General features: G+C 61.5%; 7 protein-coding genes across 9 annotated transcripts; 2 read left to right on the plus strand and 5 right to left on the minus strand.

Moving 5' to 3' along the window:
* Positions 1-2,918: 2,918 nt before the first annotated feature.
* On the minus strand, positions 2,919-6,725 carry VAMP8 (vesicle associated membrane protein 8). Its single transcript, XM_074981763.1, has 3 exons — positions 6,571-6,725; positions 4,341-4,505; positions 2,919-3,792 (listed from the first exon to the last, which is right to left on the minus strand). The coding sequence occupies exons 1-3, from the start codon at positions 6,571-6,573 to the stop codon at positions 3,649-3,651; spliced, it is 312 nt and encodes a 103-aa protein (XP_074837864.1). The 5' UTR covers positions 6,574-6,725; the 3' UTR covers positions 2,919-3,648.
* Positions 6,726-9,114: 2,389 nt separating this feature from the next.
* Positions 9,115-19,869, plus strand: GGCX (gamma-glutamyl carboxylase). The gene is made up of 15 exons (XM_074981943.1): positions 9,115-9,258; positions 9,805-10,038; positions 11,806-11,964; positions 12,264-12,429; positions 12,991-13,069; positions 13,670-13,776; positions 14,400-14,563; positions 14,666-14,943; positions 15,317-15,448; positions 15,955-16,106; positions 16,463-16,632; positions 16,951-17,081; positions 17,311-17,458; positions 17,570-17,765; positions 19,399-19,869. Exons 1-15 carry the CDS (start codon positions 9,231-9,233, stop codon positions 19,532-19,534), a joined length of 2,280 nt encoding a protein of 759 aa, XP_074838044.1. The 5' UTR covers positions 9,115-9,230; the 3' UTR covers positions 19,535-19,869.
* Positions 19,870-23,515: 3,646 nt separating this feature from the next.
* MAT2A (methionine adenosyltransferase 2A) lies at positions 23,516-29,614 on the minus strand. The gene is made up of 9 exons (XM_074981944.1): positions 29,457-29,614; positions 28,482-28,559; positions 28,235-28,357; positions 27,960-28,072; positions 27,703-27,846; positions 27,294-27,512; positions 26,708-26,890; positions 26,019-26,152; positions 23,516-25,127 (listed from the first exon to the last, which is right to left on the minus strand). Exons 1-9 carry the CDS (start codon positions 29,545-29,547, stop codon positions 25,025-25,027), a joined length of 1,188 nt encoding a protein of 395 aa, XP_074838045.1. The 5' UTR covers positions 29,548-29,614; the 3' UTR covers positions 23,516-25,024.
* Positions 29,615-39,683: 10,069 nt separating this feature from the next.
* SH2D6 (SH2 domain containing 6) lies at positions 39,684-53,035 on the minus strand. 2 transcript variants are annotated; one of them, XM_074981938.1, is made up of 16 exons: positions 52,820-53,035; positions 51,933-51,958; positions 51,508-51,542; positions 51,019-51,161; positions 50,176-50,287; positions 48,968-49,020; positions 48,663-48,744; positions 48,093-48,121; positions 47,662-47,713; positions 47,499-47,574; positions 47,135-47,165; positions 47,026-47,050; positions 46,138-46,187; positions 45,866-45,949; positions 45,380-45,538; positions 39,684-44,409 (listed from the first exon to the last, which is right to left on the minus strand). In XM_074981938.1, the coding sequence occupies exons 1-16, from the start codon at positions 52,820-52,822 to the stop codon at positions 44,290-44,292; spliced, it is 1,080 nt and encodes a 359-aa protein (XP_074838039.1). In that variant the 5' UTR covers positions 52,823-53,035; the 3' UTR covers positions 39,684-44,289. The 2 variants fall into 2 exon arrangements, with proteins under 2 accessions (XP_074838039.1, XP_074838038.1); XM_074981937.1 differs by having other exon boundaries at positions 51,508-51,545.
* A 112-nt stretch (positions 53,036-53,147) lies between these two features.
* LOC142004342 (N-acetylglucosamine-6-sulfatase-like) lies at positions 53,148-63,058 on the minus strand. The gene is made up of 13 exons (XM_074981936.1): positions 62,802-63,058; positions 60,540-60,599; positions 60,151-60,354; positions 59,149-59,214; positions 58,858-58,956; positions 57,807-57,971; positions 57,599-57,681; positions 57,223-57,341; positions 56,386-56,489; positions 56,157-56,258; positions 54,810-54,920; positions 54,306-54,413; positions 53,148-53,635 (listed from the first exon to the last, which is right to left on the minus strand). The coding sequence occupies exons 1-13, from the start codon at positions 62,949-62,951 to the stop codon at positions 53,492-53,494; spliced, it is 1,515 nt and encodes a 504-aa protein (XP_074838037.1). The 5' UTR covers positions 62,952-63,058; the 3' UTR covers positions 53,148-53,491.
* On the plus strand, positions 62,176-80,000 carry POLM (DNA polymerase mu). 2 transcript variants are annotated; one of them, XM_074981934.1, is made up of 15 exons: positions 62,176-62,303; positions 63,692-63,906; positions 65,653-65,833; positions 65,969-66,061; positions 66,234-66,404; positions 66,577-66,648; positions 67,454-67,568; positions 69,495-69,627; positions 69,862-69,964; positions 70,161-70,385; positions 70,738-70,821; positions 71,303-71,481; positions 75,025-75,085; positions 78,463-78,554; positions 79,885-80,000. In XM_074981934.1, the coding sequence occupies exons 2-12, from the start codon at positions 63,704-63,706 to the stop codon at positions 71,387-71,389; spliced, it is 1,467 nt and encodes a 488-aa protein (XP_074838035.1). In that variant the 5' UTR covers positions 62,176-62,303; positions 63,692-63,703; the 3' UTR covers positions 71,390-71,481; positions 75,025-75,085; positions 78,463-78,554; positions 79,885-80,000. The 2 variants fall into 2 exon arrangements, with proteins under 2 accessions (XP_074838035.1, XP_074838036.1); XM_074981935.1 differs by lacking the exon at positions 66,577-66,648.
* Positions 75,323-94,113, minus strand: LOC142004344 (histone H2A.V). The gene is made up of 5 exons (XM_074981939.1): positions 93,935-94,113; positions 81,322-81,399; positions 80,001-80,114; positions 76,914-77,043; positions 75,323-75,652 (listed from the first exon to the last, which is right to left on the minus strand). Exons 1-5 carry the CDS (start codon positions 93,935-93,937, stop codon positions 75,591-75,593), a joined length of 387 nt encoding a protein of 128 aa, XP_074838040.1. The 5' UTR covers positions 93,938-94,113; the 3' UTR covers positions 75,323-75,590.
* Between the last annotated feature and the right edge of the window lie 20,042 nt (positions 94,114-114,155).

Below are 114,155 nucleotides of genomic sequence, written 5' to 3' on the forward strand. Positions count from 1 at the left end.
TCTGCCCCTGCCCTGCTAGGTGACCTTGGTGAAATCCCTGCCCCCGGCTGTGCCTCAGTTTCCCTTTCTGCAATGACCCCTCCTTTTGCGAGCGGCTCTGAGCTCTGGGGCAGGCGCTCCAGGCACGTTTAACGCGAGGAGAGGACAAGGCTGAGGTTTAGTGCCCAGATCTGACTTGACCACCCGCTCCCCAGTGTCTTTTGCAGGGACTCCAGGGCTCTGACCCAACAGGCATCCTCCCCTGGGGCTGGCTGCAGCCCACGCTGCCCGTGTGAAGGCTGCAGGGCCCGCTGGTGGAAGGGAGCAAGTGGGGGGTTCTGGCAGCTCCTCGGGGATCCCAGGGGAGAAGCAGATCGGCTGTTGCTGTGTAGCTAACTGGCACCCTGGGAACAGCTCCTGCCTTCCAGCCGGTGCTTAGTTACCTCCCAGGCTCCAGCTGAACCCCGCAGGCCCAGGTCAGCCCCCAGGGAGCAGGCAGGGGAGTAAAGCCCCCACCGGAGAGCAGGGCGTGCAGCAGATGGATGTTACACGCAGACCACAGCTGCTCCATGGCTGCAGGACAGTGAGCAGCCAGGCCCAGGCATCAGAGGGGAGCCCAAACCTGCCCTTGGACCAGGGCTGCTCCCCAGAGCAGGGCCTTACTTTGCCTTTTAACTTGCTTCAGTATGAGCCATTTTCCACCCCCCGCCCCCCCGTGCCCTAATCAGCAAAGGGAGCTTTGGCCCCCTGCTGCCACGTTCCCAGTGCACCAAGCACAAGGGTGGCTGGAGGGAAGCATTGGGGGTAACACTGATCTAAGGGGGTTCGGGGTCCCCGAACTCTGGCCCCCCCCGCAGCCAGCAGTGCCTCACTCGGCGGGGGGAGGAGCAAGTTATGGGGCACAGCACCCAGAAGTGCCCACCTGACCCATACCAGGGAAGAGAGCCCCCCCAAGGGGACCCCAGGCCTGGAGCTCCTGCCCAGGCCCAACCTGAGTTCCTCTCCAGCCCCCAGACAACGCCCCCTAACCACGGGCTTCTCATGCAAATCAGCCAGGCTCCGCCCCTCCGTTTGTCTGAGCAGGGGGGGACCCACTTAAAGCCCCCACAGCCTCGGGGAGCTACTCGGCCCATCCCACACACACACCACCCGCTACATCACCGAAGCGTAGATTTAAGGGGCGAGAATTGCCGGGGTGACACACAGGCCTAGTGGGAGGATTTCGATTGTAACTCCAGGAGAATTCCAGGGCAGAGAGGAAGTCCTGTGGCCTTTGCACCTGCTGGGCAAAATGCCCAGGTCGTAGTGTGGGAGACTTTGCACGCCAGCCCCGGCCACCCCTGAATCACAGGAGCTGTAGGGAGAATTATTTGAGTGCCAGGGGGGTGGGTAGTTAGAGGGGGAGCTCCCGACCTTGGGGAGCACCCAGGGAGCTGAAGCTCACCATGGTGCCTAGGCCTTCCTGCCAGAGAACCCAACCCTCACGAGCACCGGGGCGAATAACTGTTACCCCTGCGGAGGGGACGGCGGCCGACCAGGGCGGCCCAGCTCGCCGGCTGGCTCGGAACAGGCGCTGGGAGTGCAGCGCCAGAAAGGAGAGAAAGTCAAAATCCCCAGTGCCTCCCTCCCACCCCCTGTGCTGCCCCCAGCGCGGGCCGCCCATGGGTTGACAAGGGGCAGTTGGGGCTGCGAGGGGTTAATCCTGGGGGCAGGGGGCGGTTGGGGTTGTGAGGGTTTAATCCTGGGGGCAGTTGGGGCTGTGGGGGTTTAATCCCGGGGGGCAGGGGGCAGGTGGGGCGGTGAGGGGTTACTCCTGGGGGTAGGGGGGCGGTTCGGGGCTATTTGCATTCACCCCCCCATGCCAAGCAGGCCTCCTGCTACAGCCCGTAGCACAGACACACCCGGGCACTGCCAGCTTGCCGCACGCTCCGTCCTGGCCCCCGGCAGCAGCGCCAGTGTGGCTGGGTGCAGACAATGGTGACAGAGCTGGCCCACTACTCGGGGGGGCAGCGGCAGCAGTGGTGGTGGTGGGGGGCGGGGGGTGCATGGTGTCCCTGCCCCCCATGGGCTGCCCTGGCCCCCCACGGTGCACTGTGGTTTGAAATCCTGGAGGCCCTGCGTAACCTGGGCTCGGCCCTGCCATGCTGGGCACTTCTGGGGAGTGGGGAAGGGGGCACGGGGTGGGGCTGGGGGTCAAATACCCCGCAGCCGCCAGGAACGGTGCCCTGGGGTTCCGGCCCAGTTACCCTGAGATGCAGGGGGGAGATTTCCCAAGCCCCCAGCTCTGGGGCCACCCCGGCCCAGCACGCCAGGTGTTGACCATGGACTTCCCAAGGGGCTGGTGGTGCTGAGAGTTGGCACTTGCGGCCTAGGGCACGGCGGTGCAGTTCTCACGCCAGCCCGGGAACTAGCAGCAAGCATGGGTGGGAGGAAGAGTGGTTGGGGGCGGGGGGGGGACGACTGAGCCCTGATTGGCTGAAGTCAGTGTCAGCCCAGGAGTGAGCCCAGCCCAGCTGTTTACTTACCCGGGAACTAAACAGCAAAAAGCTGGCAGGCGGGCGCCAACTTGTGCCCAGCAACCGCAGCCCCACCGCTCCCAGCAGGCGCCACTGGGGGGGGGCAGGGCACTGGGGGAGCAGAGATTCCACCCCGCCTTGCCCAGCAGATGGCATTTGGAGGGCAGGGCACTGCAGGGGCAGATATTCCAGCCCCGTCTCTCCCAGTCGGTGGTACTCGGGGGGGCAGGGCACTGGGGGGAGGGGGGGCGTAGAGGTTCCACCCCCACCTCGCCCCACAGGTGGCACTCCAGGGGCAGGGCACGGGGGGGGGGGGGGGCAGAGATTCCAGCCCAGCGGGGAGAGGTTGCAGATGGGTACAGAGGGAGGCAGAGGCCAGTTCCTTGTAATCACTCTATTGTCCAGTGCACTATAAATACATGTCTCGGGGGGGGGGGGGGGGGGGGCAACCTGCCTCTGCGGCGGGGAGTCGGGAAGATTCAGCCTCTCTCCAGGGCTGGGGGATGCAGGGGGCTCCGACCCCCCTCCCAAAGCCGGGAGCCTCTGCCGCTGCCCTGCCCCACCCCACAAGCCCCAGCTCCGTCAGGGGGCTGCTCATACGACCTACACACTGCTACCCTCAGGCGCATGGCCAGGCGAGGCCTTCGCTCTCCCCGCCACCAGGGCACTGCCAGCTGCTCCCTCAGTGCAGGCAAGAGAGGGCATGCCTGCACCTCTGAGAGCTCCCAGCCCCAGCAGCCAGCCAGCCGGGGGTGTCGGGGGGAGCCCGGCCTGGCCAGACACACACAGACACCCCCTCCCCCTGCTATACCTTAAGGGGCAGGCGAAATTCCCCTGCTGGGGCCCAAGGCACAGCAGCCATGGACCACGCCCCACTCTGCCCCACTGCCCGGGGGCTGAGGCAAATTCAGCTCCTGGGGAGCAGGGAGCTGTGCCTGCCAGCTGGGGGCAGGAGCCTCGTGATGCCGGGGAAGAGGGGCCTGCAGTGTTGGGGCTGGGAGCTGGGCCAAGGGGAGTCACCCTGGGGGCGGGGGGGAGCCCCACAGGCGGAGCGGAGTAAGGGACAGAGCACTTCCCGGGGGGCCTGGGGTCAGGGCCCTCCTGGGATAGGGAGGGGCAGCTCCCCCCGGACCCCAGGCCAGGCCGAGGGGGCCTATGTGGGGATGACGTTGGTGGCGAAGAGGATGATGAGGATGAGGATGATGGCCACAATGACGCAGATGATGGCGATCATCTTGACGTTCTTCCACCAGTACTTGCGGGCAACCTTCTGCGAGGTCGTCTTGAAGTGCTCGGACTGCGGGAGAGGTGGGGCGTTAGCTGGTCCTGCCGGGGGTGGCAGCCTGGCTCAGCCCCCAGGCAACTGGGCACAGCCTGCCCCCCCCCAGGTGGAAGGAATGGGCTGCCCCCGAGTTGGCACATGGGACGCTGGTGCTGCTTGTGGGCCCAGCAGGGGGGTTGCTCCGGAGCCGGCCCCCCCCCCCCCCCCCCCCCCCCCCCCCCCCCAGAGGCTCTCGCCCTCCACGGTGCCGGCACCGGCCCGTGCCAAGTGCCCCAGATAAGCGGCGGTCCAAAGGGCAGCGCACGCCGCAGCTGTCAGGGCTGAGCAGCAGCTGAGCAAATGGCCCCACCCCGGGGGTGTCCCCTGGCACACACAGGCAGGGGCCAGGCCCGGCAGGATGCAACCCCAAGCGCAGGGCGCCCCCCCGAGGGCAGTGTGGGGCCTCAGCTGGGTGGCGCCAGAGCTGGTGCCAGGCCTTGGCCCCTGTGCCCCAAAACCAGGTCTCCAGACCCCACTGGGTAACGCTCTGCAAACCACCTCCCCTCCTGCTCCCCAGGGCTCACCGTCGCCTCCAGGTCTTCGGTCTTGTTCCGCAGGTGGTCCAGATTCTCGCCCCGCGCCAGGATCCGCTCCACGTTCTGGGTCATGATGTTCTTCACCCCCTCCACTTCGCTCTGCAGGTTCCTCACCCGGTCGCTCGCCATCCCGCCGCCGGGGCCGGTTCCCTCCTGGGTGAGATCACCACTAGGGTGAGTGGGGGGCTGGCTGCAGCCGGGGCCCAGGGAAGGGAGGGGGACCCTGCAGAAGCCAAAAGCCCCAATCCTGGGGCCCCGCTGCAGCCCTGTCCACCTGGGGAGTCCAGACTATTTCACAGACGCCATTTGAGCCTCCAGGCCACAGCACCACACCACTCATGTGGGGAAACTGAGGCAGCCGACAGCCCCACCCAAAGGCAGGGCCGAAACCAAGAATAGGGCCCAGGAGTCCTGCCTCCCGGAGTCTCACTCCCCTCGCAGGGTCAGGAACAGAAGCAGGCATCCCGGCGCACGCCCCCCCTGCTCTAACCGCTGGGCCGCAGCGCCACAGGGGAGGCAGAGGAGGCAGGCGGCAAGGAGAGGCTGCCAGGCACCAGGTCCCACGAGGCAGACCTGGCCACCCGCATCGCTGCGTAATGGCTACAGGGAGCCTCCAGCGCCAGGCGTCAGCCAGGGGATCCCAGCAACCTCCCCGCCCGATGCCCGCTGCTTGCTCGGCCCCACCAGCCCAGGCAGACCCCTCTGAGAGCACCCCCAGCCTGTGATCGGGGCAGGGACAGGCGCCCTCCCCCCAGCCTGCTCCGCGGCCGGACTGGTCAGACCTGGCCGGGCGGAATCTCAGAAACGCTGACCTGGGCCAGCGCCCCGAGGCCGGCAGGCGGGCGGGCGCGGAGCCAGCGCCGGGGTGTCCTTCAGAGAGAAGCCCCCCCGGGACCAGCCCTGCCTGGCAGCTGTTCTGTCACCCCCCTGCCGGTTCATGGCAGCCTCCCCAGCACCAACCACACTGAGCCCACGCTGGCCCCCAAACCTGCCACCGGGGTTGGTTCAGAGGTGGCCAAGTCACCCCACCAGCAGGGCCAGAGCCCCCATTCCTGCCCCAGGCCCCTTGAAAGGCACCTCCGAATCCCCTGACACACCCCCTCATGGCCAGGGCAGCTACAGCCTAACAGGGTCACCCCTCTGCACACCCCTCACAGCCAGGGCAGCTACAGCCTGACACGGCCTCCCCTCCACAACACCCCTCCCGGCCAGGGCAGCAGGGAAACCTCCCCCAACCAGCCAGGACCCAGGCCGACCCCTTCTCACCACCCCCAGGTGAGTTAGTGACCCCCGAAGCCGGTGCCAGGGACACCCTGCTCTTCTGCCCAGCGGCTTTGCAGCTGCTCCGGGGACAGGCAGGTCACCCCACCCTGCAGTGGGGGGTCACAGCTAATGGGGCCTCAGGGCACCACCAGTCCTTTAGCAGGGGTCCCCAAAGACCCCCCCAGGCCCCAGCCCGCACACCCCTCGGCATAGCCAACAGACCCCCTGCAGGTGGAACCCAGACCCATGGCCTCCTGTCACCCCAACTCCCCTGCACCCCCAAAGAGCCCTACAATTGGGGACCCTCACCTCCAGCTGCAGAGCGGGGCTCGGGCTGGGCTCAGCGTGCCAAAGACCGTTGGGGCTGCCCACTTCCCCTTCCTCCCAGCAGGCAGAGCAGGAGCCCCAGCCCTGGGGGCGGGAGCTGGGCAGTGCAGGGGCCTGTCACTCGGGGGCGGGGGGGGACCCCTGCTCCTGAGCCCCTGCTGGGTAGCCCGCACCAGAGCCCCCCCACTGCTTCCTGGATGGCCCCTAGCAAGGCCTCCCCCTACCTGGAGCCGACCCCTCCCCCAAGCCCTACCTGGGACAGACTCCCCTGTGGGGACCCCCCCCCCAGCACAGACTCCCTGCCCTGCCTTGGACAGACCCCCCCAGGGGGACCCCCCCACCCCTGCCTGGGACAGACCCCCTGCCCTGCCTAGGACAAACCCCTAGCCCCCGCCTGGCACAGACCCCCCCAGGGGGACCCCCCACCCCTGCCTGGGACAGACCCACCCCGGGACCCCCGGCTCCCCCCGCCCAGCGCTCGCACTCCCCAGCCCCCCCCCCCCACCGCCTGCAGCTCCGAGCACCGGCCCGACTCCCCAGCTGCGGGCGGCCCGGGGGGTGGGGCGGGCAGCGCGGCCCCCAGCAGCGGAGCCGGGCGGGGTGGCGCGGCCCCGATCCGGGCGCTCACCATGCTCCGCTCCGGGGCTCGGTTCCGCTGCAGCTGCGCCGAGTTTCGGTCAAACTTCCTGCTTCCTACAGCCGGCCCGGCCCCGGCGTTAAAGGGACACGGCCGGGCGCGGCCCGCACCACGGGGCAGCCCCCGCCCCGCCCCTTCAGGGGTCCGCCGGGGCTCCCCGCAGGGCTGGAGGGAGGGGCACTGGCAGAGCGGGGTATCAGGGGCAGGGGGCGGGGGTCAGGAGGGGCGACAGGGCTGCAGCGGGGCGGTCGGGGTGGAGCTGGGGGTCAAGAGGGGCAGGAGTGCCAGGGGTGGAGCTGGGGGTCAGGAGTGGCAGGGGGTGGAGGTCAGGAGGGGCGACAGGGCTGCAGCGGGGGGGGGGGGTCGGGGTGGAGCTGGGGATCCGGAGGGGCAGAGGGTGGGGGGCAGGAGTGGCAGGGGGTGGAGCTGGGGGGCAGGAGGGGCAGAGGGTGGGGGCAGGAGGGGGACAAGAGGGGGCAGAAGTGGCAGGGGTGGAGTTGGGGGGTCAGGGGTGAAGCTGGGGGTCAGGAGGGGCAGAGGGTGGGGGGCAGGGGTTGGGGCAGGAGTGGCGGGGGTGGAGTTGGGGGTTGGGGTGGAGTTGGGGGTCAGGGGGGGCAGGGGTGGAGCTGAGGGTCAGGGGGGCAGGGGGTGGGGGCAGGAGGGGGGGCAGGAGTGGCGGGGGTGGAGTTGGGGGTCGGGGTGAAGGTGGGGGTCGGGAGGGGCAGGGGGTGGGGGCAGGAGTGGCGGGGGTGGAGTTGGGGGTCAGGAGGGGCAGAGGGTGGGGGGCAGGGGTTGGGGCAGGAGTGGCGGGGGTGGAGTTGGGGGTTGGGGTGAAGGTGGGGGTCAGGAGGGGCAGGGGGTGGGGGTCAGGAGGGAGGAGCCAGAGGCTGTCCTGGGTGGGGGAGTTCCACCCACTCTGCCCCCCAGCCCCCGGGGCGGAGAGCAGCCAGTGCAAACGCCTGGGGTGGGTCCGGCGGGAGGAGGACAGGCCCCACTGCTCCCAGCCCCTCTTCCCGGAGGCTGAGCTGCTGCTGGGGGCTACACCCTGCTCTCGCCAGCCCCGGCTGGGGGGCTCAGGCTCTGCTCCGCAAGCGACGCTCAGCCTTGCTGGCACCCCGGGCTCCCCTGGAGGCCGGACGCTTTAGCGGGTCCCAGGGCCCAGCATGGCCCCTCCACCCCCAGCTGGCTGGTTCCCATCTCCCGGCCCCCTGGCGGGTGGGGTACCGCGCTGCAGGATGGGGCCCCCCAGGGTTTGGGGCCTTCGCCGGGGGCACGTGGCTGGAGGCCCTGGTGCCCAGGCCGAGGGCACTGCCCGGCCTAGCGACTGCCTGAGCCTGAGCCAGGCCCCCAGCTCTCGGCAGTGCTGGAGGCCTGGTCGTCCGCAGCCCCGAGCCGCACAGGCCACGACAGGGCCACAGGACCCCCTGCGCCCCACATGCAAAGGTGGCACGGCCTGCAGCCCCCCCGCCCTGCTGCCTCCTGCAGGCTCTCCCGGCTGGGAGGGCTCCCCTCCTGCTGCCAGACCATCTGACCCACGGTGCTCCAGCCCCACGGCGCCCCTCCCCCAGAGGCTCTGCCTGGCACCAGCTCCCCACTGCGGGGTGGGTGGTAGGGGACACTGGGCAGGAAAAAGGCTCCAGATTTCGGTCAATGGTGCTACCTCTGGAGTCAGGGGGGTGCCCACCCACTACCCTCATGGCCACCCCTGCACCCCCATCCCCCTCATGGCCACCCCACCCGCCCCCTGCGGCCGTTCAGGGCTGCCATGTTTAGCGCCAGCCCCAGGGCGTTGCAGTGGGGCCATGGGGGGCTCATCCAACAGGCCACACGGGGGTATGGGGCAGTTGGCCGACTCTGGCAGGCTCTGCTGGGAGGCTGCACCCGGGGTCTGCGTGTCCCCCCCCCCCCTGCTAGGGGAGCAGTGCAGAGGGGACCGGCCAGGAGGGGGCCTGCACCCCGGGCTCTGCGTGCCCCCCCCCCCTGCTAGGGGAGCAGTGCAGAGGGGACCGGCCAGGAGGGGCCTGCACCCCGGACCATGCGTGCCCCCCCTCACTAGGGGAGCAGTGCAGAGGGGACCGGCCAGGAGGGGGCCTGCACCCCGGACCATGCGTGCCCCCCCCCGCTAGGGGAGCAGTGCGGAGGGGACCGGCCAGGAGGGCTGCACCCCGGACCATGCGTGCCCCCCCCACTAGGGGAGCAGTGCAGAGGGGACCGGCCAGGAGGGCTGCACCCCGGACCATGCGTGGCCCCCCCCACTAGGGGAGCAGTGCAGAGGGGACCGGCCAGGAGGGCTGCACCCCGGACCATGCGTGGCCCCCCTCCGGGAGAAAGGCTCGTGCGGGGTCGGGCGGTGCTGGTACCGGGGCCCTTCCCGAGGGGAAACTGAGGCACGGGGCGGGAGGAAGTGCGGATCCGCCCAGACACGGGTGGGGGCGAATCCCGGCGGGGGACCCAGGCGTCCGGGCGGTGCCAGGGGTTGGGGGGGGGCGGTGCCGCTCTGATGACGTCAGGAAGGGGCGGGGCTGGAGGGGGCCCTGGGCTCAGCGCCGCCGCAAAACGCCCTGCCCTCCTCGCCCCACTTTGCGGCCACCCCGCCGGTGACGTGTCCGCCCGGCCTGTCTCCTGGCGACGGGGGCTGTGAGAGCCGCGAGATGGAGGCGCCGCGGGGCCGGGCGGCAGGTGGGGGTGGGCACGAGCCGGACTCCTGGGTCCCGCGGGGGTCGGGGCCCGGTCTGGGGGTCGGGGCCGGTCTGGGGGTCGGGGTGGGGGGCTGGGCCGGGCCGGGGGTCGGGGTGGGGGGCCGGTCTGGGGCTCGGGGTGGGGGCGGGGCCGGTCTGGGGGTCGGGGTCGGGGCGGGGCCGGGGAGGGCGGGGGCCGGTCTGGGGGTGGGGCTGGGGGGCTGGGCCGGGCCGGGGCTCGGGGTGGGGGGCCGGTCTGGGGGTGGGGCTGGGGGGCTGGGCCGGGCCGGGGGTCGGGGTGGGGGGCCGGGCCGGGGAGGGCGGGGGCCGGTCTGGGGGTGGGGCTGGGGGGCTGGGCCGGGCCGGGGCTCGGGGTGGGGGGGCCGGTCTGGGGCGGGCGGGGGCCGGTCTGGGGCTCGGGGTGGGGGGCCGGGCCGGGCGTGGCTGGGGCCGGGGCTGGGGGGCTGGGAAGCTCGAGCCGGGCCCCTGCCCGCATCCCCGGCGGGGGCCGAAGTGACGGCGCGGCCCCTGCCCGGTTGCTTTGCAGCCGCCCTGCTGTCGGAGCCCCCGCCTGGCCCGAGGCGCCGCGCCCGGGCTGGTGGCAGCGGTGGGGACGGGGCCCAGGTGGGGCCCGGGCCCGAGCCCGGCCCGCGGAGCCGCACGTGGGCCAGGACCGTGCTGGGCTTCGAGTGGGCCGACCTGTCCAGCTGGCCCCGCTTCGTCTGCCTGCTCAACAGGCCCACCGACCCGGCCGGCCTGGGCGTCTTCCGCGTCCTCTTCGGTGAGCGCCCGGCCAGGGCCCTGCCCCTGGGGTCCCTCGTGCTCGGCCCCCACCCTGACCTCCGCCTGGCCGGGTGGGGGGGGGGGCGGTGTCCCTCCCTGTGCGCAGAGCTGGGGAGCGGACCCAGGAGTCCTGGCGCTTTGCACTGCCCGGCAGGGGGACTCCCTCCTCCCCGGGCTGCCCCTGTTAGCGCAGCGCCGGGGAGCCCACCCCTGGCTCTCCCAGCCCCACGGGGCGCTGGAGGGGACCCATGCGGTGCTGCCGGGGGCCCTGTCCAGAGCCTCCAACCCCCTCAGCCAGCGTGGGCTCGCCACGTGGCCGCCCTGGCCCTGGCCCTGGCCCTGGGGAGAGCTCAGTTTGCAGCGGGGGCAGGTCCGGGGGGCCCCGCTTGCGGGGGCGGAGGAGGACTTTGCCCTCAGAGCACTGGGGAGGGAGGCCCCGGAGGTCGGGAGGGAGCAGATTCAGGCCCTGCCGCTCTCCCAGCCCCGGCCAATGGCCCTCTAGTCTTTCCCACCCGTGTGCAGAATAAACTTGTGCTGAGGGCTGTGCGGACATGCACCACCCTGGGCCCCTGAATCTCTCCTGAGCAGAACCCTGGCCCTCCCCAGCCATCCCCCGGGGGGGGCATCTCCACCACCCTGGAGCTCAGCCTGGGACCTGGCCCCGCAGCCGCCTGCTGGGGCAGAGCCGTAGCCTCGCGGGGGCAGGGCAGGTCTTGGTGTTAGCTCACATGTGGGCAATGGGGGGCTCCCCCGGTCCATCCCCTTCCTTCCCATCTAGGGACCCAGCACTGCTCTGAGACAGGCTTGGTGAGGAAAGGGTTAACCGCACTGGCTGGTCTGCCCTGGGGCTCCCCACAAGGGGGCTCCCGGAATGATGGGGGGTCCTGCCCCCGCACCGCGGGGGGGCGGTGTCAGTGGTTAGATGGAGCCTTTTGGGGAAGGAGGGGCCATAGGGGCACTGCCCTCTTGGACTCGGACTGACTCCACAGCCCCAGCACAGTGCCAGGGAGGGACCTGGGGCCCAGGACTCTGTCCCAGCCCCAGAGGGGCATGGGGGTGTCGGGAGCCAGGACTCCTGGCTTCTCTCCCCAGCCGTGCTGTCTCAGCCTGGGCAAGCTTCTTTCCCCTTGCTCTGGCACCATTCGCAGCTGCCGTGCTCACAGGACGCAGCTCCTGCTCCTTAGCTGCCCGCCTGAGCCCCGGGTTACAAGCAGGCTCCATCCCCAGGCCCGGGGGCCTGGTGTCCAAGCTTCTCCTGGGTGGGGGTGAGGGTGGGGGAGTCGCTCTGTCCCTACAGCCAGCCTGGGGTGGCCAGTGGGGTCCCTGCTGGGCTGCTGCTGCCTGTGGGGAGGCCGGGTCCCTGGCGCCGAGTGCTGGGACGACGGCCATGGGGAGACTCGGGTGCCAGCCGGTGGGCGAGCAGAGCCCCCCAGCCGGCAGCCTGGCTGTGTGTGGGTGGTGTACGTCCCGGCAGGGCGCAGACCAAAACGTTCTGCCCAGGAGCCGGTGTCCCGTCGCTTCCCGCCGCCCGGCTGTGCCGTTTCCCTGCCTGCGAGAGGGGGCGGGCGGAGGGTCCCCCGGGGTGTTTGCCATCGGTGGCTCCTGGCCCAGCTGCCTCGTGGCTGTGCCTGGCCGTGCTGGGGGGACAGTTCCCAACCGCGCAGGCTGCAAGGCCCAGTCTGAGCCCCATCCCCGGCATGGGCGAGCCTGGGGCGCAGGCAGGTTCAGCCTGCGCCTGATGGACGCCGCCTCTGCCCCATCTCAGGGCTGCTGATGGCCCTGGACATCCCCCAGGAGCGTGGCCTGAGCTACTTGGACCACAAGTACCTGGACGGGCTGGAGGTCTGTCGTTTCCCCCTCTTCAACTTCCTGGAGCCCCTGCCGCTGGACTGGATGTACCTGCTCTACACGGTCATGCTGCTGGGTGAGGGCAGGGGCCCGGGGGTGGGGGGGCGCTGTGGCATGGGGGGTGAAGGCTGGGCCTATGGGAGGGGATTGAGCTTGGTGGGCAGGGCCAGGCCGGTGAGCAAGGACCTGGGGGAGGCTGGGCTGGGGGGGTCTCAACCTCTGGCCCCATGGGGCGTGTGCCAGCCCATTCTAGACACAGCCAGGCCAGGGCTGTTCTGCCACTGGATGGCCTGTGCTAGCTGTGTGGGCCCAGGCTGTGGAGCCAGGTGGGAGGGTCCCTGGCCCCCACTAAGCCCCCCCCCCCGCCTGTCCCAGGTGCCCTGGGCATCATGCTGGGCTGCTGCTACCGCCTGAGCTGCCTGCTCTTTGTGCTGCCCTACTGGTATGTCTTCTTCCTGGACAAGACGGCCTGGAACAACCACTCCTACCTCTACGGCCTCCTCGGCTTCCAGCTCACCTTCATGGACGCCAACCGCTACTGGTAGGGCCGGCCAGACGCAAGCCGGGGGTCGGGGCTCTTGGAACTGGCTGTGGCTCAGCACGAGGCGGCTGGGCAGAGCCAGCGCCCCGGGGCCAGTCACTGCTGAGTCGGTGCCCTAGACCTGCAACAGGCATCGGGCCCCAAACCATCATAGCCACCCCGCTTTCTGCCCGCAGAGCACCCAGCCATCCGCACGCCTGGCCTGGGCCGAAGCAGCGACGCCCCCCGGCTGGCTGCCCCCGCTGCGGGTAGCGGAGCCCACTTCCTGAAGGGTGCCGGGCCGGCGTTACCCGGGGTGCGGGGCTGGGCTGGCAAGACACATGGAGCGTGGGGTCCTCAACCCCAGGCAGCTCTGGGGAGGGCCGTGAAGTGAGCTTGGCCAGGCCGATGGAGAGGGTGGGCCAGGCCGAGCGTGCTCAGCGAACCAGAGGCCAAACTGCCCGGGGGGGATTCCCTGCCGCCGCGGAGGACTCGCCTGAGCTGGGCTGGGCAGGGCAGGAGAGCTCCAGCAGGCGCAGCCCCCTCGCTCGGCGAACCGGCCTGGCCTGGCTCCTTCCCCAGGTCTATCGACGGCCTCCGGGAGCCCCGGAAGAGGAACGCCCACGTGCCCCTGTGGAACTACACGGTGCTGCGCTTGCAGGTAGGGACGGCACCGCCCTGGGCCCCCGCCAAGCCAACGTCCTGGCCTGGCCGCTGGGAGGAGAGTCCTGCGCCCCGGCACTGGTCTGGTCAGGACCCCTGCTGCTGAGGGGCCTGAGCAGACTGGTGCAGTCCCCGGGGCTGGGCACTAGGGGGCAGCAGCGCACTGGGCATGGCGCCTGGAAGGGGGAGGCAGCAGCCCCCCGAGTTCTCTGAGCACTGGCAGTGGGGCTGCCCCAGAGCGAGGCATGGGGGGTCGGGTCCCACCTCTGCTGCTGACTCTGGGACCTTGGGCTGCCCCAGCCCCCTCTGCCACAGTCTCTCTCTGGGAAGTGGGGCCCCTTCTCTGAGCTGCCAGGTGCTGGAGGGGCTCCACGCTGGGGGTCGGGCTACAGGGCGTGGGGCAGGGGCTCGCGCTGAAGCAAGCCGCCTGGTGCCCGTCTGCTGGGAACGGCTGGCGGGATCCTGGGGGTGGGCGTGAGGAGCTGCCCCCGGGGCCGGCACGGCAGGTGGGGGCTGGGGGACGGGTACCTCCCCCCACCAGCATTAACAGGAGCCTGGGGGCGTAGCGGAAACTTGCTCATGGGGCTTGGTCAGACAGATCTTCGTCGTCTACTTCATCGCGGGCCTCAAGAAGCTGGATGCGGACTGGGTGGAGGGCTACTCCATGGGCTCGCTGTCCCGCCACTGGCTCTTTGACCCCTTCAAGTGAGTGCCGGGGCCTGGCTGTCCTCCCCAGCTGCCGGGAGCTCGGGCATGAAACGAGGCCCCGTACTGACATCCCCCAGCCGGCACCAGGGCCGGCCGCCAGCTCCTCTGCTGTTCTCTCTGCCCCTCGCTCCCGACGGGCGCGTGCCGGGGGGCGTGGGAGGTTCCTGTTGCCAAGCTTGGCCCCCCGCCGTGCTGCGCAGCCCATGGGGCGAGAGCTCTGGGGAGCCAGACACCCACTTGGCTTTGTGCCCAGGGCACTTCTTCCCCGGCCCCACTTGGGGTCCCACAGACTCGGGGCTGGGATGCCGGAGAGGGTGTGGGCCCAGGGCTGGGGCATGGCTTCTTGGTCAGCCCCATGCAGGGGCTCAGGGTTGCAGTGAGGAGGAAGCTGGGGGAAGGTGCCTCTCTTCGCTGCCTCCAGCAGAGAGGGGCCCTTCTCCCGCAGCCAGTGCAGGTCCGTGCTGGGGCTGGCAGGGAAGCATCCCGCACAACAGGCCTGGCCCCAAACCCCTCACCCCCAGCCGCACCAGGCAGTGCGGGAGGGGGCAGGCGGCCTGGGCTGGGGGAGGCGCTGCCACCAGGGCAGGGAAGGGGCTCTCACCCGCCCTCGCGTGCACCAGGCTGGTGCTGTCGGAGGAGATGACCAGCCTGCTGGTGGTGCACGGCGGAGGGCTGGTGCTGGACCTGACGGCCGGCTACCTGCTGTTCTTCGACGCCACCCGCCCGGTGGCGCTCCTCTTCGTCTCCTACTTCCACTGCATGAACTCGCAGCTCTTCAGCATCGGTAAGGGGCCCTGCGCTCCCGGCACTAGGGATAGAAATCCCCCTCCGGCTCGCCCGGGGCGGGGCAGAGAGCCTCCGTGCTGATACACCCGTCCCCCCACAGGCATGTTCTCCTACACCATGCTCGCTACCAGCCCCTTGTTCTGCTACCCCGACTGGCCGCGTCGCCTGGGCGCCAGGTTCCCGGCCTGCCTCCAAAGGCTCCTGCCCGCCCTGGAGCCGCCGCAGGCCAGCGCCACGTGTGTGTACGGGGGGCCTGAGCGCAAGGGCCGGGGCAAGGGGGAAAGGGGCCTTGGGCTGCGCCAGAAACTGGGGGCCGCCTTCACCGTGCTGTATGTGCTGGAGCAGTTTTTCCTGCCCTACTCCCACTTCCTCACCCAGGTAGGGCCCCGCGGGGGCGCGCGGCACTGGGCTGGAGGGGACGCCCCGTGGAGGGCAACCCTGGGAGCCCACAGGGATGGGGGCAGCGGGTGCGGTGCTGAGCTGGGATCCCGGCCTGGCCTGGCCTGGCCGCTGCCCGGGAGTTGGCCCTGTGGCTGGCAGCGTGGTGTGGTGGGGTGGGGCCGTGGGGCTGGGATCCTTTCCCCTGGCTGCCTGTCCAAGCTGCTCTGCGCAGGGGTGGCGGTGGCCCCAGGCCTGGAGCCTGGGCTGCAAGGTGGGCAGCACGAACGCCTGCCAGGGCCCTGGGATAGAGGCTGGAACCGGCTGGGTGCTGGGCTGGGGCCCCGGCCCCCTGACCTGCCCTCTCCCCCAGGGTTACAACAACTGGACCCAGGGGCTGTATGGCTACTCCTGGGACATGATGGTCCATTCCCGCTCCCACCAACACGTGAAGATCACCTACCGGGATGGCGTGACAGGGGAGCTGGGCTACCTCAGCCCTGGGGTAAGTGGCCCGGCCCTGCCCCACTCGGCTGCACTCTGGGGCTGAGCCAGGACTTCTGGGCTCCATTCTGGCTGAACCTCAGGCAAGTCCCTGCCTCGGTTTCCCCTGCTGCACCATGACCTGGGCTGGACGGTCAGCCTGGCGCCTTCCCGTGGCCCTGGCTGTGCTTGGTGCCCCCAAGCGGGGCGTGTGACGCAGGGGGGGCTCCTCTGAGGGTCAGGGTACTTCACAAACACGGTCCCAGGCTGTCCCTCTTGTGCAGGGGAAACTGAGGCACGGGAGGGTGAGTTTTGACTGAAGGTCACAGATGAAATCTGTTCTGGAGCTGGGGTAGAACCCAGGCCCCCTGGCTCCCAGCTCTAATCACTCGACCCTGCTCCCCTCCCTGTGGACTCGGGGCTCCCACCTCCACCCCTGCTGAGCGGTTCCCAGCCTGCGTCCCGGCTGGGGCCCCAGGCACTGTGGGGGGCCGGTTTGTGGAGCTTCCCCAGGGCTGTCCCCGGCAGGTGTTCACGCAGAGCCGGCGCTGGAAGGACCACGCCGACATGCTGAAGCAGTACGCCACCTGCCTGAGCCACCTGCTGCACAACTACAACGTCTCGCAGCCCGAGATCTACTTCGACATCTGGGTCTCCATCAACGACCGCTTCCAGCAGAGGTGAGCGCGGGGCAGGGCCGCGGGTCAGCTCGTGCTGGGCTCCTGCCTGCAGAGCTCGCGGGGCAGGGGCTCGGCCTCCAGCGTACAGCCCCGTTGGGGAGAAGATGGCAGGAGTTGCTGGGCTGCGGCAGGGCCGTGCCCCCTGCACGGTGCACCAGTTCCCAGCGCAGACTCAGACTGGAGCCCCTCACGGACTCGGTGCCCCCCGACCAGCAGCGACCCTTGGCCAGCAGCGGTTTGCTGCTGGGCACCCAGCGCTGGCCTGGGCTTAGCTGGGACAAACCAGGGAGGGAGCAGGGGACTGGAGGGTCCTGCGGACCTGTGGCCTCAGCGCGTCCCACCCGCCCGCCCGCCAGGCTCTTCGACCCGCGTGTGGACATTGTGAGGGCCGAGTGGTCTCCCTTCCGCCACACTCCCTGGCTGCAGCCGCTGCTGGTCGACCTGTCCCCCTGGAGAGCAAAGCTGCAGGAGATCGAGAGCTCGCTGGACAACCAGACCGAGGTGGTTTTCATCGCCGATTTCCCAGGTAGGCCATAGCCCGGTGCTCGGCTCGTGCGGACTGCGGCTGTCTTCCCAGGTGGCTGGTCCCTCTCCTGCCGCGGGGGTACAGAGCCCCAGGCCCTGCCTGTGTGGGCGGCACAGGGCTGACAGCTCTGACTGAAGCTATTGGATTATTGCCCTGGCATGATGCTCTGGCATTTCCCCAGCGAGACCTCCAGGGCTGCTCTTGGGAGTTGCCAGGAGATCCGTGCGGATTCCAGGAGGCTCTGGGCTGTGCCTGCAGGGTTGGGGACAGAGGTGGGACTGTGGGGCCAGGCTCACCCCCGGCCCTGCCCGCCCCCAGGCCTGCACCTGGAGAACTTTGTGAGCGAGGACCTGGGCAACACCAGCCTGCAGCTGCTGAAGGGGGAGGTGGCAGTGGAGCTTGTCAAGGAGCAGAGGAACTACACGCTGCGGGAAGGGGACAGGATGCAGGTGAGGGCAGGGCGCTAGCATCCCTGGGAGCTCAGCGCTGGAGAGCGTCGGGCAACGCCCCTACCGGCGTTTACTGTGCAAGTGGGTGGCAAAACCAGGAGGGCGCAGCGAGGCCTGGTACGCGCCGGCTCTTCAAAGCCCAGCGCTGCTGGGAGCTGTGCTCTGGCCCAGGGGGCTGGTTCCTGGCCTGTGCAACTTGCTAACCCCCCTCCCCCTCCTGGCGGCCCAGCTGCCCCCAGGCGAGTACCATAAGGTGCACACGGTGTCCTCAGAACCCTCCTGCTACATGTACATCTACGTGAACACCACAGACGTGGCCCTGGAGCGCAACCTGAGCCAGCTGCAGGAGCTGCGGGACAAGGTGCAGAACGGCAGCGGTGAGTCCATGGCCGTGGGGAGCGGCGCTGGGGGAGCAGGCGCTGCTGGGGTCCTGGCCCTAGGACATTGTCCTGCCCCCGGCTGAAGCTCTGGCCTGGCCCCCTCTGCAGAGACGGAGCCCCTGCCCCCGGAGCTGCAGCCTATCCTAGACGGCGTCCTGGGGGACACGGTGCAGCCCGACCCCGTCGTCCAGGCCTTCCTGCGGCGCCAGCAGCAACTGGAGGAGCTGCAGAGGCGGCGAAATGCCACCCTGGGGCAGCGGCTGCAGCGCTTTGCTGCCAAGAAGTACCTCCTCTTCCGCCGAAGGTGAGCGCCCGGGCCCAGCCCCACAGCCCCCTGCCCTCCAGCTACCGGCCGGCCCCTTCGCTTCTTCCTCCTCCCAGCCCCACAGCCCCCTGCCCTCCAGCTACTGCCCAGCCCCTTCGCTTCCTCCTCCTCCCAGCCCCACAGCCCCCTGCCCTCCAGCTACCGACCGGCCCCTTCGCTTCTTCCACCTCCCCCTCCTCCTCCGAGCCCCACAGCCCCCTGCCCTCCAGCTACTGCCCGGCCCCTTCGCTTCCTCCTCCTCCCAGCCCCACAGCCCCCTGCCCTCCAGCTACCGACCGGCCCCTTCGCTTCTTCCACCTCCCCCTCCTCCTCCGAGCCCCACAGCCCCCTGCCCTCCAGCTACTGCCCGGCCCCTTCGCTTCCTCCTCCTCCCAGCCCCACAGCCCCCTGCCCTCCAGCTACCGGCTGGCCCCTTCGCTTCTTCCACCTCCCAGCCCCACAGCCCCCTGCCCTCCAGCTACCGGCCGGCCCCTTCGCTTCTTCCACCTCCCAGCCCCACAGCCCCCTGCCCTCCAGCTACCGGCCGGCCCCTTCGCTTCTTCCACCTCCCAGCCCCACAGCCCCCTGCCCTCCAGCTACTGCCCGGCCCCTTCGCTTCCTCCTCCTCCCAGCCCCACAGCCCCCTGCCCTCCAGCTACTGCCCGGCCCCTTGGCTTCCTCCTCCTCCTCCCAGCCCCACAGCCCCCTGCCCTCCAGCTACCGTCCGGCCCCTTGGCTTCCTCCTCCTCCTCCTCCCAGCCCCACAGCCCCCTGCCCTCCAGCTACCGTCCAGCCCCTTCGCTTCCTCCTCCCAGCCCCACAGCCCCCTGCCCTCCAGCTACCGCCCGGCCCCTTCGCTTCCTCCTCCTCCCCCTCCTCCTCCGAGCCCCACAGCCCCCTGCCCTCCAGCTACCGCCCGGCCCCTTCGCCGCCGCCGCCGCCTCCTCCTCCTCCCAGCCCCACAGCCCCCTGCCCTCCAGCTGCCGCCCGGCCCCTTCGCTGCCGCCGCCGCCGCCGCCTCCTCCTCCCAGCCCCACAGCCCCCTGCCCTCCAGCTACCGCCCGGCCCCTGCGCTTCCTCCTCATCTCCCAGCCCCACAGCCCCCTGCCCTCCAGCTACTGCCCCGCCCTTTCCCTGCCTCCTCATCTCCCAGCCCCACAGCCCCCTGCCCTCCAGCTACCGCCCCGCCCTTTCCCTGCCTCCTCATCTCCCAGCCCCACAGCCCCCTGCCCTCCAGCTACTGCCCCGCCCTTTCCCTGCTGCCTCCTCCTCCTCCTCCCCCCAGCTGCCCAGCCCCTGTGCTTCCTCCTCCTCCCCCCATCTCCTGCCATGTGCTCTGCAGCTACTGCCTTGCCCCTTAGCTTCCTCCCCACCCCCCATCTCCCAGCCACACCCAGTCCCCTATGTGTACTACCCCCACCCCACCCCACCCCTACTTCCTTGCAGCCCTGCTGATGTGTCCTTTCTGCTAAGAGCAGCCACCCCCCAATCCCATATTCTCCACAGGGTGCACTGGCCCCGTAGCAGCCCCACCCATGCACCCCGCTCCACCCAGGCAGCAATCTGCTTCTACGTGTCCCCCGCGGGGATCCCCTCTGGCCCCACACCCAGCCCCTGCTCTTTGCCCTCACAGCTTCCTGATGACCTGTATTTCACTGCGCAACCTGCTGCTGGGCCGCCCCTCCCTGGAGCAGCTGGCACAGGAGGTGGCCTATGCCAACATGCAGCAGGAGGAGGACAGCCCAGGGCCCAAGGGGGTGGAGCTCTGAGCCCCAGGACACCACCCCACCAGGCTTCAGTCTGCTTCTGGGGAGCAACTGTCTCCTGCCTCTGGGATCGGCGCGTGCCATGGGACTTGCCTGTCTGCTGGGTTGGTAACAGGACCAAACAGGCTCAGCCCCTCTCCCCCAGGAGTGTCAGTTATGGGGGGGATGTGCAGGCGGGCTGGGCTCTGCTGCTGGGCATCAGGGGAGGAAGGGTGTGGTTTGGGGGGCACAGCTCCTGGGGGTGTTTCTCCCTGGCTCTGGGAGGGGCTTCTGGCTCCCTGCTTTTAACCTTCCTCCCAATAAAGTGCCTTGTTTTTAAGCCTGGAGCTTTCCCTGCTGGGGTGCAGCACCATCAGCTTCCATTCTCTCCCCCCCCATGTCAGGGAGGGGATGAAGTTTGGCCCTTCAGGGCCTGGCACAGGTCTGGGGTTTAAGACAAATCTGAGGGGGCCATAGGCCCTGCTCTGAGGGCAGGGGGCGATGCCCAGTACAGGTCCCTGCTGCATCTCTGAGCTAGGCAGGGCTCCATTTCCCTCTCCTCAAGTGGGCTGTGGGCTTGGCTGCCTCAGTTTCTCCCTCTTCCCCAGCACGAGTGGCTGAGCAGGAATCCTGCCTTGCCTGGGGGCAGCAGCCCTGTCTCCCCCCCACCTCCCCCTGCCTTGAACCCTTGGAAAGGCAGCTCCTGCCCTTCCTCACACCAGCAGTCCTGCAGCTGAGGCCAGAGCTGGCAGCAGCCTTGCCTGGCTGCTGCCCTGATCCCAGCACCAGCTGTCTCCTGTGTGGGTGCCCCCATGTGCTGCCAGCTCCCTGCAGAGGTGCCTGGGCAGAGGGTAGCAGTATTGAGGCTCTGGAAAAGGCACCGTACCCTGAGACACTGCTGTACTAGCCCTGGGCCTGAGCTATTGAGCAGCCTGGCCCTGGTAGCAGCCTGGGTTAGGACAAGAGCCATGCAGCCCCAGCCAGCCCTTCTCTAATGCTGCCAGCAAAACCTCCCCCTCCAGGCAGGGCAGGAGTCCTTTGGGCCAGGCACTCACCACTTCTGCCAGCTTCCAGCCTCGTGCCTGGGGAATGGACAGTACCAGCCCTGCTGAGACACAAAGCTGCCCTCCTGCTAACAAAACCCCACAGGTTCTCGACTGCGGCAGCTCCCAGGCTCAGTGACAAGTGCTAGCCAGGAGCCTGGCTGCCCCCTTTCCCCAGGGATGGGGAGCAGGACTGAGCCAGGCCCCAGCCAGGAACCTCCCTCAAGCCGTGTTTGCAGGAAGCTGGCACTGAGCAAGCAGCTTAAAGGCTTTAGCTTGCAGCAGGGGGAGCAGCATGGTGTTACTGCTGTGCCTGCCCAGCAGCTGTGGGAGCCACCTCCAGCTGCCTCTTCTGGGAGCCCCAGCCAGCCTGGGCCCCAGCAGCATTCAGATAGCAGAGCCTGGCCCTTGGCCATCTAGTTCTGGATCTGCGGCAGTGGCTGGCTCAGTTAGAGCAGGCAGGAGGGTGCTGGCAGGCTGCCAGCAGGGCAGCAACTCAGCCCTGCCTATTTAAACACCCTCCCCATACTGCTTACACCTCCTCCAGCACCTGACCCAGATCTCTCTGCTGCCTAGGGCTGTGCTGGTGCCCTTGACGCAGGAGCTGTTCAACAGCTGGCTTAGCCCATTCCCCAGTTCTCTCATGCCAGGCTGCCCCTCAGCTGTCCTGGGAAGGGGCAGGAGGGCTGGTACAGAACCCAACCTCTTCCCCTAGGGCGGGAACTCATCCCCCGCCCACCACCACCAGCCTCCTTCCCCAGCCTTTGCTCAGCAGCAGGCTTGGCGATAAGCAATCACATGCTCTGCGGGGCTGGCTGAAGGACCTCCCAGGCCTCCTGGGCAACTGCAGCTGCTGGTTAGACGGCCTCACCCAAGTGCTGCCTGCATCCTGTGAGGCTGCTGCTTGCTGTAAAGCCGCCATGTCTCCTCCAGCGGCCATGCAGCATCCCACCCTGACACTGGCATCACCCAGGGTTCTCCACCTCCCCCCCCCCAGAATTAGCCCCCCATCTTCACCTGTAAAAAGGGTTCCAAAGCCTACAGCTGGTGCCAGGCAGGAGTGGGGACCAGCTGCAGCCAGCCCTGGGGACAGAACCCCCTCGGCGCTGCCGGCTGACACCGAGCTCCGGCCTCCCTTGCTGAACTCTCCCCCCATGCAAGGATGCTCCTGCCTATGTGAGGCATAGGCAGCCCCAGGCTCTCCTACCTTCACTCTCAAAGACCCCCACCCCCACACAGGGAGGGCTCATCTCCTAGCTGGGAAGCAGATACAGGCACCTGCCCAGGCACCACGGACCAGCTCATTTCTGGGCACTCGGCTCCCACTCCTGCAGCACCAGCCCTGCCTGACACGTGTTAAGAGCTGCTGCTTTGCTTAGCCTCATCACCCTCCAGTTGTTTTCACCCCCTCCCTGCCAGCAGCTGGCTCCAACCCAGCAAACCCCCAGCCAGGCCCAGCAGCTCCTGCCAGCCTGGGGCAGCCAACTGTGTGTACGGGCATGAGGCTGGGTCAGCTGAGTTCGCACAGCTCTGCCTACAAACAGATCCCGTTTGCTGCAGGTTCTCAGGCTAACGCTCTGCTCCCAGCACGGCAGGGTCACACCACAAGCTGCACTGCAGCGGTGACCAGCTCTCGGCCAACGTGGGGTGACTTGTTCACCCCAGCCCTTACTAAGACTGCCACACACGAGCCAGGCAGGCAGTGGCTGCTTGGGGGCGGGGGGGGGGGGCACGTGGGGTCCCAGGGTAGCACATCCACAAGCCAAGGAGATACGAACCACAAGGGACGCCAACTTGAAACAACCACATTACAGCTGGATTCTGCTGCTCCCCCGCCTCATCCCCACTGCTCCCAGCAACAAATCGACAATAGGGGAGCCCCCCCCCGACTCCCCAGGAACACCCATTCCAAGCATCAGGGTCTCCCAGCAGCTGGATGCACTTTGTGCTCCTAGGACAGCAGCAGGCTCACACTTAGCCAGAGCCCTGGGCCATGCACAGAGCCAAGGGCTGTGAGCTTTGCCCGTTCAGCACCAGCGTTCCCAGTAAGCTGCCCAGTGCCCCGCCGCCAGGGCTGTTTGTTTTTACCTTTACCAGTGGGGCACGTACGTTTCATCCTGTGCACAGACAGCAGGAAAAGATTAGCAGGAACACAGCTCAGGACCGCACTTTCCGCATCATTCTAACCCACAGAAAACTTCCGAAAGCTTCCCCTTTATAAAACGTAGGAAATGCTGCTCTTCTGGATGTAACAAGCCCGGTGACTCACCCATGGCCCCAGCCTCACCACTGCATCACAGTACGGCAATACAGACATTGCCAAGGCCAGCCCATTGAAGGTAACAACCCTGTTAGCACAAGCAGACCAGGAAGAAGCCAGCCAGAGCTGCCATGACTCAGCTTTTCCAAGGAAGCTCGTGTCAGCTGATGGGTTAACAAACAAGCATCCTCTGCAAGCCTCAGGCTGCCGGAAGTTTGGCTAAATCATAGCAGCTGCTTTTGCCCCCCAGTAACTGCTGTTGCTGCGGCACCAGTGCAAGGCAGTACTACAAATAGGGAGCAGCAGCTGGGCCTTCCGTTTCCGGCCACCGTGCAAATTGCTGGTTGCACCTGAGACCTCAAACCAGGGCTACAAGGGAACCCTGGCCAGAGTGGTACAGGTACCTATTGGGCCACACCATGAGATCCGTAGAGGGGGAAGGGGCAGTTCACAACAGAGGCCGCCCTGTCGCAGGCACAGGGAATTACGGCTGAGGTGGGTAGGAGAGAAACGCCAAGCCCCAAAACAAAGCCCTCCTCTCCCCCATGCAAGGGCGAACAATTAGCCTCAAGGAAGCCCTCCTCGCCCACCCCAGCCCGCGTGCAATCGCCCTTTCCTCAGTCACCACCTCCACGTGACTCAACCCAATCCAAGCACAGCTGAACCCAAGGCTCCCTCTGGAATAGTTCTGCACAGAGACGGTTAGAGTAGAACCTAGCACTTTATTCAGATCTTCAGTTAATTGGTGGGATTTGAAGAACCAGACATACGTAATAAACCTCCAGAAAAATAGATCACGCAAGGCACTCTCCACTCAAGGCAGAGGCCACGGGCTAAGCGTGTAAACAAGCTGGCTTCTCTGTACAACACCAGCCAAATCAGCCTCTCCCATGGCCAGTTGCCCTAGCTTTGCCCTCTCCCTTATGTTTACACCAGCCAGACCCCCTGTAGGTGTGACCCAAGGTTTTTCTGTAGGACACCTTGGCCTATCAGGGAATGCTGGAAACATGGCAAGGAATCATGGTGTCCAAAAAAAGTATTAAAAAGCTGCTGCCTGAGCCCAGGGCTTCTCTGTACTCACACCCTGACCCAGAGCACAATAAATAAGCGATTAGAAAAAATGTTCAAGTATGAAGGGTTACTTTGCCACCTCTCCTCCCCTCCAAATGCACCTGTGGCTCTGAAGGAAGCTGGCTTCTCTGTAGCTACGCCAGCTGTTCAGAGCGCAAATTGGACCTGGCTTTGAAAATAAAACAAAGTTTAAAAACCCAGGAGGAGTTTTGTGCAGTGTGGAATTCTCCAGCTTTCTTATAAAGAAAAAAATTACTCTGGTACCAAAGTGTGCAGCCTACAGACCTTGGGTACAGCCTGGGGGCTTCTCTGTAGCACACCCCCAGGCGGCCAAGTGCCCGTGTGTTAGATGGTGAGGCTTGGCTAGTGCTGAAACCATGCATAGGATTGATTTTTTTTTTTTTAAAACCTTATTACGTACGTCCTCCAAGAAAGACAGCTGGAAGCAGAGAGGTTAAAATCTGGTGCAACTCCAGAGGGAACTAAGAGCATAAAACACCACAAATGGGCAGAGCAAGGATTGCTTTTGACTAAAAAATGCACGGGGCTGGCACGCCCAGCGGGACTTGTGTTGCATGCAAGGCTGGGCTGCTACGGGGGAGCACACCCAGACAGAAGCTACAGTCAACTGCCCAGGTTACAGGGACGAGGGGGCTTTACATTCTTTAAGACACCACAAAATTCATGCTGCCCACGAGGGGTAGGGCTGGACAGCTGCTGTAACGAACCACAGATCCCACGTGCATGTTGCAAGGACCATTTCTCAGTCAGCATCTGAAGGGGAAACTCACCCCAATTCCCAGACTTTCAGGTAGGGTTCTCGGGCATAGGATGGGTCCAATCTTAAAGCATCATTTACTAGATGACACACTGACATCTGCTCATCTCTAGGCGGTTACACAGATGGCCTGTGCTCACCAATTCCACTATTACAGCGAGCACAACGCCAGAAGTAGCGGGGGAGCAAGTCTGACTTGTGGCCCCTAGAGAACGACTAGTCACGGCAATGAACAAAGTTTGCTGAGTAAGAGCTGCACAGGAGGACAGGATAATGTTAGGGAAAAGGGGCTCTTCCCCCCAGAGCCTGAAAGCTTCTCTGTAGCCTACGCCAACAGGTCTGGGGAGAAAAGCCTAACACTTTCAGTATTTTAGCTTTTTGGGTACTTCCCAGGGGAAGCTGTCCCTACCAAAGTGGCCATAGGCTGCGGTCCTCTGATAAATGGGCTTCTTCAGATCCAGATCCCTAGAATATACAAGTCCTCAACTTAATACTGAGCATTCAATCGCAAGCAAAGCAAAACAAGACACTTTTCAGATGCTCCAGGTGGGTCCCCCCCACAGCTCGGCGGGAAGGAGTCACGGACACACATACACCCCTTGGTGGAGCCAGCTTGGAACTACACAATGCTGCACAGGAGGGTAGGACACTTCCCAGCTGGCTACAAAACCAGACTAACTGCGACAGGATTCATTCAGTGACAACCGTTCGTCCCTGGCTCTCACGTGTTTTCAAAACCAGTTGTTGTTTCTCAGGCTGTGTTCTTGAGCCGGGGTCCTAGGACGCTCAGCTAGCTGCGCATCAGTCCAAACTCGTCCTGAGAAACCACAAGTGTCCAGTCTCGCAGGATATCGTGATACTTACCCCTTACAGGGCACCTGGTGATCCGTTTGGTGGAACCACTTATTCTCTTCTGTTTAAGCAGCTCTTGTCTCAGCCCAATGGCTGATTCTGACTTTAAAGCTGATGCTCCCAGCACAGGTTGCAAAACAGGCATGAATGCAAACAGCAGCACAACACACCAACTCGAGTGCACCCAAAGGCGCTGCTAAGATGGCTAGGCGCTAAAGCCCTAGATTTTGAACCCAGGAGCATTTAAGCCCCCAGGCTGGAGGCCACCTTTGCCTTCAAGCATCATTAATGCCGAGACTTAATCCAAAGGCCACCTGTTTGGTTACAGAAAAGGGTCAGCTACTCCAGGCAGACCAGCATGGAAAAGGGTACTTGTACTCCAGTGTGATACAGCCAAGAATCCGTTCTAGCAGCATCTATACTTTATGTCTACCCCAGTCCTTCAAGCAAGCAGGGAGCTTCTCCCCCGCCCCCCGCCCCATCTGCATGCATTACCCTCTTTACCTGACAATGACCCCAGGGCGCAGGTCAAAATTCTTCTTCACAATATCTAGCAGCTCCCGCTCACTCTTTGGAGAAGTGCCATAGTGGAAAATGGAGATGGAGAGCGGGTGGGCCACTCCAATTGCGTATGAAACCTGAGGGCAAAGGAGATAACGCCTCAGCCCACTACCTGGGGCCCCCAGCCTAACACCCTCTCACCCCAGCCTCATCTAGCCACAAACTGCACCCCCCACTACTTCCCTCATTTCACACCCCACTTACAGTAACTACTGAGAGCCAGCAGCTGTTAACCATTCATATTACTCTGCCTTGCCCAAGCTCCCCTTCTCACGTTACCAACTATTCCTGGGCCTCCCTTTCATGTTACCTCTAGCCTATTCTGGCAGGGATGCCCACACAGCACCAGCTGTACAGATTACAGCACTCCCAAGTTATTACTCACTGGTATGGCTGCTCCCCAGGAATAGCATTTGCCACTCCTTCTGCAAACTCCAGTTATTCAACCACCGTCAGTCACTCAGCTTTTTTCAGCTTGTGCCGAGACGGATTAGTTCCACTATTGCCACACACACACCCTTTTCCCTTGCCACGACAGTGCCAACATCGCTGACTGACAGTTTTAAGGGTGAAACCTTTCCAGCCACTGCTACATCGAAGCTCATTTAACCAAGCCAGCAGGTTGGCCATACCTGGACAAGCACTCTCCTGCACAGACCAGCCTTAACAAGGGACTTGGCTACCCAACGGGCAGCATAAGCAGCAGAACGGTCCACCTTGGTGTAATCTTTCCCCGAGAAAGCACCTCCTCCGTGAGCACCCCAGCCGCCATAGGTGTCAACAATGATCTTCCGGCCGGTCAAGCCAGCATCTCCCTGGAATTAACAATTCCCTTTGGTCAGTTGACAACAGCCACCCACAAAAGTCAAATCACAAGACCCCTCCAAAAATCCGTGAGCACAGGGCTTTCAAATGAACGCCCCTCACCGTGCTTCTCCATTCAAGAGCGGCTGGTTTCACTTCAAGTGTATCTGTACCCATGGCAACTTCTAGTTACCATATGCTCGTTTGCTGACAAATACTGACCCCGCTCATCTCTGCGGAGCCGTTAGTTCTGGAAGAGAACTGGCTCGCGACTCTGCACCAGGGGTCCGCATTAGCCTGGCTAGGACACACGCTGGTGGGGCAGGGAGGGTAACTGGAAGACTGCCACCTTGGGTGCTTTCATGTAGATAAGCCACCTGCAAATCCATTCCTTGAGGATCATCTCAGCCTTACCTGGGGACCCCCAATGACAAAGCGGCCACTTGGCTGCAGGTGGTAGATTGTATCCTCATCCAGGTATTTTGCAGGCACAACAGCTTTGATCACTTTCTCCCTGAGGGCATCTCTCATCTCGTCCAAGCAGACATCTTCATCGTGCTGCACGGATATGACCACCGTGTGGACTCTGATAGGGATGACAGCACCACGGTCCTGCATGTACTGCACAGTCACCTGCAATTACACCCCAGACCAGAAGCAAGCCACATCAGGGACAGCCACATCTGCAGCAGAACCCCCCAGTGCTGAGCAGGAGCAAGAACATCCCCAAGTTTAGCTCCTCTCCCCCAAAGACTGACGAGCAGGCAGCCAGGCTGTCTTGCACCTGCCCGTTACTGGAGCTGTACGACAAGGCTTAACATACCTGAGTTTTCGAGTCAGGTCGCAGCCAGGACAGAGTGCCATTGCGACGCAGCTCCGCCAGCTTGGCATTCAGCTTGTGCGCTAGGACAATGGTCAGAGGCATGCACTCCTCGGTTTCGTCTGTAGCATAACCGAACATCAAGCCCTACAGAAAAGAAAAAGAGTCAAACGACAACCGAACCAGCAACTGAAAAGCGTTAACTACTGTCTCATAAACTAGACAAGCCATCTCCACAAGCTAACAACTAGCACACGAACCTGGTCCCCAGCACCGATATCTTCTTCGTTCCTGTCCAGATGGACTCCCTGGGCAATATCAGGGGATTGCTGCTCCAAGGCTACCAGCACATTGCAGGTCTTGTAGTCAAATCCTAACATGGAACAGAATTTCAGGTTCACAGAACACCTGCACTATGCAATTGAAGCTTCAAAAAGTATCGCATGTGTTACAGATACAAGAACCAAGTCTCTCGCTCAAGGCTAGAAACAAAAGCCTTCTGAACCCAGAGAAACAAGCGGCCAGAGACACTAACCTTTGGAAGAATCATCATAACCAACATGTTTGATTGTGTCACGCACAACTTTCTGGTAGTCAACAGCAGCTCTAGATGTGATCTCGCCAGCCAGAAGAATCATCCCAGTCTTTGCAACTGTTTCTAGAAGAGGGTAAAAGGAGACAGATCAGATTCAGTATCACCCATGGAGAAATAGATCTCCTACAGGAACACAGGGCATCCAACAGGGGCAATTTCTCCCTTTTCCAAGGCTAGGTATCCTCACCACAAGCGACTTTGGCATCCGGATCTTGTTTAAGGTGGGCGTCCAGGACAGCATCACTGATTTGGTCACAGATTTTATCTGAAAAGAGAAACCACCAAAGACTTTCACTGCACAGCGCATTTCGCAGCCCTCTTTCCATTCAGCATGTTGAACTTCGGCCACTTCCGGGAGACTCCCCACAATTTAGTAAGCAGAAAGCAACAGCTGTGGCCTCCCACCCCACGCCCCGGGCAGAAGCCTTATCTCACACCAGCTTCCTGCCCCGGGGATGCTGCGCCGGCCCTGTGCTAGGCAGGTTATTGTTATCAGGGTGGAACCGCATAAATCGTGGCGCTTTCGGGATCAGGTTACACGGATGTCAGGACTTAAATTTAGCCGCTGAATGCAGCTCTCTGACGTAGCTACGGGACGGGGTTTTGGCGGGGCACAACCGAGCCTCGCCCGCCCCCGGCTCGTCCCTCCCACCGGATGCTCCGCGCAAGCCGCGCCGCCCGCATGCGGGGGGGGGGAGCAGCTTTGCACAGGTGCCCGGCTGGGGACCCCCGCCCGCACACGGGCCCCGGCAACACCCCCCTCCCCCCCGCCTGGGCGCGCAGAGCCCGCCGGCGGCAGACAATGGCGCAGCGCCCTTGGCAATGACCTTCCGCATCCCGGCGGGAGCCCGAGCACCGCGCGCGGCCCCGCCCCAGCCTGCGGGTGGGAGGGGGCGGGCAGGGCCCGCGGTCCGGTCCGGTCCGGTCCAGCCCCGCCTCGCGCTGCGGGGATGGGAGCACGCGCTCCGGGCCCGGCCTTACGCGGGAGCCGGACCCACGTGACGCGGGCCCGCGCGCAGCCCACGTGCCGCCCGCCGGAGCCCGCAATGCGGCGCGCGCGCGCCCGGGAGCTTTCGTCATCATCCTCTTCCTTCCCCCCCCCCCACCCGCAACCCGGGCCCCGCGGCGCGCGCCCGGCGCTGCCCCCCCCGTCCGCGCTCACCCGGGTGCCCCTCCCCGACGGACTCGGAGGTGAAGAGGAAGCTGCCCTCCTCGATGAAGGCCTCGTGGAAGCCGTTGATCTGCCCGTTCATGGCGGCGGCGCGCGCGGGACTGAGCGAAGGGACGCTGCAGCGAGACCGGCCTCGGCGGAATGAGAGCAGCGCTGTGGAGGCACCGCTATTTATAGGCTCCTCGGCCCCGCCCCCTCCCCCCGCGAACGCGCCAGTCGCAGGGCGGGCCGCGCGGACTCGGACCCGACCACTTCCCGGAGGAGGGGGGGAGACGTTATATAATAACCCCCCCCCGGCACCCGCCGCCCGGCTCAGGAGCCAGGGCATTCCTCGGCGCTCCTCATAGGGGCGGCGATAAATCCCCTTCCTAACTCGGCCCCGGGTGGCAGCACAGGCCGAGCTCCCCCCGCGGCTCTTGTGTTTGGACTGAGCCCAGACAAAAGGTACCAGCTCGCGGCGGCGGCCCCCTCAGGAAGCGCTGACGCGCAGGCGCGACGTGAGCCGCTCCCCGTCCCGGGGTGGCGGGGGAGCGGTGGCAGCCGCGAGCCGGGCGGGGGCCGCGCCTGGCGCAGGCGCAGTGCGATGCGCGCGGGGGAGGGAGGCGGGCGCGCGGAGCGCCTCATGGCCGGACTCGTTCGGGCGGCCATTTTGGTTTCGCCCCCCCATCCACCGCCAGTGCCCCCGCTCCGGCCCCGCCCGCCGCGTTACCGCCCCCGCCCTCACCCCAGCCCCTCCCTGCGTGCCCCCCCGCGCCCCATCGCACCCCCCGCTGCTGCCGTCCCCGCCCGCTTGTCTGCTGCCCCCCATTGTCTGCTGCCCCCATTGTCTCCTGCCCCCCATTGTCTGCTGCCCTCCATGCTGCCCCCATTGTCTCCTGCCCCCCATTGTCTGCTGCCCTCCATGCTGCCCCCATTGTCTGCTGCCCCCCATTGTCTGCTGCCCTCCATGCTGCCCCCATTGTCTCCTGCCCCCCCCATCGTTGCCCAGCATCCTGCCCCGCTCCAAGTCACCGCGCTGCCGCCTGCTGTGGGGCGGGCGCCTCAGGCTCTGGCGGCCAGCCCCACGGCCAGCAGGGCCGTCCCTAGCAGGGTGTGGGGTCCAGGACAGCCCCCCCATCCCCGCTCCAGCCCTTCGCAGCTCCCCTCCCTCACCGCCCCCTCTCCTCTCACCCCCAGCCCTTCTCTCCCCATCCCATCCCACCCCTTCGCCCACGCTCCCGAGTGGGGCAGCCTGCGGGGTTAGCCCAGCGCAAGAGGCCGGCAGCAGGGGTCTGGGCCACCCCCCCTCCGCTCCCTGGCGACCCCTCAGCAGCCCACTCTGCTCCCTACCTCCCAGCCGTGCCCTCCTGCGGCCTGCGAGTGCTGGGGGCAGTTCCACCCCTTCCCCTGCCTTCCTCCCTGATTCCTGCTACTCCCTGCCCTGGGCCTGCCCCCACACAGCTCCTGCCCTGTAGCCCGTGAGTGCAGCCCCCATGCAGAGGGGATGCCCCCCACCACTGCGCGTCCAGGCTGCATAGAGTACTAGCACTGCTGTGGGTGCCTGGGTTGGAGTAAGGCCCCAATCCAGGGGAGCCAGGCCCATAGGGAGCACTGCCTGGCCACGGCAGTGAGGCCGTAAGGGCAGCATTTGGCCAAAAGCTGCCTGCTGTGGTGAACTGAGGCCAATGACCTTCCTCCTCTTAGGGTGGGATCACCTTAACACCCCGGACGAGGAGCCAGGAGGGAGATTCTCCATGCCTGGAGCAGCTGTGTCCTATGTCTCAAATTCCCACCAGGCGCTTGGGGTTGTACTGGCAGGACTCCCCGGCTTGCCTGGCCAGCAAACCACGTTTTGATTTCGCCATCTGACGGATGGAGGAGGCCAGCCGAAAGGTTCCCCATGAAATGCGCTTCGGAAGGCTGCTGTCTGCATCGCCCTAGCGCTTCGCCCTGGCTGACTTCGCTCCTGTGCTGACACGCACACAACCCATTGCCTGGCCCGTGTTTACAGATCCCTGGACTGGCTGAATAAATGAGGAGTCTGGACAAAGAAAAGGCTCGGTCGTGAGGGGGACGCTCGCAACAAGCAGAAAGAGTTGGATAGAGATGTCGCTATTTACATCCCAGGCCCTATTTTTAAGGCAGACGTGATGTCCCCATGGCACAAATTCTCAAAATCCAGCCCGAAACGGGGCTAGGGCCAGGAGAACAAAACGGCTTCTCTTCCCTTTCTACCTTTTTCCGTATTTTACCTGCTGCCCTCAGCGTGCTCAGCGAGGCAGCGAAAGGTTTTAATGCCGTTTCTTGAGACTATCGGTTTGCTTCTAAAGGCAGGGTGCACGCAAGCCCGGGAGGAGCCAGATGCGGAATGAGGGCAACTCCAGAGGCCTGGTACGGATGGGTGCTTTCAGCTTGTTTGTTTGATCTGTAGCCCAGGGGTTCCGCCACTGGCCTGGTGTCTGATTACTTGTCGGGTGTTAACATGAGCTGTGCCACTGGAGCCCAGAGCGCTCTGAGCTCCTTCTCCGCCTCGTGGAGCGGTGGCCATATTGCCGTGTTCACAGATCTGGGGGATTCTCCATCGTAGTCGTGAAAGGGGGCGGACTGCATCCTGTTCTCTCTCTTTCTGCCCATCGTGCCAGCCCCACCAGCAGCTGTACTGCTAATATTATGCAGCCAGGACGTGGAGGAACCACAGATGGTTCCAAAGAGCTACCAGCTGTTTCCACCTGATGACCTGAAGGCAAAAATCTCCAACGGCTCAGGGCTGATCTCCAGAACTTTGTAGTAGCCGCGCAGTCGTTCTGCTGACACCAGAGGCGCCGGAAGTAGGGGTGCAGAGGGTGCTGCAGCACCCCCCAGTTTGCACCCAGCTTCTCTACACCTGGGGGCCACCCCTGCTGTTACATCCATTAGCCCGAGGTCTCAGCCTCTGGGTAGCCCTCGGGTTCCTCCAGGTCCTTCTGTGAGCTCTGCCGGCCACCCAGGTGCACTCTACCATGAGCGCTGCTGGTCCCTCCAGTCCCACCAACCCTGCCGCGAGCTCTGTGCCCCCCGTCCCACCACCCCGGCCATGAGCTCCGCCCCCCTGTCCCACCACCCCGGCCGTGAGCTCCACCCCCCCATCCCACCACCCCGGCCATGAACTCCACCCCACCCCATCCCACCACCCTGGCCGTGAGCTCCACCCCCCCGTCCGACCAGCCCAGCCGTGAGCTCCGCTGCCCTCCCCCTCCTGGGTCCTGCATGCCTTGCCATGGGCTCCCCTGAGGTCCTCTCACCGCCTGCCCTGTCGCTGGCCCTGGGGCTCCTGCAACTGGTACACAGCTCTTTGGCTGCCCCCTGCTCTGGCCCAGCCTGGGCGGCGAGGGTTGCCGGTACCTCGGACTGGAGGCCATTTGCTGCAAGGGAGTCCAGTCTGGGAGACTGCGACCCAGTCTCAATGGGTCTAAAAGCGGGGAGAGGGTGCAATTCAGCACACGCCGCCCCAAAGAGTTCCAGCCTGGCCCCTTTCTCCTCCCGGGGGACCTGGCATCCCTCACGGCAGAGTGGGGGTTCCATCCGGCCGGTCTTGCCGCGCCCTGGGCCTGGGGGAGAGTCCCCCCGCCGTGTTCATAACCTGTCTCCGCTATCTGAGGGCTGGGGAGGGAAGCTCGGTTTCCCCAGCCGCCCTGGGAGTGACTCAGCACTTCACGGACAGCTCGGTGACGAGAGCCAGGTGCAGGATGCAGAGATGAAAAGCGTCCAGCAGCGCTCCTGAACGCTAATGGGGTCGTTTCAAATGGCCTTCGCCGATAGGAAAGCAAACCACGGCTAATTGTTCAGAGGCCGAGCGACCGCCGGTGACTCAAAGTCACATGAGGGCGTGATCTCAGCATTGTAATGGCCGGCGGGTCCCCTTCTGCATAGACTCAGCCTGCCTGGCTGTGCGTCACCCCCGCCTCCTGCTGGCAGACTCTGGCCCGGCTGCAGGGGCAGGGCGAGCTGGGAGTGGGCCAGGAGGCACGCAGCAGGCACAGGGGCAGACGTGCCTTTGGTGGCTGGCATTGGCTGGCTGGTGCCTGCTGCAGCTGGGTGTGAAGGGAATGGCCCAGGTAGGAGCTGGGGGTGAACACGGCAGAAACGGCACCAGGGATTTTTTACTGGCCACAGCTCACACCCTGTAACGCATTCACCCCTCGCAAACCCTGCTGGGCAGCAGGGCTGTTACCCCCGTGTACGGAGGGGGACCATGGAGCCCAGCCTCCCACACAACCTGTAGCTGCCAGCTGCTCGGCTGGCCCTGTGACCACTAGGCCGTCCTTTTCCTCCCCCTCGGCGCTCAATGTTCCTGCTGACCTTTTCCATCCACAGACAGAGCACATTTTCTTCTGCACCCGCCATAGACAGCCGTGCTGCCAGCTCCGCATGGCAGTGGGCCCACTTCTGGGTGGCCAGGCAAGCCCTCAGTTTACAGGGAATGCGGCTGGGGCCATCAAGATTTCCCAGGCTCTGGGCTTCCAGTTCTGCAGGCCGAGTTGCCCGTGTAGGTCAGACAGGGTCTTGGATGTTTCATCCCCTGACATCAGCTTTCGTTAAAGATTAATCTTCCATTCCTGGAAGCTGCAGGACAGTGCTGGGCAGTTTATCAGCCGTGCCCGTGCAAGTCACCCCCCGGGGCTGGCGGGGACAAAAGGGGGGAGGGTTACGGAGATGGACAAGTTCCGGACTCCTCTTCGGAGCGCTCCTGGGCCAGGCTCATCTGCCGACGGCCAGAACAGGAGCCGGCCCCGCGCTTTGCAACCTTTCGTGGGCGCTTCGGCCCTGTTATTCTGGCCTGCCTGATGCAATGAAGCTGAACTCTTACCAGAGCTGGAGGCGGCCCAGCCCGGCCCAGCCCAGCAGGGCACAGCGTCCCTGACCCACGCCCAGGAGCACACAGGGGCCTTCCAGGCCCTGCCCCTGCTCTCAGGGCCTCGGGGAGCGGTAAGACCTGCTCTCGCTGGAGGTCACCAAGGCCGGGTGTTGGCCTCCTACCCGCTCCTCTGCCCGGCTGATGTAAGAGTCGGTGGCTCTTTCCAGGGGCCCGGGAACTTGTTTGCAATCCCGTGGGGCAGCCCCTTCGCTGGTCTGTGTGGCGCTTCCCCAGACCCCCTGGGCAGCGCTCCAGCCCTACTCCCAACAGGCTGGGTGTGGGATGCCTCTCAGCACGGGGGGACAGCCCAGCCCCCTCTCCCTGTGCGCCTGCTGCTTACGTCTGTCTCCCTGGGTCTGCTCACGCAGCTGACGTGGGAGCACGCAATGTTCCAGGCCATCTGGCAGCTGGGCCCAGCCAGTGCCCTCCCTGGAAGGAGGGCACCTGTGCGTGCTAATCCAAGAGGGCAATTCCTGGGTGCTTATGCGCCGAACCGAAAGGGGGTTAGGCTTGGACGGGGCTGGTCTTGGGCCCAGGAGCCAGCGTGCAGCCAGCAGCCCAGCTTCCCGTTGCTGTCGCATGCAGACGGCGGCTCTTTCTCCGAGTGCTGCTTGGGGGTGGGTAGACGCAGTGGCCTGGGCGCGGGCCCTGAGCTGGCTTGTGCAGGCGGTCGCTGTGGCCTTGCCGTTGGGTGGCGGGAAGCAGTGAGATCTGCTCCCCCAGTTCTGATGCTGTCTCTTGCCGGAGTCGTGGCCTGGCCTAATCCAGCCTCTCTTCCCCCTTTCTAAAGCCCGTCGAGCGGCTGTCCCGCAGACTTCACCGTGGCACCCCATGGCATTGTCTGGGTCTCTGCATCCCCAGGAGTGTGCAGGACTCGGCTGCGGGGGTTACACAAAAGCAGGTGTCCAGGAGTCTTGGCCTGAGAAGCGTTAACGCTCTGAGCTGGTATTTCTGCACAGCTGCTATTTGCTTCCAGCCCTTCGCTGCACTGAGCGACCCACCCGCCAGCTCCTTGCAGGTTCGGCGCGTTCCGAGCCGGGTGCCTTTGCTAGGGGCGTGCTACCGTCCCACCAGGGAGCCGTCCACGTCTCTGAGGCGTCTCCCCCGAGAAGCGCCGCTGTGGTGTTCCCAGTCCTGTGCCGCCTCAGGCCTGGAAGCCCTCGCCAGACCTGCTTTACAGCACAGAAATGCACTTTCCTCCAGCCGCTGCGCATCCTCCGGGGCACCCTTGTGGCCCACACTGCTGAGACGAGAAAGAGAGCAGGCGTCCTTCTCCGCCTCTTCCTCACCACCCATCACCACAGCGGGAGCTGAAGCACTTGACCCAGACGCTGGAACCAAGTCGCACAGCCAGGGTCTAGTAACCCTCGGGCACAGCAGGAGGGTGCGCCTTTGGGCTGGAGTTGCCACTGCATCCAGGCGAGGGCAGGGGGCTCGGGGTCTAGGGACGTGTCCAGTGTTCTCTGTTAGCTGAGCACGTGGGTGGCCACCCGGAGAGATTCAGGTGATTCACAGCGCGCCCTCAGCCGGCAGTGTGTGCTCCTGTTGGTGGTGCGCATCAGCAAACACCTCAGTGCGCATAACATTTATTCCACCCATGGATGGAAAAACTTAGCGAGAACCCTGGGCGTGTCCTGGGGAGACCTCAGAGGAGGAAGAGGTTAATGGGGTGGGGAACAGGGATGAGGTGTCTGTACAGCCATGGAAGGAAGATGGGCGGCAGGTGAGGGGTTGCTTATTCAGGGCTCTGAAGTCTTCCTGGTGCCGGCCCCTTAGGTTTTAATCACCCTACAGCAAAAGCAGCGTCTGGATTTGGCTGGCGTTGCAGCCTGGTTCATGGCCCCCGGCGGCTGATGGGGGTCTGGAGGCATGGGCCTGGGGCTTGTTACTGCCAGGACAGGTGTCAGTGGGTCACGCCTTTGCACAGTCTTCCCAGTTCTTCGTACCGTGCGAGCAAGTGGTGAGTTGTAGGCAGCCACGCTGGGCCGTGGGCTTGTGCAGGGTCCTGACCAGAGGGAGCCGAGCGAATAGCAGGTGTGGTCATGCTCTGCCTTGGGCACCATGGGGTCAGTTCTGGAGGCAGGGTCGCTCGCTGGGAATCCCCTGGTCTGAGATACCTGGAGGAAGCAGTTGCCTGTGTAATAGGACAGGGATTCTGGGTGCAGCCGGGGAAATTTGCTTAAATCCGGACCACTTACAGCTTCAGGCTGGGATTTCCTTCTCACTCAGGGAAGGCCAATCGGCTGCAACGGCACCTCTGCCAGCCCCACTGGCTGGCCAGAAGCCACACAAGCAAACCCCCACGCTTCCCAGCTGCGGTACCAGCCCGGACCAACCACCCCCAACTCGGGTTATTAAACCTGTTTCACCACAGATTCTTCCGGGCCCCAAAGGGTCCAGCCGCGGTCCCTGGTCAATCCATACTTGGATCTTACCCGAGAAAAACACGCTTACCCGAATCCTTTCGCTCGAAACATCTAAGGGTTTATTCACAAAAAGGAACAGACGAAGAGGAAAATGGCGAAAGTGACGCGTTACATACATCAGTTATAGCTGGGGCTGCAGCCTGTGATGGTACCTGCAGATACTTGAAAGGCTCTGGAAGTCCAGGTTATGTGGTCTTCACTATTGGAGGATTCTAGATTTGGCCAGCTGGAGGCAGCGTGCTGGGGCAGGGATCCTTCGAGCAGGAACCAGAACAAAGAAGCAAGATCCAGTCCATGATGGCCTCTGCTATGTCAGCTTCATGGTTCTCCCTTTGTCCCAGGACAAAGCCTTCTCCTCTTCCCATTAGGCCCTCGAGGGTCTAACCCAGGTGAGCTGCTGTGGCACGCTGCCATTGGTCGCTGGTTTGGCCAGCTGCACCCCCATCATTGCCACGGCCGGTCGGATGAGGCCTTGGCATCCTATTCCAGTTCCTTTGCTCAGCCCAGCTCACCAGACCAGTGGGCTGCAGCCCATCGACAAGTCCCGAGCCTCTGGGATGTGGATTCAGTGTCTGAGCACCTGGTTCCACCCCATTGTTCAGCCCAGCGCCCTGGCTGGGGCTGAGCTCACAGCGCTAAAATCTCGAACTTTACCTTCCAACGTGATACAGACACATCAGTACCACGCACAGGTTCAGGGCATCCTCAGCTTGCATTCAACACCTCCCATAGCCCCTGGCACAATATTTGTGGCCAGTAGATACACAGCTCTGTCCCCAGGAAGCCGACCCGTACAGCCTCGCAGGGCAGAGGAGCCAGTCCCATGCTGCTGGTGAAAAAAGAGGGAACCCCTCTGACCGAGACATCAAATCCAGGATTGGCAAAGTCACAGCACCATTTCAAACTCTGTGGCCCATCTGGAGATCGCGCAACGTCTCTGTCGAAACAAAGCTGAGAATCTTCAATTCAAACGTAAAGTCCGTCCTGCTGGGTGCCTGTGAATCACAGCACACCACAAAAGCCTCAACACACACACTGCAGACGTTTTTGAATAGATGCCTGAGGTACATATTACAAATAAGCTGGCAAGACAAAGTCACGAACGAACATCTGTGGACACGAACAGGCCAAGAGCCAGCGGGGAGCCAAATAAAAAGGAGAAAATAGGGATGGCTGGGACGTACTTTGAGGACACCCCCATCCAGCATTGTTCAGCGTGCCCTGAAATGGAATCCTCGGGGGCAACGCGGCTGAGGAAGACCCCGAATAACATGGAGATCTACAGTCACGGGAGCACAAGAACTGGGATATTCATGGGGCCAGGTTGAGGCCATTGCCCAAGACAGAACCAGGTGGAGGAGCCCTGTGGATGACCTATGCCTCACGTGGGGTTCACGGGTTTAACTTAACTAACGTTTAACTAACCTCTGGGTGGGGATGCCTGAGAGCAGAGTCCCATGTCGGCCAGGGCTGTGGAGAGGGAGGCGCAGAGCTGGCGAAGGGAGATGGAGTGCCAGGCAGCTGAGGTGAGGCCAGCCTGATTGGGGGCCACCGCGCAGCCTGCTCGGGTCCCACGCGAGGGGTGCGGTCGGGCACCCGAGGGAACCCCTCTGAGGTACGTGGCCTGGCTTTGGCCTCTCCCAGCCATTGGCCCCGGCTCTCTGCAGACCTAGGGCGACATCGCAGCTAGAGTCCTGCAGTGTTCACGAGACGCTCAGGCTGGGCTGTTAGTATATGGCACTGCCACGTACCAACTCACTGCGAGCCCCCCCAGGTAGGGGGCCAGGACCCACACGCTGCAACTGACTCCCTGGGTGACCATGGCCAAGCCACTTAATTGCTCTGCACCTCAGTTTCCCGCACCGAAACATGATTGGGGACCTGATGCTCTAGCCTGGCCCAACCGCTGACTCTTTCTTGCAAGACCACGAGCAGGTCATGTGCCCCCTGCATGCCTCAGTTTCCCCTCTAGCATGTGAGCTCTTCAGGACAGGGCCCAGTGCTCCCCCTGCGTCTGTGCAGCCACCATATCTGTTCACAGTAACTACTCTTTGAGGACAGTTGTCCAACCAGTTACGTGCTCACTTCATAGTAGCCCCATCTTCATTGTGTTTCACTAGTTTATTTAATAAGGTAACATGAGAGTGTATCACTATTTAATAGTAGGTAGTCTGTTGTGGCCGACGATGACGTCTTGAGCTTGCACAGGCTCCTCGGTTGTGGATTTGCGTGTGGCTGAGGAGTCCAAGCTTTGCACAGCATGGGCGTTCACAGTGAGGGGGGGAAGGGAATTGTCCTGGCTCTGTTGGTGCGGCTGCTGCTGTTGCTTTCTTCTTCTCATGAGCATCAATGAGGCGTACGCGTTGCTGCTCTTCAGAGTTGTCATCCGTGTGTCGTACGAGAGCACACCAGCCTGGTCGGTCTTTTGCATGCTGCTCCAGCGGATCTGGTTTTAAACCAGCATGAGCAATGTTGGCCTTCATGCAATCTTGCGAGGCCTGCCTTGATTCCTTTTGCCCTGGGAGAGTTCGCTGTAGAGGAGCTGCGTAGGGATTCTCGACTCCTCCATTCGTATGACGTGCCCTGTCCAGCGAAGCTGGGCTTTCAGAATCATGGCTTCCATGCTCGTGGTTCCTGCTCTGGCCAGGACTACCTGGAAGACCATATCAAATGCTTCACTAAAGTCTAGGTATACTGCATCTACCACTTCCCCCTTATCCACAAGGCTTACTATCCTGCCACAGCATCAATGAAGGGTCCTGTGGCACCTTATAGACTAACAGAAAAGTTTTGAGCATGAGCTTTCGTGAGCACAGACTCACTTCAGCAGATGCTGAGTGAGTCTTTGCTCACGAAAGCTCATGCTCAAAACTTTTCTGTTAATCTATAAGGTGCCACAGGACCCTTCATTGCTGTTACAGATCCAGACTAACACGGCTACCCCTCCGATACTTGACTATCCTGCCAAAGAAAGCTGTCAGGTTGGTTTGACGTGGTTTGTTTGTGACAAATCTAAGCTGGCTGTTACTTATCACCTTGTTACCTTCCAGATGTTAATTATTTGCACCATTATCTTTCCTGGCCCAGAAGTGAAGATGACTTTTCCTCTTGTTGTCCGTATTCCACATTTTATAGATGGATACCATATTAACTTGTGATGAAGTGGGGGGGGAGTGCATGTGTGAGTCAGGCTGGATGTGAGAGACAAGCAAAGCAGCTCCCAGTGGCTAAGGATGACCCTGGGGCTACACCTGGCAGGTAACACCTCTGCCCTAAACAAAGAGGAGGGAGGAGCCAAGCTGGGTTTTAAATCGGGGGCGGCAGTTAGGAACCTGGGGGAAGAGAGAGCTGGAAGGCAGCCAGCCTGAGGAGGGGGAAAGCTACACCCCAGAGGGGCACCCCTCGGGGCCTTCTCCCCAGGACGGGTTGGAAGAACTGTCTCTGGCTGCTATACTGTCGCTTCTGTAAGAAACTGGGCATCTGTTGCCTAATAAACCTTCTATTGTACCTGCTGAGTGAGAGTCACTCCTGCCAGCAGACGGGGTGCAGTGCAGGGGGACCCCTGGACCCCATCACACAGCTATTTTCCATTCTTCTGGAATCTCTCCCATCTTCCAGGACTTTTCAAAGATGATAGCTAATGGCAGTGATACCTCCTCAATCAGCTCCTTGAGTATTCAAGGATGCATTTCATCAGGCCCTGGTGACTTGAAGACATTGACCTTTCTGAAGTAATTTTTTAGTTGTTCTTTTCCTGTTTTAACATCTGAACTTACCTCCTTTCTACCAGCATTCAGGGCCGACTGGGCATCTCATTCCCACCAAACTTCTTGGTGAAAACCAGATCAGAAAAGTTGTTAAATATCTCTACCATTTCCGCATTTCCTGTTGCTGTTTTCCCCTCTTCATTGAGCAATGGGTTGACTGCTGCTTGGTCTTTCTCTGGCTACTAATGTATCGTGGAAAGTTTTCTCATCAACCTTTGCAGCTCAACCTCATTTTGCGCCTTCGCTTGTCTAATTCTGCCCTGACCCCCTTGTATTATTTGTTTCTGTTCCTCCTTTGGCCTTTGAGCTAGTTCCCACTTTTCATAGGACGCCTTTTACTGTTTAGCTCACCCAGGGGCTCCTGGGCAAGCCAGGGTGGGCTCTGGCCAGACCTTCTCGCTTTTCTCTGCTGGGATAGGGGACATTTGTTTTGGCACCTGCCAACCTCTGCTGCACTAATGGCTGTTTTGGGGGTGGGAGTGGGATGCTGACTGCTGATTGGCCGGAGGGAGGAAGTCGCATGTTAAGTGGGGGGGCAGGGCTGTGTGCGATAGGGCAGCAGGTGGGAGAGCCCACCACCTCCCTTCCCAGGCAGGGCGGGGCGGGGCGTACCAGCAGGAGGCCTTGCATTTCAAGGCTGCAGAGCCGGGGCTATTTTAGGCTGGCAGCCGTGCCCTGCCCTAGATCCTGGCAGCTGTGGGAGAAGGGGCTCAGAATAGCCTGTGTGGGGGAGCCGGAGGGTGCAGGAGCCCAGCGGGGTGCCCGAGAACCAGGGCCGTAGCGCCGGGGTCAGATGCAGCTGGTGCCACTCAACCCCTTAGAAGCAAACCTGCCGGAGCGCTCAGCACTTCGCCCATCCCCTGCCCGGCCAGCCCAGCAAACCCAGTGCCTGGGGCTAGACCCCCACCTGGCTTCTGCTTCTTGCTTCCTATGGCCCTGGGGGACAGAGAGCAGCTGCCGTGCAGGACACGCCAGCCACAGCCCCGGCCCACCCCCTAAGGGCCCCAGGGGCAGAGAACAGCCCCCGGGCCGGGCATCAGCCCTGGCACTGCCCCACAGCGTGCTGCTCTCTGGGCCAGGTGAGGAGCCAGGCCGGCTGGGAGCTGATGCAACCTGCCTCAGCCATTGCCTGCTTGTTCGGTCCCTGCCTGGCCTGGCTCCCAGCCCCGCTCTGTTTGCACAGCCTGGAAAACTGCCCTGCGCTCAGCCTGCCAGGTGCTGGGATTCTGCTGCTGAGGCCCTGTGCCTCGGTTTCCCTCTCTACAGCTGGGGCCTGTGACAGGTTAAAGTCACAGCAGGCCCCTTCCTGCCCTCCGCGGTTCTCCCCCAGCCTGGCCTGCTGGGCCAGAGCCTCTTAGCACCCCCCAGCACAGACACGGAACCGGTTCAGCCCCAGGCACCCGGGAAGCCCACCCCCAAATGGGGGCCAAGCCCCCAGACATCTGTAGGCCCCGTGTGAAACCTTACACGGGGCGGGCAGCCTGCAAGGGAGACGGGCAGCAATCCACAGTGGCCGGGCCTGCCCCCAGGTAGCAGTTACAGGCACCAGCTTGGCGTGAACCCCGTGTTTTCTTGGGTACAAAAAGGAGGCCTGAAGCGGTCCCAAGTGCAGCCAGAGCAAAGGCTGTTCCTAAAGCCGAACGAACAGGAAATGCTGCGCTCAGGCCAAACCACGAAGCAGCTGGTAGGCCGAGCAGGGCAGAGTTCCCCCTCCGGCATGGGCACACTTCCCGTATCCCCGGCGGCTGGGCTGAGGCCAGTGGCTCGAGCACGTCCCCTTGCTGCCCTGGCGGGACACGTTGCCGGGCTTTCTAGGCCCAGCCGCAGTTTGGGCTTACAGGCCAATCCGCAGGTTGTTGGCTCGCCCGGCGCTAGAAACAGCCCCACGCCAAGTGCTGCCGGCTCGCAGCCAGAGCCGTACCGCGGCCCTGAACTGGTTTGCCTAGAGCGTCTTTGAGGGACGCCAGCCAATTTTCCCACCGCCTTCGGGGGGGCTGTCACAGGAGCCAGGATGCCCCCTCCTCCTCCTCCAGCCTGGCTAGATGCCCAAAGGTGCCCCCGGGGCTGCCGCAGGACCCAGGCCTGTTTACTGTGGCGGCTTTGTAGTCCTGCAGCTTACGGGCTGGGTCGTCCTGCAGCGCCCGGCTGCTGGGCTTGCAAGGGGCCAGGCACCCTTTGATCCCAGGCTTCTCCATTGCTGGCGAGGGGGCCGGGGTGGCCAGCCCTGGGCGCAGAGCCGGAGCAGGATGGAAGCTAGGTCCCCCCTCACGCTGCCCTGCAGCCAGCCCTGCCCAGCTGCAGCTGCCAACAGGGGCAGTTACTGCCCGCCGGGCAGAGCTGAGACCTGCCGAACTCCCCCACCCTCAGCAGCCGTGGCCGGCGTCCTCCTGCCAGCCCCCTGCATGGGACAGTGCGGCCTGGACTGGGCTGGGCACGCAGAATGCCAGGTGGTGGGCAGAATCCGGCCTGGCCTCAAGCCCGACGATGACAGGGCCCAGCAGGGCTGGTGCCAGAGACCTCGAAATAGCAGCTGCTGAGCAGCAAGGGAACTGGCCAAGCACCTGCCGGGGTAACCCGCCGGGGTGGGGCCAGCAGGGCAGAGGAAACACTGCTGGAGCCCTGCCAGCCAGAGGGTGAGCCTGGCCTCAGACACCATTCAGGCCCCGTCAGCCTGCGGTGCCCCTCGTGCCAGGGCCGGCCCCACGGTGGGGGCGGGGGTGTTATTCTCCAGGCGCTGGGCACTCACAGACCTGTGGGTCCCATGGGCCCTGGATCCCAGCCTGAGCTGAGTGGTGTCATCACAGGGGGCTCCTCACCCCTCTGGCCGCTGGCCCATACAGAGCGTTTGGCCCCTGCTGGGAGCTGGCCCTTCCCCTGGTGACCGGGACAGCCTGGGGTTACCATCCCCGTCGGAGGGGCTAACCTCACGCTGGGGGTCCCCAGCCCAGCCAGGGCCGAGCCAGCTCAGGCCATGGCCAAAGGGGCAGCCCCTCTTCAAACCAAACTGTCTGCTGGGCATCAGGGGGCCACCCTGCAGCTGCCACCCACCGCTGTCCCGTGACTCAGTTTCCCCTCTGCAAGCCGCCTCCTCCTGACCGAGGCCCCTGTGCAACCTCTGGGGAGCAGAGATCCCGGGAGGCACCTGCCTGCCCGCCCCCGCCAGGCCTTGCTGCAGAACAAAGGCTCGGCGGCTGAAGAACTGGATTCTCCAGCAGTGACCCACCCAGAGAGAAAGATCGAGTCACACAGAAACCTGGGGCCCTGGCAAAGGGTCAAACCCATCTGCCACTGACTGGTGACTCCCAGTGCCTGGGGCAGCGGGACGGAACCAGCACTATGGACTAAGAGCTATAGAAGACGTGCGCCCCACGACAGGGCTGGGTTCCTTTCCTTGTCAACATCGGAGCATCGATCTGGATCAACAGACCCTGGCTCCACCCTCACCTCTAGTCCAGCTGGCCAATGCATTAGAGCGAGCAACCTTTGGTAAATATAAGCAACCACAAGACACGCGTGTGTAAACGATATATATAACATGCATGTGACAGAAACTTGCTGCATTCTCCATAAACGCCGCGTTCTCGCCTTGGCCCTCTGCAAAGCCCGTGTGCTGCTCCTAAGCATAACAAGCACTTTGGGGGGTGGCTGGTGCTCGGAGCTGGGGGGAGCCCCCAGCCCCCCGCCCTGTCGCCTGCAGGGACACGGGAGCTGCCCGGTGCAGGGCGAGCCGGCGGGGAGGCTGCATGCCAGCACCCTGCTCAGGGCCTGACGGGGAAGAGCAGGCAGGCGTGCACCCTGGAGGCAGAGCTGCCATTGATTAGCACCAGCGGGTGCTCCCGGTAGTGCTGGATGAGGCCGGCCACGCTGTCGAACCGTTGCTGAGAGAAGGGAAACGTGGCATCAGAGAGCTGCTGGGCCCTCCCCGGCCCTGGAGACATCCCACCAAGTTGTGCCGTGGCCAAAGGGCGTGCTCAGGGAGTGGGCCCGTGGGTGCCAACGCCAGGGCTGGGGCCAGAGGGTGGGTGGGATGTTACTGGACTTTCAGGTGAACGTGGTTGCAACCACAGTGGTGGGGTCGCAGCCCCCTTGCACACAGCGGGCCGGGAAGGTGCCCATGAGCGGGGGAGGGGGGTAATGCCCCCATTCTACCCTTACTGCTGATGGGCTCGTCTCATGGCTGTACAGGGAGTGAGCCGAGTCGGCGCTGGGCTCGTACAGGGAACGTTACCCCGGGGAACCTCAGCTGCAGTGAACGGCTCCCACCGGGGGAGGCCAGAGGGCCCAGGTCCGGTTCCACTCCATCCGCAGGCCCTGTCTGTGACCGACACCCAGCAGAGGCCAGGGCTGGCGGCCCAACGCGGCCATGGACAGCAAGGGGCCTGAGGCTCCCCCCGACTCAGCACGTCAGGGGCAGCTCTGCTCTGAGCGGAGCCGGGAGAGTGGCCATGACGGGGGGCTCGTAACTGCAGGGGTGCGGTGCCGAGGGCCTGGCCCAGCGCGCTGGGAGGGGGGTCAGAGCTAGGTACAGAGCGGGGCCAGGGGCGTGGCTGGTCCTGTGGGCCAGGGGAGAACCCCAGTAGCTTTGGGCAGTTGGTTTCATAACCGCTCAGCTGTGCGAGGAGGGGGCTGGGGGCGCGTGCGAGGGAGTCGCCCGCTGGCGGGAGCGCGAGGTGGCCGATGTGCTTGGGGGGGGGGGGGCGCCTCGGTGCCTGACGGTGGAGGATCCCCATCCTGGGCTGGCCAGGCCGGCTGTGAGCGATTCGCCCTGGATTAGCTGAGCCTGGCAAAACCTCCCCTGGGACAGTGGGCCCTTGGGTGCCCAACCGGGGGAGGAGGGAACGCACCCACCTGCTCCTGGCCCTGGCGGTCCTTGCCCAGCAGGTACTGGTGGCTGCTGGCCACATAGCGGATGGGAATGTTGTAGACGTGACCCTGGTACAGCACGGCCAAGGCGAACGGCTGGTTCCAGCCCTGCCCCGAGCTCTGGCGCACCAGGAACGCGCTGTCCTGGGGGGCAGGCGGGCTCAGCACGGGGCGGGCAGCCCGGCACCGGGCCACACTGCCAGCCGCCCCCCCCAGCCCCATCTGCCACAGGCCTCGGGGCAGCTTCCGGGGGCAGGAGGAACCCGGGCTGGGTCGTGAGCTTTGGGCACAGCCCTGCCTGTCCCAGCCCCACGGTGCCAGGGGGGCTGACCCTGATAGGGGGGAGCAACAGGAGTCCTGGCTCCTACCTGCACCCACCCACCTGCTCTAACCACTAGACCCCATGCCCCTCGGAGCTGGGTTGGGACCCAGGCGTCCGGGCTGCTTCACTCTCACAGGTGCTGCCAGTACCTGGTTGACCCGGCGCAGGACACGCTCCGCCATGTGCCGGTCGCAGCTCCCTGCGTACCACTCCTGGTCCCGCACGCTGGCGTCCTGGGGGCACAGGGCCGGGATCAGGGCCCCCAGCCACGGAGCCAACCGGTATCCGCTTCCCCCAGCCGCCAATGCCAAGGGGAATCTTCTCAGAACGCACCTGGTTGACTGGGGGCGGTCGGGGACCGTGCTGGTCCTCAGCCCCCACCCCCACTGTCCTCCTCCCCCCACCGCTCCCCACTACTCACCTCCACCGGGGACGTGCTCCCGCCCACCCAGTCTGAGGCTTTGCTCCTGGCTGACGGAGGCAGGACACAGACAGGTTAGCGGGGGGCATGGCAGATTGCTGGGGCGCGGTGTCCGGCCGGGCCAGGGGCCAAGGGGAGCAGGAGGGGGTCCAGTGTCCCCATGAGCCCCCCCCCCAGCAGGGCACTGGAGTCACCCACATGCCTGACTGGGGGGGATTCAGGCTCCCCCTGGACCCCAACCAGCCTCACCCCCCCCAAACCAGCACCCTGGCCAGCCCCCACTAGCCTGAACCCCCCATAGCAGGGCTGGGGGTCCCAGGGCCAGGCTGGCAGGGGCTGTGGGTGGGAGTGAGGGGCACCGGCAGGGCTGGGGGTCCCAGGGCCAGGCTGGCAGGGGCTGGGGGGGTGGCAGTGAGGGGCACCGGCAGGGCTGGGGGTCCCAGGGCCAGGCTGGCAGGGGCTGGGGGGGTGGGAGTGAGGGGCACCAGCAGGGCTGGAGGGTCCCAGGGCCGGGCTGGCAGGGGCTGTAGGTGGCAGTGAGGGGCACCGGCAGGGCTGGGGGTCCCAGGGTTGGGCTGGGCTGGCAGGGGCTGTGGGTGGCAGTGAGGGGCACCGGCCGGGCTGGGGGTCCCAGGGTTGGGCTGGGCTGGCAGGGGCTGGGGGTGGCAGTGAGGGGCACCGGCCGGGCTGGGGGGTCCCAGGGCCGGGCTGGCAGGGGCTGGGGGTGGCAGTGAGGGGCACCGGCCGGGCTGGGGGTCCCAGGGCCGGGCTGGCAGGGGCTGGGGGTGGCAGTGAGGGGCACCGGCAGGGCTGGGGGGTCCCAGGGCCGGGCTGGCAGGGGCTGTAGGTGGCAGAGAGGGGCACCAGCGGAGTTCAGGGGACACTCACCCTCGGGGGAGGCACCAGCTGGGCTCTGCCAAGAGAGGGTAGAAGCCCCACTCAGAGTTGGTGCGAGGAACCCCCCCGGCCCCACCCCTCCCCCTGCCCCTGCACTTACCTGGCCAGGCCTGGGCAGGGGGAGCTTTGGCCTGTTGGAGAGAGCAGCGTGAGGTCTCTGGGGTGGCGTGGCCTGGCCTGGCCTGGCCTGGCCTGGGCCACAGCTGACAGCTCTGGGGCCCGAGTAGGCACCTGCTTTACCAGCCCGGGCAGAAAGTGCCCAGGAAACCAGGGTCTCACCTGCAGCAGCCAGAGGCAGCTGCGCCAACCAGAACCAGGCAGGCTGCCTGAGTCCCTTGGGTCGGGGCAGGACCAGGGCAGGGCTGGATGCCTGATCCCCGCCACCCTGGAAAGGACCCTCCGCTAACACTTGGGGGCTCAGGGCTGTGGCTTGCAGCCAGGCTGGCCCCACACAAGGTACTCACTTGGGGAGCCTGGGGGGCTGAGGCCGGGGTGCCTGGCTAGGCGGGGGCCTCAGGGCAAGGGCCGTCCTGCAGGAAGCTGGAAGGAAGCCAACAGGTGTCAGGTGGGGGGGCCCCTTGCCCCCTGAGGGCTGATGCGGCAGCGGGGAGGCCGGCAGGAACTCACTTGGGCTCACTGGCTCACACGCCAGGTAAACCTCCTCCTCTAGGGGCTCCTCCTGTGAAGGGAAGAGACCCCTGAGTCAAGGGGGGAACCCAGAGCCCCCAGCCGTCCCCCTGCTCCCATGCCCGGGGAATCCCCCTCAGCTGAGAGCAGTGCGGGGGCCATGACATGCGGCGCACTCCAGCTTTTCCAGGCTGAGGGGCGCTTGAGGGGCAGGCTGGCTGAAGTTGGGAGCGGCTGGGGGAGCCCGGGCTTGGGGGGGTGCAGGAGAAGCTGGCGTGTGTGAGGCCAGACGTACTCATGCGATGGGTGGGGGCTGGGCTGTCCATAGCCCTGGCTGTAAGGAACTTGCCCTGACCCACCCCGCAGCAGCCCGGAAACCCCCTGGGCTGGGCTGGGCAGGGCAGGGGCAGGGGCAGGGGCTGGTGCGGTACCTTGTTGTCCCAGGTGGGCAGGCTGGGCTCTGTGGGGCAGAAGGAAGGAACATGAGCCCCCCGCAGAAGGTCAGTCCCCCCCAGCCCCGTGGGGTCACCGCCGCAGCCTTGGGAGTTTGGGGAGCTAAACCCGGACACCGGAGCCTGACCCGCCCCCGCAGCCAGCTAAACGCCCCCCAGTGGGGCATGTCCATGGGGCAGGTGAGGGCAGAGGAAGGGGGAAGTGGAGGGGGCCTGGGGAGGGGAAGAGGTTTCAGGAGCCCCAGCAGAGGTGAGAGAACAGGGGACCCCCTCTGGGAAACCCCCAGGAAAGGGCCTGGGGGGGGCGTGAGCAGCCCCACCCCACCTGGGGCCCAGCCTGCCCCCGATAGAGCCCAGCTGCCCTTCCCCAGGGCCCAGTTCCCCCCAGCTCTGGACGCTGCACCTCACACACCCCAGGGAGCAGCCAGGCCCCTGCCCAGAGCTGCGAGGGAAGCAGGGCTCAGGGCTGGGACCCACACGGCTGGGCAGGGCTGGGAGGACCCTGGGGAGGCAGGAGCCAGGCACCCCCAGCCGCCCCCGCTCACTCACCTTTGCCCCGGGCCAGACCCCACGGGCCCTGCTCCCCACATCCGGCCTCGGTGCCCAGCCCCTGGCTCAGCTTCCAAAGGCGCTGTGGGGCACAAGGGAAGTCAGCAGCCAGCCAGCACCCCCTGGCCACCTGGCAGCCAGGTGGGGGCCAGTGGGGGCAGGGTACAGGGGTCTGCGGGGGAGGGAGAGGGGAGCAGGGCCCTGGAGAGGGGAGGGGTGCAGTGTTTGGCAGGGGGGAGGGGGGCCGGGCCCAGTGAGGGGAGGGGTACAGGGTTCGGCCGGGGGAGGGGTGCCGGTGCTCTCACCGTGGCAGGCCGTGGGGCGCAGGGCTCCGAGAGGCGTCGGGCAGTGGCCTGATCTGGAGGAGGGAGGGGTTGAGGTGAGTCCCAGGGGCCTCGCTGCCCCCAACCTTCCAACCCCCAACGTCACCCCTGCCCCCCCAGCCCCGAGGGGAACCCGGCCCCTGCAGGACTTTAGCCCTGCACCCCCCGGTCACGCTGGCAGCCCCCGGCTGGGGCACCCGGCTCTCGCCTAGAGGAGCCCCAGCCCCCAAGCCCCCAGCCTGGGTACAGGGCACCGTCCCCGCTGCACCCTTTGGGGTGACAGTGCGGGGGGCGGATTCCACCAAGTGCCCCCTGCACTGCCCCGGATCACTGGCTCTGATAGGCAGCTGGCTCAAGTCACGGGGGGTGGGGTGGGGGTTGGGGTTTGTGGTGCAGGGGGATAGAGCGGGGGGGTGCAGGGGATGGGAGGATGAGGTGTGGGGTGTTCAGGGATGCAGGGTTGGGGTGGGGGGTGCAGGGGGTGGGGGGGATGAGTTGTGGGGTGTTCAGGAATGCAGGGTTGTGGTGGGGGGGTGCAGGGGGTGGGGGGATGAGTTGTGGGGTGTTCAGGGATGCAGGGTTGGGGTGGGAGCTGGGGTGGCAGTTTCGAGGTGCAGGGGATGGGGTGGGGACCAGGACGGAGGAGTTGAAGTTCAGGCGTGCACTGGGATGGGGTGGGGGGGGTTGGGTATGCAGGGTTGGAGTGGGGTGTACAGGGGGATTGGGCGGGGCTTGGTGTGTAGGGAGATGGGGCAGGGAGTTCAGGGGGTGGGGGAAGGGGCAGGGGTTGGGGTGGGGGAGTTCAAGGGGTGTGGGGTCGGGGCAGGAGGGTTCAAGGGGCAGGGTGCGGGGGGATGGGGTGGAAGTTGAGGGTCTGGGGGGCAGGGGTTGGGTGGGGGGTTGGGGGGACAGGAGGATGGGGTGGGGTCACTGTTCCCTGCAGGATTTTCGGGGCAGGAGAGCAGCGAGTCTCAACCCGGAGGAGTGTGACACCCCCCCACCCCCCCCCATCTCTGAACGGAGCAAGTTTACAGCCGGGCTGCGGCCATACACCCCTTGGGGCAAGGGGGTAGCCCAGCCCCCCCCCAGCTCCCACTCACACCCAGCCCCCCCACAGCCCCCCCAGGCCAACCCCCGCCACTCAGACCCAGCTGCCCCAGCGGGGCCCAAGTGGGGAGCTGCCCCTTTACCCAGGTAGGTGCCCTCGGGGTCCTCCAGCCTCTTAGCCGGGGCCACCCTGCAGACCAGGCTCTCGCAGGGGGGTGGCTCGTAGGTGTCCTCCTCCGCCATCGCGCCGGCGCCCTGGGGGGCGGGAGGGGGCGGGTGGGCGCTGTCCTGGGCCGGGGGCTGCAGCGGGTCGCGGTGCTGGAGCTGTGGCTGGGTGAGGATGGGTTGGGGGGGGCAAGCGGGGTGGGGGCCGGTGGGGGGGCCGGCAGGGGGCCGCGGCCGGGAGGGTGGGGTGGGGGCAGCGGAGGTGGCAGTGAGGGTGGGAGCAGGGTGGTGGTGGGCAGAGAAGGGGCAGGCGGGGGGTCGCGGCCAGGAGGGATTGGGGCAGTGGCGGGCAGCCCGGGCTGGGGGTGGGGCGGTGGGAGGCAGGCGGGGTTGGAGCGGGGCGGTGGGGGGCAGCCCGGGCTGGGGGCGGGGCGGTGGGGGGCAGGCGGGGTTGGGAGCGGGGCGGTGGGGGCAGCCCGGGCTGGGGGCGGGGCGGTGGGGGGCAGCCCGGGCTGGGGGCGGGGCGGTGGGGGGCAGGCGGGGTTGGGAGCGGGGCGGTGGGGGGCAGCCCGGGCTGGGGGCGGGGCGGTGGGGGGCAGGCGGGGTTGGGAGCGGGGCGGTGGGGGGCAGCCCGGGCTGGGGGCGGGGCGGTGGGAGGCAGGCGGGGTTGGGAGCGGGGCGGTGGGGGGCAGCCCGGGCTGGGGGCGGGGCGGTGGGGGGCAGGCGGGGTTGGGAGCGGGGCGGTGGGGGGCAGCCCGGGCTGGGGGCGGGGCGGGGCGGGGCGGCGGGCAGGGTGGGGGCCGCGGCCGGGACACACTTACCGCGCCCCCCCCGCTCTCTGGCGCGCAGACCGGGCTGTGAACGGCGCTGTACGAGGCCCCCAGCTGCTGGGCCCGGCTCCACGCCGGGGGTCCGGGCTGCTCCTGTGCTCGGCGCTGGACGGCGCCGCTCCCGGGCGGGTTGGCTGCAGTTTGGGGAGTCCGGACTCGAGTTTGTGGGTGGGGCGGGGCCACCTCCTGCTGGCAGCTGGTGAAGGCCCCTGGATGGGGGCGAGCCAGGGGGGCAGAGCGTGGGAAGCGAGGGGCTGCTGCAGCCCCGATTTCCCATTGGCGCTCCCTGTGCCCAGGGCCCGGCCCTACCCCCCCACCCCCTTGGGGTGACCCCAGCCAGGGCCCAGCTCAGCCCCCTCTAAAGTCCCAGCCAAGGGAGTCCGGTCTCGGCGGTCCCGGGAGCCCTGTCACCCCCACAACACTGGGAAGGGAGCGGCAGCCCCTCCCCGGGGGAGCCGTGGGGCTGAGCCCCTCACTTACCCGGTCGCTTGGGGGGTGGGGGAGGAGCCTGAGGCCTGCTGGGAGGAGACAGCAGCAGCCCCATGAGCCTCCCGCTGAACCCCGACCCTGCCTGTGGGGCCCCCTAAAGTCCCCCCTGCCCCCCATCCACTGCCCCCGTCCTCCATCCACTGCCCCGCCCCCACAGCCCCCTACCTTCTGCCCTGTCCCCCCTTCACTGCCCTGCCCCCACAGACCCCACCCACTGCCCTGCCCCCCACAGGCTCTCCATGGCCCATTGCCCTCTTCCCACCCTCGCCCCTCCATAGCCCTCAACCCCCTCTGGCTCCCACTGCCCCGTCCCAGCCCCCCAACATCCTCACCCACCTCACACCCACCAGCCCCACCCTGCCCAGGGGAGCAGCCGGAAAGCAAGACCCTAACCCCGCCTGGGGGTCCGTACTCACGGGCTGCCGCTCTGCCCGAGGGGGTTCTGCAAGGAAGCGGGGGGGGGGTCAGCCTGTCACCCCCTACTACAGCCCCCCGCCTGGTCCCGAACTGGCAGCCCACGCCCCACACAGCATCCCCTGTTTGAACAACCCCCCACCTGTGGGACCTGCCACGGCTGTGGGTGGGAGTGAGGGGCACCGGCAGGGCTGGGGGGTGGCAGAGCCGGGCTGGCAGGGGCTGGGGGTGGCAGTGAGGGGCACCGGCAGGGCTGGGGGGCCCAGGGCCGGGCTGGCAGGGGCTGTGGGTGGGAGTGAGGGGCACTGGCAGGGCTGGGGGGTCTCAGGGCCGGGCTGGCAGGGGCTGTGGGTGGGAGTGAGGGGCCCTGGCAGGGCTGGGGGGCCCAGGGCCGGGCTGGCAGGGCTGTGGGTGGCAGTGAGGGGCCCTGGCAGGGCTGGGGGGTCTCAGGGCCGGGCTGGCAGGGGCTGTGGGTGGCAGTGAGGGGCCCTGGCAGGGCTGGGGGGTCTCAGGGCCGGGCTGGCAGGGGCTGTGGGTGGCAGTGAGGGGCACCGGCAGGGCTGGGGGGTCCCAGGGCCGGGCTGGCAGGGGCTGTGGGTGGCAGTGAGGGGCACCGGCAGGGCTGGGGGGTCCCCAGGGCCAGGCTGTCAGGGGCTGTGGGTGGCAGTGAGGGGCCCTGGCAGGGCTGGGGGGGTCCCAGGGCCAGGCTGTCTGGGGCTGGGGGTGGCAGTGAGGGGCACCAGCAAGGCTGGGGGGTCCCAGGGCCGGGCTGGCAGGGGCTGTGGGTGGCAGTGAGGGGCACTGGCAGGGCTGGGGGGCCCAGGGCAGGTGCTCACACCCCTAACCCATCCCTGCCTGGAGCTGTCCCCCCCGCCAGCCCTGGACTCACCATGCCGGGAAACACAGTTCGTGCTACTGCCCCAGCAGCGGTGCCAATGCAAATGGGCCCTGGGGCTCAAACCCTCATCTGCCCAGAATTTGCATGAGCAAAGAGAAGTGGGGGGAGGGGCCTGGAAAGGGCAGAATCCCCCCCACTCTGTGCCCCATCCCCACCTCCCAGGCCCCGGAGCAGTAGCAATGGAGTGAAGCTGCCAGCAGGGGCACTGGGCCCTGCACCCTGGGGAGCTCTGGGTGTCCCCTGGGGGTTCCCATGTGTCGTAGCAGCCTGGGGGGCAGAGCCGAGCCCCGGGGGGCCCCCAAACAGACAGCTGAGCCCCTTCCACTTGCCAGTGTTTATTCCACCTTTGCTAAAGGCCTGGGGGCAGAGCAGCACCCCCAGCAGGTTCCAGAGTGGGGAACCCCAGCAGGTTCCAGAGCCGGGCTGCAGCGGGGCAGGGGCTGAGCCGGGGCCCTCCTAGGGCTTTAGGGTAACAGACCAGTGGGGCAGTAGCAAGCCCAGATCCGGAGGAAGTGGGGGGAGCTTAGCCCCTTTATTCAGCCTCAGGCCCCCGGGCTCCATGCTGCTGGGGGCCAGAGGGGCCCATCCCGCCCCCCATGTGGGGGGTGCAGACTCATGGGGGCCCGTGGGGAGGTTCCTGGATGCAGCCAGGGGCGGGTGCCCCTATCCCCAGCAGCTGGGCCCTGCGCAGGCCTGCAGCTTGGTCAGCCGCTGGTTCAAGGCCTCCAGCAGGCTGGGCTCCACGCTCCGGGCCAGGTTGCTGAGCTGGTGGGGGTCGCTGGTCAGGTTGTACAGCTCCACAAAGGCCTGCAAGGGCGAGCCGTCCCTGGGCAGTGGGCCAGGAAGTCCTCGGAGCCCCACATCCACCCCACCAGCCCTGCCCAGCTCCCTGCTGGCACCCCCCCGCCTCCAGCCCCACCCGGCGCCCCACCCAGCTCTGCCCAGCGCCCCTCCCCCATCCAACGCCAGCTCCCCTCCCGCCTCCAGCCCCACCCGGCGCCCCTCCCCTGTCCAGCCCCAGCTCCCCACTCAGCTCCCCCGGCCTAGCCCCACCCGGCGCCCCTCCCCCATCCAGCCCCAGCTCCCCACCCAGCCCTGCCCAGCACCCCTCCCCTGTCCAACCCCAGCTCCCCTCCCGCCTCCAGCCCCACCCGGCGCCCCTCCCCTGTCCAGCCCCAGCTCCCCACTCAGCTCCCCCGGCCTAGCCCCACCCGGCGCCCCTCCCCCATCCAGCCCCAGCTCCCCACCCAGCCCTGCCCAGCACCCCTCCCCCGTCCAACCCCAGCTCCCCTCCCGCCTCCAGCCCCACCCGGCGCCCCTCCCCTGTCCAGACCCAGCTCCCACTTGCCCCTCCCCCAGCCAGAACCAGCTGCCCCAGCCCCAGCCCGGCCCCCCCTGGTGCCCCTCCCCCACCCAGAACCAGCTCCTCCCCAGCCTGGCGCCGCCCCCTCCCCGTGACCCACACCCAGGCCCTCACCTGGCTGTCAGCAAACTCGCAGTACTGCAGGGTGTGGGGGTGCAGGGCGCGGACGCAGGCGTAGGTGTTGTTGAAGGCGTCTTCGCACACGCAGTCGGGGAAGCATTGCTGGGGGCCGGGGGCACCGTCAGCGTGCCACAGCCCCGAGCCCCCCTCCCCCGCCCGCCCATCCCCCACCTCGGCTCCAGCTCCCCCCTCCCCCAGCCAGGCTGAGCCTGGCTCCCTGCCACATCCAGGGCCAGCTGCCCCCCACCCCCCGCGTCCCACAGCAGCTCAGGGCCCAAGGGCTTCGGGAGCCCTAGGGAAGGGGGCAGGGGCGGGAGGGACAGCCTGCCGGGCAGAGCTGGGCAGCCAGTGGGGGCCAGGGTCTGGGGAGGTTGCATGGGATGGAAACCAGCTGCTTTGCATGGCACGGCGGGCAGGGAGAAAGGGAGGGGCAGCCCAGCCCTCACGGCTCTGCTGGGCCCTGGCACAGCGCCACCAGCTGCCCCTGCACGGACTCACCGCCACCCCGGGGCCCAGCGCCGGGCAGGATGGGTCCTTGTCCGCGTACCCCTCCCCTGTGTACTCCACCAGGAAATCCGCCCGCCACGGGCTGGGCTGGGCCGGGCTTACCTGGGGCCAAGCACACAGTGGTTAAACCAGCCCTGGCATGGAACCCCCCAGCCAGCCACCCGCCCCCACACAGCGCCCCCCACTGGGCTGGAGTCAACAGTACCCCCCCAGCGTCCTGCCCCCTCCCCACAGCGCCCCCTGCTGGGCCGGGCTGGCGTCACCGGTACCTCCCCCTACCCAGAGTCCTGTCCCCTGCCCACAGCGCCCCCTGCTGGGCCGGGCTGGCATCACCGGTACCTCCCCCTACCCAGAGTCCTGTCCCCTCCCCACAGCGCCCCCTGCTGGGCCGGGCTGGAGTCACCGGTACCTCCCCCTACCCAGAGTCCTGTCCCCTCCCCACAGCGCCCCCTGCTGGGCCGGGCTGGAGTCACCGGTACCTCCCCCTACCCAGAGTCCTGCCCCCTCCCCACAGCGCCCCCTGCTGGGCCGGGCTGGTGTCACCGGTACCTCCCCCCACCCGGTGTCCTGCCCCCTCCCCACAGCGCCCCCTGCTGGGCCGGGCTGGAGTCACCGGTACCTCCCCCTACCCAGAGTCCTGTCCCCTCCCCACAGCGCCCCCTGCTGGGCCGGGCTGGCGTCACCGGTACCTTCCCCTACCCAGCATCCTGACCCCTCCCCACAGCGCCCCCTGCTGGGCCAGGCTGGAGTCACCGGTACCTCCCCCTACCCAGCGTCCTGCCCCCTCCCCACAGCGCCCCCTGCTGGGCCGGGCTGGAGTCACCGGTACCTCCCCCTACCCAGCGTCCTGCCCCCTCCCCACAGCGCCCCCTGCTGGGCCGGGCTGGAGTCACCGGTACCTCCCCCTACCCAGCGTCCTGCCCCCTCCCCACAGCGCCCCCTGCTGGGCCGGGCTGGAGTCACCGGTACCTCCCCCTACCCAGCGTCCTGCCCCCTCCCCACAGCGCCCCCTGCTGGGCCGGGCTGGAGTCACTGGTACCTGCCGCTACCCAGCGTCTGCCCCCTCCCCACAGCGCCCCCTGCTGGGCCAGGCTGGAGTCACCCGTACCTCCCCCCACCCGGTGTCCTGCCCCCTCCCCACAGCGCCCCCTGCTGGGCTGGAGTCAACGGTACCTCCCCCCCTGCGCCCCCCCCCCGCCCCGAGCCCCCTGCTGGGTTGGGCTGGAGTCACCAGTACCTCCACCCCCCCGCACAGTGCCCTGCCCCCCCCGCGCCCCCTGCTGGGCTGGGCGACACCAGGACCTCCCCCAGCCCTTGCCCGCCCCCCGGCGGCGTCACCAGCAGCGGCAGGAAGGAGCGCCCGTCCATGGCGCTCTGCGAGGCGTTCAGCCCGGCGATGTCCAGGAACGTGGGGCCCAGGTCGATATTGAGGATGGGCTCCTGGGCGGGGGAGGGGCAGAGATAAGCGGGGGCAGGGAGGGGCTCTGCACAGGCCCCGCCCACCTGGGCAGAGACCAGACCCGGGAGGGGCTTCCCACTGCCCCCCCCCTCCCCCGGGGCCACCTACCGCTCGGGTCTGGTTCGCCCGGACGCCCGGCCCCCGCACCAGCAGTGGCACCCGGATGTCGAACTCATAGAGCTGCCGCTTGTCCAGGGGCAGCGAGAACTGGCCTGTGGGCAGGGCAGGGGTCAGCGCTGGCGCCCGCCCGGGGCTCCCCTGCCCCGCCGCCCGCGGGTATCAGCATCCCAAGGGGCAGACTGCTCCCCAGCCCAGCCGCTCCGACGTGCACTGGGCCCAGATCCCACCAGTAACCCCCCCGACACTGGAGCCCCCCTGTCCTGAGCGCGCAGGCTGGGCACCGCCGAGCTGGGGGGGCCCTGCGGGGGGGAGGGGGGGCGGCCAAGCTAGGGGGGAGCCCTGCGGGGGCGGCTGAGCTGGGCGGACCTGCAGGGGGGAGGGGCGGCCGAGCTGGGGGGTAGCCCTGCGGGGGTGGTCGAGCTGGGAGGCCCTTTGGGTGGGAGGGGCGGCCTAGCTGGGGGCGGGGGCGGCTGCAGGGTAGAGGGGTGGCTGAGTTGGGGGGTCTCTTTGGGGGGGAGGGGTGGCCGAGCTGGGGGGGAGCCCTGCGGGGGTGGCCGAGCTGGGAGGCCCTTTGGGGAGGAGGGGTGGCCTAGCTGGGGGGGGCCCTGCGGGGGAGAGGGGTGGCCGAGTTGGGGGGTGCCCTTGGGGGGGGAGGGGCGGCCGAGCTGGGGGGGAGCCCTGCGGGGGTAGTCGATGGGAGGCCCTTTGGGTGGGAGGGGCGGCCTAGCTGGGGGGGAGCCCTGCGGGGGAGAGGGGTGGCCGAGTTGGGGGGGGCTCTTGGGGGGGAGGGGCGGCCGAGTGGGGGGGGCACTGCGGGGGGCTCACCCGTGTGGTAACCGTTGTCGGAGGTGTAGAAGACGTAGGTGCTGGCCAGCAGGTCCTGGGCCTCCAGCCGCGCCAGCACCTTCTCCACCAGGTCGTCCACCGAGAGCAGCGTCTGCCACCTGCGGGCGCCCGGTGGCTCACAGCCCAGCACCCTGGGCCAGGCCCTCGCCTCGTCGGCCCCCCAGCCAACCCCGCCCCCCAGGGCAGCACCACTGGGGGCCCTGCCCTCCAGCCCCCACCCCCGGTCAGACCAGCCCCCTAGGACCTCCCTGGCTGGTGTTCCCCCAGCCCCCATCTGACATCACCCACTGCCTCTCCCAGCTCAAACTGCTGGGGTGTGTCCCAGCCCCCCAGGGCCCCCCGGCCGGCCCCTCACCTCTCCCTGTAGACCCTGTCCAGGAGGTTGATGGAGGTGGCAGCCATGGGGCTCCGGGCCTGCCTCACCAGCCAGTGCTTGTCCTGCAACGGGCAGGGGGCGGCAGAGGGAACCAGGCTCAGGTCCCAGGGGGGCAGCTGGGCCACCTCCTGCCCCCTCCCCAAGGGGCAGCCTGGCCCGCTGCCCACGGCGGGGGGCTGCCCCTCACCTTGCCGGGGACGTTGAAGCTGCCCCCGCGGGGTGCCTTGGTGGTGCTGAAGGCCGCGGCGTAGGGTGGCGCGACGGTCCAGGGGGAGTGGGCGGCGGGCGGTGCCAGCACCATCAGGAAGGGCGGGCGGGCCGAGGTCTCCAGGAAGGCCAGGCTCCGGTTGGCCTGCGGGCAGGAGGGCACAGACCTCGTGGGGTGGGGGGGGGGGCTGGGGGTGGAGAGGCACAGACCCGCCGGGGAAGGGCAGTGCCATGAGGGTGCCCTGTGTCACCCCGGCACCTGCTCCCCCAGGGATTGATGGGCGTCTGTGGAGGCCCCCCGGACCCTCCTGGGCAGCCATGAGGAATGTGGGGGTAGGGCAGGGCTGGAAGGGGCAGGGGAGAGGGTGAGGGAGGGGGGTTCAGGGCTGGAAGGGGGGTGGGGAAGGGAGTGGAGGAGGGATGGGGCAAGGGAGGGGGTTCAGGGCAGGACGGGGTGGGGGATGGGACTGCGAAGGGGGTTGGGGAGGGGGTTCAGGGCTGGAAGAGGTGGGGGAGGGGATGGAGGAAGGATGGGGTGAGGGAGGGGGTTCAGGGCTGGAAGGGGTGGGAGTGGGGGCCGGGAAGGGGTGGGGGTGGGGAAGGGGGTGGAGAAGGGATGGGGTGGGGGATGGGATTTAGGGCTGGAAGGGGCAGGGGAGGGGGAGGAGTGCAGGGGGCCATCCCTCGGAAATACGGGCTTTGCTTCCCGGCCTCCCCCCAGGAGTACCGCCCCCGGGCGATGCGACCGCACTGCCTCCTGGCACTGGTGGTTCAGGCTTCCACGCGCCCCACGCCTGGCGGCCCACGTCCGACTACATCTCCCAGGATGCACCGCGGCCTCCTCTCCTGGCAGCGCCCACTGCACTCTCCCAGTGCATCCTGGAGAGCGCGGGCAGCTCCGTGCTCCGGTCACCCCCTCCATGCACCGACCCAGCGCCTTCCATGGGCCCTCCAGCCCCGCCTGGCCCTGTGCCACCATCCCCCCTCGCCTCGGTCAGCCTGGCCCCCCGGCGGGCCGCCCCGGCACTCACAATGAGGTCGGTGAGATAGTCATCCGGGAAGCTGTCCCCGTGCCGCTCCTCCTGCCCGTTGGCCGACAGCGTGTAGTTGTAGTAGCGAGAGTTCCCCACCTGTGGGGCAGCCGGAGGGGGGCTCAGCAGCACCGCGCCCCCTGCCAGGCCCCTGCAGTGCGGCCACCTCTGGGGCGCAGCGCGGCCGTGGCGGTGCAGGCAGCCGAACCCCCACTCCTCGGGCCGGGCGGGGATGGGAGGGAAGATGCAGCTGGGGGCTGGAGGGAGTAGGAGGGGGGAGCTGCCACTCACCAGGCCATTCCAGTAGCTCCAGCCCAGGGGTACGTGCTGGACGCCGCCGGCCGCAGGGTGCCCGTACTGCGCGGGGGACAGGCCCAGTTAGGCAGAGGATGCGGAGAGCAGGGGCCGCCCCCACACCGAGCCTGGGAAGGGCCCCCACATCCCTCTCCGGCTCAGGCAGTGCCGCAGGGAGTGCCTGGCTGCTCCCTCGGCCCTACACCCAGGGGAAAGGCCACCCGCCCAGCGGCTCCAGGCCCAGGGCGCTCCAAGGGGGAGGAGGACCCTGCCCTCTCCTGCAGTTGGGCTGGGGGTCCCTGCAGCAGCCTGAGCTGCAGGGGGGAGGCGTTCAGCCAGGGCACCCCCAGCTAGCCCTCCCCACAAGGGAGGTGGCAGGCGGCAAACCCCAACCCCAGGAACTAGGGTCAGGCCAGCCCTCACAATCTCCCTTTTAACCAATCCTCTCCCACAGCTGGGGAGAGAACCCAGGCGTCCGGGTCCCAGCCCCCAGCTCTAACCACCCACCCCCACTGCCCTCCCACAGCTGGGGAGAGAACACAGGCGTCCGGGTTCCAGCCCCCTGCTCTAACCACCCGCCCCCACTGCCCTCCCACAGCTGGGGAGAGAACACAGGCATCCCAGCTCCCAGCCCCCTGCTCTAACCACCCACCCCCACTGCCCTCCCACAGCTGGGGAAAGAACCCAGGCGTCCCAGCTCCCTGCTCTAACCACCCACCCCCACTGCCCTCCCACAGCCAGGGAGAGAACCCAGGCGTCCCAGCTCCCAGCTCTAACCACCCACCCCCACTGCCCTCCCACAGCCAGGGAGAGAACCCAGGCGTCCGGGTCCCAGCCCCCTGCTCTAACCATCCACCCCCACTGCCCTCCCAGCACCCAGGGAGAACCCAGGCGTCCCAGCTCCCAGCCCCCTGCTCTAACCACCAGCCCCCACTGCCTTCCCAGAGCCAGGGGAGACCCCAGGCATCCCGGGTCCCAGCCCCCAGCCCCGGCCCTCACCTGGTTGAGGTACTTGCCAGCGTAGAAGGTCTGGTAGCCTCGCTTCTGCAGCTGGACGGGGAAGGCCAGGGGCTCCTGGCTCTTCTGCCAGGCCAGGCTGCTGCAGTTGCCCTCCAGGGAGTTGTTCCTCACCAGGTGGTTGTGAGGGTAGCGCCCGCTCAGCAAGCTGCTGCGGCTGGGGCAGCACAGGGGCGTGACGGTGAACTGGGCCGAGAGACAGACACTTAACCCCGGCCCCCTGCGGGCAGGGCTGGGGCTGCCCCTTCCCCCGGCAGCTGTCCCTGGCCAGCTCCACTGCCCTGCCAGCGCTGGGAGCGGGCCTGGCTGTGGCCCACAAGTGTGGCGAGCGGGCCCGGTCTCAGCCGGCATCCCAGGGTGGCAGCACTCACCGCATTGCTGAAGGAGACCCCCGCCTGGCCGATCAGGGCCTGCGTCTTCTTCATGGGAGTCTGGGAGGAGACAAGGAGCCAGTCAGCAGGGGTGCCCCAGGCCGGCCAGCCGGCCAACACGTGGAACGGCCCTGCCCGGGGCTCACACGTTCACGCCCCTCAGAACAGCCGCTCGGGTGCCGAATGTGCCTGGGCCTCGCTGGCACTGCATAACAGCACCAGGACAGCTCCCGTGGGGCTGGCAGAGCCGCTACCAGGGCCAGCTGCCTGATGCCCACCTCCAGGGCTCTCCGCCACGGGGGCAATTCCCCGACTGCCCCACGTCCTTCTCCCGCCCCTCCCCTGGTGTGGAGCTGGAGGGAGAATGACTCCACGCACAATACGACATTTAAGGACCGCAGGGGCGGGGGGGGGAGGCCAGGACCGGGGGGCGGCTGGGGGGGAGGCCAGGGCTTGTTGGGGGGAGGCCAGGGACCGGGGGCCAGGCCAGGCCCACAGCGCTGGTCTCTAGACCCCTCTGCTCAGGCTGCACAGCGGGGCAGGGCAGGTTGCGCAGTGGGGCAGGGCGCACAGCCCCGGCCTAGCAAGACCCAGCTCGGAGGATGGGGTTCTGGGGAGCCACCGGTGCAGGCTCAGAGCCCGGCCTGGGCCGAGTCCGGAGGCACTTCAGAGTGACACCAGCGTCCAGAGCTGCCCGAGAGGCGACGCCTCGGGTGCCCGGTCCTGGGGCGTGACCCCCACCCCACTGGCTCAGCCCCACCCCCCGCTCCAGCTCAGGGCAGTGCCCCAGAGCCAGGGCCTGGCACAGGCTCAAAGCCTGGTGCCCAGGGCGCTCACGGGGGGCGGGGGGGGAGACTGCTGAACCCCGAGCTGCATCCTCCTGTCTCCATGACCCCTGCGCCTGGATCAGCCCCTCCCCGCAACGCCCGGCCCAGGCGCCTGCCCAGGAGCAGAAGCAGAAGTGGAAGGGGGGCACTGCTGTGCCACGTGGGTCACTCATGACGCACCGGCGCCAGCCCAGGCCGTGTCACCCTTCCCCCGCCACTCTGTGCCTCACTTTCCCCATCCACCCCTTACATGGGACTCAAGACACAGCCCCCCCCCACCTTTAGAGACCGGGGAAACAACACAAAGCATTGGGGAGGGGTCCCCCCGGCACAGGGGCATCCAGCCATGCTGAACCCAGAGGAGCAATCCCCTGCCCCCCCCAGCACTGCGGCGTAGGAATCCCAGCTGTGGCGGGGGCAGTAACCTCCACCCGCTGCCTGCCCCGCGCACACAGCAAGAGAAGGATGTGCCCAGACCCCCTCAACCAGACAGCAAGTCTCCAGGGGCCTGCTGGGTTAGCCACAAGCCCCCCCACAACCACCACCACAGGCAGCCCTACCCCCGTGCCTGGCCGTCCCGCCCGCCCGGCTCCTGGGAACCTGCCCTGCCACCTGGCTGTGCCCCCCAGGGCAGGCAGACCCCCCCCATGGTCCAGAGTGTGGTTTGACCCTCCTCCTTTGCTCCCACAGGGGGGGAGCCCCCTACTCGGCGCCCCCCCACAGGCAGCAGCAACCAGTGGGAACCAGCAGCTGCGCCGGGGTTAACCACGCGTGAAATAAACCCTCTGCACTTGCGCATCACCGAACGCGCCAACCCTCCAGGGCCCCCAAACAACCGCCAGGCCAGGCCCGACCCAGGCCCTGGCTGGGCCCAGCACGGACACAGCCCCACCCCGGAGAGCTCGCTGGCTGAACAGGCAAGGGGAAACCGAGGCAGGTCTGTGAGGTAACTTGCCCGAAGGCACCCAGCAGGCAGGATTAGAACCTAGCTCTCCTGGCTCCAGGACAGCACCGCATCTGGGGACACCTGGCCCTGCCTGGGCCAGGCCTGTGCGGGGAGTGGGGCTGCGCAATGGGTCTTTCCTGTATCAGCTGCAGCTCCAGCCCCAAATGCCCACCAGCAGGAGAAGCCGTGGGGTGGCTGGGCCTGTGCCAGGCCTGATCTGTGCCACAGCTGCGGGGTGGGCTGGGAGCGGCTCGGCTACCGTGGGGAGTGGTACCGACTTGGCACATATGGGCCCCCAGGCCTGCTGGCACCGGCCCCATGGCAGGGCCAACGGGCACAGGACAGACACCGACAGGCCCATGGCAAGTATGTGAGGCGCTGCAGGACGGTGGCGTGGGTAGCGCCCAGGGGCACCGCAGCCCAGGGAACAGCGCCCACGCCCTGGGCTGGCGAGGGGCTGGCGAGGGGCTGGCAGCCCCCGGGACTCACCAGGCCCCCGATCTCCGTGTCCTGGTCATCGGTCAGGATCAGCACAATGTTGGGGGGGGCCCGTTGCCCCCTTCCTGCTGCGCCCCCCAGCGCCAGCTGCCAGGCGGTGCCCAGCACCAGTAGGGCAGCCCAGCTCGTGGGGCGCACCATGGCCGGGCTGCGAGCCCGACCCAGTCCTGAACCCCCCGGCTCGGCACTGCGCCCCCCGCCCGGACCCTGCGCCCCAGGCCCTGCCCTGCGCTCCCCTGGCTCTGAACTGCGCCTCCCCGGCTCTGCCCTGCGCCCCCCGCCCGGACCCTGCGCCCCCGGCTCTGCGCTGCGCTGCGCTGCGCTGCGCCGCGCCCCCGGCCCTGCCCTGCGCCCCCCGCTGCGCTGCGCCGGACTTTCAGGAAGCCGATCACGCGCCAGTTGCACTTGAGCCGAACCCCACTGCTGAAGCCCCGCCCCCGCTCATGGCCCCGCCCCCGGCCCCGCCCCCTCCTCAGCTCCGCTTCAGCCCCGGCCCAGGCTCTGCTACGACCCCGCCCCTCACGGGAGGTGGGGGCCCGGTCTTACACCCTGTGCTCTGCCGGGGGCGGGGCTATATTTGCATAAGGGGCGAGGCTGTGCCTGGGTTTCCGCTTTGGGCCCACGTGGCTCCTCGGAGCTGGGGAAGTTTGGCCAAGTGGGGCCCTTCTTAATACCCCCCCCTCCCCCTGGCCTTGCCCCCAATGCCCCCTAGCAGCTCCCCCAGACCCCATAGCCGCCCCCCCCCCGTTCCCAGAGCCTGGCCCAGGCCCCCCCCAGATCCCAGAGCCCCCCCGTTCCCAGAGCCTGGCCCCGCTGAGTGAAGGTGTGCAGCCTGCTGGGGGGCCCAAGCAGTGTCACTGACCCCCCCCCGTGTCCCCCAGCTCCCCCCGGCCATGGCCTTGGTGCCCCTCAAGAGGAGGAGCCGGCGGGGGGGAGCCCAGGCGGGAGCCCTGTCCCCACCAGCCGGGCCCCCAGACTCTGGGCCCTTCCCCGCCCTGGTGCTGTACCTGGTGGAGAAGCGGATGGGTGCCAGCCGCCGGGCCTTCCTCACCCAGCTGGCCCGGGCCAAGGGCTTCCGCGTGGACGGGGCCTACAGGTGAGAGGGACCTGCCGGCACTGGGGGAGAGATGGGCACAGCCCAGGGGCCAGTGGGGGCAGCTGGCCTGTCTGGGCAGGACAAGGGGCTGGAGGTGCAGGATCCCAGGGCCGGGCTGGCAGGGGCTGTGGGTGGGAGTGAGGGGCACCGGCAGGGCTGGGGGGGGGTCCTAGGGCCGGGCTGGCAGGGGCTGTGGGTGGGAGTGAGGGGCACCGGCAGGGCTGGGGGGGTCCCAGGGCCGGGCTGGCAGGGGCTGGGGGTGGCAGTGAGGGGCACCGGCAGGGCTGGGAGGGCCCAGGGCCGGGCTGGCAGGGGCTGGGGGTGGGAGCGAGGGGCACCGGCAGGGCTGGGGGGGCCCAGGGCCGGGCTGGCAGGGGCTGGGGGTGGGAGCGAGGGGCACCGGCAGGGCTGGGGGGGTCCCAGGGCCGGGCTGGCAGGGGCTGGGGGTGGCAGTGAGGGGCACCGGCAGGGCTGGGGGGTCCCAGGGCCGGGCTGGCAGGGGCTGGGGGTGGGAGCGAGGGGCACCGGCAGGGCTGGGGGGGTCCCAGGGCCGGGCTGGCAGGGGCTGGGGGTGGGAGCGAGGGGCACCGGCAGGGCTGGGGGGTCCCAGGGCTGGGCTGGCAGGGGCTGTGGGTGGCAGTGAGGGGCACCGGCAGGGCTGGGGGTCCCAGGGCCGGGCTGGCAGGGGCTGTGGGTGGGAGTGAGGGGCACCGGCAGGGCTGGGGGGGTCCCAGGGCCGGGCTGGCAGGGGCTGGGGGTGGCAGTAAGGGGCACCGGCAGGGCTGGGGGGGTCCCAGGGCCGGGCTGGCAGGGGCTGTGCGTGGCAGTGAGGGGCACCGGCAGGGCTGGGGGGGGGTCCCAGGGCCGGGCTGGCAGGGGCTGTGGGTGGGAGTGAGGGGCACCGGCAGGGCTGGGGGGGTCCCAGGGCCGGGCTGGCAGGGGCTGTGGGTGGGAGCGAGGGGCACCGGTAGGACTGGGGGTCCCAGGGCAGGGCTGGCAGGGGCTGTGGGTGGGAGTGAGGGGCACTGGCAGGGCTGGGGGTCCCAGGGCAGGGCTGGCAGGGGCTGTGGGTGGCAGTGAGGGGCACCGGCAGGGCCGGGCTGGCAGGGGCTGTGGGTGGCAGTGAGGGGCACCGACAGGGCTGGGGGTCCCAGGGCCGGGCTGGCAGGGCTGTGGGTGGGAGTGAGGGGCACTGGCAGGGCTGGGGGTCCCAGTGCTGGGCTGGCAGGGGCTGTGGGTGGCAGGGAGGGGCACCGGCAGGGCTGGGGGTCCCAGGGCTGGGCTGGCAGGGCTGTGGGTGGGAGTGAGGGGCACCGGCAGGGCTGGGGGGGTCCCAGGGCCGGGCTGGCAGGGGCTGTGGGTGGCAGTGAGGGGCACTGGCAGGGCTGGGGGTCCCAGGGCCGGGCTGGCAGGGCTGTGGGTGGGAGTGAGGGGCACCGGCAGGGCTGGGGGGGTCCCAGTGCTGGGCTGGCAGGGGCTGTGGGTGGCAGGGAGGGGCACCGGCAGGGCTGGGGGTCCCAGGGCTGGGCTGGCAGGGCTGTGGGTGGGAGTGAGGGGCACCGGCAGGGCTGGGGGGGTCCCAGGGCCGGGCTGGCAGGGGCTGTGGGTGGCAGTGAGGGGCACTGGCAGGGCTGGGGGAGCTCAGGGCTACGATCAGTGATGGGCTGAACCATGCTCACACTCCCTTGATTGCCCCGATTCCTTGTGGGGTCCCAGCCTGCCGCCCCCTCGCGCCTTTCTCCCCAGCGCTGCAGTGACCCACGTGGTGGCAGAGCAGAACTCGGGGGCCGAGGTGGCCCAGTGGCTGAAGCAGCATCAGGTGGACCCCGGCGCTGGGGGGGACCCCGCCCTGCTGGACATCAGCTGGTTCACCGAGAGCATGAGGGCCGGGCAGCCGGTGGAGATCCAACCCCGGCACCGCCTCGTGGTGAGCTGGGCTGGGGACCTAGTGGGGGTGGGGGGTACAGGCCAGTGTGGCCAGCGGTGGGGGTGGGGGGCTGGCCATTGGGAGGGGTTCTTGGGCTCCTAGGACTGAATCCGCCCCCCGTGCTTTGCTCCCCAGGTGACGGCCCCGGCGGCTCAGCGTGGGAGGCAGATGGCGCCCTATGCCTGTGAGCGCTGCACTCCGCTTCTCCACCCCAACCGGGCGCTGACGGTAACGGGGCCCGAGGATCTGGGAGCCAGGCACCCCCAGCTCTGCCCGGGAGCGGTGTCTGGGCCGGCCGGGTTCTGCCCGGGCGCGGGAGGGTCTGGCGTGGGGCAGAGCAGCCGGAGGCGGGGCCAGTGGGTGAGACCAGCTCCCCCCAGTGACTCTGCCCCCATCCCAGGAGGCCCTGGAGACGCTGGCGGAGGAGGCGTGGCTCAGCGGGAGCGAGGGGCGTAGCCTGGCCTTCACCAGGGCGGCCGCGGCGCTGAAGGCTCTGCCCGGCCAGCTGGAGACGATGGGCGAGCTGGAGTCTCTGCCTGGCTTCGGGGACCACTGCCGAGGGGTCATCCAGGTAGCCCCGCCCCCTGGGCTGTCTCTGGGGTACTGAATAGGAGGTGCAGAGAGGCCCTGCATCCCTGCCCTGCCCCCAACTCCGCCAGGGAGCGGGGCTGGGCTGGCCCCAGGGCGGTGGGGGGGCTGGGCTGGGGGCTCCGCGCCTGGGCTCAGCCCCGTCTCCTGGGCAGGCCGTGCTGGAGGATGGCGTCTCGGTGGAGGTGGAGCGAGTGAGGCTCTCGGAGCGCTACCGGACTCTGAAGGTACCGGAGCTGGGCGTGGGGCCGGGTGCTGTTGGGGGACAGGGGTTTGCTCGTGGTGCGAGGGGCCTGGCTGCTTCCTTCGCAGCAGAGAGCGAGAGCTGCCTGTGTGGTGTCTGAGACCCCGCGCTGCTCCCAGCTGGCAGGGGTTCCCCCCGCGCCTGGTGGTCAGGCCTGTCCCAGAGGGGTGTGGGGCTTGGACCTAGAGAGGGGCCAAAGTTGTCCCCTGGCCCAGTCACTGCTCGTCCATCGTGCTGCCCTGTGGCCGGAGCCAGCACCACCCCAGCCTAGCGCCCTGGAGGAGCCAGCGGGGGCTGGGCAGCCTCAGGGGTGGGGGTGTCCCAGTTGGGTCTGGCTGGGGCTCTGCCCCCCGCCCCCATTCCAACTCTCCAGCCTGGTGGGGATTGGCTGGGGATTCGCGGCTGCTCCTGGCGGCCCTTGGGTAGTGCTTCAGGCCAGCTGCAGGTTCCTGCCTGCTGCTGTGTTGAGAAGGCTGTTAGGTGGGGCCAGGCCCACAAACAGCCCCTGTGGCATGTCTGTTTCAGCCTCTGGGGAAGGACCCCTTCCCAGGGACAGGCCGGAGTCAAAAGGTGTTTGATTGACAGGCTAATTGTATGGTAGAGATGCCAGCTGAGCTGAAGGGGGATCCCCATTAGCTGTATAGGGCCCAGGACACACAGCTGACACTGACACCCGGCTCTCCCAGCCTGACTGGGACTCGTGTGGCTGCTTTCTCCAGGGGGTGGGTGGTCCAGAGGGCGATATGGCTCCTGCGCCCCCTGGAACCGTCTGGCCCCTCTCTCGGCAGCTTTTCACCAAGGTCTTTGGGGTGGGGGTGAAGACGGCCGACCGGTGGTACCAGGAGGGGCTCCGGACTCTGGCTGACCTGCACAATACCAGGCTGACCAGGCAGCAGCAGGCAGGTGAGGAATGGCAGAGGTGCCACAGAACAGGGCTTTGCCCGCCAGCAGCGGGACACAGAGCCACCCTGGCTTCCCTCGGGCTCTCGCTTGCGGCCCCCCCCCCCCGCCCGGCAGTGTCATGAGCCCTGGCCTGGCCTCCACTGCCCTGACCACCCTGGGGCTGGGGCGCTGCTGGTTTGGTATTTGGGCCTCGGGGGTTTTTCCTCGATGGCCGTTAGCTCCTGAGACCAGGCACGGAGCCTGGCAGCCTCAGGGGACAGGGTGGAGCAGTCCAGGCTGCAGGGCTCCTTGTGATGCAGTGGGGTGTGTGAGAGACAGGCTGGATATGTAACAGAGCTAGTCTATGTACTATCAAAACCAAAAAGCAGTCCAGTAGCACTTCAAAGACTAACAAAATAATTTATTCGGTGAGCTTTGGTGGGACAGACCCACTTCTCCAGCCCAGAGCCAGACCAGAACAGACTCAAGATTTAAGGCACAGAGAACCAAAAATAGTAATCAAGGTGGACAAATCAGAAAAAGGTGAGCAAATCAGAGAGTACAGGGGCAAAAGGGGGGGAAGTCAAGAATTAGGGGGTGTGTGGGTGAGAGACGGGCAGAGCAGCTCCCAGCGGCTAAGGATTACCCTGGGGCTGTAACCTAAGCTGGCAGGTAACACCTCTGCCCTGAACACAGAGCAGGGAGGCAGTTAGAAGCTGGGGAGAGGGAGTTGGAAGGAGCCAGCCTGGCTGGGGGGAAGATACACCCCAGAGGGGCCCCCCTCAGGCTCCTCTCCCCAGGACGGGTTGCAATGACTGTCTCTGCCGGCTGTGCTGACATCTCTGTGCTGAGCTGTGTCTCTGTCGCCTCATAAACTCCCTGTTCTACCTGCTGAGTGAGAGTCACTCCTGCCTGCGGCCGGGGGGCAGAGCCTGGGGACCCCTGAACCCCAAGACACCCATGCAGACCTACGGCCAGGGTCTAGGGCCTGTTTTGTTCAACATCTTTATCAGTGCCCTGGGCAAGGGGATGAGTTGCACTTCTGCAAGTTCGTGGCCGACACTAGATACGTCGGAGGGTAGGGATGGGGTCCAGAGTGACCTAGATAAATTGGACATCTGGGCCGAAAGAAATCTGATGAGGTTCAGCAAGAAGGGCAGAGTCCTGCCCTTGGGACGGAAGAATCCCAAGTATTGTTACAGGCTGGGGAGCAACTGGCTGGGGATTACAGCGGATGAAAGGCTGGATATGAGTAAACCGTGTGTCCTTGTAGCTAAGAAGGCTAACGGCATATTGGGGAGCATTAGGAGGAGCATTTCGAGCAGCTCTAGAGAGGTGGTTGTTCCCCTCCACTCGGCACTGGTGAGGCCACATCTGGATTATTGCGTCCAGTTCTGGGCTCCCCTTTATAGAAAGGACGTGGATTTGCTGGAGCAGGTTCAGCGGAGGGCAACAAAAATGATTAGGGGCTGGAGCACAAGACCTGTGAGGAGAGGCTGAGGGATTTGGGCTTGTTTAGTTTACAGAAGAGAAGACTGAGGGGTGATTTAATAGCAGCCTTCAACTTCCTGAAGGGGAGCTCTAAAGAGGATGGAGAGAGGCTGCTCTCAGTGGTGACGGGCGGCAGAACAAGGAGCAATGGGCTGAAGTTACAGAGGGGAGGTGTAGGTTGGATATTAGGACAAACTCTTTCCCCAGGCGGGTGGTGAAGCACTGGGACGTGCTACCTAGAGAGGTGGTGGAATCTCCATCCCTGGAGGGTTTTTAAGTCTCGGCTGGACGAGGTCCTGGCTGGGATGGCTTAGTTGGGGTTGATCCTGCTTGAAGCAGGGGGCTGGACTCTGACCTCCTGAGGTCCCTTCCCGCCCTGGGATTCTGTGACTCAAAGGGCCCCCCAACCAGTGCCCTGGGTCCTGAGCCTGGGCCGGCCCTTCCCTTCCCTTGCAGGGCTGCAGCACTACGAGGACCTCACCACCCCGGTGGGGCGCGGCGAGGCCGAGGCCATCAGCCGGGAGGTGCAGGCAGTGGTGCAACAGTTTCTGCCCGGAGCCTCAGTGACGCTGGCTGGCGGGTTCCGCCGGTAACAACCGGGGTGGGGGGGAGGCTCGGGCTGGCGCCGGGAGGGCCAGGGCACCTCGGCAGGGCTCCTGGGGTGGGGGCTGCCTGGCTGGTCTCTCCCCTCTGGGATCCCAGGCCCTGGCTCCTCGCCCTGCCTGGCGTGGGAAATCCCCGGTGCCTGCGATACGCAGCGCCCCCCGCTGGAGCTGCCCGGGTGGCGGTGGGCTCTGAGGGAGTTTCTGCTTCTCTCCGGCAGGGGCAAGCCCCACGGCCACGACGTGGACCTTCTGCTCACGCACCCCGAGGACGGCCAAGAGGCAGGGCTGCTGAGCCGGGTCGTGAGCTGGCTGGACAGCCAGGTGGGGAGGGGCGGGGCAGTTCCAGGCCCGAGTGGGGGGCTGGGGGTCAGAGCAGGGAGCCGGGGGGCAGGGTGTCTCTCCCTGCCTCATGGGGGTGAGGGGGCTGCAGCTGGACTCTGGGGTCTCCCTGGGCGCTGGGAGGCACGTGGGGCTGGGGGATTGGCCATTCCCAGCTGAGGACCGTCTGTCCCCACAGGGTTTGATACTCTATCAGCACAGCCAGGAGAACAGCTACGGGCCCCGCGAGGGGGCCAAGCCGCCCAGTGCCAGCGGACACCTGGACCGATACGAGAGGTGTTTCTCCATCTTCCGCCTGGCGGCCCCCGGCACTCACCGTGGCTGGAAGGCTGTCAGGGTGGACCTGGTGGTGGCTCCAGCCAGCCAGTTCCCGTTCGCTCTGCTGGGTTGGACTGGGTCCCGGGTAGGTGTCTGGCCAGGGGGCAGCTCAGGGGTGGGGGCCGGGCACGACAGGGGTTCCAGAGCCGAGCCCTTTTCCCACCCGTGGGGCTGGGCCCAGAGCCAGGGTTCTAGGGGGGGCGGTTCTAGAACCTTGCCTGGGCGCTGCTGGGTTCTAGAGGGGGGCCTGCCCACTAGGGCAGGGCTGGGCTCGGCTCATCCCCCCCCTGCCGAGCTCTGAATCTGGGTGCCAGCAGACCCCCTCCCCCCTACCCACGGGGCCCAGCTCCCCATGGGCAGGGAACCAGGGCAGCGTTTCCTGGCCCCTCCGCCGCAGCGCCCAGGTGGTAATGCCGGCTCGGCCCCCTTCTCCGCAGCACTTCGAGCGCGAGCTCCGCCGTTTCGCCCGCCACGAGAGGAAGATGACCCTGAACAGCCACGAGCTGTACGACACCAGGCAGGTACGGCAGTGCCGGGTGGGGGCACCCACCCTTTGCTGCCCCTCTGGGCCAGCTCCTATGGCTGGGGGCCTGGAGAAGGGGCAGGAGCGCCAGGGGTGGGTTGCTCTTGTGGGCAAGGCTGGCATTTGGTGGGGCCGGGGGCGAGGGCGTGCCTGGGTAGGTAGCCAGTAGCTGGGGTGTACTGGTGCAGAGCATCCAGCTGCCCTCCCTGTTCCCATTTGTTAGCCCTCTGCAGCTGCCCCTGCAGGGCCGTGGGGCGCAGACTGATCCTGGGGGCACGGGGAAGGGAGGGGGCTGAGCTGCCCTGAGCACTGCCTGCCTCCTGTAGCCATCCTGATTGGCTGCTTTTCCCAGCGCCCCACCTCCTGGACAGAGCAGCCAGTCAGAGGCGTCTTCCCTGGGCTGTGCTGGCGCAGGGGTGGGGCAGGGCCAGGGGGGCAGCTCTGTGGAGTCGGCTCAGCCCAGCGCATCTCCCTTCCAGAACCTCTCCCTGCCCGCTGCCTCGGAGGAAGAGATCTTTCAGCATCTGGGCCTGGAGTATGTGCCCCCTGAGCAGAGGAACGCCTGAGCCCCTGGCCTGGGGGAGCCCCCTCCAGGCTCCCCGGGCTGGCTGCCTCCAGTGTGTTCAGCGGGTGACTCAGCCAGGATGGCCCCTGTGGGGTGAGCCAGCCCAGCGGCAGCAGACACAGCTGGGGATCAATAAAGCCAGGGACCCCAATGCACTCCTGGCTGGCTGCTCGGGGGTGTGTGGCGGGGGGGGGTGGCAGCTCTCCATCCAGGGCAGGGGTTCTGACCTATCTCCCCCAGTCCTGGGGGGTGGAGGAGGGCTGGGTAGGGTGGCTGTGAGGGGTCGAGGGCGGATGGCTCCAGCAGGGGATGGGCCTACCATGGAGATGCCCAGGGGGCCTCCAGGTGAGGGATGCAGCAGGGCCTTGAATCTTTCGTGGGAGCTCCCACCCTGACCCTGCCACCAGCTGGCACCTCCTGCTGGGAATGAAGCCCTGGGGGCTGGCTGCCCCCCCTACCCACCCCCAGTTCTCAGGCAGGTGTCGGGGCTGGGCTGGGCCAGCAGGGACCCAGGTCAGGTGTGTGCCCTGAGGGGCAGGTCCCAGGGCTGAGGGGTGGGCAGCAGGTCTCTGGGCCCCTCCAGCTGCTGGGGGAAGGGGACCTGCTGAGTGACCCCAGCTGTGTCCTCTGGGGGTGAGCAGAGGTGGGGTGCAGAACTCCCAGGGCCCCCCCCCCCCCCCCCCCCCGTGCAGTGAGCCTTCTGCCAGCCCCATGGACCACTGGGGGACCAGGGGTAGGGACTTCCCCATGGCTGGCAGCAAAGCCAGGACTAGCTGTGAGCCCCCTGCCAGGGGTCTGCGCTGGAGTCCATGTGCTTGCCTGGGTCTCCAGTTTCCCTGTCTGGCCCTGCTGCAACCCATGGGGAAATCCCTGACCCTGGTCCTCCAGTGCTCCATGGGGCTGGGGGAGGACCAGCCAGTCCCTCTACCTTCCCACGGGCGGCTGGGGTGGGCTGGGCAGGTGCTGTTCTCACCTGGCGAGCGGCACTAGGGGGTCTGGGCCAGGCCAGTTGCCCCATCCAGCCCCAGGTGGTGCCCAGGCCTCGGACTGGCTTCCCTGGTCCAGGAGCCATGCGGCTGGGTTCCTTGCCTGCTCTCCAGCCCATGGGCTCTCCTAGGCCAACAGGCTGGGCCCAGAGACCCCTCGGGCAGGAGCCCCCAGCTCTGCAGCTCAGCCGTTCCCCAGGGAAGGTGCGCTCGTCGCAGGGCAGGAGCTGTCCATGGGGTGGAGGGGGCCTGGGCAGCCTCTGCCCCCTTCACACCCCCCAGGCTGAGTGAACTCCCACCCAGCCTTGCTGGTTATGGGGCTATTGGGGTCCCAAGCCCTTAGCCAGGCAATGTGGGGGGTGCTCCCAGCTGGCCTCAGGCAGGAATGCTGGTGCCCAGGTGACCCTGGCCTGGCCTGGGGCAATGCCATGAGCAGTAGAGAACAGGGCAGCTGTGGGGGCCTGGCCTGCGCTGGGGTTAGAGGAGCTGAGCTGGCTCAGCCACTGCTTCCCTGGGGGACCGCAACTGAGGCACTTTGTTGTCCTGTGCCTCAGGTTCCCCCATTGGTGAGGCAGGGCTGGGCTGCATGTGAGCAGGGGCCTCCCCCCGCCACTGGGAGCTGGGCTGGGGGGCAGGGCCTAGGGAAGCCCCCGGGCAGTGGCAAATGCAAACAGGGAGGATATGTGGGGGGGGGGGTGAGTGATGCCCCCCTGAATTCTTTCCCACCCACTGCCTGGGGGGGCAGGGGTGAACCCCAGTTACTGAACCTGGCTGTGTCACCTGCCAGCAGGGAGGCGGGGGCAGCATCCCGCTTGGCACAGAGGCAGGGTTGGCCAGCCACAAAGGCCATGGATGAGGTACCAGCCAGAGCCTGGCTCTGTGGGCAATGTGCAAGGCTCAGGCATGTCCTGGGGGGGCCTGGCCCTGTGGGCAACGTGCAAGGCTCAGGCGTGTCCCAGGGTGGGGGGCCTGGCCTGGGGGGGGTGTTCTCACCCCACTGTGCCCCACCTGCATGCTGGGCACTGGAACCCCTGGCCTGCACTTTGCACCTGCCTTGAAGTCTTGCTTTTTTTTTTTTTACAGCTCAGAACTGGGAGGTTAGGGTTCTCTGTCCAGCCTGTGGGAGTGGAGGGGCAGGCAGGCAATGCTAGGACATCTGGGTTCTATCCCCTGGTCTGCAGGGAGGAGGGTCTCCCTAGGAGGTGGCTGGGAGCCAGGACACCTGGGTTCTTGGCTCAGTCTGACTTCCTCTACACTTTGGGATACGTGCCTCAGTTTCCCTCCCCGTAGCGGGTAGTGGGTAAGTAAGAATCAATTCCTGCTGGCAGGAGAGCAGGGGGTCAAGCAGGGAGCCAGCCTCTCTCAGCACGCAGACCTCCAGCCCTCGGCCGCAGAGGCTGGGAACAGTGAGCCTCATCTGGGGGTGGGTGTCCCTCCCCAGTCCTGGGGGAGACAGAGGCCTGTGGCGGGGATGTGGAGCTCTATGGCATGGCTGGGCTGCGCACCGCCAGAGGGGACCCCCGCCTGCCTTTGTGAACTGACACCTTAGTGAATGCCAAGAGCTGTAATATTTTTGCTCAGTTACAAAAAAGAATGGGCCCGGTTTTCAGTCCACTGTGATGATATCCCAGCTTAAACTTGTGCTATAAAAGACATTACAATATATGAAAGAACCTGATGCTTTCAAGCAGCCGTACAGTGGTACAAATCACAAGCTAGTTAAATGAGTTTAACCTGTCAAGCAAATATGCTCATTTAACCTCTGAAGAAGGCAACAGATTTCACACCCATTCAGCCCTTGTTCAGACACTTAAGGTGCTGTTCAAACAGCAAGGACCAGCTCTCCTTAAAAACCAGTTTCCCTAATCTGCAACTTTAACCGCAAGTGTCTCTGAACTATAGCTGTACTAAGAGCACTAAAGATCCCAAGTGAGTTGCCTTACATTATGCTTAGCAGACCTAGGCTGAATCTAGTATTTAGCCTAAAATCAAGTGGAGCACTGCAGAGTGAGCAGTTGAACTAAGTCACTTATCTCAAGCATCTCACCACCTTTGCCTAGCACAAGAACTGCAAGTGATGAGGGGGAGGAAGAGAAGGGAAGACACAGAAGGAAATCAAGCCGTATCCTCTCCTGCCCCATACCCCCTTCAGGAGCTCTAGCTGACACCGGTGGAAATTAAGGTGTTGTCCTGCAAAACCTAAATCAACATTTGGTGAACTTAGGGCATGCAAAATGAAGACTGGACTCTGGAACAACTTGGGCTTCGAAGGAAGTGATGGAGACAATCATTTCATTTATATCCACAACAAACTGGAAATTAGCTTGTGATGAAGCCTCTGTACCTTTCCATTCTGACAGCTGAAGTCACTGGAGAGGGACGGCAGAAGCGCCACTACCACACTGAGCAGCTGCTTGTGGTTAAGAAAAGAAGTTTAAAAAAAGCCACAAACAGGCCTCACTACAGAGCTCTAGGGTATTGTATTAATCTAGACGCACACGGCAGGTTTGCAGTGAATGAAAAATGTATCTGTGCGCCTCACTACTGCCATGTGCAAAATGGAGAGTACATTTTACCCATTGAGGTCAGTCCTCCATTTACCTGTCAATAGCAGTGATAGAACACACAGCTGAACAGTCTCTTGCTTTAGGTACTCCTGGTGTGATCCCAACCTGCAAGGCAATGGGACGCCTGACTTCAGATCTTGGCAGGTAAGTGAGACCATGGATTTCTCAGGAACTTTAAGAACTTCACCCATTTATTACCAGGACTGCCCACGTTATGCTACAAACCATCAAAGAGACGCAGTCCTGGATGTGGTTGATCTAAAGAGGGAAAGAGCTTTTGCCTGTACGCCTAGCCCAGTGGAGGGAGGTCAGACAGCTTTACAGCTAGAGGAAGTCTCCACTGCAGGATTTTTGCACCTGAACACCACATGAGAGCACATTTTGTAAAAATTGGTTTATCAGTTCCATTTTTGTATAAAACACACGGGAGAAACCTAGCCAATCAACACACAAATTGCTGCCACATGACAAGATACTTTTTGTCAAACTTTGAATCTAAAGAACATACAAATGTTTTCTCATGTCTACAGTCAATTGTCTATGCTCTTCCATTTAACTATTTCTTAAAAAATTCCACATATCCCCATATTTCTTCTGTCCCAGTTACAGTACAATGACAGGGAGGAAGAGGGTTGGTTAAAACTCCTCTCTATGCAGTTTTCTGCTGTCCCTTCTTTCCAATCAGAGACTTATGGATGTGAGGGATTACACCTGCAAAGAGAACATGGATTAGAATAGCTGTGCACAAAGCAGTTTGACAGATTAAGATCTACCATTTCAGAGGGTTGGTTTTTTATCCAATAGCTAGAAAGTTTTGTACTTTGTTCTCTAGAAATTACCCCTTTTCTTGTTCCTTGCCCATTCCCCAGTTGTAATTTCATCCCACTCCGATGGAGTCTATCTTGTTATTTCAATCATATGTTTACGGACCTAACAGCCCATGGCTAAGCTGCAAAACTTCCATTTTAAGGAAACATAAAACAGACAGTGAGATCGATCTATATGTACTACTTAGGTTGATCACAGCTACGCCTGCAGTTAGAGCAATGTGTCGAGCACACACGGCATGCTCAGCTAACTTAGCGAGAATAGCAGTACAGATGAAGAGGTGCTGTTTCGGCAAGTACGTGCCAGAACCCTAGAGTATGGGCCTGTCAACTCCGTGCCCAAACAGTGCCTCCTACATCTACATGGTGATTTTTCTTCTGCAGTGTATGATCTTGCTGCCAGAACCTTTCCTCACTGCAGTGAAATGTTCAGACAGCAAGGAAAGGCTCTGACAGCCTCTGCCCTGACTCCCCAAGCTGGGCCTTTTATTGCTGCATATTGCCTGCTTCTGGCTGCTGCACGCTACCACAAGAGTGAACAAGGCCTATGTCACTATTGTGGAGTTTAGCAGGCATAGCCCAGTCTTCCACTTACCTCAACAGCAGATCTGCACGAAGGCACAAGAGTTTAAAGTGAGCCATTCACTTAAGTCACACAAATTACTGCAGGTTTTGTCCAGTACAGTTACACTGTACAATGCAGTATCAGTATCACACAGGCCGAAGTGACTCGTCTTCCCACCTAGACTACCTCACACAGCCCAGTTTTACCTGTGAGGAAGTTCCAGTCAGGAAGCCGCAATTACAAAGGTGGCTAGAGAGGGAAGCTGCAATCCTAGAGGCTCAAATAAAAGTGAGCAAACCCCAATCTCCCTCGGCTCACAACTACTTTAATGCCCCCAGAAGGCACCGAGGGGATGCGCAACTCCAAGCATAGGCTCATTCTCTCTCTCTCTCACTGCCAAAGCTCAACTGCTCTGATGTTTTAGATGGTGAGAGATGCACCAATGTGGCCACCACACCGGTCAATATCGATCTGTCCAACATGAAGCAGTGAGAAGAAATTAACATGAAGTTCTCACTGTCTGTCTTTGCAAATAGCTCTCCTCTTTTCTATCAGCCCAGTTAAGCCCAACAGTACCTACCTCCACCAGCAATGGTAGCTTTAATAAGGGAATCCAACTCTTCATCCCCACGAATAGCAAGCTGCAAGTGACGAGGAGTGATACGCTTTACTTTGAGATCCTTGGAGGCATTACCTGCCAACTCCAGCACCTGACAAATTAGGAGGCTATTTTAGTAAGAGTTAGACCTGTCAAAGTTTACAAAAAAGCAAAACCTGTTGTCAGCTGGAATGTCAAATCATAAATAATCAACTCACAATGTCCCTGTCTCAAGCGCTAATGCATTTACCTTCAAAACTTCTGCAGTATGGCAGTGCTACTATCCGTATGTTACTTGTGGGAAACTGAGGCCTAGGGCGACTAACCAACTTGACCAAGGTCACAACAGGAGTTTGAGGCAGAGCGGGGACTTGAGCCCAGCAGTATAGCTGCTGGACCTTCCTTCCTCCAGCTATTTTAAAACTGGAGGCGACAGAGTCTGTCACAATCACTAGAGAGTTACTCTACTCATCAATCACCTTCACTTATTTTACATCTGGTTTTCAGCCTGAATTTCTCTAGTTACATTTTCCAGCTATGGGATTGTTTTGTCCACCAGACTGAGGAGCCCATTAACAACACTGGTTAACCAGGTGCAGGGGTTGGCAACCAAAAGAGCAAGAAAAGCCATTTTTTCCAATTGGGTTAAAAAAAAAAAAAATTCAAGGGCCGCAATGCCTGTGAAGATGAGAAGGTCCTTAATAAGCGATGTTAACTCATACTTGTTGCAACTCCTAGGTTAAGGAAAGCGCACACAGAATGATATGAAACGTGACGATCTGTGATCATGTATTTGCTATTCAGATACAAGTTGTTCAGTTTTGAGCTTTAGTTGCTCACCATTTATCAAAAATAACCAGGAAGTTGTGTTTTTTTAAAAAAAAAACATTTTGCAATTCTAGTGATAGGAGCCACAAAGAGCCAAATGCAACTCCAGAGGGGCAGGTTGCAGACCCCTACCCATGTAGAAGCTATTTATAGGCTGCAATTAGGTCAACCCTTTGCAGTCTCTTTGATAAGCTAAACAGCTGGCACTCCTTGGCTACGTCTACACTGCAGCAATCTTTCGAAAGAAATCCTTCTGGAAGATCTCTTCCAAAAGAGCTTCTTTCAAACGAATCAGAGAGGGAGCCGTGTTAGTCTGTAGCTTCGAGAACAACCAGAAGTCTTGTGGCACCTTATAGATTATGTCCACATAAACAGAAGCGGATTGAAAGAGTGGTCTGCTCTTTCAAAAGAACGGGCCAGGGACTGAAAACTCAGGTGCCATGAGGACTGCTCCTTCAAAAGAAAGAAGCCTGTGGAGTGTCTACACACGTTTTCTTGCAAGAGCAGCTTTTGAAAGAAGGCGCTCTTCCTGAAATGGGAATGGAAGAGCACGTTCCAAAAGGAGCGTTGCATTCTTTCTATTTAATTACAAAAGGACGCTTTGTGTGTGTAGATGCTCCGCTGGATATTTTGAAAGAGCCCCTTTCGAAAAATAGATGCTGCCCATGTGTCACTACAGCTTGTTTTCTAATCATTATCATAGGTCTCATCTGAACCCTAATTTACCGATGTACTTGTTGAACTGTGGACACCAGATCCGGACTCTCTATGCAGTAGCAACTGTGTCAAAGAGAGGTAAAAAACCCCTTTACTCCTACTCCAAAATCCCTCATTTTTGGATTGCTCTAGTGCTTCTAGACAGAGTTGCACTGGGAGCTCGCGTTCTACTTGTTATCCACCATGAGCCAAAAGTCTTTCACTGTTACCGCTTCCCAGGGTAGTCTCTCTCTCCATCTTGTAAGTATGGTCTCTATTCTTTGTTCACGGCACCTGCTCACTGTTGAGTGTAACTAAAAAGCCTATTCTGGACAAACAAGGTATACACTAAGGACAAACCAGCCTGTGTAAGTGGCCCTTATTCATTATAGATTTAAAAATCCACTTGTTTTACCAAGTATTCTGGGTATTTTTTCCATAAGCTACATCTAGGCCGATCTGCTTAGTCAGTTTCACTTTTGAAGTCTTCTGCAAGATCACAAGGCTGCACAAATGGGGATGCAAATTCAAAAACCCTTTAAAGTTTCTCAACAAGATGTAACAAAAATAAGACGCCAACATTTTTGGGCCTAAAGACATTTTTCAATAGTTTAGTCAATTCTTTGCACCTACAGAGTAGTAGCAGAGAGAGAGCTATGTTAGTCTGTATTCTGACAAAACAAACCAGCAGCCATGTAGCTCTTTAAAGACTAACAAAATAATTTATTAGCTGATGAGCTCTTGTGGGACAGAACCATTTCAGATCTATAGCATTTCCAGTACAGACTGACAGTTACGTAACAGGACGTCCAAAAAAACCGAAATAAAAACTGACAGATCAGATACATAGAACAGAAGGGAGGGTTATGAGATACAAGTATCTTGCCTGAGATCATTATGAATACCACAAGAAAGGAAAACAGTCTTTGTAATGCACGAGACAATAGCAATCTGTATTGAGACCAGGTGTTAATGTATCGAATGAGAGTGTGAACCCCAGTTCACATATCTCCCATTGTAATTTGCTGTTAAAGTCTCTTTGTTGTCGGATGCATATTCTCAGGTCTTTACAGAATGGCAGAACACCAGAGTAGTGCGTTAGAGATCAGCCAGCCAGAGAGGAAAACTGAATGCTTTGAAGGTCTAAATGCTGTGTGCTCTGAAAAGTAGAAGCTCAGGGATAATCATTCCTATCACATTTACAACAAAGTGAATTGCAAGCATCTTTCTTTCGGTATTTAAAACAATGCTACCGTTCAGTGTCAGAAGCTTCAGACGCTTACCACCCCACTGTCTTGAACGTATTTATTTGGGTAGCTGTTGAGAGCTACCAGGAATATATTTAGTTTCTTGTGATATTAGGCAAATTTAATTTCTGCTATCTCTCGGATCTTTTCTGGCCTGCTGACTCGACATTTGTTCTCCACAGATTCGGAAGGAAGAGCATGCGAGGCATGGGAGACTGCAGAAATAATTACATCCACCTGCCTATCCCTCTTAGTGTTAGCCACAGTGTAGTTCTGACGGTAGTCACTCAAAACCTACCTCGGCCGTGAGGTACTCAAGAATCGCAGCGCTGTATACTGCAGCAGTAGCACCAACTCGACCATGACTCGTAGTGCGAGTCTTCAAGTGTCTGTGGATACGCCCCACTGGGAACTGAAGCAGAAACACTCGTTAGCACTCCAGATCAAAATCTACGGGAAACTTGCCTAATGCTAGTGTCTGTAATAATCTGGTGTAAGAAATGTAAATGGAGTAAAAAAATTACTTGAGCAGAATACTGGATTAATCCCTACACAGATCACAAGGAAATGACGCTTTTGTTTTCAATGGAACTGGCAAATTTTACATCTTGAAATTTTCATCTACAGGGACACCTCTGAAAGCGTGTTAGTTAAATCCAGGATTAAGTTACGTGGCCTTTACATACTAGTCAGTCAAGTGTCAAATCACATCCAGAGTTTGCGTAACAACAGAGGTTGCCTTGTTAGTCTGTATTCTAACAAAACAAACCAGCAGCCACATAGAACTTTAAAGACTGGCAAAATGATTTACGAGGTGATGAGCTTTCGTGGGACGGATCTGAAGTAATAGGTCTTTCCCATGACAGCTCATCACCTAATAAATGATTTTGTTAGTCTTTAAAGGGTTTGCATAAGGTGTATGCCAAAACTTGTGTTGTAAGAAGCCAAAGCAAATCTGTACTATTAAGGAGATTACAATGTGTACAGTCAAAAACAGCAGAATAATTTATATAAACCATACAACAGAAGAGTATTCACTGACTATTGCCAGAACCGCTTACATTTACTCTACAACAAGGATGTTCCCATACAGAAAGTAAGGTTTTACAACCGAATTTTCGGTCACATGAGTGACAGCAAACTTTTAACAGTATTATGCAAGCACAGGAACTTACTGAACAGACACAGCAGACTGACTGCAGTTATACTAGTGCTGAATTTTCAAAGTAAAAGTTATCCCCATAACAACCCTATAAAGACAGGTAAGTAACAACCCTTCATATGATAAAGAGTTGTTTCTTTGAAACCAGTAACATTTTGGGGCAAGTAAGTCCAACCAACCAATCTCCTCTATTTAATTGTGATAAATACAAAAAATTCAAAATAAAAAAATGGAAGATTTAACTTGTTAGAGAGTCAGTGGCAGGAAAAAGTGTAGCTATAGAAAAAACCATAGCATTTGATTTTGCAGTTAGAAGTAGTCATACAAAATTTTACAATCAAACTAGAAACACCTTTTCCTCTCTCCCCCACAACCTGCTCCACAAAAATAACATGAGATGAATGACTGAATTCAAATTGCAATCCCTGGGGCAATACATGGTTTAGCATCACTTTACCTGCAGTCCTGCTCTTTGTGAGCGAGAAACCGCCTTTGCCTTGGCCTTTCCACTGTCCTTTCCAGCTTTGCCACCAGCCTGAACAAGAGAGTCATATCAGAATTAAGAAAGTAAGCCCATGCACAAAGCAGAAAAATCTGCACTGCTTTACTTCATCTCCATCACCACATTTGAAAATCCAAGTCTTACCTCTTCTGCTCAAACCTGGAAAATTTATTCCCCCTATCCCACAAATAAAAAAATTGCCCCCCCCCAAAAAAAACCAAATCTCTTTAAAACAAGTCACATTTGTATACAAACCGTTGGATATATGTCTCAAGAGCAACTCCCAAGTATGCTTCACTGCAAACATTCTTCAAGCATCAAGAGTGCTCGATATTAAAACACACAAGCATGAGGGCTTGATGTTTAGGTGTACCTAACTTACCAAAAAGGCAGGTGCTTAAACATATTTTCATAAAGAAGCTATAACCAAAACCATCCAATACACTGATTCCTTTCATGCCAGTTTTAAGATCTCATGACTGCTTCAGAGCCACAAATTTGAGAACACAGCCATGCTATTACAAAAGCTAATAGAAAAGCTGATAAGTTTGTTAGCAGACCACAATCTTAATTTTCTACAATGAATTTACTGATCATCTACGGGGTATTCTTACTTGAACTAGTTTGGCTGAATGAATATATTTATCTGATGATTTCAAGAAATCTAAGACCAACCCCCGCCCCAAGTCCCTCCAGTTGTTCTAGTGAACTGCAAGGCTCACCACGCAATTAAGTGGCTAAACTACCTATGGTGTAAAAGCTGGGAGGGTGAAGATGAACAGCCCACAAGGGATTACTGTAATCATCTCCTCTGAACTCCTAGGACAGGCCGCAGAATTTCCTCACGTTCTTAGGGCAGTTCATTCAGAAAAATGGCCAATCCTGATTAAACTAATCTGTGATGGACAATCCATCACAACCCTTGATCATTCCAATGATTAACTGCTCAGTTAAAAAAGGAGGACTTATTTCCAGCCTGCATTTTCCTAGCATCAGCACTCAGCCACTGAAGCACATTAGTCCTCTCTCTGATGCACTGAAAAGCTTTGTTCCCTGTGTAGTTACTTACCGGCTAATCAAGTTACCCTTTAACCTTTTCTTTGTTAAACTAAGTAGGCTGAGCTCCAGTTCACTGTAAAACCCATTTTTTTAATCCTTTAATCATTCTCATGACTCTTCCCTGACCTCTCCACAATTTGCCACCTGGAATTGTGCATAATTCTTGATATTCCCATTTAGGTATCCAAGGATCGCCTTAGCCCTTCTGGCCCCAGTACTGGATTGAAAAATGATTGTCTACTTTAGGCTGTACATCTTTTTCACAGATATTGCTTCCTATGCTACAGTCCCACCCACTTTTAAGGATGGTCTACGCCTTTTGCTCCTAGGTGTAGAATTAAATTTCGACATTAAAATGCCCATTGTTTACTTGTGCCCAGATCACAAAGCTATTTGGATCACTTGGTATTTTCATTGTTTATCACGCTGACAATTTGTTTATCATTTTCACAACGTGTGTCCTCTGTAAGCTTCATCAAGGATGTTTTTACATTTTCTTCTGTCATTAACAGAAGTGTTAATAGCACAGGGCCAAGAACCAATTTCTGCAGGACCCTACTAGAAACGCAGCTGTGCAGTGATGAATAAACCCATTTGAGAGAAGGTGCTTCATCCTCCCCCAAACGCATCCCATGTGACCAGATGTCGACTTCTTGCCAAAGTCATCCAACCCCACAGCCACTGCTGTGAACGAGGCCACTAGACAAAGCTGATTGTAGATATGCAATTCCAGCTGCAGCAACTGCATAGCTTGAATCAACTCATCTACAATCGACTTACCTGGCTGTCCTCACTGAAGGAGGTCGACAGGAGAAACTCTCCCACATTGACTTCCCTTATTCCTCCCTCAAGAGACTGAGTTGTACAGGGGTTTACTGTTGACTTTGTACGTCCCCACTAAGTGTGTGAATCAAACCCCAGCTCTACCTTGACTGGGTAGGACTGCCCTGGTAGAGAAGACATACCCCTAGATTCACATGTAGTGAAGGTGCACTGTGGCCTACTGGACAGAGAACCGGACTGGGACTCCTGACAGGAGATAAGGTTCTATTTCTACTCTTCCACTGGCCTGCTCACTGGCTATCAGCAAGACACTTCACCTCTGTGCCTGATTTTCACAAGCTGTAAACAGGACACAATGACGTTTACATCCTTTATTGTAAATGCTTCAAAACTGACAGATATTATTGTGCTGAAATTGGTTTTGATATTCCTGGCTCTTTTGGAAAACAAGTAGGCTTTGATTCACCTAATTTTCTCCTCCTCCAGTTTAAAGAACATGAAAATATTTTTGTTAGAGGGAACAATCTACCTCCACGAAGCAAACCCGCTACCAAACCATCTTCAGTTTTCAAAGAGCAGCTCAGTTAAATGAAGGTATTAATGTTAATCCTTAAAATTTAGCGTAACACCACCCATTCCCACCTCCCCAAAAAGAAAAAAAGAACACAGGTAATTAGCAAAGTGTTTTGGGACTGGTTCTATTCAATATCTTCATCAACAATTTAGATATTGGCATAGATAGTATGCTTATTGAGTCTGCAGCTCATATCAAGATGGGAGGGGTTGCAACTGCTTTGGAGGATAGGGTCAGAATTCAGAATGAACTGGACAAACTGGAGAAATAGCCTGAAGTAAACAGGATGAAGTTTAATAAGGACACATGCACAGTACTCCACTTAGGAAGAAACAATCAGCTTCATACATACAGAATGAGAAGTGACTGTCTAGGAAGGAGTACTGCAGAAAGGGACCTAGGGGTCAGAGTGGACCACAAGCTAAATCTGAATCAGTGTGATGCTGTTGCAAAGAAAGCAAACATGATTCTGGGAAGCATCAACAGGAGGGCAAGCATGAGCAAGACATGAGCAGCCATTCTTTCACTCTACTCAGTGTTGATTAAGCCTCTATTGGAGTATTGTATCCAGTTCTGGGCACCACATTTTAAGAAAGATGTGGAGAAATTGGAGAAGGCCCAGAGAAGAACAACTAGAATGAGTAAAGGTCTAGCAAACATGAGGAAGACTGAAAGAACTGGACTTGTTTAGGAGAGAGAACAGTTTTCAGGTACCTAAAAGAGGGTTACAAGGAGGAGGAAGAAAAATTGTTCTCCTTGGCCTCTGAGGATACAGCAAGAAGAAATGGTCAAACTGCAGCAAGGAAGGTTTAGATTGGCCATGAGAAAAAACTTCCTAACTGTCAGGGTGATCAAACACCGGAATAAATTTGCCTAGGGAGGCTGCGGAACTTCCATCTCTGGAGGTATTTAAGAGCAGGTTAGACAGACATCTATCACGGACAGTCTAGAAAGTGCTCAGTCCTGCTGTGAGGGCAGGAGACTGGACTCGACCTCTTAAGGTCATTTCCAGTTCTATTGTTCTGTGATTTTATCTGCCACAGCTTTCCCTGCCAATTTACCTTTTACAAAAATGTTAAATTAATATTCTCTCCCATTGCTTTCATTCTTTCCCCTATTGTTCATAGCCTTCACAATGCATTGTTAAATGCACACAAGTGATGTGGAAAAAGGGTCTCTTCCTCTTTTGCCCCTGATTACCAACTATAATAATCTCCTACTACTTGTAACATTTGTAGGTAAAAAGTTTTCAAACAGAAGTACAATTTTTAAGTTCAGTGTCCTTTCAAGTTAAAGGCTAGTCCTCCTACTTTTACTTCCTCACAAAATGCTTGTTATATTTTAAATTTCCTGTTTCCACCCAATAGTTCATTTTTTTCAGGAGGTAGAAATGTTTAAAAACACACAGGGCAGGGTCTGTGCACATTAAACTACTTGCACTGCTGCAGTTTTGACTATATCAACTTTATCTACACAAGTAAACAGTAAAGTAAAGTAAAGAGGAAAAGAGATTCAAAACATACTGATTTATTAATCCTTGGGTCCTGATAGCACATTCACGCCCCATCTTTCCTCAGAACTTTCCGTTCTGTTACTCGTTTTTCTGATGATGGCTATTTGGGATTACTGAATTCAAGACTAACCCTCTAGCCACCAGTAACATGCTTCAGGGATCCCCTGCTACAGCCACAAATGACTCTCACTCAACAGGAAGAAGAGGAAGTTTATTAATTGACAGAGACACAGCATAGTACAGAGGTGTCAGTACAGCAGCCAGAAACAGACATTCCAATCCATCTTGGGGAGGGGAGACCTGAGGTGAGCCCCGCAAGCCAGAGCCTTGGTTCCCCCAGGACCCCCTTTGTTCCTCTCCTCCAGTCCAGGCTAACTGCCTTCCAACTCCCCACACGCTAATTGCCCACCTCTAATTCCAAACCAGCTGGACTCCACCCAGCTTTGTTCAAGGACAGAGGTGTTACCTGCCAACTCAGGTTAAACCAGGAAGTCATCTCCAGCCTGCGAGCTGCTCAGCCTGTCACTCACACACATCCACCCCCCATTACATCACTCCACCCCAAAGTAGTCAAAATTAGGGCTAGGGAAACTGGGGAACCCCCCCAAACCAGGCTTTAATAAAAAGACCCCTGCGACTTTACCATGTATTGAATGCTTGTGCCCCGTAAGTAGTATGATTTCTCTGTGATCTAATCTCTTCATAAATAGATGTATTTGACATCACACATTTAAAAAAAAAAAAAAAAATCACAACTCTACTTTTCTGTGGCTATTACAACATGACCAAGGAAGGGATTTACAAGTTTCCCCACAAACTGCCAAACGCAGTTAAGACTTCCACTCACATGCGAGTCCAGTGACTGAAATAATCGTGAAGTCAACAAGCATTCGAACTAGTCCTAACTTCAGCTATCACCTTAAGTGCAAACCAACCAAAAACACATTCAAAAATGCAGCTCGAAGCTCTAGTCTGGCACCCTCAGGACCTGACCAGTGCTGAATGAGAGAATTTTCTGGACTACAGGAGGTCAATATTGTCTAGCACATTACCAACACTTCCCCTGCTTACTGGGCTCTCAGAAGACATTTAGGTGTAAATTACAGCTAAATAAACACAGAACAACACTGAAAGCCAGAGCGGTGACTAACCAAACTTTACCGGACTATGAGAAACTTGGCCACACCCATGGTAAGTGGTTATCTAGCTAAGTAAACTCATGCCAGAATACAGATATTGCCATACAAAAGAGCGCCGGACTCGAGAGGTTCAGACTGTACTAGATTACACTGAAATTGGAAAAATTGCAGCTGGCGCAGAATTTCTGCCAATACTGTACCCTATTACACAGTGGGGAAACAGCTTCACAATGAATTAAAGCAAACAGGGACATTATTTAACATATTAATTTATTCATCTAGTAATAGTCTGAAAGTGGCACTCAGGCCAGAGCACTCTCCACATCAAAGTATTGCTTGAAGTTTATGGGTAGGCTACTTGTCAAAAAGGACTAAGAAAAATAGATGTTTTCCATTCAACATTCCACTTCTGCAGGGGGAGGGAGAGCTTTCTGACCAAGACAGAGGTTAAAGTTTAAGAATCTAAGTTTCCAAGCAGACTACATTCAAGTGTCATTACCAACTTGAAATCTAGCCTACTTCACAAATTGTTAGAAGCTCTGCCCACCACTCAATTTTTTAAAATGAAAAAAAAAAAGTCACACACAGAACAATTGAAAACAATCCTCCATGTCACTTGTGTGTGCTAGTCACTTTTACGGTTTCCCTTGTATAGTTCTTTTCACAAGTGCTTTTCACACCTGTTAAAAACTTGGTGGTTTAACATTTATAAGCTGTACCTACTCCAGATGTCAGATTACTAGTCCAGTTAAGTTAAAGACTGAACAGGTTAAGATGATAAATCATGTTTGGGCCACTGTTACCATACGCTTACACTGTATGTTAGGCCAGGTCCATACCACTGGCACTTTGGCAATACAGCTATGCCATCAAAACACTCCTACTATGCATGCCACTTAAGAACATAAGAACAGCCAAAATGGGTCACAGCCACAGTCCATCAAGCCCCGTATCCTGCCTTTTGACAGTGGTCAGCGCCAATTCGTCAAAGAGCAACCAAGTAACTCATCCTGTCATTCACTCCCAGCTTCTTGCTGTCACTAGTCTGAACACACAAAACATGGGGTAGCATCCTGAGTATCTTAGCTAATACACACTGATGGACCTTGCCTCCCTGAACTTAATTAGTTTTCGTCTTCACAACAGTAAAAAAAATGACGGGTTGATTATGCATTGTGTGACGTCCTTCCTTATGTTTGCTTTAAGCCTTCTGCCTATTCATTTAGCTGTTCAACACTTAGTATTGGTGTTTTGTAAAAGGGTAAACACTTCCCCTATTCACTTTCTCCACAGCAGTTATGATTTTATACACCTTTATTTTAACCCTACCCCTTTAGTTGTCTTTTCTAAATTGACCAATCCCAATTTTGTAAAACTCTCACACAGGTGCTGTTCCGTGCCCCAAATCATTTGTGTTCCTGTTCCTCATACCTTTTCCAACTCCAACGCACCCTTTTAGAGATGGGAGGACCAGATATTTACACAATATTCAAGGTATGAATGGACCATGGATTGATATAGAAAGCATTGTAACATTTTTCTACCCCCTTCCTGGTAGCTGCTAATATTGTTAGCTTTTTTGACTGCCACTGCACAATCAACAGGTGCCTTCAGAGTCACACACAATGAGTCCAAGGTCTCTTTCTTGAATGGTAAAAGAAAATTTATATCCCATTACTTTGTATGTTTAACAAGAAGTCTTGTGGCACCTTATAGACTAACAGATATTTTGGAGCACAAGCTTTCGTGGGCAAAGACCCACTTCATCAGATGCGTGAGTGGGTGCGGGGGGTTTTCCACAGGGGTATTTAAAGAGTGGGGTCCCAGTAAAAGTAAAGAGTCCCCACTCTTTAAACACCCCTCTGAAACCACCTCCCGACTTATGCATCTGATGAAGCGGTTCTTTGCCCATGAAAGCTTATGCTCCAAAATATCTGTTAGTGTATAAGGTGCCACAGGACTTCTTGTTGTTCTCGAAGCTACAGACTAACACAGCTACCTCTCTGATATATCTCTCTGATATTTGTCTGTATAGTTGGGATGTTTTCCAATGTCCATCACTTTGCATTAATCAGCATAAAATTTTCACTGGTGTTTTGCTGCCAAGTCATCCAGTTTTGTGAGATCTCTAATTCTTTGCAGTCAGCTTTGGACTTTACCATCTTGAGTAATTCTGTATCATCTGCAAACTTTGCCCCTCTCTTTCCAGATAGTTTCTGAACATGATGGACAGCATTTGTCCCAGTACAGCTCTTTGGGAGATCCTGCTATTTACCCCTCCCCTGTCAAAACAGATCATTTAGTCCTACCCTTTGTTTTAACCAGACCCATGAGAGGGCCGTCCCTCTTACCCTATGACTGCTTCATTTGTGTAAGAAGCTTTGGTGAGAGATCTTGTCAAAGGCTTTCTGCAAGTCCAACAATATCTGCTGATCACACATGTCCACGTGCTTGCTGACACCCGCAAAAATTGTAATGAATTGGTCAGGTGATTTTCCCTGACACGCCCCCCGCCCCCCCCCCCCCAAAAAAAAAAAAAAAAAAGAAAGAAACAAACCACACTGACTCTTCCGCGAACGCCACACATTCACCTATGTGTCTGATCATTCTGTTCTTTCAGCCAATGTGCCTGGTACTGAAGTTAAGCTCACCAGCCTGTAACTGCCAGGATTGTCTCTGGAAGTTGTTTTAAAACAAAACAAAAAACAGCATTACAATAGTTATCGTCCAGTCATCTGGTACAGAGGCTGATTTAAGCAATAGGTTACAAAAACATAAGTAGTAGTCCTGCAATTTAATATCGGAGTTTCTTCAAAATTCTTGGGGTGACTATAATTCAATTCTGTTGACTTATAGTTTATTAATTTCTTCCAAAACCTCTTCAACTGACAGCTCAGTGTCGAACAGTTCCTCAGCACTGTCACCTAAAAAGAATGACTCAGGTGTGGTATCCTCTGCTGTGAAGGCTGATACAAAGAACTTATTTAGCTTTTCTGAAACAACCTGATCTTCCTTGAGTGACCGTTTAGTTTATATTGGTGAGATTATAATAGCTTCGGCCTGTACTACCTATTCCAGGCCCCACCCATAAGAGCAAAGTTATACCAACATAAGCACAATGTTGCGATTACTGCATTGACATTAGGGTATTTTGCCAGACCTGCTTTGCTAGTGAAAAATCATAACTCTTCACACCCTGACCAAAATAAATGTGTCAAAGGTTTATAGCATAGTCCTTACACTTTTTACTACAGAAGAACACAAATGCATAGAGTCAGTAATATTTTCAGAGGGCCACTGCTATCTAATCCTGACCTCTAATCATTCTTCTGTTAAAGAATGACTAAAAGAGGCCTCCTTCCAAAATAATCAGCTCTATCCCTTCAATAAAAGGCTACTGAATATAAATGGCCTAAATTAGCTATTCATATTACATGCATTTTCAGAACAGTTTACTGTCACAGATTTGCCTTACTTGCTTAAGGTTCGTTGTGAGACTTTAGTTAATATTTTGAAAACAGTTTGACACCAATTTCTCCCTCTTTCTAGAGTAGCTTAACTTCTGTTCTAGTTTTAATAAAAGTGTCAAGCTGGCAGGTTCCTATCCTCTCATTAACTTCTACCTTATTGATACATACAGCAGAGAGGTGGCCATGTTAGTCTGTATCTTTGAGGACAATAAGAACCCCTGTGGCACCTTACAGACTAACATATTTTGGAGCATAAGCTTTCGTGGGCAGACTAATCCGACAAAACAGGACTTTGCCCACAAAAACTTATGCTTCAAAATATGTTAGTCTGTAAAGTGCCACAGGACTTCTTAATGAGACATGGAACCAACTCTTGTTTCAAAAAAAACCTAGGCCATTCTGAATCCTTCCCGTGCCCGTGGATGTACTTTAGGGCACAAATAAGACACTGATCCATTTAACATGGGCTACACTTTCCATGACTTCTATGTCTTAAGTCCCATAAGTTCTCTCTCTCTCTCTCTCTGGGTGTCATCCAGAGGGATTTGTTCAGTTGGCCCCTTTAGCTGCAAGATTTAGCTCACCCACAGTAAGTGCTCAAATTGCACATGTGATTTGGAATAGACATGGGTTGGCAGGAGAGAGTGAAACCTCGCAGTTCAAGACATACAATAGATTTGGGTAATAAGATTAAGAACAGAGCAAGCTTCCAGACACAATACTTTCACTCATGTTTTGCAATTCTGAGCAGAACATTGATTTGTCTAAAAGTCTTGTTTTGTCAGTGAAGGTGCATTTAAGGAGCACAAACGAGGGGCAAACTGCCTCTGCTGTCCCTCTGAGTGCCAATACACAGCAAGGATTCAAGAGCATGGCTGACAGCGGTGCCAAAGGTATTTTAACAGTCAGGGGCCGCCCTGTCAGGACGAGTACACAACCAGGTTGCGAAGGTTGTTCGCTAGGATCAGAATCTATGCAGTAAAGTCACACCATCGATCACTTCACTGCCTGCAGAATCAAGATGACTAAGATATTGCTCCAAATTTTCTTCACTTTATCATGAGACTTAAGATTTCAAAAAGTAGTTTCTATAGAAGCAGAAGCAACAAGTTCTGGAAAATCCTACTATATGCCAGAGGTATGTAAGTGCTTGAACAAGACTTGGCTTATTTTAGTAATACATACTCTGAAACACTCCTGCATACTGGCACTTTTCTTTAGTATAGGTTGCAAGCCAAGTCTGTACCATACCCACAGCCCAGGGTAGTAAACACACAAAGATTACCACCACTGGGATAATTTAAAGTACTTAGATGATGGAATTCAAAAGGACTGATGATATTTTCCTGTTCAGGGCAGCAAAAAGACAGATATAATACTTCCACTCAGGTCTGACAATTCTGAGCAGAACAATGATTTGTCTAGGATAAATTCACAGTTCCTGTTTCATCAGTGAAGGTGTATTTCAGGAGCCCAGGATGCTTTTGGATTTAGAAATTTAAATTTTCCTTGCTATCTCAGTAGATTTGCATTAACATGTTTTATTGAAACAGCATTTCCTGGGCAGGATCAACGTTCAGCACATCTCCCCTCTCCCCCTTTTTAATTCAAGAAAAGTTGTTTGGCTTAAAAGAATTTTCGACTATAATTCTACATAACCCCCTACCTGCGCCATTACCTTCTAGCATTAAATAAAAAAGCTCAACTCTAATGTGACCATTAACTCTCACAGTGAGTCATTGGAGTGTTTTATTTCTGCTTTTATAAATTTTCAGGTGGAGGGGTCCAAGTACTAAGTGATGCTTTCATAAGCAATAGCATTCAGTCTTTCCTAATCACCATTTTAAACTTCCTTTTGATATTATTTTAGCGCTGCCATGGGTAAAGTTTGACGTACAATCAATATTTTAGTGCCTTGCTACACTATGAAGCTCTTTTACCGTACTCACAGTACATATGAAGTCCAAGGTAAATGACGAGACAAATAAACATCAGTTTTCTGAGAAATGCTGATCTGGAAAAATCAAGTGGCCACCTCAGGGAACAAAGTATTTAAAAGTCAGGTAAATCACAGTATTCTACTTACCATCATGATTATGGTACAGTAAGATAGTCCTCGGATATGCTGCTTACATTTCATTTCATCTGATATTGTTCATAACTTTGCTTGTTTAAGTGAAGCACTGCTACTATGGCATAATTTGAGGCAGCATTAAACAAAATTTGTTGATCATTTTCAAAGAACTAGATTACCTAGAAGTATAAAATTCTATGATATGCTCAAAACTTTTCTGTTATAAGAAATTGGAGTTTGAGCTTTCGTGAGCACAGACTCACTTCATCAGATGCAGCATCTGATGAAGTAAGTCTGTGCTCACGAAAGCTCATGCTCAAAACTTTTCTGTTAGTCTATAAGGTGCCACAGGACCCTTCGTTGCTGTTACAGATCCAGACTAACACGGCTACCCCCCCGATACTTAACCTTGCAAAGTGCTCCCCTTTACGGCTTACAGTTACATACCTTTGCTTTTGGTCAGGAAAAGGCAGGGCCCAAGGGAAAAAGCCTTCAAACTATAGCCTGCAGAAAGCTCCTTGGGACTATTTTGATTAATAATGAAATTGGCAATTAATTAAAAAATCAGTTCTCATGACAGATGGAAATATGACCACTTGCACTTTTAAGTCACTCTATATGCAGTCCTCCAGCTGCTACAAGCTGCTAGTTTGCTCTTGTGTCAAAGTTTGGGTATCCCAGCCATAAGCATGCAAACTCCTTCACAACCATTCATCTCAATACTCCCGTGAGGATGGAAGTACTATCCTCACTTTATGAATGTAGCATCCATTCACTCATCCATTCACTCAATTTTCAGCCAAACAGTCTGCCCTTACAATCTTGCACTCACACCTCCAGTGGCTGTACTACTTAAGGAGGTTACAGCTCTCAGGGCCAGCACTAAACTGTAATGAGAGAAGAGTGTCAGTGGAGAAGAGGGAAGATGATAACTCATTGCTCTGAGTTATCAGACCAGAACGTTCAAGTTTCATCTCCAGAAACAGCCACCTGTTTAGGTTAGTGTTAAGCAAAGATATGGTCCCTGACCCATGGACTTTACTGCCTTGGACAAAACCGTAACTCAGGCTTCCCCTACAACTTTCCTGCATGCTCCTTGAGGCTTCTGAAGTTGGGATTTGCAAAACCATTCCTCGCGTTTCAGCAGCAGCAGCCGCAGGCATGCACGGGAGCTTTACCATTGTCATCACTGGTGTAGACCTGAATTTACGGGCTGGGATGCTGGGTCACCACTGGCCACATCTGACCAGATAATATTTAGGTACTTGTCCCAGTTCAGATGAGAAGGATAGAGAGAGCCCTGGGAGCTCCCTCTCAGAAGGGTGCAAGCAACCAAGGCATTTAAATTGATTTTAAACTCCTCCATTTCCAGAAAGCAACAGAAAAGCGATGTAGCGGGAGAGGACTACTGAGCAGGGACGGGGAGGTCATGTTACCTCTGCCTACAGCACTGGCGGGACCCTTCCTAGAACAGGGCTCTAGTTCTTCATCAACGATGGGGAAACATTGCAGCGGACTGACGACGACCCTCGCCCGCAGGGCCACGTGGGGGCGGCAGGACACGCACGTGGGACCCAGCTGCGATGGGGCCCGACCGGGGCGGGATGCGCGGGGGTTGAGGGCGCGCGGTCAGCAGCAGGTGGCCGGCCGGAGCGCGCTGCGCGCGGCAGGGCGGCGGCTCCCGGGGGCACGTGCCCCGGCGACCCGGGCGCGCGCGCGCTGACTGACAGCCGAGGGCCGCAGGCCTGGCGGGCGGGGGCGCGCGCGCGCGCGCGGGAGGGAGGGACACGGGCTGTGCCTGCCGCGGGGTTGGGCGCGCTCTCGGGCAGCCGGAGGAGGGGCCGGCTCGGCTCGTCCCCCCCCCACCGCGACCCCGCCGCCGCAGTCGGGCAGCGCCGCCCCCGCTCTCCGCCCGCAGCGGGGCGGCGCCGCCCCGCCCCCCGCCTCACTCCTCACCATAGTTCCGCCGCTGCCGAGTGAGGTCCGGTCCCGATTCCGCCGCGTTGGAGCCGCCTCAGGAGCCGCGAGACAATAAACCGCCTGAGCGCGAGGAGAGAGCCTGGCCTGCCGCGGCCACTCCGAGCCAATCAGCGCGCCCCATACTAGTTTGAACCTTCCGCTCTGACCAATCCCGCTCTCGCTTCTTGTCCCCTCGGCTGGCTGGCCCCGCCCCGCGGCCCGTTTAACGGCTGTTTTTCCTTTGCACACGGCACGCATAGGCGAGGGAAGTGAGGCCGAGGGGCCTCGGCGTGGGCGGGAGGACTGGGCGAGTGACATGAAGAATGGCCAATAGGAGCAGGGTATCAGGCCTCGGGGGGCAGGGTTACAGGAGTGACTGTTTTCGCAGCCAATGGAAAGAATGTAAAGTTTCCCGCCCATTCTCTTCCCTTCCCCCCCAACTTGTTTGTTTGCGTTAGGAGAAAAAATGGAGTCGAGCGGTGCTGGGGGGAGTTCGTCCGCCTCGCCGCGCCGGGAAGCGAACCCCGTACCCGTACCCCGTCTCCGCCGCCAGGCACTACGGACCCTTCTCCCTCCTGAGGACACGCCCATCTTCCCCTCCCCGCCTTGGGGCACCTCCAAACACCTCAACCCCTTCCCCCCCCCATGGGGCACCTCCAAACGCTCCAACCCCCTCCCCCTCCCCCCATGGGGCACCTCCAAACGCCTCAACCCCCTCCCCCTGCCCCCATGGGGCACCTCCAAACGCCTCAACCCCCTCCGCCTGCCCCCATGGGGCACCTCCAAACGCTCCAACCCCCTCCCCCTCCCCCCATGGGGCACCTCCAAACACCTCAACCCCCTCCCCCTGCCCCCATGGGGCACCTCCAAACGCTCCAACCCCCTCCCCCTCCCCCCATGGGGCACCTCCAAACGCTCCAACCCCCTCCCCCCATGGGGCACCTCCAAACGCTCCAACCCCCTCCCCCCGTGGGGCACCTCCAAACGCTCCAACCCCCTTCTCCCCGGGCTGTGCACTAGGACATCACGTGCACACACCCATATCCCCCTCCCCTGCAATGGGGACCACCCCTCCATCCCAGCCAGTTCTCACGTCCCCCTCCTCTGCTCTGTGGCGGGACAACCTCCAAACACCTAATATTGACCCTTCTGCCGGGCAATGGGGACCCCTAAGAACCCCTCCCTACACCGCCATCTCCTTCCCCACCGATGGGGCACTGCTCAAGCACCCCTACCACATGATGGGGCATGCTAGCCCTTCATCGACTCCCTCTAACACTCTGCGAACCAACCCCTCCATCTACGCCACTCCTTCCCCCCACAGCAGGGCATCTGTGCACCCTCCCATACACACCCACAACTCCAATATGCTTTTCCTAATCACCCAGCGGGGCTTGCAGCCTGCAACGTGACCTTCCTCCTCCATACGCAGGCCTCACCCCATGGCCTCAGATTTGCACCAGCTCCCAATTTGGTTCCAACTACGAAAGTAGGTTTCTCACCCAGATGCAATTATTAGAGTACAACTGTAGTTAATCAGGTGTCTCTCAGAGCATGCCCCATGGCGCTGGGCACTGTATGTTGTTCTCAGCTTCTCTGGAAAGACAGTGCTGTTTGAAGGGTGGGGTAGAGCAACACCATGACATTTGCAGATTTCTTTTTACTCTTATTACTAACACTAGCAGATGTACCCAGCATTGCTCAGGTTTTTAACTGAAGTGGGTTCTGGAGGATCAGGCTGGACCACAATTCCCAGTCCCCCTGCCTGTCCTTGTTGGGGGGCCAGCCCCAGGGTGAGCTGGGGGTTTGCCCTGGCCCCAGCTCCGGGAGATGCCAAGAGGTTAAAGGGTCTGGGCCACAGTGCTGGTCCTGGCTCCAGCCTGAACTTGAGTGGGGGTTGGAGAGAGGAAGCCCGGACTGGGCTGCTGGCCTGGGCTTTCCCTAACCACAGCTTGAGTGAGCCAGGGCAGGGCTGGGTTTCCTGGACCCAGCATGTTGCAGAGGAGAAGCAATGGGGGGGCCTGTGGGGGAGCAGGAAGCTTCCCCTGTGCGGCAAAGTGGGTGGCAACTTACCCTTCCAGAGGCAGTCAGGGCAGTGAGCCCCTTCTCCACATGGGCACTGTTTTCCTGCTGCAGCTGCCCCTGGTGGCGAGTCTGAAGTATGTCACCCCTCCCTCTCCATGAGCTGGGAAAGCCTGAGATTTCAGGCATTTCCCACTTCCCCAACACAACCCACCCCAACCTTGGTTACGTTAGGGTGAGAGGAAGCTGCAGGCCAAATTTCATGGCTGTAGCTCTTCAGGTTTAAGAATAAACAGCACTGACAGACAGCCATACGCAGAAGTAGATCGTAGGATATGGGAGGCCACCTGAAGGCTTCAGCTGGAATTGGGTCCCACTGTGTCAGATGCTGTACAAACACAGTAAGAGATGATTGTCAAGTTACAAGCCTCTGCTAGTCAGAACCTGGGAGTAGGTGACATGGGCTGGACCATGTGAGGATGACCTCTTCTGCTAACTCCCTCTGGGGCATCCCTCATTGGCCAGTGTTGGAAGAGAGGCTCCTGGGCTGGAAAGAAGGTCCTTGTGCTTCTGCCTCAGGAAACTGACAGTAAATAAGACTGGCTGGGAGACACAGAGGGGAAGGGAGTTGCCCAAGGTCCGTGGCCAAGTCGGAAGCAGGACACATCTGCTGGAGCCTGGCTGGTTGTTCTACTCACTGGATCACACAACCTCCAAGTATAGTCTGTGTGCCACTCTCACCCGGAAGGGGGCTCCCATCCCCAAGGTGCCTCTTCCCCTGGCATGGCCCTCGACTCCCCCACGGATGAGTCTGCCCAATACGTGTCCATCACGCGCACAAATGGGAGCGCTCCCCCATGTGCTTCTTCCCTGAGCTCCGCTGAGATAGGGTCCCTAGGATACAGCCTGGATTGTGGGGCTGCTGAGTCCACTGAGCCCACCAGCCTGGGGCATCCCTCCCACAGCGTGATGCTGATGTCGAGCGGCAAGCAGTGGGCGTGCGCAGCTCCCTAGAGGCTGAGTTGCGTCACTGATCTTCCAGCTCCTCATGACATACCAATGGGGAGGCTTCAGCCAATTCCCCTCCAGCTCCCAGCTCTGCATCCAGGCCAGAAATGCACCATCCTAGGCCACGTTGCCACCAGTGGTTCCCAACGCTTGCGGTACCACAGCACACTTCAACCGGACAACCGCTGGCACGCTGCGCCCACTCTTCAGCTGAATCGACTGCTCACGGACCTCACGTTTACTTGCATTGACTCTGGGTGCGCTAGCTGGAGAGGTTTGTGGCGTAGCAGAGCACACAACAAGCTAAATGAGGCTCCAATGCATTCGTGTTTCAAATCCACCACCGAACACACAGCCCTGGGCAGCGAGCACAGGCACGTCGTCAAACCGCTCGACGCCCTGCGAGGGACGGTGAGTAACAGAGTAACCAGAGAAAGCAGCTCTCCTCCCCGCCAGCCCTTTGGAGGCAAGATGCGGCGTTTAAACCACGCCAGTTCCTGCCTGCCCTCCCTCCCCCTTGCCGCAGCGGGGAGTGGGGGTGAGCTTCCTGCCAGCCTGGTCAGGCCAGGAAGTAGCATTTCATTTGCCTCCTGAAGTGAACAGAGTCCTGCAGAGTCAGCTTTTCCCCTAATTAGTTCACCTGTGAAACTGTCCCCTCCACCCCCACTAGGGAAGGGAGCTGCTTTGGCCGGGCTGGCCAGCCCACCACCCGCGGCTGGAGTGCACCAGGACTCCTTCAGCCAGGCTGGAGTGCTCTTGGGCTGGGCCCACTGGAGAGAAGGGCTGATCCAGGCACATAAGAGCACCCTCTTCCTGCAGCAGGCCTGATGGGGTTGGAGCGGCCCCCTGCCCTGGGTGGGTGAGGGTCTGCTCCAGCCCCCCCACCCTAAGCGTAACCAGCAAGCCTCAGCCATTTAGGGTGAGGCTTATGGGCTAACCAGTTAATCTTCAACTTCCCTAGTGCTGTCCGCACAGGCGTGTCTGTCAGTGACTTTTGTTAGCCAAGGGCTGGTTTTTCACGTTTCCATTTGATGCACGTTTTACTGAGAAATGTGCCAGTGTAGATGAAGCTTTGCAAAGAGGTTATAAGCCCCACTGCGTAATGGTGCACTGTCCCTGACTCATAGGGCTCTGTTATGAACACTCCCCTAACCTGGCTACCCAAGTGTGAAACGCAAAGGCTGAAGTCCTAGTGTACCATGACGTGCCCTGTTAGGACTCTTGAAGCATTGTCTGCTGCAGCATGTCAGCCTTCTCAGGCTTGTCTGGAGCAGCGTGTAACAGCCGGAGCTGTTTGTTCCACGGCTGCCCCTTGTGCGAACGGGCAGTGGGACTTGATCAACAAATGACCCGACGTCTCTAGCGCCTGTGCGCGAAATCGGAACGACTGCACATCTTACCTGCTTCAGCACAAAATATAGACCAGGATTTCCCCTCCACCTGGAATAACCTGAGCTGTGCCCCTGCTTCTACCGTCTGGGGAAGGTAGAACTGAACAGCACATCATAAATTCGCTTCAGCCGTGATGCCTGTCGGCTGCTGGAGGTGCTGTGACGTGACTCTTCCCTGTGCTAAGATAAAGCGGTGGTGGTGCCATTCTTTTGCCCAGGAAAGTTCTCCACACCGCTTTGTCTCCTTGTCTGCCATCTATCCTCTGCTGCAACCTGGTGATTGACTGGGTTCCTTACGCATTAGCTTGCATGGTGACAAGTATCAGAGAGGTGGCCGTGTTAGTCTGTAGCTTTGAGAACACCAAGAACTCCTGTGGCACCTTATAGGTGAACAGATATTTTGGAGCATGACCGCCAAAATATCTGTTTGTCTATAAGGTGCCACAGGGCTTCTTGTTGTTAAACATTAGCTGTTATCAGTGTCAAGGTGATAACGCACACGCACCATGATGTGATTCTCAGGTATCACAGAGTGGGCCTTGGGCACATGGCAAATGCGAAACCTCCTCAAGCTGGACCACGCTGCTGCTATGCCATTTGAGAGCTGCTTGCTGGGGCCTGTAGCCCCAGGGGGACTGCACCTTCAGCAGCCAGGATGAGGGCGGCCACGGCGCACATCAATTGACGCCAAGGAGGAGTGAATTCTCCCCCTCCGTCCCACAGGCTCCGGGAAAGCTGCTGATGCAGCACCTTGGCTGGGCAAAGTTCAGAGGCACTTCTTCCAGCGGCCACGCCTAATGTATATCATCTGGAGTTCATGACGGCACCACCCTTTTCCACGCACCAGGGAAGAATTTGCTTTTAACGGAAGTTGAGAACGCTTTCCCATCTGGCACCTTGTCAACGAAGGCAAAGTAGGTGCTGTTTCCATGCTGCTGTGGGTGTAGGCCGGGATTCCTGTGTGTTAACAGACCCGTCCAGCCACTACAACACCATACAACTGTGGTGAACAGCCTGAGAACCCGTGGGGCTCCACCTTTGGCCTGTGAACCCCCTACCCATGCACCTCTCATGCAGTGGGATGGTGGAGCCCCATGCTTCAGCCTCTCCCTCCCACCCCAGCACTTTTTGGAGCAGCCAAATCTCCTGTTTCATGTTCCTCTGGCTCTTCCAGAGCTGGAAGACTGAGAATCAGCTGTTCCTGACCTTCCAGCTCTGGGAGGGTGGGGAAGGAGCAGGAGTCAGGTGATGGCTTACTCCCAAAATGCTGGAAGGCAGAGCAGGTAAATGCGGGGCTTTGGTGCGTGGCGGCACGGGGGAGGGCGAGCAGATGGCGAGTCACGGGGCTGCAGCAAACAGACCCCCATGTGACTGACCCCATGGCCAAACTTCCCAGAGGCAGAGGTCTTTGCCTCCCTTGCAGGGCAGTTGGGTGGCGTTCTCAGGGGCTCAGGACTGCCACAAAAGTGCCAGGGGATTTGGAAGTGCTGAAGTTCCAGGGCAACCTGCAGAGAGATCCCTCCTTGCAGAAGCTGAGGGACCTGGACGGCCTTACCACAGCCCCCCAGTTCGAACCAGCCAGGCCCCTCCTTCCACCATTGTCCTGTGTCCCACGGAAGAAAGGGGTCACCTGGCTGCCTGGGTTACAAAGAGCCTGGAGCCCCATTGCCTATGTGTGAGACGTCCTCACACCCAAACTCCCCTCCCTGCTCTGCGCTGGTGCTGTGTCTGGGGAAACTGAGGCACCACCCGGTGTCACTGCAGGACAGCAGGAAACACATGACACCAAACTAGGGGAATAAGATCCTCACCCCCCACCAACTTCATCACAGCTGTTCACAGCCATTACTTGTGTCCTGAGTCCATTACGCCCCACCCATGGGCTTAGTTCTCCCCATCTCTCAGGCGCATATACGGGTGCCCCCTCTGCACCTCCTGCAACACACAAGGCAGGGCTTCGAGAGACAGCAGCCTGGATTCAGCCAGCACACAAGCCGTCCTCTGCAAAAGGCAGAGAGCGCGCGGGGGGCGGGGGATAAAGGCGGCCCTGCTGCATGCGTGTGGGAGCTCAATGGCAACCTTCATTCTGGCACCTGCTGGTTCCCAGATGCTGGAGTGTGGACCCTCAGTGGGCAGGTCCCCTGTGCGGCTGTGATGTCCACACAAAAGCCAAATGCAGATGCCGGGGCTGGGGCCTTTAGCTCAGGGGTGGGCAGTTATTTTCACAGAGGGACCACTGCCTGAATTTTGGTACTGGTCACAGCTGGCTCTGGTGAGAGGGGCAGGGCTGAGGCAGGGGCGGGGATGGAGGGCTACAGACAGTGTGTGAGTGTGAAGGAGGGACTGAGTGTGTGCTGCAGTGAATGTGTGACAGTGACTGTGTGTGGCCCAGACTGACAGTGACACGCAGTGTGTGCTGCAGTGAATGTGTGACAGTGACTGTGTGTGTAGCACAGACACAGTGACATGCAGTGTGTGTTGCAGTGAATGTGTGACAGTGACTGTGTGTGGCACAGACTCACAGTGACATGCAGTATGTGCTGCAGTGACATGTGACAGTGACTGTGTGTGTAGCACAGACTGACAGTGACACACAGTGTGTGCTGCAGTGAACGTGTTACAGTGACTGTGTGTGTAGCAGACTGACAGTGACATGCAGTGTGTGCTGCAGTGAATGTGTGACAGTGACTGTGTGTGGCAGACTGACAGTGACATGCAGTGTGTGCTGCAGTGAATGTGTGACAGTGACTGTGTGTGGCATAGACTGACAGTGACATGCAGTGTGTGCTGCAGTGTCCGTGTGACAGTGACTGTGTGTGTGGCACAGACTGACAGTGACACGCAGTGTGTGCTGCAGTGAACATGTGACAGTGACTGTGTGTGTAGCACAGACTGACAGTGACACGCAGTGTGTGCTGCAGTGAATGTGTGACAGTGACTGTGTGTGGCACAGACTGACAGTGACACGTAGTGTGTGCTGCCGTGAACGTGTGACAGTGACTGTGTGTGTAGCACAGACTGACAGTGACATGCAGTGTGTGCTGCAGTGAACGTGTGACAGTGACTGTGTGTAGCACAGACTGACAGTGACACGCAGTGTGTGCTGCAGTGAATGTGTGACAGTGACTGTGTGTGGCACAGACTGACAGTGACACGCAGTGTGTGCTGCCGTGAACGTGTGACAGTGACTGTGTGTGGCACAGACTGACAGTGACACGCAGTGTGTGCTGCAGTGTACCTGTCTCCCAGCCCCATCATGTCCTCTGGCTTCTCCTCCAGTCTTAGCCCCCAGCTCCCTGTCCCAGCCTGTTTCAATCCTGCTCCCCCCAGCTCCAGGGCCAGCCTCTTTCCCCCGCCATCCTCACACCTTCTTGTCACAATCTGTTCCCTTTGTTGACACCCCCCCCCAGTTTCAATCCTGTCCCCTGGCCCTTCACTGGAGGTTGCTGCTCCTCAGCTCTGTCTGCCTGGGCACCAAGACCAACGTCCCAAAAAGCATAGGAAGGTCTTCTGAGTGGCACAGGGCTGTGTTCCTGCAGCCCTAGGCTGAAGCACCACCAGTGCAGGCAAAATATCCAGCCCTGGTTCAGACCCCTGCGCTGCGGTCTTCGTCAAACCGGCTCTCAAAAACCTCCCGGGATGGAGCTCCCACCACCTCCTGGGGTGATTTACTCTGCTGTTTATACCCTGACAGTTCGGAAGTTTTTCCCAGTCTTAGAATCAGAGGATCCCAAGGCTGGAAGGGACCTCAGGAGGTCTTTGAGTCCAACCCCCTGTCCTAAGCAGGATCAACCCCCACTCAGTCATCCCAGCCAGGACCTTGGCAAGCCAGGACTTTAAAACCTCCAGGGATGGAGATTCCACCACCTCTCTAGGCAACACATCCCAGTGCTTCACCACCCACCTGGGGAAAGAGTTTGTCCTAATATCCAACCTGCACCTCCCACTCTGTAACTTCAGCCCATTGCTCCTTGTTCTGCCATCTGACACCGAGAACAGCCTCTCTCCATCCTCTTTAGAGCTCCCCTTCAGGAAGTTGAAGGCTGCTATTAAATCACCCCTCAGTCTTCTCTTCTGTAAACTAAACAAGCCCAAATCCCTCAGCCTCTCCTCATAGGTCTTGTGCTCCAGCCCCTAATCATTTTTGTTGCCCTTCACTGAACCTGCTCCAGCAAATCCACATCCTTTCTATACTGGGGGGCCCAAAACTGGACGCAACACTCCACATGTGGCCTCACCAGTGCCGAACAGAGGGGAACAACCACTTCTCTAGATCTGTTCACTTGAGTCCCTCTCGCTCTCTGCTTAAAGGGTTGAGCTGCCACAGGAGGGCAGCAACCAGGAGCTCGCTGTTGGACACAGGCTCGTGGCTTAGCTCAGCGCCAAGGGCAGAGGGTAGAAATAACTCTTAAACTCGAACTAGTGACTCCCAGTGAGCCCCCTCTAGCCTGGCACTTTCCTGGCCAGCAACATCCATCCCCCGGCTTGAGTTCAGTTCACCGGGTGAGCACTTCTCTCTCTGCACCGAGCTTCCCATAAAGTCTCTTTCCAGCCACGGGCCCTGGTTCTGTGCTGTATTTATTCCAAGCCCCGGAAACCGTGAACGTCCTCGTAATGTACTAGACAGTATCGACCTCCCCTCATCCGGCACCGGGCAGCTCCCCGGGCTCTGGATGAGAGAGGGTCCACCTGGAGCAAACTGCCAACTGTTTGCAGGGAAGCTGAGTCGGGGCGGCCAGGGTCTGACGCCCGGGCAGAGCGAGCGGGTAGCGTCCCAGAGCTGCCATGGGACGCACTGTATGTCGCACTGTAAGCCGGCAGTGCCCCAGACAGCTCCCTGGCTGACCCCACAGCAGGTGCTGGGGCGAGGCCCAGCAGAGCTCTGTTCTCTGCCCTACACGTGGGACCTGCACCCAGGCACGGCCAGGCCCCCGCTGCCGCCCCCTCAGTTCCCTGCTGGGCTACACTGGGCATGTGCCTCAGTTTCCCCACCCATGCAGCGGGATACAGGAGCCCGTGCAAAGCCCTGCGTGCTGCAGGAGAGCGCGGGCGCCAGCGAGGAGCAAGCTGGGGGCTTTCTGAGGAGTGGCGGGTGCTGTGCTCACACGTCCTGGTGCGTCCCACGCAGGGCACAGCGGGCACCTCGCAGAACTGCTCTGCGCACCCTGGAGTGCCCTGTGCGGGGCCGGCTCAGCCCTCAGGCGGCCGCGTGAGCCACTCGTGGTGAGCAGGAGAATGGGGACAAAGCCAGCCTGTAAGCACCGCCCGGGGTGTGCACCAGCTTTTGTGCTGAGTGGGCCCAGGGAGGTGCCCAGCGGGAGCTGGCGAGTGGCTGAATCGCTCTGTGCCAGGTTTGCGTGCAAGGGTCTGAGTCCCGGCGCCCTGCTCGGCGGTCTCCGGTGAAGAACACCCGGCCAGGCCAAGCCGAGGGGAGCCGAAGGGTGCTGGGATGTGGTGACCTGAGCAGGGGGTTCCCCATCATGTATGTGAGCAAGAACTTGCCAGTCCATGATGGGCCCCTGCCCGGCACCACTTCGTCCGCAGCCTCCAGCCCCCGTCCTGCCCACCGCTGGCAGGAACCTCTCTGCTCTGAGCTTAGCTGGAGTGGCGGGGACCCATCCAACACTGGACATATTTCCAAAGACTTCTACCAGAGCAGCCTCTGCCACCTGCTGTGGCCTGCACCAAGATATTCGATTTCACCCGGCAGCAATTCCTCTACCCCGTTCTCTCTCTGGTCAGAAACCTTCCGATGTGAAGGGACCGGCCCAGCGTGGTGGTCTGGGGAAGATCTAAGCAGCTTTTGACCCAGAACTGGGGCTGGAAGAATCTGTGAGGAGCTGGTGGAACAGGTTTAATAACCTCTCCCCTGAGCTGGGGGCATCAGGCTGGGCTGGTGCAGAAGCTGGGAGGTCTGGGGGTTTGCCTGTGTGGCTTCTGGCCGGCCAGGGCTCTGGGAGAGGTGCTGTGGGGCTGGTTGGATTTGCCTCAGCTGCTCTGGGGCTGAAAGCAACAGATTTTGCCCTGCAGCAGGGCCCGAGAACCGCCTGTGTATTACCAGTGCCCGGGGATTCGGCACGGGGCAGGTGGCGCCGGGGTCCCAGGCTGCAGCCGGGTGCTCCAGGGAGGGCTGCGTGCTGGGACGGCCCAGCCACATCCCCCTCCCTCCACCGCCGTCTCTGGGATTCGCCTGCAGCTGGCCCCAGGCTGCCACATCAAAGCTGCTCTGCATAGCTCTGGGCTTTCCCCACTGGCGCGCGGAGCCGGTGCTGCCTTGCACGCCAGGCCCTGGTCAATGGGCTGCATTCAGGGGCTGGGCCTGCACCTGCCCCCGGCAGGCATGCAAGCAGCAGCTGCAGCATGCATCCGCCAGCCCCCGCGGACTCCTGGGACGGCAGCCCTGGGAGTGCCAGCTCGGAGCCTGGGGGGAAGAGGAGCCCACGGGGTCAGGGGGTCTCCGGCACCTGTCCGAATGGCTCAGCTCCGGGGCTGGCTGCCCTGCTGGCTGCGGTGCAGTTGTCTGAGCCGAGGCCGGAGAACAAGAGGCCCCAGGAGCGGGAAGCAGCTGTCTGCTGCAGGGCTCTGCCGGACGCCCATCCCTGCTCGGGCCAGGGAGGAACAGGCAGGGCCAGGCTCCTGCTGGGGAGGGGCAAGGTGCACAGGGGAGAGCGACTCTGGGGAGGGCAGAGGGGCCCGTGGGCCCCCGGGCCAGTAGACAGGCCTGGAAGGTGGCCCGGCTCACCTGCCACCGAGCCAACGAGACGCCGAGGGGCACCGAGCGCTGCCCCAGCTGCAGGCATCTCAGCCCCTGCCGGGCCGGGGCTGGGTCTGTGCCCCAGAGAAGTGGAGCTCAGGGTGTGGGTCTTTCAGCTGCACCAACCCGGCAGGTGCCCCAGCTGGGCTCCTGTGCTGCAGTGGGGGATATGTGGGGGGGGGCTCACAGAAGGGGGGGGCTCCTGCTGAGGGTCACCTGGCGACCAGGTGACACCTTCGTACTGCAGACAAAGGGGGAGGTGGAGCCTGAGGGGTTTGAATTGGAACTGGGAGTTGGGAGCAGTGAGTCTGGGCTGGGAGAGACACAGACCAAGGAGGGGACAAGGCCCCGGCTCTGGGGGCCCCTCGGGGCCTCCTCTCCCCAGCATGGATTGGACTGGCTGTCTCTGCCGGCTGCACTGACTCCTCTGTACGATGCTGTGTCCTGTTGGCTAATAAACCCGCTGTTCTCCTGCTGAGTGAGAGTCACTCCTGCCTGCAGCCGGGTACAGAGCTTGGGGACCCCTGAACCCGTCACAGCTCCAAGCAGCCCGGGGGGGGGCGTTGGGAAGGGCGGGGATCTGCCGGTCGCCCTTGCCCAGACTGTGAGCGCTGTGCTAATGGGCACCCTCCACCCCAGAGGTGGCTGCATTTCAGTAGCACCGAGCTGGGGAGGGACATGCAAGGGCCCCATGGGAGAGCTGGGACCTGGCCGCGCCCTCCCTCTGCCCCCAGCCTTCCCAGAGAGCTGGGGCATCTCACGCTAAGCAGCATGGCCAGGCACCCACGGCGGAACATGAACATCAGGCTCCATTCTCCAGGCAGGATCTGCACCGGCCCACGTAGCGCAGCCCCACGCCAGCGGCTCTGACTCAACGGCTGGATCCGTCTGCGTCTGGGCTGGGCGTTTGCTCGCCGGCTGCCCGGCCTCCAGCCCCTTGCTCGGTTTGCCGGCTGGGCCAGCTCTGGTGTTGGAGGGCGAAGGCCGGTGCTCAGTGGCACAGCTGGAAAGGCCAGGGTGTGACCAGCTTGGGCACGCTTACAGCCCCAGCAATCCGGCAGGTCTGCCTCTGGCCCCCCAGCCCCACCCCGCGGCTATGCCCTCTCCCCCTGGCCCAGGTGGGGGGTGGCCCTGGCTGAGATGGGGCAGTGGCAGGGGGTGACCTGGGTCCTCCCCTCTGGCCCTGCTCGCGGTAACCGGATCTGAGGGTCCCGTCCGTGTAGCTGGCGCCCGGGGGATGTTACCTGGCAGTAACAGGACCGCGAGGAGCCACATACGATATCCCGGCCGGGCTCTGCGGGGTCCGTGGGGCTCTTGGGGGGTCACGTCTGTGTTTGCAGCTGTGTGCGCTGGCTCAAGGTCCAGTCTGGTGTTCAGCCACCCCAGTGCGGGGCCGGCCGCTGGCCCAGGACGGCCCCGGGGCTGCTGCAGGAAGATGGCTGTCCACGCTGCCCAGGGGCTTCCTGGGCCCGCTCAGCCACGTTGCGTCTGGCCGGGGGACTCCAGGGGTCCCCTCCACCCGGCAGAAGCCACATCTCTGCCTTGTCCTCTCCCGCCCACAGCTCTGGGCTTGCCCATCCTCAACCAGAGATGTAACCGGAAAGAGTTTAGCCCCGGCGGCTGGGAGCCTGTGTCACTCCCTTCCTGTTCCTCCAAAGGAGGACCCCCATCCCTGCTTCGCCGCCCTTCATGGAGCAGCATCCCACAGCGCTCCCGGCCACACCGGCCTCGCAGGCGGGCAGGCCTTCACCTCCAGCTGTCTCTGCCTGGGCACTTGCCCTAGACCAGGAGGATTGAGGAGAACCCCCCACTGCGCCCCCAGCTCCTTCACCCGCACTCCCAGAGCCCGGTAGCCAGGGTTGATGTGCTCAAGGTTACACCTGGCAGCATCATTCGTGCCCACACGGATCAGCAGCATGGGGTAGTAGTCAGCAGGCCGGATAACCCTCGCTCACACCGCCGTAATATCTCACGTACGGGCTCCTGGCAGGCAGCGCGCCTCCTGGGATGACACGTCAGGGCGACAGACGGGCGCCTCCGTCCCCGTCAGAAGACAGTTTCCGACCACCATTACCCTGTGTTTCTTGCTCGCAGTGGTAGCAGCAGACTCCCAGCCGTGGGGGTACCAGGCTTCTCTGATTCTCCTGTAGGGCTGATTCCTTAGCTCCTGTATCTCCCGTATCCAGAACAGAACGGCGAAATGGTTTCCCAGGACCACGGTGGGAGCGTTGGGAGCAGGAGCGGAGCTCTGCCCGCTGCCGGAGGTGACCAGCTGCCAGTGTCCCCCCTTAGCCGTCTCCACCTCCACCGATGGCGCGTCAGCACTCTTTAGTGGTGGGACAGGTAGCTTAACCTCAGCTCTCTCCACACGAATTCTGTCCAGGAATTGCTCGTGGAGTCGAATGCTCCTAAGCCTGGCTCCCTCCTTCTGCAGCTCCAGCACCTGCTTCCTGAGAGCTTCTACCAGAAGACATCTGCGACATGGGATGGTCTCCCCAGCCTGGGCTTGCAGCTGGTGGGAATTGCAAGGCACAGTCCCTGCAAAACCACACCAGGGTCTGGGTGGAGGCATCCCTGGCCAGGAGGTCTGTCTGGCTACTGGCGCAGGTGGAGGAGACAGGATCACTGCTGGCACAGGTGTAGCGGGTCTCCCTACCCATAGGGGAACCCTTCTTAAGGCTCCCCCATCTGCCACCGCCTGCCTGCATCGCTCCCCTGATGGCTCCGACTCTGGCTTTTAAAGCCTGCAAGCCTCAGCCAGGCCTCCCCCTCGTTAGTCACACAGGGGAAGGCTGATCCTGAGGCTGATCAAAGGCAATTAAGGTATCCCAGGAGGTTCCACCCCTCCCAGGCACACGATCCCAACAGCTACAGACACTGCAATTGCAATCACCTGCAATCCAAATTCAAGGTGTCAACAGTCAGGCGCAGGCGACGTGGCGGTTGGGGATACGGGTTTTAGTAGAAAAGTTTTAGAGACTGTCAAAGGAACCAGCTCCCTCTCAGCTCCTCCTGTGAACTCCCTCCTGTTTGCAATCACCTCCCCTGGGCGCTTACTAGCAGGCTTCAGAGGCTCTGGCCTTCCTGATTGGTAGCCCCAACTCCGGCTCTGGCTCAGCCACTGAGCAGAGGGTGCAAGATTTCAAACCCTGCCTGCCAGCCTCAGCTCCCGGTCTTTCAAACAAACCAGCGGCTCAGCACCTGGCTCTCCAAACACACCAACGCACCCAGTACACAGGCACGAGTCACCTCCACGCACAAGCGCACCCAGTGCAGCCTCATACCCCGAAGTGCTGTGATTTGCTCCTCCTTGGCCTGGGGAGCGCCTCTCTCAAAACTCCCTCCTGGTTGCAATCACCTGTCCTGCAGGGACCCCGGGTGGTGCCTCAGTTTCCCCAGGCACAGCACCGGCGCGGGGCGGGGAGGGGAGTTCAGGTGTGAGGACGTCTCACACGCAGACAATGGGGCTCCAGGCTGTTGGTAACCCAGGCAGCCAGGTGACCCCTTTCTTCCCCGGGACACAGGCCAAAGGTGGGAGGAGGGGCCTGGTGGGTTGAACTGGAACTGGGCTGGGAGTGGGGCAGTCTGGGCTGGCTGGAGAGGGGGGCAGGGGGCCGGGGCCTGGCTTGGGGACCCCTCTGGGCCCCTCTCCCCAAAGGGGACGGTGCTGGCGGCTTCTGGTCCCTGTGCTAAGTCTGTTTTGCGCTGTGTCCCTGTGGCCTGAGAACCTCCTGTTCCCCGCCAGGCGAGAGTCACGGCTGCCTGCGGCTGGGGCAGGGCCGGGGACCCCCCACGCTGGGACACAGCATAACCTGGGGTCACGTCCAACCCACTGCACCATCCCAGGCCGGAGCAGAGGCCCTGGCGCTCGCTGTCTGGGTGCTACGCCGGTGCGGGGGGCGTCTCGGTGCCACAGTGGGTGCTGCCCGTCAGAGTGGGGAAAGGACGCTGGGTGAAAGCGGGGGGGGGCTTTTGGACGGGGCTGGCGGGGGACCCCACGTTTGAGCAGCCAGGCACGAGCGGCCGAGGCAGAGGTGGGCTCAGAGCAGGAACGGCAGCTCGGCAGCGTGCAGGGGCGAGGGGGCTCCTGTGCCCGGCGGTGGGCAGGGAACAGGGGGTACCAGCCCCTGGTGCCCCAGGGAGATAGTCACCCTCACTCCCAGGCCCCTCCTTGCAGGGCAGGGAGTGAGGAGGAGGGGTGGGAAGAAGGAGGGGGGGAGGGGAGGGGAGGTGGGGGAAGGAGAGAGGGGGAGGGGTGGGAAGAAAGAGAGGCGGGAGGGGAGAGAGGAGTGGGGGAAGGAGAGAGGAGGAGGGGCCGGAAGCAGGAGCGAGGGGGAGGGGAGGGAGGAGTGGAGGACGGGGAGAGGGGGAGGGGTGGGAGCGGGGAAGAAGAACAGAGGGGGAGGGGCTGGCTCCTGCGGCATGTCCTCAGCTGACCCCGGCTCCAGCACGCCGGCGCAGAGCTAAATATAGAGGCCAGGCTGCAGCTCGGCTGCGTCAGCGCCTTCCCCTCCCCGCCCCCCCCCGCGCAGGCCTGGCAGCGCTGCGCCCGCCAGCTGGTCCCCGGCCACGGGCTACCTGGGGCAGGGCTGGGGCTGCGCGGGGAGAGACGCCAGCGCTGCACACGTGTGCACACGTGGCTCTTTGTGCATCGCCGTGTGCACCCGCCCACACACGCACACACTCACCTGCACATGCAGCTCCTTGTGCATACACATGCACACACTCACCTGCACACGCAGCTCCTTGTGCATTGCCATGTGCGTGCACACACACACACTCACCTGCACACACAGCTTCTTGTGCATCACTGTGTGCACACACACACGCACACTCACCTGCACACGTGGCTCCTTATGCATTGCCATGTGCACCCACCCACCCACACTCACCTGCACACGCAGCTCCTTGTGCATCGCCGTGTGCACACGCAGCTCCTTGTGCATTGCCGTGTGCACACGCACACACACACTCACCTGCACACGCAGCTCCTTGTGCATCGCCGTGTACACACACACACACACACACACACACACTCGCCTGCCCATGCATCGCCTGGTGCATGTCCATGTACACTTACCTGCACACCCATGTGCGCACACCCACCTGCACACCCATTCCTCTGTGCCCACACACTCAGGAGGCTGTGTAAATGCACACCCCCCGTGCATGCCCCTGGACACACTCACCTTTGCACGCACACCCCGCACATGGATGCACACCGTCACTTGTACACAGAGCTCTCTGTGGGACCCGGCGGTGACGCACTCCGGTTCGGGGCAGCACAAAAGGGGCAGAGAGGAGCTTCCTCCCCAGCTCCCCTCCTGGTGCCCACAGCCGGCTGCTGCTCAAGCGCCGAGGGCTCAGCGACAGCCCAGACCCTGATCAAAGGAGCGGGAAGGGGGAGCAAGGGCACCTGCAGGCACAGACTCTCCTGGCCCCTGGGTGGGGCAGGGACGCAGGACATGCCCCTGCCCAAGTCTCCCCACTTTCCAGCTGCTCCGAGCTCGGTGCCTGGCTGTGGGTCCAGCACCCCCGGGAAGAGCACACTAAGCCAGCCCTGGCTGGGAGCAGACAGCCCAGGCCCACTGGCAGTGCAGGGGAAACGGGTGACCCATGTGAGCCAACTGACTCTGGGGAGGTGTGGGCAGGGCCTGGGGCTCGCCATCACTCACCTTTGTGAACACACGATTGCAGGCCTAGAGGCATGCTTGTGGGCAGGCCCTGGGAGTTCTCCATCATGGACGCTTGTGAATACACGACTGGCTGCTTGGAGCCGTGCAAGGTGCACCTGTGGACAGGCCCTGGGGTTCTCCATCACTCACCCTTGTGACTACACGCCTGGCTGCTTGGAGCCGTGCAAGGTGCACCTGTGGACAGGCCCTGGGAATTCTCCATCACTCACTCTTGTGCATACACGACTGGCTGCTTGGCGCCGTGCAAGGTGCACCTGTGGACAGGCCCTGGAGATTCTCCATCACTCACCCTTGTGACTACACGCCTGGCTGCTTGGAGCCGTGCAAGGTGCACCGGAGGACAGGCCCTGGGGGTTCTCCATCACTCACCCTTGTGAATACACGACTGGCTGCTTGGAGCCGTGCAAGGCGCACCTGTGGACAGGCCCTGGGGTTCTCCATCACTCACCCTTGTGACTACACGCCTGGCTGCTTGGAGCCGTGCAAGGTGCACCTGTGGACAGGCCCTGGGGATTCTCCATCACTCACCCTTGTGACTACACACCTGGCCGCTTGGAGCCGTGCAAGGCGCACCTGAGGACAGGCCCTGGGGTTCTCCATCACTCACCCTTGTGAATACACGACTGGCTGCTTGGCGCCGTGCAAGGCGCACCTGAGGACAGGCCCTGGGGTTCTCCATCACTCACCCTTGTGAATACACGACTGGCTGCTTGGCGCCGTGCAAGGCGCACCTGAGGACAGGCCCTGGGGTTCTCCATCACTCACCCTTGTGACTACACACCTGGCTGCTTGGAGCCGTGCATCACAGGCCCTGCTACCACGACGTGCTGGTGCCGAGGCCTCTCTCTCTCTCTCTCTCTCGCACACGCATGCCTGCAGCTCTGCCCCCCCCCCGCCCCTCGCACGGCCGACTCCAGCAGTGCATGGCTCGCTGGCTGCGCAGGCGCCCTGTGCCCAGCCTGCTCTCACCTCAGCTGAACCCGGCGGCTGCTCTGCAGCTGATCGATGGCTGACGCAGTGGGACGCGGGCTGCTAGTGGTCAGCCCTGGTGCACCAGGCCGGGCTGTGAGCAGAACGGGGGAGGGGAGCGCAGAGCCTGGCTGCAGCACCGAATCCCAGAGCCCGAGAGCTGGACAGGCCCTCGAGAGTCCAGCCCCCATCCGCCGGGGTGGAGCCCCCCACACCCTCCCGGGGCCATCTGGTCCGGTGTTTAACCCCCGGCCAAGGCAGACGTTTTCCTAAGCTCCGATCTAAACCTCCCTGCAAGCCCCTCGCTGCTGACCGCTTTGATGGGCGCCTCGGCGGAGTTGCTGGAGTTCCACGTCACACGGCTAAACCCTCCCTGCAGGAGCCTGGGCCTTGCAAAGCAGGGGGCTGAGTTCAGCCCTTGAGGGCTTCACGGGGCCGGGGCAGGGAGTTAAGCCCCAGAGAGGTGGTGGAATCGCCATCCCTAGAGGTGTTTAAGTCCCGGCTTGACAAGGCCCTGGCTGGGATGGTTTAGTTGGGTCTGATCCTGCTTTGGGCAGGGAGCTGGACTTGATGGCCTCCTGAGGTCCCTTCCAGCCCTAAGAGTCTCCGATTCTTCTTGTTCTACCCTCAGAGGCCAAGGAGAACAATTTTTCTCCCTCCCTCCTCCTTGTAACCCTCTTTTAGGTACCTGAAAACCGCTGCCATGACCCCTCTGTCTTCTATCTCCTAAACAAGCCCAGTTCTTCCAGTTTTCCCTCATGTTCTCCAGACCTTTCATCAGTCTAGTTGCTCTTCTCTGGACCTTCTCCAATTTCTCCACATCCTTCTTGAAATGTGGGGCCCAGAACTGGGTACAATCCTCCAATCGAGGCTTAATCAACACTGAGTAGAGTGAAAGAATGGCTGCTCATGTCTTGCTCACGCTTGCCCTCCTGTTGATGCTTCCCAGAATCATGTTTCCTTTCTTTGCAACAGCATCACACTGATTCAGATTTACAGCCCTACTCCCCCGACTGCTCCCCTGCTTGGTATCAGCCGCACACTGTAAGCAAAGACCCCTGGCCAGAAAAAGTTCTGTAACAGCCTCTTCCTGGTGCATAGGGTCCCCTGGTGTCCTGTGAGCGGACATCCTGGGCCAGGTACAGCAGCCTGCTGGGAAGGGGGCCAGGGCCCGGCTCGGGGACCCCTCTGGGCCCTCTCCCCAAGAAAGACGGTGCTGACGGCTTCTGGTTCCTGTGTTGACAAGTTCATCCTGAGCCGTGTCCCTGTTGTCTGAGAACTTCCTGTTCTCCTGCCGGGCGAGAGTCACAGCTGCCTGCAGCTGGGGGCAGGGCCTGGGGACCCCCACCCACTCTCACACTGGGCCAGGCCAATGGCTTAGCCCTCCAGCCCCCAGGAGGTGACAGGGACTGAAACGTGCCTTGGGATCCAGGACGCGGTCCCCATTCTCAGCACAGCTTTCAGCTGCTCAGGGATAGCACTGATCCCCAATCCAGCACGTCCCACCTGTGTCAACCGGCACCACGAGAGCCCGGCCCGGCCCAGCAGCAGGGGGATAGGGTGTGAGGGTCCAGGGGCTGGGGTGTGGGGCACAGTTCCCTCTAGGATTTTCCATCCACAAGTGGAGCAAGTTTTCTCTTGTGCTCGTGCCTACTTGTTCGGGACCGTGCTGCCCCAACACCACACCAGTCAGTCACCACTGGAGACGCTAGTGGCCAGCTGGCCAACGCCAGCATCTGCCCCTAAAGGGCTGTGAATTAGGAGAGCCGGGAAGCGGCTGTTCTCCCACTGCCTGCACATGTGCCAGAGGGGCAGGGAGCGTCCCCGCTACACCCAGCTGAGGCCACGACAACCCCAGAGCAGCAGGCCAGGCCCCTGGCCGGCAGAGCTGCATGACAGCCGCCCACAGATATGGGAGAGCAGGGCCACGGGTTGCCCCCGCCCATCGTTCCGGTCCAACGGACCCGGCTGGCTCACACACCTCACTGCCCAGGGACAAAGGCACCAGGGAGAGTTACCGCTGGTGGAGCTACAAGGGAAAAGCCCCTGGCGGACTGGAAGGATCCTGAGAAACGGCTACAGCTTGGTGAATGGCTACGCCAGACATCTCTATGCCCAGTGCATGCAAATGAGTCCTGCCCCGCTGGGCCCTTGGTTTCATTCAAGCCTCCTCCTTGCATACAGCTCACCTGTGACCAGGGGATGGGTTTGGACCACCCTCCCTGCGGAAATGCCTTTGTGAGTGCGCCCTGGGCCCAGCATGTCCCAGGAATGGCTTCTTCTGCAACGCAGCCCCCTCCTGGGTGCAGCTCCCGCCTGGCGCCAGGCCTTTGACCTGACCTAAAGGCTCAGGTTTGCCCAGGCCGGGCCAGGCGGTC

This window comes from Carettochelys insculpta, chromosome 31, assembly GCF_033958435.1.
Source record: "Carettochelys insculpta isolate YL-2023 chromosome 31, ASM3395843v1, whole genome shotgun sequence".
NCBI classification, from domain to species: domain Eukaryota; kingdom Metazoa; phylum Chordata; order Testudines; family Carettochelyidae; genus Carettochelys; species Carettochelys insculpta.

What these genes read in the sequence shown, in the direction of transcription:
- VAMP8 (XM_074981763.1), bottom strand. An exon ending in CCGAAGACCTGGAGGCGACG is followed by an intron (nt 3,793 to 4,340) that starts GTGAGCCCTGGG and finishes CCTCTCCCGCAG; the next exon opens with TCCGAGCACTTCAAGACGAC.
- GGCX (XM_074981943.1), top strand. Translation starts at nt 9,231, where the DNA reads ATGGAGGCGCCGCGGGGCCGGGCGGCAG. An exon ending in ATGGACGCCAACCGCTACTG is followed by an intron (nt 12,430 to 12,990) that starts GTAGGGCCGGCC and finishes CTCCTTCCCCAG; the next exon opens with GTCTATCGACGGCCTCCGGG. An exon ending in TGGGCTACCTCAGCCCTGGG is followed by an intron (nt 15,449 to 15,954) that starts GTAAGTGGCCCG and finishes TGTCCCCGGCAG; the next exon opens with GTGTTCACGCAGAGCCGGCG.
- MAT2A (XM_074981944.1), bottom strand. Translation starts at nt 29,547, where the DNA reads ATGAACGGGCAGATCAACGGCTTCCACGAGGCCTTCATCGAGGAGGGC. An exon ending in GGATGCCAAAGTCGCTTGTG is followed by an intron (nt 28,358 to 28,481) that starts GTGAGGATACCT and finishes ACCCTCTTCTAG; the next exon opens with AAACAGTTGCAAAGACTGGG. An exon ending in GCAGGAGAGTGCTTGTCCAG is followed by an intron (nt 26,153 to 26,707) that starts GTATGGCCAACC and finishes CTTTGCCCTCAG; the next exon opens with GTTTCATACGCAATTGGAGT.
- SH2D6 (XM_074981937.1), bottom strand. An exon ending in CTCGGGCAGAGCGGCAGCCC is followed by an intron (nt 51,546 to 51,932) that starts GTGAGTACGGAC and finishes GTCTCCTCCCAG; the next exon opens with CAGGCCTCAGGCTCCTCCCC. An exon ending in GCGCCCCACGGCCTGCCACG is followed by an intron (nt 48,745 to 48,967) that starts GTGAGAGCACCG and finishes TGTGCCCCACAG; the next exon opens with CGCCTTTGGAAGCTGAGCCA.
- LOC142004342 (XM_074981936.1), bottom strand. Translation starts at nt 62,951, where the DNA reads ATGGTGCGCCCCACGAGCTGGGCTGCCCTACTGGTGCTGGGCACCGCC. An exon ending in GGGTCTCCTTCAGCAATGCG is followed by an intron (nt 60,355 to 60,539) that starts GTGAGTGCTGCC and finishes CTCTCGGCCCAG; the next exon opens with TTCACCGTCACGCCCCTGTG. An exon ending in ACTATCTCACCGACCTCATT is followed by an intron (nt 57,972 to 58,857) that starts GTGAGTGCCGGG and finishes TCCTGCCCGCAG; the next exon opens with GCCAACCGGAGCCTGGCCTT.
- POLM (XM_074981934.1), top strand. Translation starts at nt 63,704, where the DNA reads ATGGCCTTGGTGCCCCTCAAGAGGAGGAGCCGGCGGGGGGGAGCCCAG. An exon ending in CGCGTGGACGGGGCCTACAG is followed by an intron (nt 63,907 to 65,652) that starts GTGAGAGGGACC and finishes CTTTCTCCCCAG; the next exon opens with CGCTGCAGTGACCCACGTGG. An exon ending in AACCCCGGCACCGCCTCGTG is followed by an intron (nt 65,834 to 65,968) that starts GTGAGCTGGGCT and finishes TTTGCTCCCCAG; the next exon opens with GTGACGGCCCCGGCGGCTCA.
- LOC142004344 (XM_074981939.1), bottom strand. An exon ending in CACAAAGAGCAGGACTGCAG is followed by an intron (nt 80,115 to 81,321) that starts GTAAAGTGATGC and finishes TTTCTGCTTCAG; the next exon opens with TTCCCAGTGGGGCGTATCCA. An exon ending in TTGAGTACCTCACGGCCGAG is followed by an intron (nt 77,044 to 80,000) that starts GTAGGTTTTGAG and finishes CTAATTTGTCAG; the next exon opens with GTGCTGGAGTTGGCAGGTAA.